Source organism: Neofelis nebulosa, chromosome 1, assembly GCF_028018385.1.
Source record: "Neofelis nebulosa isolate mNeoNeb1 chromosome 1, mNeoNeb1.pri, whole genome shotgun sequence".
NCBI classification, from domain to species: Eukaryota; Metazoa; Chordata; class Mammalia; order Carnivora; family Felidae; genus Neofelis; species Neofelis nebulosa.
The window spans coordinates 70,464,424-70,608,602 of NC_080782.1; the positions used below are offsets into that span (position 1 = coordinate 70,464,424).

General features: G+C 37.1%; 1 protein-coding gene and 1 pseudogene across 2 annotated transcripts; both read left to right on the forward strand.

Annotated features, from left to right (window-relative positions):
* The first annotated feature begins 21,045 nt into the window (after positions 1 to 21,045).
* On the forward strand, positions 21,046 to 91,618 carry PJA2 (praja ring finger ubiquitin ligase 2). 2 transcript variants are annotated; one of them, XM_058725316.1, is made up of 10 exons: positions 21,133 to 21,271; positions 40,258 to 40,375; positions 42,348 to 42,548; positions 44,154 to 45,207; positions 55,082 to 55,267; positions 66,939 to 67,124; positions 72,389 to 72,500; positions 85,768 to 85,882; positions 86,265 to 86,386; positions 88,285 to 91,618. In XM_058725316.1, exons 2-10 carry the CDS (start codon positions 40,345 to 40,347, stop codon positions 88,408 to 88,410), a joined length of 2,133 nt encoding a protein of 710 aa, XP_058581299.1. In that variant the 5' UTR covers positions 21,133 to 21,271; positions 40,258 to 40,344; the 3' UTR covers positions 88,411 to 91,618. The 2 variants fall into 2 exon arrangements, with proteins under 2 accessions (XP_058581289.1, XP_058581299.1); XM_058725306.1 differs by lacking the exon at positions 40,258 to 40,375 and having other exon boundaries at positions 21,046 to 21,271.
* Positions 91,619 to 117,538: 25,920 nt separating this feature from the next.
* Positions 117,539 to 117,957, forward strand: LOC131516446 (small nuclear ribonucleoprotein F-like; annotated as a pseudogene).
* The last annotated feature ends 26,222 nt before the right edge of the window (positions 117,958 to 144,179 follow it).

A 144,179-nucleotide genomic window follows, 5' to 3' on the forward strand; every position in this document is an offset into this window, starting at 1 on the left:
GTTGATAATATCATTCCTTAGGTATTGTTAATGCATTTGGATCTTCCACTCAAACATGAGCTGTGGTCTTCACAAAAGGGTTTTAGGACATCGTTCACTCATTCTAGAAACAAATTTAATCTTATCTGATGCTGATCTCTTCTGTACACTTATTAAGATAAAAATGCATCTAATATTAAAAATCAGTTAAGCCACAGAAAAACATGAGGAATGATCCAAAGGGATTGCATGCCATCTAGGCTAAGAACAAATGTCTGCTTTGATTATTTAACATACATATCTTTTGTAATTCATTTAACTTGGCAACTCAACATTTTTGCACCTGTCTAATGCATTTCATGATATAAAGATAAAATTTTAAGGCTATTATCCATCAGTTTCGTACAAGTTTTTCTCCATATGGCAACAAATTGAAAGTGCTGTGCTTGTCAGAAACTGGATGTGGTGTGTATTGAGAGCTATATATAGAAGTGGCCCTCAAGAACTTAGAAATAAAGGAAATAGATTGCTTCATGAGACAAACTGTAAAATGAGCATAATTACCATATCTTTAATGGGCAAAGTCTCCTGTGAAATAGACAATTTTCTAGGCCTTCAGAGATATAATGTAAAGGTGATATTTACATACATACATGTCAGATCAGCCTGAACTGATATCAGTCCAGATAACCTGGACAAAGAGAGTCTTGGAAGGTGGTCTGGGGTCCTTCTCTGCACACGCAAAGGAGAATTATAGCAGATAATGTTGGCAGTATCCATCTCAACAGGTTCTTGATGAGAGGGAGTTTTAGGCATCTTATTTTGAGGACCCCAGTCCCTATGGAAAAACTATGTCCATAGAGATATGGACACTTCAGTCCTGATAGTAACAAACATTTGACTGATCTAATGATTCTTATTAAAATCTCTGTGTTCACCAGTCTTTTAATCACATATACCTATACCTTGATTACAGGGAGAGAATAAGCTCTTCATTCTGACTATGGGTCTTATATTTCCTAGGACAGTTGTTTTTTCATTTGAAGTTAATAAATTCACATTCTGATATCTCCTTCAGCCTCCTGGGTACCTTAGATTTAATTAGTGTCACAGGATTTCTAGAAATTGACTGTTATTAGTGGCCTCTCCTTGGGCCCACTTGCAAATGCTGATCTATCTGGAGGTTACTATGCTGGAATCTAAAACTAAGCCACCATGGCTACAATATTATGAATCAAAGAAGGGTCTGTAAACAAAGTGAGAAATTATAATTTAGTAAGAAAAAAAAGAACTGTGGGTAGCTGATACCTCAAGTTGGATTTCAATATCCATTACTGGTAGACAGCCCAATCATGTGAAACCTACAAAAGTGCATCTTCTCAGAGCCTGGAACAGAGATCAATGTGGCTTAAGCAGCCTTTGAAGTGAAATATTCTGCCCACATATCTCTTAAGTTTATGATGAACAAAGAGTATGTGTATGAGAGAGAGAGAGAGAGAGAGAGAGAGAGAGAAAGAGAGAGACAGAGACAGACATAAAGAGAAAGGAGGGTAGGAGGAAATCCCAAAATAGATTTTCCTGATGGCTAGCCTATAAATCAAACTAAGACCAGTATAACAACTTGGCCACTGTGGTGGCCAATGTGATAGATATCCATCATCCAAGTAAGAAAGGGAGAGCAGAATCTGGGTGCCTCCCCATGTAGCTGCATATCATATATCCTGACCTTGACCCAACATAGCATCCTGACATATGTGTACTAAAATATGTCCTGATACTCCTATAACTCCACTGCCAACATTGCTGCCTCTATTATGACCACTAGAGTGACTATTAACCTCTTTCCAATCTCCCAGACCTAGAGGAGGACCGTGTTTCAATTTCAAGACATCCATGAATAGAAGTTTTCTCAAGTGTGAGTTTTGCTACAAGCCACATAACCATTTGTTAGCTAACAATGACTGGGTGCTTAGTATGTTTCAAGTGGTTTTGATAGATTTAACTGGAACCACAGGGATGGAGCTGGGTAGAAGAGCACTTTTTTAACAAAAGAGGGCAAAGCTTCCAGAAGAGAAAAAGCGTTCGAAAAGATAAAATAAGAAATGTTTTAATTTGCATTTCTCTAAATGTGAATGGAATTGAACAGCTTTTCATGTAATTAAGGGAAATTTTTATATCCTTTTTGAGAGTTGCCTGTCTCTATCTTGCCCACATTTTCTAGTGATTTTGATCTTCTTCCCCTCTATTTTTTATCTTTTTCTTTAAATAGACATCATGTTTTAGAACAATTTTAGATTTACAGAAAACTTGAGAAGATAGCACAGAGTGTTCCATACATCCCACACCCAGTTTTCCCTATTATTAACATCTTACATTAGTAGGGTACATTCCTTACAATTAAGGAGCCAATATTGATCCATTATTATTAACTAAAGCCCATTGTTTATTCATTTTTCTTTAGTTTTTACCTAATGTCCATTTTTTCTATTCTAGGATCACATCCAGGTTACAACATAACAGTTGTATATCATTTTAGGCTCCTCTTAGCTCTGCAGTTTCTCAGCCTTTGCTTGTTTTGGATTACCTTGATAATTTTGAGGAGTACTCATCAGGTATTTTGTAGGATGCCCCACTATTATAATTTGTCTTCTATTTTACTCATAAGACTGGGGTGATTGGGCTTTTTGGAGGAAGACCACCCAGGTAAAGAGTCATTTTTATCACATCCTATCAAGGGTGCCTACTGTCAGCAAATGATTTATGAATACTGATATTGACCTTGATCATCTGGCTGAGTTAGTGTTTGTCAGGTTTCTCCATTGTAAAGCTACCCTTTATTCCCCACTTTCTGTACTCTATAGGAGGAAGTCACTGTGCATAGCCTACACCTAAAGAGTAGGGAGTTACGCTACCCATCCTTGAGAGCGGAGTAGCTACATAAATTATTTGGAATTCTTCTGCATAGATTTGTCTATTATCCCCTATTTATTACTTTATTTAATCATTTACTTACATTGTATGGGCTCAGATATTTATTTCATACTCTAAACTATACCACTACTACTTTATTTTGTTGTTTACATTATTCCATCGTTGACCAATAAAATCATCTAGGCATGGACTTTTGCTTTTTTGTTTGTTTGTTTTGTTTTTGTTTTTGGAAGATTATTTAAACTACGAATTCAATTTCTTTAGTAGTTAAAGGACTAGTCATTATATACTTCATATTTTAGTTTTTAAAAAAAAATTTAGTGTTTGTTTATTTTTGAGAGAGACAGAGACAGAGTATGAGCAGGGGAGGGGCAAGGAGAGAAGGAGACACAGAAGCTGAAGCACGCTCCAGGCTCTGAGCTGTCAGCACAGAACCGGACATGGGACGTGAGATCATGACCTGAGGTCAAGTTGGACGCTTCACCAACTGAGTCACCCAGGCGCCCCTATTTCATCTTGTAGTTTAAGGAATTTGTCCATTTTATCAAGTTATTGAGCTTATGTGTATAGAGGCTTTTTTGAAGTGATCCTTTATTGTCCTTTTAATTTCTGCAAGGACTCTAAGTATCTCTTCTCTTGAATTCCCAATGTTGGTAATTGATGTCTTCTATTTTTCTTTGTCAGCCTCACTAGAGATTTATCAGTTTTATTAATCTTTTCGAACAAATGGCTTTTATGTTTTTTGATTTTTCTGTATTGTCTTATGTTTTCAATCTCACTAACTTTTTGTCTTAACTTTGTTACTAATTTCTCATGCTTGCTTTGAGCTATTTTGGTTTTTTTCTAGTTTCTTGAAGAGGAAACTTTGATTATTTATTTGAAACTTCTTTTCTTATATAAGTATTTAATGCTGTAAATTACCTCTAAGTACTATTTTAGTGGCATCTTACAGATTTTGCTATGTTGTATTTTCATTTAGTTCAACTTTTTTTTTAATTTCCTTTGAGAATAAGAATAAGATAATACGAAATATTTTTAAATAGATGGATTTAGAAGTGTATTTTAAATTCCAAATGATTAAGGATTTTCCTGTCATTTTTCTTTTGCTAATTTCTAGTTTAATTCCATTATGGCTAGAGGATACATCTTGCACGACTTCCACTCTTTTACAGTTGTTAATAGTGTTTTATAACCCAGGATATGATTTTCTTGGTAAGTGTTTGTGTGCTTCAAAAGAATGTGTATTCCAGGGACGCCTGAGTGTCTCAGTAGGTTAAGCATCCAACTTTGGCTTGGGTCATGATCTCGCGGTCTGTGAGTTCGAGCCCCATGTCAGGCTCTGTGCTGACAGCTCAGAGCCTGGGGCCTGCTTCACTTTCTGTGTCTCCCTCTCTCTCTGCACCTGCCCCACTCATGCTCTGTCTCTCTCAAAAATAAATAAATATTTTTTAAAAATAAAAAAAAAAGTGTATTCTGCTATTGTTGGGTAAAATGCTTTATCAATGACAACTGGATTCTGTCAGTTGATAGGATTCAGGTTCTTTCTGTCCTTCCTTGATAATTTCCTTTCTACTAGGTATATCTTAATGAGAGAGGGGAATGTTGAAATTTCTCCTTTTTTCAGTAACAAAACTTCCAAATTATAGTTGGGCATTTTTATTCCTAGCTTGAGATCACATTTTTTGGCTTCTTTGCAGTTGAGTGTGAATTTGTGATTAAGTTCCAGCAATGGGATATGAGCTGAGGTAATGTATCTGACTTCCTAGTTATACCAAACAACAATGGAACTACCTTCCTCTTCTCCATTCCCTCTTACTTGTCTGAGAAGAGGGAAGAACTAGAACTGAGGTGTCTGCATCCCACAGACCCACAGATGGAAACCACATGTTGAAGATAGAAGACTAGCCTTGCACCACCCTCCTCTAGATTATTATGTGAGAGAGAATTATACTTTTATCTAGCTTTAAGCCAATTAGATTTATTATTTCATCATGAATAAAAGTCAAAAATACAATTTTCAGTGAAAAGAGGTAAGTTGCTGAATGATTGATACAGGTTTGTGTAAGTGAAAATGTGAAAGAGAAAGTTACATTGTTGATATATATATATATATATGTGTATATATATACGTATATGTATATACATATATATGTGTGTGTATATATATACGTATATATACACATATATATATATATACATGTGTATATACATATATGTGTATATATATAAATTTATGAGAAGTATACACAGGAATGATTCATTCAGTTTCAGAGATACATTTATGGAAGATGGGTAAACTACATTCAAGGGACTTTGTTGTATTTTATTTATTTAGAAACACTAAGCAAATATTGCAAATTTTAGAATTTGGCAAAACTGGGTGGTAAACATGTATATTCAGAGTCCAGAATGCTGACCATTACACCATGGGACCTAAACATGTATATTCATGATAAATTTCTCTAAGTTCATACAAATGTTGGATACATTTCACAACTAAAAATTAATTTAAAATAAAAGACTTCATGGAGAAAGTATTATTTGCCTTGAAAGATATATAGGATTTACAGAGTCATGTTTTATCAGTATATATTAATTTCCTATTGTTACTGTTACAAATTACCACAAAATTAGTGGCTTAAAACCACACTGATTTATTATCCTACAATTTTGAAGGTCAGAAGTCCAAAATAGGTCTGGACTAAAAGGAAAATGTCAGCAAAGCTGTGTTTCCCTGGAATGTCTGGGGGAAAATCCATTTTATAACATTTTCCAACTTTTCTAGAGGCTGCCCACATTCACTGGCTCATAGTCCCCCTCCATCTTTAAAGCCAGCAATAGTGGGCCATATCTTTCTGAAGATGTATTCTCTCTCTTTTGGACTCTTCTGCTTCCCTCATCTTCAATGAAGAACTATGTTGTTACAGTAATCTCACCTGGGATAATCTCTTCATTTTAGAGTAAACTGAATCTTAATTTCATCTGCAACCTTAATTCCCCCTTGCCTTGTGGAATAGTATATTGACAGGTTCTGGGGATTAGGACATGGACACCTTTGAGGAGCCATTATTCTGCCTACCACAAAGTCCATCGTGTATTCTTTGTTTACAAGCAATAGAAAATATCTCTAATTTAAGCAGATGGGGAATTTATTAGGTGGATAAAGGTTTAGCTAATCAAGTTACAGAGAAGCTACATAATTTTATGTTGGAAAAGATGTGAAATAGCAGCTTTGGATATCTAGAAAGAAGGAGATAACAGATAATCTTCTTAATAGACACTATTATCTTAATGAATTAGCTCCAACTGTGTTTTACTCTCATGCTGCTCAAGTTTCAAATTCCAGGGGCATCTAGGTGGCTCCACCGGTTAAGCGTCTGACTCTTGATTTTGGCTCAGGTCATGATCTGACAGTTCCTGAGATTGAGCCCCGCATCGGGCTCTGTGCTAACAGCTTGAGCCTGCTCTAGGTTCTCTCCCTTTCTCTTTGCCCCTCCCTTGCTCACTCTCTCTCTCTCTCTCTCTCTCTCTCTCTTTCTCTCTCTCCCTCTCTCTCTCCCTCTCTCTCTGTCAAATAAATAAATAAACATTAAAAAAAAAGATTCTAATTCTAGGGAAAGATAGAATCTGACTGGTTTACCTTAAGTAGTGTGCCCACTCCTTGGCCAGAGTTGGGATGACTATCTTGACTGACGGACCCACCAAGATTTTACACAATGAGAGGAGGCTCTTCCCCACCCCCCCCCCACCAAAAAAAATCTAGATATTATTACCACAAGAAGGAGAAATATGTGTTAGACAAACAAAACAGGAGATGCTCACTGTGGTAGGAAAAGGTAATAATAGTGTCAGGTATGTTGTTATAGAATCATAAAAATGTATATATTTTATGAAAAAGTTTGTCTAGCATACAGCATGAAAATAGCACTCACAGAATAACAGCAGGAAGGTAGGCTCAGCTGTGTAGCACTTCTCCTGGATGCACAAGTGAAAGATTTTACCTAGTGTCACAGGGAATATGCAGCCATAAAATGTTTTTGGATTGAGGAATAATACAACTGAAACTAGTTAAGGAAGTTCATGTTAATACCTTTGCAAACAAATGAAATAGAAAGTCACATTCAGAGATACAGGTATGCCCCTAATAGCTAAGAACAAATGCTACCTAGTAATTTCTAGTCTCTCTTGTATTAGAAGCTGAATTTCTCATGAAAGACAAGTCTGATTTCCTGGAAATCAAAATGTTTTTCAGATCTTTGGAGAAGGATGCAAGATTCAAGAATTTCTGTGATGACATATCTAAAAACCCCTGCACACAGACTCAGCATAATCCCCTATAATAGCAACCACAAAGGCAAGCATACACAAGCATTCTTTATCTTTCTCTCTTCATTTTTGTCTATCAGATCTCATAATTATTTACCTTATTTTTCATCCTATCCAGTAGCCATTTCCCCCAGTTAATTAGTAAAAGACTTACACATTCATCTTAATCATATCTTTAACTGGAATATGTTCCACATAAAATTGAAGATGATTTTCAAGGAAAGTAATAAAGCCACACATTTGAAGGTTGATGTTTAGGCTTTAAAAAGAGAGATCAGTAAAGTAAGTTATGTGGAAGTCAAATATGTTTACAACTTGCACACATGATGAGGATAAAATAATTCCTGGTCAGAACTACTGAGGAATCCTAGAAGCAATGTGAAACTCAGGCTGTGAATCTGAAAAGGAATGTAAAGTATTAACAAGTACTATCAATGTACCATCATCATTGCCTAGAAATATTTTCCCCTTGCTTCTGAAGCATCATCCATTTTTATCTGGATTATAACAGCTCCTCTTCTATCCCCCTTGTTTTTCTGGCCAGTGGAATAGATGAGTCATTTCACCATCTGGGCTAGAGGAAAGGGAGATGTATGGCTGAATAAAGCTGAATATTATCTGCGTAATGATGGCCCTGTGGTCCAAAATATCTCTCTTTCTCAGTGTCCTCATCCACACTTAGTCTCTCTCCAAAACAAAATTAGGGGGTATTCTACAAAAGCAATTTCTGACTACTTATTCCCAGTTCTAAGTCAACATTTCCAAACTTTTGGTAACAGATAGTCCAGGCAACAATGACTTTTCAAAGATTTGGTAATGGCTGAAAAGTTTGGCTTAAATTAATTTAGCAAAATATGTAGCACCATATATTTTTTTGAAGTGCCATTCAAAATTCTAAATAACACCACTCCTCAAAAGCAAAGACACACTTGAAGAGGAAAATGCCAGTCTTTGCTTAGAGGTAGAGTTAAAGTTGCTCAAATGCTGAACATTTTCAATTCATCGTGTGTGTGTGTGTGTGTGTGTGTGTGTGTGTGTACATGCATATATACTCTCTAAATACCAGGGTACAGTGGTGAACATATCTTGCCCCCATACAGTTTATAAATAAGTGGGATCAAACATATAGACTATATGAGATAGATATATATATATATATATATATACATATATATGTATGTATATGTATATATGTGTATATATATATGTGTGTGTGTACATATATATATATATATATATATATATATATATATATGAATCCGAGACTTCTATTTAAAACATAATGCAGATCATCAAATTTTGCATCTGTAAGATTAGAGCCCTATTTTTCATAAAGAGTTAATGCAAGCCATATGGTTCATAGCTTTATACTGCTGTATTCTGTATATATAGCTTTATACTTTCAATTTTTTAAATATGGATAAGGATTCTGTAGAACAAACATGCTAATAAAATAATAGCCTGAACACTAACAAGCATTGCTGAGGAAAAGTGACAGAGGCTATGATGAATCGGTTGATCAAGTTATATGAGGTACAGTTGAGGAAACTGGTAATGTTCAGTAATAAAAATGACATAAGTGCATATAGAGTTTCAGGAATTTAGAGCAGAAAGGGATCTTATGAAAATATTTAAGCCAAATATTTCATTTTGCAGAAAGAATAGTATGGTAATTTCTTTTAGGTTATGGAATTGGTTAGTGGTAGAATCAGGATTACAATTGAAATCTCACATCAGGTCATTGTTCTTTCTCCAGTATCATTCTAAATTTCCATGGCAGCTGATTTTCAACTTCAGAAGTGCTGTTGTTGTCAATCAATCAATCATTATCATTACTAATATTTATTTAATGCTCACTATGTGCTGGTTACTCATTTAAGCACCAAGTTATCTCCGTATAGTTGACAATAACTCTTTAGGGTAGATGCTGTTATAATCCTATTTTGTGAGATGTAGAAAACAAGAATTAAAGAGGTCATTCAGCCAGCAGGAAACAAAGCCAGGATCAAATATGGGTCTGACTCCAGTAGTTAAAATAAAACTTTTAACTACTGTGCTCTGTTCAAAGTAACTAGAGGCATCAGATCTAGGTCTCATGGGTGGATGTTATAAGAAGGAAATTTTCATCTTATATAAGGTGGAAATTTCTAACATTCCACTTCTAACAATTTAGAATTGAAATGAAACCCTATTTCAATGAGCTCCCCCAGTACTTTATAAATGTTGAAATGGATCTTGGGGAAGAAGGACTTCCACATTAAGTAAGAAGCTGAACCAAATGGTACCAACTCTTCCTTCTAAATCTTCAGATCTTTTATATTTTCAGTAATTGGCTGATAGCTTTGTAGATCTCAAAGCCTATTTGTTCATTTTGCAACTACTATACTTAGAAGAATATATTTTCTAGAGGCATCTAAGCATTTACATTTCTAAAAGTCATATTGAATGTTGGTTCTGAATATTGGGTATTTGCTCTGACATGTCATTTCTTTTGAATCATCTGTATCATTTCTTCTGGCTGCCTCAAATCTCAACCTCTTTCCTGTTTGAGGAATTCCCTGTGATACAGATCTTAAGGGGAGGCAGAGATTCCCATTATAGTCACAGAAAATGCCACATACTTGCTTTCCTACACTTTACTGGCGTATGACTTGGGCTCTAGTTATCAGGTGGCCCCTCCAGGGACTTGGACTTAGAAGCTAGCAATTGTAAAGAAGCACAGGCAGGGAAGAATTTGGTGACAGCAGCAGCCAATTCTGAGTGGCAGACTTGCCATGGAGCATCATCCTGTACTGATGTAGTCTGTATTATCCAGTGCTCAGTGGGGTCACAGCAATGTTCTCACCAGCCTGGTTGGGTAGCATGGCTCAGGCTATAATTCTGTATGTCTAGCCTGTGTTTGTTCCCACCAATTTCCCAAGCTTGCTTCTCCAGTCTTTTCTACACTTCTCTACACTTCTCTATAGCTACTGAGTATCTTTTCCATAATTTTCTTTTTTTTTCTTCAATTAACCAGTTTTGGTCAATTACAACCTTATCTGATACAGTCCCCATCAGAAGGAAACAGAATTCATCACTTTCCATTTAACTGTATAGTTTCTTTCTTTTACAAATATGACATTCATTAGAAATTAACCAAATCTCTCCTGTTTTTAGTGCTTGTGCCAGGCAATGCTGAAGACACATACAGTATATATCCAGAGAATGTCCTCTAGACTGGAATAATCTATTGTGTCAAAGAGTACGTTCATAACAGCATGTTCTTTCCTCTTCTTCCTGAATCTACATGAAAGTAATATTAAATTTAAATGTGTAAACCCTAAATTAGAAAGATAATGGGAATAAAGACATCAGCACATGAGATCTCAAAAATTTTAGATAACAGAAACCAAAGGGAGGAATGGATTGATTGGAGCCAGGCAGAAAAAAAGCTAACAATTCAACGAGACTTGGAAGGAGGTATAGCTGACTTGGGAAACTAGCAAACTAAAAGAATCTCAGAGATGGGGTGCCTGGGTGTCTCAGACAGTTAAGCATCTAACTCTTGATTTTGGCTCAGTCCATGGTCTCATAGTTGGTGAGTTTGAGCCTCACATTTGGTTTTGCACTGTCAGTGCAGATTCTCTCTTGGGATTCTCTCTCTCTCTCCCTCTCTGTCTCTGCTCCACTCCTCCCACCCCAAATAAATAAATAAACTTAAAAAAAGAATCTCAGAGATACTTGATATTTCAGAAAGCTAGGTATTGGTACTATGAAAAGCAGAAGATACAGAACTGAAGAAAGATCACTGAAAGCTCTACTATATTAATGCTGAGCAACAGAAATAAACTTCGAGCCACATGTATATTTTAAATACTATCGAAGTCAAATTAAAATAAATGTCCATCAACTGATGAATGGATAAAGAAATTGTGGTTTATATACACAATGGAATACTACGTGGCAATGAGAAAGAATGAAATATGGCCTTTTGTAGCAACGTGGATGGAACTGGAGAGTGTGATGCTAAGTGAAATAAGCCATACAGAGAAAGACAGATACCATATGGTTTCACTCTTATGTGGATCCTGAGAAACGTAACAGAAACCCATGGGGGAGGGGAAGGGGAAAAAAAAAAAAAAAGAGGTTAGAGTGGGAGAGAGCCAAAGCATAAGAGACTGTTAAAAACTGAGAACAAACTGAGGGTTGATGGGGGGTGGGAGGGAGGGCAGGGTGGGTGATGGGTATTGAGGAGGGCACCTTTTGGGATGAGCACTGGTTGTTGTATGGAAACCAATTTGACAGTAAATTTCATATATTAAAAAATAAATAAATTAATTAATTAATTAAAAAAAAAATGAAAAGAAACAGTGAAATTAATGTTGATATATTTTAATTAACCCAACATACCTAAAATATTATTTAAACATGTAATCGATATAAAAATTTAATAATTTTTATTTGACATGTTTTCTTTTCTTTTTTACTGAACTAAATCTTTACAATCTGCTGTGTATCTTACACTTCTGTGCGTCTTAATTCAGAAGAGCTACAATTCAGGTGCTAAGCCACAGGTGGCTAATGGCTATTATATTGTAGTTCTATATGAAATTCTGTGCAGAAAAATAAAACAGTCAAGTGTCTCTCGAAGACAAAGAAGTTAAATATGTTTTCATTCCTCTGAAGAAACTGGATGGCCTTAGAGCAAACTTTTGGCATCTTAGTATTTATGATTCTCTCAGCAAAAGAGCTAGTGCCTCTTAAGGTGAGGTCTTCCACTCAACAAGCTTCATTCACATTCCCTGAACTTATAATTTATTATTTTCAAATCAAGGGTTATCATATATGTGAAGAAAGTTTGTATTAAGAAAGAGGAATAGTGATTTTTTAAGTTTATTTATTTTGAGAGAGAGAGAGAGAGCAGGACAGGGGCAGAGAGAGAGAGGGAGAGAAAGAATCCTAAGCAGGCTCTGCATTGTCAGTGCAGAGCCCAATGTGGGGCTTGAATCCACCAACCAGGAGATCATGACCTGAGCCGAACTCAGACGGCTAACTGACAGAGCTGCCCAGGCGCCCCAAGAAAGAGGAATTCTGATTTTAAAATACTGTGAAATTCAACACTGAAGGAAACAGAAATACTTCAAAGAACAGAAGGGAACTTCAAAATCAATAAAATAAACCTCTAATTAGAATCTTTGGGATCAGTAAGATGGCAGAATAGGAGTATGCTATTATCATTCCCCCACAGAACACTGATTTTGGACAACCACCCACAGATCAGAGCACCTTTGTGGGAGTCCGGGAGTCCAATGGAAACATTGGAGCAAAAAATCCAAGAATGCATGTGTTGAAGAAGGTCAGAAGAACAGTTTCACTTTACCCATGATGTCCCTCCCCCAAGGCAGCACATCTTAGGGCCAAGAGAGATCTGTTTAATCCACAATTTCTCCCATTGGGGAAAGTGAGAACATAGTGAATGGTTACCTGTGAATAATATTCCATTATATATATATATATATATATATATATATATATATATATACACATATACTTATGTACAATGTGGATGATCCTGGAGGACATTATTCTAAGTGAAATGAACTAGACACAGAAAGATAAATACTGCATGATCTCACTTAAATGTAGAAACTCAACTCAACTCAGTAAAACAGAGAGCAGGATGGTGGTTATTGGGGTGGAAGAATGGGAGTAAAATTGTAGTAGGGTACAAATTTTTAATTATAATATAAATAAATTCTAGAGACCTAATGTACAGCATCGTGACTATAGTTAATAACAATGTATTGTATACTTGAAATTTGCTGAGAGGGTATATCTCAAAAAAAAAAAAAAGGAAACATAGCTATATGATGCGATAGATATCTTAATAAGCTTCACTGTGGTAGTCATTTTACAATGTGTATGTATAGCAAAACATCACATGGTATGCCTTCAATGTATATAATTTTGTCAGTCATATTTCACGAAAGCTGGGGAGAGGGAGAAACTTTGGAAAGATTCAAGAAAAGATTATATCCAAAAAAAAAAAAAAAGAGCAGTATAACACCAAAAGGGAGAAAACTTAGAAATTAAAAATATGATGGCTGAAAACAATAATTCAATGGAAGGAATTAAAGATAGAGTTTAAGAGCTCTAAGAAATCTGGAGAAAAATAGGATGAAAGGGTGAAAGAAAAGAACTGGAATATATCTAAAGAGCCAAGAAAAGAGAGAGGAGGAAATTAGCTATCTAATAATATAGAAAAATTTCCCTGGGCTCAAAGATTTAGTTCTTTATACAGAAAAAAATTTACTTAATGCCTGAGCACATGAATCAAAACAGACTCCACATTTAAAACAAATTGTTATAAAATTTTAGAACAAAAAAGATAAGGAAAATGTGCCAAAAGCTTCCAGAGAGAAAAAACAGATCACCTTACTGTTATCATTCAGAATCAGTTTCAGAAAACTTAATACACGCTTTCAAGTCTAAGCAAAAAAAAAAAAAAAAAAAAAAAAAAAGATATACAAAATGGCTGGTAGAGTTGATGAAATAGGCTCTGTTTTGGTCATCCAAGTATGACCCCCCAAGTTGCACTGAAAAACTGGGTCACCAAGAGAACTTGTGCCCTTGCCATGACCAGAAAAACAGAGAATCAAAAGCTGTTCAGCAATGCAAGGAAACGGTGACTATAGTTCCCAGCTCCAGAGCCCCATCACCTCCACCACAATCCACGCCAACAAAATGAATATTTCAAACCCTAACAGGACTGCCACAAAACTGGACACCAGATACTAGTATCTCTGCCACAGCTGATGGAGGTAATTCTATTTCCTGTAACCTGGGATTGCAGCAGAAATAACCAAAACCGTAAAAGAGTACATTGACTTGAGACACTCATTTTCACCTTGCAAATCTCACATGGATGTATCTAATTGGCAGAACCTAAATCACATCTGGAACCTAGCAACAATAACATCTAAGAAGTGAAGTCAACTTTCTAGTTTCTCCAACGTAGGAAGTTATGTTATAAGGTTTAATGAAGGCTGAAGAAGCCAGTCAGTATTGTCTATCGTAGTGCAGCCATCACACTCTTGTCACGATTAAACTTTCACACGAAACCAGCTACTATAAACTACATTTAGTTTGTCTAGGAAAGGAGAAAACCAAAATCTTATCAATCACCACACCCGCTTCTCAGCCCAATATTGACGTACTGAAACCTAGTGGTTCTCAAATCCTAGCCTGCATTAGAATCACCCAGAGGGTTCATTAACCACAGTACTGGGCCCATCCCAATGTTTCTGACTCAGTAAGGCTAGGATACAGCATGAAAATTTGCATTTAGTTCCTAGGTGATGTTGATGTTACTTGTGAAGTTTCAGCAGCATGAGAACCACAGGTGTAACCAATAGAGTAAATTATGTCACAGGCTGTAACTGGTTGAGTATTTATACCTTCTTTTTTCAATTACCCATTTCATGTTCTTTTGCTTTTAACCAGGATGCAGCTGGTCAAAGTTCTTTAACTCTTTGGTGGGGATTCTCAGCATAAACTTGGAACACATGATTGAAGATGGCTCTTCCTCTATCAGCATGGGTCACTGAATTACAGTATAAAGAAGTACCTCTCCTCCATTAACTCTCTCCCTCACCACTAGGTGGACCTTATGTCTTCAGGAAATAGATTTCCAATGATTGTTTCATAACAGTTTAGTCTTTATCTGTTACATTATCTAGAGTTGCCTAATTAATACATGATTTTTTGTAACAAAATATTGTAAATACAGGACACTGGTTTAGCAGTTGGTCAATGAATGGTGAAGCAACTTATTTCAGACTCTGTAAAGATGGAGATCCATGCTATGCAATACCAAAGCATTTGGTTAAAACACCTCCATCACTGAGGGTATTAGGGAGCAGATAAAGTGCCTGCAGTCTGTAACTCCAGGGAAAAAGTTTTGAAAACAGAATGTTGGAGGTGTATATTGTTGCCACTGACTATTTAGCAAAATATAAGATTAAAGATATGAACTAGACAAGAAAGGGTTGTATGCAAATAGAAATGAAATAGAGAAATTCTAAAAAACTTCGGGGCTGCAAATGACTGGAACAGTGGACTTCCACCAGACCTAATACTATAGATAAAAGACTAAGAAAGATTTTGATCAACACAGGCCAATTATGACTAATATTTATGAAAAAAATTCAGTTTAAGATTATAGCTTTCTTGGGGCATCTGGGTGGCTCAGTCAGTTAAGCATCTGACTCTTGACTTTGGGTCAGGTCATGATCTTGCAGTTCGTGGGTTTGAACCCCACATTGGGCTCTGTGCTGACGGCGTGGAGCCTGCTTGGGATTCTGTCACTCTCTTCCGCTCCCCTGCTTGCTATTTCTCCCAAAATAAATACAAAGAAGCTTTAAAAAAATGTTTAAAAAAAGACTATAGATTTCTCCACCAAGCTTGATGGTAGTCACCATTAAATTGAAAGAGAGGCATGGAGGTTAAGATGCAAAGAATTAAAGCAGACTTAAGAATTAAATTTGGGATTTGCATATGGCTAATAAATCATAAAACTTATTGAAATAAAACAATATCAGAACTTTTAAGATTTTAAAGAAATTATATTGATAAAGAACTATGAGTCTAGACTAGAAATACATTTCCCTGTCAAACTTTAAAACAACCATTTAGTGGACTTCTGGTTGTAACCACAATGAATTAACATCCATCAGACTAACCTTCCCACTGAAAGCAATTATAAAAACTGGGGAAATATGTAAAACAAATATTTAAAGGCATTGAATAGTTAGCAGTGCAGGTAGGACTTGAGAGCCTATTATTCTTGAGAGAAGTTAAACACAAGGTGAGCTTCACATTATTGTGGCTTTTCCCCTGAGAATATGTACCAAATTGTGGAACCAGGGACTAGAATTCAAGCAGAATGTGGTATTCTTAGTACACAGAGGAGAAAGGGGTCAGAGTACAAAGTTGCCAAAATGGCTGAACTATAGTGGAAACTTTCCCAAGAGGAAGGAACTGCAAATAAGGAACCTCAAAACCTCCCAATAAATTCCCTTTAAGTTGTTGGCTGACTAGTAAATGGTTCAGGCAAAGAGCAAAACTCCAAGAAACCCAGCAGGAAACAGTGACTGATTATGAAGAACTAAGCAGAGGTTTCAGTAGTTGTACAGTCTGGGAGTCAAAAACAAGAATTTAACTCCTGTCAAGAGTGAGAGATCTCAGTAAATATCCCAGGCTTCCAGTTGAGACCCTGAAGGGTGATATTCTAAGAGTCAGAACGACACCCTAGGCATAAGGACTACATACTAATAGTAAGGACAAAACCAAAATATAGTCTAACAGAGCCTAAAACCAAGCCTCCAAAAGTTCAAGGTGATCTCCTGGAAGATCATGATCACTAATGGCTAGACTATATCTACGGTAGGCTAATAAAAATCTCTGATATCCTTCACATTTTCCCTTTCATGCTTCCTTTATTCTATTGGCTGGTTGTTGGTACTCAGACTTTTAATGAAATCCATGTATTGAAGATGATAGAGCTCAGGTCCCAAAATGTGAAGCAGAGCTTCCCACCAATCCTACTGAATGAACTTTTAATAATAAATAATCTTGTGTAGATGCTACTGAGGCTTAAGGATTTTAAGAGTTGTTTCAGTGGCTAGGGTATCTTATTTTTTTTTAATGTTTATTTATTTTTGAGAGAGAGAGAGAGAGAGAGAGAGAGAGACCAGGAGAAGGGAGGGGCAAAGAGAGAGAGGGAGACAGAGACTCTCAAGCAGGCTCGACGCTGTCAGCACAGAGTGGCTAAAGTGTCTTAATATACCTAATATATACCTAATAAAACCTCTCTATCACCTCATTTAAATATATGGCATAGGGATTATTATATCTGTTTTCTAGTTGAAGAAACTAAGACTCAAGATAATTGAATGACCAACCTAAACTAAGGTCATTCAGTTCATAAATGACAAGGCTAAGATTAGATTTTCTGTTTCTTCTTGAGTCAGTTTTTATGGTTTGTGTCTTTCTAGAAAATTGTCCATTTTTGCCTAGGTTTTCTAAACTGTTAGCATACAAATATTTGGTTTGCCCTTATAATTTTTTTTTATTTCTGTAACATTAGTAGTAATGTCCTCTTTCCTGGTTTTAGTAATTTGAGTCATCTCTCTTTTTATTCTTATTCAGTATAGCTAAAGGTTTGTCAATCTTGTTGATCTTTTTGAAGAACCAACTTTTGGTTTTGTTGAAAACTAGACATTTAAAAAACATAATGTGGAAACTCTGGAAATCAGATTCTTCTTCCTCCCCTGGGGTTTTTTGTTGTTGCTATTTGTTATAGATGCTTTTTGTTTGTTCAGTGACATTGCTGAACTACCTGCACAGTCTGTATTCTTTGTCATGTGTGGCCAGGGAAGATTCTGCTTGGTTAGCTTAGGGCTCAGCTAATAATTAGATAGATTTCCTTAAATGTCTGGAACCAATATATCTCCCAGTGTTTATTGAGAGTCTGTGTGTGCTGAGTCATGGGTTCAACACTAAGCCAGGGATTGCCAATTTTCCCTTAGCCTTCATTTCTGACTTTTACAGAGCCTCAAAGTCAGCCTATGGTGAATACTTTGGGCCCCCTCAGGTCTTGCCTGATCTTATGCACAGTTTACTGCAGCCCCGGGGCATGTGTGTGGGTTTCTAATGTGTTTGGGTTTCTACATTCCTATGAATATGTTGGAGTTTTTCAAAGTCCTATAGGACCTTCTCCAACTTTTCCTTTTAAGCTTTTTGGTTAATCTGTTTTTTGTCCCAGCTGTTTCTACTACCTAAGGTGACAGGAAAGTTAATCGATTCCCTCTCATTGTTTTTGACAAATGCTTCTGGGGAGAAGGCTTTTTGCACTGGTTTGGTTCTGAATCAAATCGAATGAAGACAGCCTTGCAAGTGAGGTCTTCTAGGGAAGCACAGGTAGGTGAAATTATTCTCTAAGAATTAGGTTTTGAAGGCTCTCCAGTCTCACTCTGCCTCATCAGGTGGCTGCCAGGCTGCTGGTTTTCCCCATGATTGTGGGCTATTGTTTTTCAGTGCAAAAGCAGAACTGGAGCTAGACGGATTGGGGTAGAATAAGTCAAAACATCACAAAGCTTACTGTTCTTACTGAGAAATTCAGCTGTTTCCCAGCATAAATGCTTCCTGGATTGCTGCAAGCCTTTGGTTAATATCTAGAATTTGGAAAAAGTTGACTCTGACAAAATTGCCAGTTTTCTCACTGCTTTTGTGGAGAAAAGAATTTTCAGAGGTCCTTATGCTTCCATTTGGCTGATGTCACTTTAAGACTATAATTAAAAGTCAGGCCCTCCCACTCCTTGACTAGTCAGTCCTCTTTCTACAATATCTGTGGTCACCAAACTTTACATACATCAGAATCGTCTGGAAGACTCGCTAAGCTACAGATTGCTGGACTCCACAGTTAGAGTTTCCAATTCAGGTCTGAGGATGGACCTACCTGAGATTTTGTATTTTTAAAAGTTCCCAGGTAATGCTGATGCTGTTGGTCTGTATCACTCTTTAAGGACCACTGTTTTACATCATATCTTAACTCATTGCTTTGGGGAATGCTTCTCATCTCTGGAGTCAATAAGAATTATATGTACAAGGCAATAATACATATTATCATCTCTATTTACACATAATATAATACATCAGCTAATATGTATTTAGTACTTACAACATGGTAGGTATGATATGCTTTACCTTTATTAGGCTATTTAATGTATTCAGTGACTCATGAGTAAATATTATTACTTTTCCCATATTTAAATTGGAAATAAGAGGCCAGAGAGGTAAATAGATTGTCCAGAGGCACACAGCTATAAATGCAGGAGCTATTATGAGAATACGGTCTGTTTGATTATAGAATACATGATTTAAGCCTCCACAGCAGTGTTTCCCAAAAAGTAACACAGATCACTTCTGATGCCTTGGATGACTTTACTTGGGGCATGCATGCAGGATTAAAAATAATGACTCATAGTGAGAAAGTGATTCCTATTTTAGCTCTATTTTTCTATTCTTTGATTACATCATGATAAAAATGCCATTTGTGTGCTTGATCTTTAATATGTGTCTAATGCTGGGTAACAGACCCTTTTAACAGGAAGTGGGTTTAGGCTCAGAGACTTTAGTAGGCAATAGTTTCTAGCCATCATTTAAAAAAATTGTTTTGTTCACTTTTCTTACTGTTACTTTCAAACTAGAATCGATGATGGAGGTTTTCTTCCATTCATAGTACTTTTATAAACTTTCCCTCTAAAGAAATTGAAAAAAAAAATACATTTAAAGAAAATAATAAATAATACTGTGAGTAGTATACACAAGTATGAAAAAGATTGAAGTTGAGAAACCTGCCCCAACAAACATGTTGGTATATCCAATTGGATCAGTATGCAACATCCTAAGGGAGATTAAAGAAATGTGATTAAAGTATGAATTATCTTTCAAAGTGGGAAAACTTGGATGGAAAAAGAGCCACAGCTTCTAGAACAACGTGTGTAAAGGAGAGAAATATCAAGTGGGAAATGGTTTCTTGGTAAGAAATGTACTACATGGGTGGGCTGAGACTTGGATTTGATTGCACAAAATGCCTATAGCAAATCTCATAACTTAAGTTCCCATAGTAAATTTTGGATAATTTGTTTTAACCAACAGGAAAAAAAAAAAAAGTCTGAGATCACTGGCAGATTTTGCAGTTGCCAGGGACAGCACAAGAAGTGGGGCTCTTAATCCTTGGGGGAGGGGACACGATAAATATATCCTGGCCACTGGGCATATGTGTGAAAGGAGTTGAGGGGGTTGGGGAATAAGGTGGCAGGAAAGCAGGACTGTAATCAGAGAAGCGGACATGTTCAGGATGAAAAAGAAAGGACATGTGCCGGACAAAGAAACAATTTAGCATCACTGACATGATTAAGTAAACTGTTACCCGTGTTTAAATTAAGCAAGATGTCCAGGGACTACAGCTGTTGTATTTATTTTGGTTACATGTGATGGGAGCTGTTACTTCTCGCCTTGACAGCCGGTTAGCCTCTAGATGCAAACTGGAAGGTTCTAATTAGGCAAGGTCTATAGAGAGCGAAAGCAGGCGTCCGCTATACTCCGCTTCCAACAGAATGAGAAATGAGGATGCAAGGGTGTGATTGTAGGGTGGGAGGGGAAAACCCACTAGATAGTAAGCCGAGTCAGGATGGGCCAATGTGTCCTTCTTCCATCTATTTTTTCTTGTCCCACTCATATCTGAACTGCAACGCTTTGAACTTTATGTCAGGAGACCTTAACCTTGTTAGTCAGGTTTCCAGTGGAATTAGGATTGATTTTAACGCCTCCATTTTGGTTGTTGCTTCGGGTTTTCTGAAAAAGTCTAGCTGCGCCAGTTCTTCCTTTGGTTCTCCACACCCCCTTCCCTTTCCCTGAGACCCCGCCTTTTCTCCCAGCCCGAACCACAAAAGGCCTTGCCGTTCCAGCCCCATCACGGTGCCCCGCCTCCTGTCCGAACGTCGCAGTGCTGCAGGGAAAGGAGGTGTGCCCAGACCCGGACTGGGTTGAGAGTGGGGGGAGTGTGCCTTCATCCTTCCGCTCTTCGGCCAATCAGTGAAGTCCTACTGAACGAGAAGGGAGTACCAGGGAGTACAGACGGTCCAAGTATTTTCCCGTTTTTCTGCCACGTCCCAACCATTGACGTGAGCCCACTCCTCGGGTTCCGATTGGACATGTGGATTTTTCCCGCAGAGGCCCTTTGAGTCTATTGGTCGGTGCTGGCCTCGGGGCGGGGCTTGAATGCCCTCCTCCTTCGCCTCTACCGCGGCGCAAGGGGCGGGACGCGCCGCCACCGCCTCTGCTTCCGCCGCCGCCGCCGCCGCCGCCACCGCCGCCGCTGCCGCCTGCCGCTGCGCGTTCCGCGGGGGAGGAGTCGGAGGCGGAGAAGAAGGCGGTGGTGGCGGGTGGAGGATCGAGCGCTGTTCTCGCTCCGGAGCCGCTGCACAGTTCGGTGAGGGTTTTTTTTTTTTTTTAATCTGGCTTGTTCTGATGTCAGGAATATCAGGGTCGGGGCGAGGAAATTGCTGCCTTCACCCCCTCCGTTTCTTAATTTCTCTCCTCGAGAAGGAGTGGGGCCTGTCCCTGCCCGCTGCGCCGGCCATGGTGGGTGGGGTTGATGGCTGTGAGAGGCCTTCTTCGCCTCCTGGGCCCGGTCCAACCCGGACCTGGGGCCGCGCTCGAGTCCGTGGCCACCGCGCCTGCTGGCCCCAGCGAATGGCATCGATTGATCTCGGGGTGTCCACCCGCCGCTCTTCCCTGCTGCCGCTTCTGCTGTCCTTGGTGCCTTGGCCAAGGACCCCGCTGCCTTTCTGCCGAAACTGGCGGCTGTATGAGTGTGCCCCCCACCAAAATCTCACAGCCGCCTTCTCTGTCCGTTTCCAGTCACCCCACATAGAGCTGATCCATCTTACGCCACAGGCCTGCACCCCCCCCTCCCCCAGGAAGCCTTCCGTTGCGGTCGCTCTCCTGGCTGTATTTGCATTTTCTCCGATTGTCACCAAGGCTCGGGTACGCAGCACACCCTGTACAAATCACAACAATCGTTTTTCTCCCGATATTACCGCCATTCCATCAATGCTTCTGCCGGTTAGCGATGTCAGGTCTGAGCCCCCCTCTCGCAGATCCACCTTCAGTTTTGGCCTCCCTAAGATTACTGCTTGTAAATCATTTTGCGCACATTCAAAATGGTGAGTTTAAAGTCGCCCAGACCAAGTTGAAGAAAAAAGGAGGAGGTAAATACTCTTTTTTGCAAGGAGGAAGAATAATCTGTTTAGGAGACTTCCCTCTCCAAGGCATTAAAAATTTTTTGCGTATGCATGGACCCTGCTTTGAGTCTGATGTTTCTGTGAAGTTTACGACTTAAAAAAAAGGCGCACTGTATTATTTTTTATCATAATCTATTTGGTCAGTTGAATTTCCTTAAAATGGCAGTCACCTCTGCTGAAGACTACAGATCATTGGAAGAGTATGTAAATAAACATGGTGATAACAGAAATAAACGTTTAAACAATATTTTTAGTTTTTTTCTCCTAGAATTCATGTCATTTTTATATAAAATAATTTTAAGTGTTAAAAATTAATTATAGAAATGCAAACTTGATGTAAAATTTAACAATTTAGAAAAAGGACTGTCAGGTAAAAGTGAACATTTTTCATCCCCCAGCCCCACTCCACTGTCTAAAGTTAACCATTTACTGTGCATCTTTCTAAATGCATTTCTGAACACATTTACATACATGTAAAGTTGGGTTTTGGGGGGAGAAGTGGGAGGAATACCAGACACATTGGTATACACTTGCTTCTTTCACTTGTTTTTATGTGTTGGACATGTTTATTTGTTATATATAGGTCTTTCGGATACTGACAAAGGTTAAGAGGTATTTCATTAGTTTGAATGAGCTGTAATTAACCATTCCTTTATTGGAACACATTTAGTTTTTTTGCAATCACAAATAATGCTTTATTTGAAACCAACTTTTTCATGTATTGATTAGTTTTTAATTACAAACTTTAAATCTTAAAAAATTAAAAAAAAATTCAAACAGTGTGTTCCCACCCCCCTTGTAGTCCTACCTTTATCCTAAAAGTCAACTGTTAGGGAAACTTCCTCTGTATGTGATTATTTCTGGAGCATGGATTCCTGTCAATGGAATTGCTGGGTAAAAGGGTATGCATATTTTAAATTTTGATAACTATTTTTCCCTTTTTTCAAAATTACTTGACTCTTACGCATTTCTTCTCCAGATGAACTTCAGACTCAATTTATAAATTAAATGAAAAATCCTTAGGTTTTTTGAATGATGTCATATTGAAATTTTAGATTGATTTTGGGCAAACTGATCTTTATGATACTGAGCCTCTCCCCTCAGAAAAGTATGCATGTATGGTATGTCTTTCCCTTTTATTCACATCTTGCTTTATATTCTTAAGTATTGAGTTTTATAGGTCCCCTGTCCCCCCCCCCCCCATATGTATCACATTCCTTTCTAATATTCCTAGCTATCTTATGATTTGATTTGCTCTGGTGGATGGAAACTTTCAGTAAAATTTTCTCTTTCTCTTTCTGGTTATAGGAAAACTTTTGAATTTTTTTTGTTTATCATGTATCTAATCACTTGAGTTGATGATTGTCTCAAAGTTTTCACAGATTTGTGGCTTTCTTTTCGTTTTTTTTTTTTTTATAACTTAGGTGTTTTCCTCATTGCTTTGGCTGGTATACTTCCTATATAATTTTGAATAATAGTGATAGCTAAAAACATATTGTTTCTGTCTTTGAGGGGAATGCTTCTGATTTTTTAAACATCGGTTATGATGTTTGCTGAAACTTTCTGATAAAGAGAATATTAAGTTAAAATGTTTTCTTCTGTTCTTGGCTTTCCAAGGTGATTTTATTGTTATTTTTAATTTCGGATGACATTTTTAAAAACCATAGTGGGTATTGAATTTTATTGATGTTTTTGACTTCTTTTTAGTGGTTATATAAGGGCATTACCAATATTCCTTGTTTTATATTTTCCCAAAAGAGTTCCATTTTAAAGAGTCACCTTTTTTGAGGATAATTTACATACAATAAAATGTGTGTATTTAAAATAGACAGTTGAGTATGTCTTGACGAACACGTACACCCCTATCACCAGTACCACATTCAACAGTAGAATGTTTTCATTACCACTATCAAAATAGAGAATATTTCTCTCATTCCCAGAAGTTCCCTTCTGCCCTATGCAGTGACATTTTTACCCCTCAGCCCCAGGAAACCATTGTCCTCTCTTTCTCACTGTAAATTGGTTTCATTTGTTCTAGAGTTTCATATAAATGGAATTACATACTCTGTTGCATCTAGCTTTTTTTTCTGTTAGCATGATGGGTTAGAGAATCCTAAATACTTTTCTGTGTTTAACTGATTCATGACTTTTAATTGTTGAGTAGTAGTCCATGGTATTGATCTACCACAGTTTGTTGACTATTTCACATATTTATGGATAAATGGATTGTTTCCAGTTTGGGGGTATTATTGATAAATCGCTGTTAACATCCGTTCATGAAGTTTTGTGTTTCTCTTGGGTAAATACCTAGAAATGCATCTGTTGCATTGTAGCGTAACTGAATGTTTACATGTAAAAACCTGCCACACAGCTTCCGAGGTACAGTTCCGGTTGCTCTATACCCTCATCAACAGTTGGTTATTTCAGACTTTTTCATTTTAGTCCTTCTAGTGGGTATGTAGTAATATCACACTATAATATTAATTTACATCTATCTAAAGATTAATAATGCTGAGAATTTGCTTTTGGTCCTTTGTGTGTCTTCCTTTGTGAAGTATCGGTTCAAATCTTGCTTATTTGTAAACATTGTTTATCTCACTGAGTTGTACGTATTCTTTGTATGTTTTTTTGTGGAAGTTCTTTGACCCACACAGACACATACACACATAATGCAGTCTGAAGCTTACCTTTTTATTTTCCTAACTTTTCAGAACAGAAGAGTTTTTAATTTCGATTAAATTCAGTTCATCAATCTTCCTTTTAGGATTTGTGTTTCTGTGTTCTAAGTTTGCTTAGTGGAAAGTTGTACAGATTATGTTTTCTTCTACAGGTTTATAGTTCTGGCTTTTATGACAAGGTGTATCATACATTTTAAGTTAGTTTTTATATATGGTGGGAGATAAGGGTTAAGGCTTGTTTTCTCAGTTCTAGCACCATTTGTTAGGAAACCTTTGATTTCCTCATTGAATTAACTTAGTTAAAAATCAGTTGTCCATATATGTGGGTCTATTTCTGGACTAATTCCTTGATCTTTATACCTGTCGTTTTGCCAGTTCCACATTGTCATGGTTATTGTTGCTTTACAGTAAATCTTGAAATCAGGTAGTGTGAGTACTCCCAACTTTGTTTATTTGCAGTACTTACTTCATTTTTAAGTTTTTATTTGTATTTCAGTTAGTTAACCTACAGTGTAATATTAGATTCAGGTGTACAATATAGTGATTCAGCACTTCCATACACCCATTGCTCATCACAAGTGCCCTCTTTAACCCCCATCACCTATTTCACCTATTCCCTCCTCACCTCTCTTTTGTTCTCTATTTTGTTTGTTCTCTATTTAAGAGTCTGTTTCTTGGCTTGCCTCTCTCTTTTTTGTCCCTTTGCTCATTTGTAAATTCCACATATGAGTGAAATCATATGGTATTTGTCTTTCTTTGACTGACTTGCTATTTTTTTTTTTTAATTTTTAAAGTTTATTTGTTTATTTTGAGAGAGAGAGAGAGAGAGAGAGCGCAAGCATGAGTGAGGTAGGGTCAGAGAGAGTGGGAGAGAGAACTCCAAGCAGGCTCCTCACTGTCAGTGCAGAGCCTGACCCGGGGTTCCAACTCATGAACCACGAGATCATGACCTGAGCCGAGATCGAGATCAAGAGTTGGACACTTAACCGACTGAGCCATGCAGGTGCCACCTGACCTACTCTTTTTCAAAATCATCCTGGCTGTTGTAGTTTTTTGCTTTTCCGTAAAATTTTTTTAGAAGTGACTTGTTGGTTTCAGTCTTTTATTATTAAGTATAATAGGGCTTTTTTATCAAATTATTATATATTCTATATATCCTATATTACCATTGTAAGTATACTAGGCCTTTTATGAAGTTAACTGTGTTCTCATTCTGTTCCTTGATTGCTGAGAATTTTTAACAAGTGGACACTGAGTTTGGTCAGATGTTTTTACTGTTATTTATTGAGATGATCATATGGTCTGTTAATATTTTATTTTTAAATGTTGAATCAGCCTTGCATTCTCTAGATATCTCATTTGGTCATGACGTATTATCATTTTCATAAATTGGTGGATTAGATTTGCTCATAGTTTGTTGAGTACTTTTTTGTATTTATGTCCACAAAAGATAACTTTTTATGTAAATCTTTGTATTAGGATCATGCTGGCCTCAGAATTTGAAAGTGTTAAATTTTCTGAAAAATTTCCGATAAGAGTGGCCTTTGTTTGATAAATCTTTGCTGGAGTTTTCAAGCTAACCCCTCTGGGCCCAGAGTTCTCTTTTTGAAAGGTTTTAAAGGATACATTCAATTAATAGGTATAAGATGATTAGGGTTATCTATTCTTGAAAGTTTTTCGTCTTTGCATGAATCACTTTTACTCACTATATGAATTTTAGTGCTTTGTGTCTTTCAAGGAATTCATCTGTTTCATCTATTCATTGCCATAAAGTCGTTTCTTTATTATCTCTTTACTGTCTATAGCTACTGTAATGATGTCTTTTCACTTATTTCTCATGTTGACAATGTGTCCTCTCTTTTGCCTTTACTAGTTTGTGTCCAGGTTTATCAATTTTATTAATTTTTCCAAAGATCCAGTTTTTTGTTTTATTGCATTAAAAAAAAAATTTTTTTTCCAGTTTCATTGATGTTTGCTCTTTACTATTTTCTTTTTGTATGCTTTTGGGTTTAAATCCAGTCTATTAGGATTTCTTAAGGTATAAACTTGAGCCATTGATTTGAGACCTTCATTTCCTTCTAAACACTACTTTAGATATTCCCACAACTTTTGTTCTGTTGATATTTTCTAAATACTTAATGTGACTTTCACTTTGACCCATGGTTATTTAGAAGTATATCATTCTTGCACTGGGTGTTGTATGGAAACCAATTTGACAATAAATTTCATATTTTAAAAAAACCATATCACTCAGTTTCCAAATATTTGGAAATATATATATAATAAATACGTAAAATGTATACGTAAATATATCTTTATAATTGATTTTGATGTTTCTCTTTTTTTTGTAGACCAATAACATACTTTGTATAAAGACAGTATTCCGTTTTCTGCAGTCTATTTTATCTGACGTTAATATCACTCTACCTTTCTTTTGGTTAGTGTTTGCATAGTATGTCTTTTTACTTTACATCTATGCCTTTATATTTAAAGTAGGTTTGGTATAGAAACCCACTTTCTTTTTAACCCATCCTGACAATATGGCTTTTTAATTTGGTTGTTTAGACCGTTTATGTGTAATGTAATTATTAATGTGATTACATTTAAATCTCCCTTAGTTTTTTATTTAACCTATAAAAATAGGTTCTCTATTTTTATCTTCATTAGTAGCTCATTACTTATACTTAAGTTTGCCTGTTTAAAAAATTTATACTGGCTTCTCTGTGATTTGTATTATACATCTTTAATTCCAGTCTTTATACAGGCAGTGTTATACCACTTTTTATATGGTATCAGTGCTTCATAACAGTATATTGCCAATTTCTTACTATTGTTAGCACTACTATTGTCATACGTTTTACTTTTATATATGCCATAAGTTCATAATGCCTTGCTACTATGTTTGCTTTAGACCTGCATTGTCTAGTATGTCCTAGCCAGTGTGACTATTTAATTTGAATTTCAAGTAGTTAGTATTAAGTTTAAATTAATTTCTGTATATTAGCCATTTTTTTTAAGTGCTTAGTAGCCACAGGTAGCTTTTAGTTTTCAGATCGAACTGTGTAAGATACAGAACATTTTCATCATCTCAGAAAGTTCTGTCAGTGAGTGCTACTTTATACAGTTCTGGTTTGAAGTAACTAAAAATAAGGAAAAAAAAATTTGCATGTCCTTCACTTTAATTATCTTTAGAGTTCCATATTCCTTTGTAGAATCAAATGTCTGTTTTGTACTCTTTCTGTAGTTCAGGTCTACTGGTAACAAAGTCTCTTGGGTTGGCTATAACATACTCTATTTTACTTTTTATTTTCCTTGCACAGTATTTTGCTGGGTATAGGATTATTTGTTCACAGTGTTTTTCTTATGTTACTTTAAGGATGCCATTTATATTGTCTTTTTGCTTGTATGGTTTCTGACAAGAAGTCAGGTGTAATTCTTCATTTCTCTGTGTCAGAAATGTTTCCTTTATTGTTGGGTTTTTATAGCAGGTTGAAAATGATTTGTCTTGGGGTATTTGTGTTTTCTATATATAGTGCTTGTTGTGATTGTTTGCTGAGCCTTTCTTAAATTTATATTTAATCTCTTAAATAATATTTGGAAATTTCTCAGAATATCTTCTAATATTTCATCTGTACCACTTACCAGCTCTGCTTGTGAGAATCCGGGTATGTAGGTGGTAGTTCATTTCATACAGTCCTACATTTCTTGGAGGCTCTGTTTAATTTCCTCCCCACACTTTTTTTTTTTTTTTTTTTAAATTTGTATTTCAGTTTGGGTACTTTTTCATGACCTGTCTTGAAGTTCATTTATACCTTCTCCCCCTGGTCCTTTGATGAGCCCATAAATGCCTTTTTGTTATTTGTCAATGTCTTTTATTTCTTGCATCTGTTTTTCCATGTCTTGAAATCCTTGATCTATTTCCTAACACTGTTCAGTAGTAAAGGTGGTTTGTTTTGTTTTTCTTCTTTTACCTATCCTCTAGCCACAATGGAGGACAGTAATTGGTGTCATTCTGTCAGTAGGGTAAGGCTTTTTTTTTTTTTTTTCTGTATGGGTGAAAGGTGTAGGTAGGACTTTATTTTATTCACTTGTTGGCAGTCAGTACCTTCCTTTCACCCTGAAAGAAGGCCTCTTTAGTCTCCAGCCTGTTTCCAATCTTTTCAGCACCTAGTAGAGATTCATAGATAAGAGCCTGTGAGTGGGTACCAACTTTCTGTTTCTGCAGTTCTCAGAGATTTTGTACTTTCATCCAACCCACACTTTGTCTTTACCTGCAGTGTAATTACCTGAGATGAGAAAATTTAATACACTCTTTAGAGGAAGATAAATTATTCTGAGCCTCTAGGAAATAACATTCAGCAAATAAAAAAGATGCATTTTGTGATTTCAAGGGAAACCACTGAAATATTGATACTAAAAGGTATTTAAAACAAGCTAGTAGGTGAAATAAAATGGAATAGTAAAAAAAAAAAAAAAAAAAAAATTGACCAGTACCAAAGAAGTCAAGAAAGGAAGACTAAAGAAACAACACATAGAAAGGTGATACTTAAGCTAATCTGTATTATGGTAATTATGTTAAATGTAAATGGTTTAGACACTTCAGTGGCAATACAAATATTGTTAGGCCTTATAAATAAGATTCATGTATGTTTTATTTATAAAGAACACTTTAAGTGCAAAATGCATGTAAGATCAAAGTAAAAAGATAAAATTGAGTATTGTCTGCAAACACCAAAAGAAAGCTGATCGTATTAATTTGTACAAAACAGATGTAAGACAAGGTGTATTATAATAAGTAAAGAAGAATATATTATAATATGTGGGTCACTTCATCAAGAAAATATAATTGTAAGTGTTCACTTAATAATATAGATTCTGAACGGAGAAATTAGTATAACTAACAGGAAAGATAGTTATGTATTCATAGCTGAGATTTTAAATTTTTTTTTTCAACGTTTTTTATTTATTTTGGGGACAGAGAGAGAGCATGAACGGGGGAGGGGCAGAGAGAGAGGGAGACACAGAATCGGAAACAGGCTCCAGGCTCCGAGCCATCAGCCCAGAGCCTGACGCGGGGCTCGAACTCACGGACCGCGAGATCGTGACCTGGCTGAAGTTGGACGCTTAACCGACTGCGCCACCCAGGCGCCGCCATAGCTGAGATTTTAAATACATGTTTAAGTAAATGATAGAACAGTTATGTAAAAAAAATCAGTAAAGGAATAAAATTTGTATGACATGATTAATCACCTTGACTTAATTGACATTTCTAGAACATTGTGTCTAACAACTGAAGACTATACCTTTTTTTTTTTTTTTTAAGTGCACTTGGGACATTTGACAAAATATTCTAATTCTTAAAGAAGTATCATCAGATTTCGGATTGACATTATGTAGTGCATGTTTTCTGATCATTGTAGAATTAATTACAGTTCAGTAATAGAAAAATAACTGGAAAGACTCCAGATGTTTAGAAGTTAAGCAAGACATTTTTAAATAGTGCATTAATCTGAAGTCACAGTAGAAATTAGAAAACATTTCGATCTAAAAAAACAACAAAATATTGCATCAGAATTTATGTATAGGAACATTTATAACAACATGAATGAATTGTGTTGATCAAAAGTAGACAGACGCAAAAGAGTTCACATTGTGTAATTCCACTTGTGTATTTTAAAACAGTAAAAGCTAATTTGGGAGAGTAGAAGTCCAGAAAGTGGTTGCCTCTGGATTGAGAGGAGTTAATAAATTGGAAGGGGTAAGAGAGAACCTTCTGAAATGATGGTAATGTTTTGTATCTTGAACCACGTGGTAGTTATTCAGATGTGTAATATATGTAAAAATCCATTGAACTGTAACATGTTTAAGAGTTTTGCACTTAATAGTTCTTCAACAAATGACTGCAGAGAAAAGGAAAATACTTGAAAAGTTTTTATCATGAAAATTTCTAAACAAATGTTTGTGAAGTATAAGGAACCACTCTTACACAACATCTTGCATCAGCGTTTTGTCATGCTTGTTTTTAACCCACACACGTAAGCTCTTTTTTTTTTTTTTGTGGTTAGCAGGCATCCAAGTGTCTAAATATCATAGGTGTATTAATTTGTTCTGAGCACATTTTGTGAATTTTTATCATCAAATGAAATTTGCTACATTTGGTATGCATAACATTGAATTTTCTATTTTCCTTTTTTTCCTGTACTCTTGTTATTTCTTTTCTTGGCTCACTCATTGACATGGAAATAAATCTGTGCTGTTTCTTGATTTGAAACTGATTTTTCTTGGCATCCCATAGGAGGGTGAGTTGAGCAGGGCCCTTTTTGTGCCACATCTGAATCAGATCTTCCTATCTAAATGAGAGGTAAATTTGAAGAATATTCTTCATCCTATTTTTTGATGGATTGATATTTTATTCTTCCATCTCAATTTGTCTTCGACTTTAATCTTTTTTCCCCCTTAGCCAGTTATATTGCCAGTAAACCAGAGAAAATCTTTATTGTTCTAGTGTGTTGGTTATATTCTCATTCAGTTCTTTCTTCACAGGTTTTTCTCTATGGTTAGTCTTTTAGAAATAGTTTGTAACAATTTTTTTAAATAGAGTAACAGTTTATAATCATTTGGTGAGATAGAGGCTTTACCATAACAGAAATTGGAAATACAGTTTTATAACTACTTAAATACAAAAAGTTCGGATTATCAGATGGTCTCTTTCTGATTACATATATTTTATGTTTTTCAGTGTAATTTTCACTGTATCAGTGCTGAGTTTATTGTTCCTCTTTTACAATAATTTACAGAAACATTGTCAAGAAAGGTAATAGTTAAATACGCTTAATCTTTTATCATATTATCTCGTCACATTACTAGGGATAGCAAGCCCATTTGATCTGAGAAGTTTAACAGTTGTACTTTTAAAAGTTCTCTCTGATTTAGGTACTCTTATCATTTCTACAGTTGTTCACGTACAGAGTCTGGTAGTCATATCCTGGAAGTTTTCTTGTGTATAACCTAGAAGTCCAGTGGTTGGTAATATGTTATTTGATTTACCGCAATTGATTTTATTCATGTGTCTATTTGTTTATAGCAATATATAGGAATAATATCACCTCTGTCCTTATTGTGTATCCATTAATTACATCTAGTGGAATATTGTGCATTCTTTATATGTAAAAGAAACCATTTGTGCTTGTGACTAGAAGACATGATAAATCTAGAGATAGATTAAAAAGAATATATAAGTGTGAGAAGTACTTTAATTGCAAGCTTAGATTGTTGTTCAGAGGAGATACTTTTTTAACCTCTTGGAATATTTGCTTTGCCTTAGTAGCTGAAAATAGAAAGATAATGTTAGTAAACTAAGGTAAAGTGTAATTAGTTCCAGCATATATGGAACAGCTTTCTAGCTGTATTTGTCGTAGTTTATCATAAAGTCATTTTGTCATGAAGTTTGTATTCTATAACTTATAGCTCAAGTATGATAATAATCACCAATGTTCTATGTAAATAAATATTTTACTGAAAGGAACTGCAGGCCAGATAATTTTAGAATTGTGTTTTGTAAGGAATTTTAAGAGCCATTTTTAGGGCATTTTGCAGGCACATATATATAAAGGGAAATATGAGAGAATATAAAACAGATTTTGCAGAGGGCTGAGAAGAATAATCAAGAATCTTTGCTCTTCATATTGTTGGATTAAATTGTATTTGTGTCTCAACTTTTTTATTTCTAGAAAAGATGGTTTAACTGTGAGTTATTTATAGGCAGCCTAATAAATGGGAGAAAATATTTCCAAATTATATATCTGACAAAGGGTCAATATCTAAAATATTAAGAAGTCATAAAACTCAACAGCAGAGAAACAATCCAATTAGAAAATGGGTACAGGAAATGAGTAGACGTTTTCCCAAAGACAACATACAAAGACAACATATACCTGGCCAACAGGTACATGAAAGGATGCTCAACATCACTAATCATCAAAGAAATGCAAATCAAAGCCACGATGACATATCAACTCATATCTGTTAGAATGACTTTTATCAAAAAGACAAGAAATAACAAGTGTTGGCAGGGATATGGAAAGAAGGAAAACCTTGTATACTCTTGGGGGGAGTGTAAATTGGTACAGCCACTATGGAAGATAGTATGGAGATTCATCAAAAAATTAATAAATAGAACTACCATGTGATCCAGCTATTCCACTTCTGGGTATTTATCCGAAGAAAACAAAAATACTAACTTGAAAAGACACACGCACTCCCATATTCCCTGCAGCATTATTTACAATGACCAAGATATGGAAACAACCTAAGTGTTCATTGATGGGTGAATGGATAAAGAAGATGTGGTATATAGCCAAAGAATGCAAAGGTTTGCTGGCATTCACCACCAGCTAGAAGTACAAAAGAATTTCCTCCAAAGCCTTTGAGAGGAAATATGACCCCATTGGCACCTTGATTTTGAACTTTTAACCTCCAGAATTGTAAGAGAATAAATTTCTGTTGTTTTAGGCAACACACACACACACACACACACACACACACACACACAAAAAGGAAGACTAATTGATTTTCCTCAGGCCAAAAAAAAAAAAAAAAAAAAAAAAAGATGTGGGTTGTGTGTATATAGACACATACATACAAAATGGAGTATTATTCAGCTATAAAAAAGAATGAAATGTTGCCATTTGCAACAATATGGATATGGATGGACCTTGAAGGCATTATACTAACTGAAATAAATCAGAGAAAGACAAATACTGTATGATCTCATGTGTGGAATAAAAAAAAAAAACAAAAAAACAAAGACCTCATACATAGAACAGATCAGTGGTTGCCAGAGGTGGGAGTGGGAGGCAGGCAAAATTGTTGAGCACGGGGGCAAAAGGTACAAACTTTCAGTTATAAAATAAATAAGTCATAGGGTTGTAGTGTATAGCATGGTGTTGTAGTTATTAATACCATATTGTATATTTGAAGGTTACTAACAAAATACAAGTTAGAAGTTCTCATTTGTTACTATTTATGGTGATGGATGTTAACTAGACTTACTTTGATGATCATTTAGCCCTGTGTACAAACATCAGATCATTATGTTGTATACCTGATCTAATATATATGAATTATGTCTCAGCTTTTTTTTTAAAAAAGTGAGTTATTTTTGGCTCCCAGCAAATGGGTCACAGGCGTATAGATCCAAGCTTTCAGTTGAAGCTCTTCTTCTGGAGGTTCAACTGATTTCTCCCTCACTTTGCCTAAAACTTCATTTAAATCAGATTTAAATTCTAAAAGTAAGTGTTCCTGATTCAGTAGCTAGTTAGTGAATATTTATTAGGTGATAGGTAGAATGTAAGAGCTAAGCAACAGTTCTGAGATTGCCAGCAAACAAAACATAAGTATAATTCATTTTAATTCTGTAAGCCATAACCTGGCACTTTCTATGCTGAGAATAAGCAGCTCTTTCAAAGGGAGAAAATATACTTTCATGAGATGGCATTAGAAAATCTTTGTTCTTGGGGCACCTGGGTGGCTCAGTCGGTTAAAAGTCTGACTCTGGATTTGGGCTTAGGCCATGATCTCACAATTCTTGAGTTTCAAGCCCTTTGTGTCAGGCTGTGTGCTGAATGCACAGAGCCTGCTTGGGGTTGTCTGTCTCCCTCCCTCCTCTCTCTGCCCCTCCCCTGCTCGTTCTCTCTCTCTCAAACATTTTTTTAAAAGAGCTTCGTTCTCATAATAGGTGGAAATATAGCAAAATTCAGTATCCACATACCTATCTATCCATATCTATCTCTCTCTATATATATAAAATAATATAATTTAAGTTATTTGTGTTTGTTAATTTTTACAGGATAATTTGTTATGCTTCAGTAGGCCATAGTTTCTGTAGGTGAGAAATTCAGGAGCAACCTGACTAGGTGGTTTGTCTCAAGATCTTTCATGAGGTTACCCTGAAGATGTGGGTTGGGACTGCAGTCATCTGCAGGTTTGATCGTGACTTAAGGTGCTGCTTCCTAGGTGGTTCATTCACATGGCTGTTGTCAGAATACCTCACTTCTTCTGCTCTTGGCAGGAATACATTGACTTTTCCATAGGACTACCTGAATGATCCCATGATGTAGCAGCTTGCTTTTCCCAGGAAGAGGGAGCTGAGAGAGAGCAAGGAGGAAGCCACAATGCCTTTTATGCCATAATTTTGTTCATTATACATTGTCATTTCTGTCACATTGTATTCAATAGAAACAAGTGTCTAAGTACAACCCACCCTGATAGGGAGCAGATTAGGCTGTGCGTTTTGAAGGGAGAAAGTGTTAAAAAAATTTTATCAAAGAATTATTTTTTAATTATTCTACTGTATTATTCTCATAGAGGTTCGATGATGTTACTGAAGTAGTTAGGCTATGTTGCAAAAATAATAAATGTGTTATTTTTAAATATTATACAAGCTTTGTTATGAGTTGATTACTCACTGGAGTAGAAATATGTTGATACCAAAGACAATTCAAGATGTAGGTCTACTGTGTACCAGTATTAGTATATATTGTGTCCATATAGGAATATGAGCACTCATTACTCTGTTTGCCTAAGTTCCTTTCATTCATTACTATTTATATATATATATATATATATATATATATATATATATATATATATATTTTTTTTTTTTTTTTTTTTTTTTTAAATCACTTAAACTACCACTAGCTTTCATTTAACTTGCCTGAGTATCAGAGTTGGGATTTAGATCCAAGTGTACCCAACACTTAGCCCTCTCTTTTCATTATATTTCCTTATTTCCATCAGAGAAAGGAGCACATGTTTGTTCATTGATTCATTTGTCCAATCATTTACATACATACTGTGTTAGTGCAGTAGAAACAAGCATTTAATAGACCTAGTGCATGCAAGTACAAATAAAATAAGGCCTTTGTCTTTAAAATCACAACTCTTTCAATTCTGCTGTTGGAGGTGTATGTCTTACACGCACGTTTTCCCTTGTATTGTTTTGAAGGTTGTTTTTATTGCCTGTCTATAGCTGCTGGCTTATTAAAATGATAAAGTGATGACTTGTAGTTAAATAAGATCTAGAATTAATATTTCATTGATTTACTTCTTTAATTCTTAGACAACAACACATTTATATATTTTACTTTATGACAATTAGTAAGAAATATGAATAATTGCATTTGAAATGAATAATCATCACAAATAGAAAGAAGTCATGTGTTACTTATTAAGTGAATAGTACAAGGAGCAAGAGATTAATTCAGCAAAGCAACATCTCTTCAGAGAGAACTCAGAGACAATGTTTCTGATTCACTTAAGATACAAATTTGGGACTAATGATTTAACCATTTTAATCTTGATATACCACTGTGGTTTTTATTTCTTATTATTCATCCTCTCCCCTCTCTGTTCTGCTTTTTTTTTTCTTTTTTATACCTTTTTTTATATGGAAATGAGAAAGTATCTACCACTGTTATAGATACTTGAGCATGGCTGGTCTTCAATGAAATAGAAATAATTAGTATCTACAGAGAGACTCTAGTCTACATTTTAGTCATAAGGCATGAATCACTGTTAAAAATGATAATAAAAGAAGCAGAAAACAAGAAACTACAAGAAATTTAGAAGATTATTACAGAGAATACTGAAAGGCTCAAAGTAAAATTGGATGAAATTTACCATCTCATAGAGTGAAAATTAGAAAAGTTTACAGACAAAGGATTAATCTTTGTAGGCCAAATACAGTGAAAATAGCCATTATTAAAAAAGGACATCTTTGAGACAAACTGATACGAGTCTTATTTAAAACAGCCTAATAGTGGCTGTGGAGGAGAAATTATAAAATGGCCTGCCCCTAAAAAAGTCCTTGTGGCATTATAGAATACCATTTATTAAGAAGATATCCTAAATATTCCAGGGAGAAAAATTGGTTTACTTACCAAAAACTGAGAAATAAATTGGCAGAATGGGATGCCATATTGCAACATGGGACGCTGGAAAACCATGCCTTTCAGAGTTAGGAAAAAAATGTTTTTTCTTGAACTATACCCAAAGTCTGAGGGATAGATGAAAATTTTTTCAGACATGCAAGGACCCAAAGTTTACCTCCTTACATAAAATTTCTGAAACAAATACTTGATCTTCTAGTAAAGAGACACACACACACACACACATACACACACACGAGAACACGGGATTCAAATCAGGGGACTGAGTTCAGAAGTACAGTCAAAAGTTATCACAGCGGGGGTCACAGGCCTTGAAAACAAGTAGATTAAATTTTGTTGGAACACCTTTAGAAAGCAAGTGGAATCACATTAAAGAAAATTATTAAGAAACGGTGATTTTCAAGACGTATGTATTCTTTCCATTTCCTTTCCTCTCACTATCTGTGATCAGGCTTTTACACCTCCCATTCTACCAAAGTTGCTGTTGTCAGAGATCTTCAGTATCCTCCATGTTGCTAAGTTCAGTGGCCAGTTACAGATCCTTCTTATACTTTATTTCTTAGCATTTGGCACAGTGGATTAGTTCTTCTGTCTGAAGCACTTTCTTCATTTGGCATCCATACTCCTGGATTTTCCTTTTCTTTCCATTGGCCTCTGTCAGCTTTCTGGTACTCCTTTCCTGGTCTCTTAATGTTGGATTGTCTCAAGGCTGTCTTGAACCTTTTTCCTTCTCCAAGTACACTTAGATGTCCTGTCCAAGTTCATGCCTTTTTGAATGTATCTATATACTGGTAACTCCCCAATTATACTTGCAGCCCAGAATTCTTTTAGTCAACTCCAGGCTTCTACTTAACCTTTTTCTTTCTTTCTTTCTTTCTTTCTTTCTTTCTTTCTTTCTTTCTTTCTTTCTTTTCTTTTCTTTTCTTTTCTTTTCTTTTCTTTCTTTCTTTCTTTCTTTCTTTCTTTCTTTCTTTCTTAAAATTTTTTAATGTTTATTTGTTTTTGAGAGAGGGAGAAAAAGAGAGAGAGAAGCAGAGTGTGAGCAGAGGAGGGGCAGAAAGAGAGGAGACACAGAATTTGAAGCATGCTCCTCCAGGCTCTGAGCCGTCAGCACAGAGCCTGATATGGGGCTTGAACCTATGAATGTGAGATCATGACCTGAGCCAAAGTCAGACGCTTAACTGACTGAGCCACCCAGGTGCCCCTCAACTTAACATTTCTGCTTGAATGTCTGATAGATATCTCAGACTTAATACATGTAAAACTGAACTGAAGATAACTTTCTCCAAGCCTGCATCTTTCACAAATTTTCCTACTTCATTTAGTTAATGGTAACTGTGTTGTTGTTGTTGTTGTTGTTGTTGTTGTTGTTTTCAGTTGCTCAGGCTATAGAACTTGGAGTCAGCCTCAACTCCTTACCTTCTTTTATAATCTATATCAGAAAACTTTGTTGGCACTTCCTTCATAGTATATTCAGAATCTGCATTTCTCACCACCTCTAGTTTTACCCTGGTCTAAACCACTGTGATCTCTTGCCAATATTATTTCGATAGCTTTGCAAACAGGCTCCTTGCCTTTGACCTTGTTCCCCTTCACTCTATTCAAAATAGTAGCCAGAGTGTTCCTATTAAAACAGAAGTTAGGTAATGTCTGTTCTGTGTTCAGAACTCTTCAATGGTTTTCCAGCTCACTCAGAATAAAACCTACATTTCTTGTGTTAACCTATAACGGCCTATGTGACCTGTTCCATCTCACCCCCTGTCACTCACCCTAATTAATTTTCTAACCTCATCTGTTGCTTTCTGTCTTGTTCATTCCATCCCACACTTCTTGCTATGATCACTTCTGGAAGTTGTCACCTCAGGAACTTTCATTTATTCTGCCCGAAATGTTCTCTCCCTAGGTTTACACATGGCTGTCTCCCTTACCAGGTGTTTGCTCAGATGCTTCCCTCTCAGAGAGATTTTCCTTAACCACCCTATTTTAAATTGCACACCCCCAGCAACCCTTTATTCACTGCTTTCTTTTGCTCCATTGTATTTATTGTCTAACGTATATTTACTTCCTTGTTTTGTTTAGTGTGTGTACCACATACTGTAATTTTAGGAGGGCAGGGATATTTGTCTACTTTGTTCATTTATTTGAAGCCTCAGCACTGAAAATAATGCCGGGAACATAGTAAAATAAAGCTTTATTTTAAAGAAAAGACTTTGGGTGAAATACTTATGAATTTAAATGCATGGTCATCCTTTACGATTGTCATGTACTATATTATGACTGAAGATTCAAGTTATTTCAGATCATTTTTCTTACTATTAAAACAGTATTAATTAGAGCTTATCTTTTTGCCTCCATGTTAAGAATATTTTTTGGTAAGCTATTCTTTGGTAAGATTGTTGCTAACAGTCTCATTTGGTTCAGACGTATTAGAGGATCATAACATGTTGCTGAATTTATAATTTATATGGGAGAATGTGTGTTTGTACTCTGATGTATGTTAACATACAGCTATCTGTGGTTACACAGATAACAATACAATTAACCTCATTTGCAGAACTATCATCTTCTAATAAGTGGTGGTATAAAATTAGCAATAGCTTCAGTGTTTAAGTAAATAAGCTGTTTAAATAAAAACATAACCCTTACCAAACTTTTAAAAGAGCCCAGGTTGCAACTTTTGAAGTAGTAAATGGATTAATTTCAAACCAGAAGGTCTTTTTATATTTGTTACATGACAAATTTTAGTTTTTCTAATGTAGAATAGGTTCTTATTTGGAATCAAAATATTTGAATAGTTAATTGACTATTGTAAAGAATAAGTATATTATTATTTGCACACATTTTTTATTTTATTTTTAAAATATTTTTTAATATTTATTTTTGAGAGAGAGAGAGCATGTGTGCAAGTGTGCATGGGGGAGGGGCAGAGAGAGAGAGGGAGACATAGAATCTGAAGCAGGCTCCAGGCTCTGAGCTGTCAGCACAGAGCGTGACGCAGGGCTTGAACCCATGAACCGTGAGATCATGACTTGAGCTGAAGTCTGATGCTTAACTGACTGAGCCACCCAGGTGCCCTTACACACATTAATTTATAATTGTCATAAGCCATTATATATTTTGAAAATACGGTCTGTATTCCTAGGGTTGACTTCTTTTAACAATGCCAGAGCTAAAGAAACTATATAGCGCTTGATGCAGAAGCAAAGATAGCATAGTGTAGTAGACTCCCAGATAGTTTGGTCACATACTTCAGTCAGCACTTCTTCCAATATATTTGCTTATTTACTTTTAAATTATAAATGTACTGTTAATCATGTCAGTCTTAAGGATGATACATGCTTACAGCAAGAGGTTTTTCAAGAGGAGATGTAACTTTTCAAATAGCTATCTTGATAGTTTTAAGGTTTTTTTGATGGATTGTCAGATCTGATTGTATTTTTCTGATATTACAGGGTTAACACAGTGCTTCACCAGAAGTATTACTTTGTCATTTTTATTTTGTGCTTATATTATTAATATTTTGTTTAATCTGCGGTTTCCTTGTAGGAATCTTCTGCAGCTTATTCGTTTTGTGAATAAAAACTAATTCACATCCATAATTGCACTGAACTGGGCACACAAAAACTGCCATATATGTCACAATATACTGAAAAAGAGCCAGCAGGTAAGCAGAGTGTCTTTGTCAGTCCCTCTACATTAAGGATTTTATATTTTTCTCCCTGGATACCTTAAGTACCATATATGACATGGAATCATGGTCTTTTTTTTTTAATTAATTAATTTAATATAATTTATTGTCAAGTTGGCTAACATACAGTGTATACAGTGTGCTCCTGGTTTTGGGGGTAGATTCCCGTGATTCATCACTTACATACAACACCCAGTGCTCATTCCAACAAGTGCCCTCTCAATGCCCATCACCCATTTTCCCCTCTCCCCTCCACCATCAACCCTGAGTTTGTTCTCTGTATTTAAGAGTTTCTTATGGTTTGCCTGCCTTCCTCTCTGTAACTGTTTTCCCCCCTCTCCCATGGTCTTCTGTTTAGTTTCTCAAGTTCCACATATGAGTCAAAACATACGATATCTGTCTTTCTCTGACTTAATTCACTTAGCGTAATACCCTCCATTTGGGATCATGGGCTTATATAAGGCCATTTTTGATCCATTTATTGAATATTTGTAAAGCTTAATTTCTAATTTTTGATATGAAAATAAGTATAAATAAAAATTGTTATATTTTTTGTACCCTCCCTTGGCTTCTGTTGTGCTTTCCGTTTTGGAGACTATTCCTTTGGAGGAGTTGTTAAGGGCACTAGTTCTGGAGTCATACTATTTGATTATTGGACAAGTTACTAAATACTTAATTTTACTCTTAATTTCTTGATTTTTAAAATGAAGTACAGTATCTACCTCATAAGGCTTTTGAAGGGATTAAATAATATAATGTAAAACTTGATAACTGTATAAATACATGTTTGTTTTTTATTTGTGCTCGGAAGCATTTCTACTTACTTAATGCAGTAAAACAAAAATATGTAACTTTTCCATTAACTGACTATTTCATATACTGTGAGATAAGACTTTGTTTAGGGGTATCTGGGTGGCTCAGTGAGTTAAGCATCCCAAATGGCGGTTCAAGTCCTGATCTCACAGTTAGTGGGTTAAAGCCCTGCATTGGGCTCTGTGCTGACATCTCAGAGCCTGGAGCCTGCTTCGTGTTCTGTGTCTCTCCCTCTCGTTGCCCTTCCGCCACTCATGCTATATCTCTCTCAAAAATAACATTAAAAATTGTTTTTTAAATACTATGTTTAGTTCTTGTATAGTATATGTAAAATATCGTTGATTAAAGAAACTTACACTTTTATATATATATAGATAGATAGATAGATAGATAGATAGATAGATATGGTAATGTTCTACTTAGTTACAGGTGCTACTGTTTACTACTGTGTATCCCTCAGCTGTCAGAACTTAGTATTTAAATAGTTGTTAAAGTGTTGATGGGTTTTGCTACCATAATGTTTACTGTAGTTTTGAAAGGTGAGGTAGCATGTCTTTGACTTGGCTCATTGCTGTTTTTTTGTGGATAATTTTATCTGACCCTAGTCTTTGGAATGTTTTATTATGGTCCAGTTATTTCTTCCTGATAGTACAGATGCCATTTAAAGAAGTTGTATGTTACCTTGGATAGAAATGTATTCACAATTAATGTAATTGTGCAGATGTGCTAATTAATGTAATATGCTAATAATTAATCCAGCAAATATGTGTTAAGCATTTATACATAAGGTACTTTACTTAGATAATTTGGAGGATCATTGTCTAATTCTTAATGAGCTTTTGCAGTATGACTTATGAATTTGGCATATGAAAAATCATTTTGGGTAGGTTATATTATAAAACTCTGAGACATCTTAAAAGTGCCAAACTTTAAAAGCTAATTTGGGGGGTAAAGAGGCCAATTAATTCTCATAACCTGATATTCATGTTTACACTTACAATGTTAGTAAGGTGCATGTAATGTTCAGTAGCAGATGATCTGGCAAGCAATAGCATATATGTTTAAACATTACCTCTACTGGTCACTGGAGTAAAGGTCATTTCATGCCTCTCTTATTTTTAACTCTGTTTTTCAGTAATGGATCAAGAATCCAGCAAGGCTGCCTGGCCCAAACCAGCAGGAGGATATCAGACAATCACAGGCAGGAGATACGGAAGAAGACATGCATATGTCAGTTTTAAACCATGTATGACCAGGCATGAAAGAAGTTTAGGTCGGGCTGGTGATGACTATGAAGTGTTGGAACTAGATGATGTTCCAAAGGAAAATTCCTCAGGTATGCAACATGGAGTTATAGAAGAGCTATTAATAAGCATGTAGGAATTTATCTTATAATATTAGAAATTATGTGTGGGTTTTATGTGTCTATGAATACAAATATACATATCCTATCAAGAAATTCTATTCTGATATTTTTATTAAATTTAATATGAACAATATATACATTTAAATATGGAAGAAAATAGAATACAGCTAGTTGTTAAAATATAACTGTATCATGACATCCTTCTGCTGTGGAGATTTATTTTTCAATCAAAAACTTTTTAATGTGAACTGAATATATTTTTCTCTGCATATTATGTTTAATAGCTTTCTTGTGTTAATTGTATCCCTAAATAATTTAGCTTGGCTAATTTAATCTCTTAAAACCATTTTATGAAATACAAGTGTCGAGTAATAGTTATTTAATTAAAATCTCTTATTCAGTAGTTTGAAAAAGTATTTTGCAGTGGGTGCCTTGGTGGTTCAGTCAGTTAAGCATCACTTCAGCTCAGGTCATAATCTCATGGTTCGTGGGTTTGAGCCCCACATTGGGCTCCACGCTACTTGGGATTCTCTCTCTTTTCCTCTCTCTCTGCCCTTCCCCAACTCATGCTTTCTCTGACTCTCAAAAAGTAAATAAATAAGCTTAAAAAAAAAAAAAAAAAGTACTTTGCAGATATCCAGGTAGTAATTACACATCTTTGGACTAGAGTGTAGTCTTCTGGTCTTGAGAAAATTTGGTAATTGTAAATTATTTTAACTGTCATTTATAAGTAAGAATCTGAATTATTAGTTAATGAGTTCACTCTGTTAAAGAAGCCTTTCTGTGATATGACAAGACTGCTCTTTTATAAATTTTTGTTCCAGCAAATCTCAGATGTCTTCATTATTTATTATTACATTAGTAGTGATAAAAGATGGGCTTAAAGTGATTTATGAAACAAATCTGATTTTATTCTTTTCTCAAGATTCTGACAAACTATAGCAGAGTCAACATGTTGATTTTTTTGTTGTTTTGCAATCATAGCTGTAACATAATTTAAGGGTAACTCATTATAGGTGTATTAAAAAATCCATTTTGGGGTAGAAATCTAATATATCTAGAGACTGAGATATAATTTTCTGAATTGACATCAAACACAATAGAGTTTTATTTCTGTTAGATGTGTAACCTGTTCCTTTATCTATCAAAAGTACTTGTGAAGTTTTTTTAGTTGCACATAATAAAAGAAATGAAGTTTGAATTGTGCACCTTAACAACTAGAAGGGCACATTGGTTACCCTATGACTTAACTTATGCCTCTCACTGTGTAGTTTTTCAGTAGCCTCTCCTTTTAATGTCTTTTACAGAATGTTTTAGGTATCAGCAGTTAGCTAAAAGACTTCCAAAAGACATCTGAGAGAGGATATTGAATGGCTATACAATGGCATAAATGAACTCATAGGGTGACCAGTGGGCGCTCTCAGTTAAGTTCAGGGGCATAGAAGTACCTGTCAGAAATTCACTCATATTCAAGTGAGTAATGATTGGCATAATATCTATTTAAATAGTCATTATTAAATAAAATTGTATCTAAAATTAATGTTTCCAAAAATGTTTTCTTTGTTCTCTGTGAAGGTTCCAGTCCATCGGATCAAGTTCATTCTTCTTTACCCAACGGCCCTTTGTTTGAAAAAAGTGAAACAGAAATTCCCATTTGTGATACAACATTAAATCAAACCATTGAGAGCAGTCCATCCTTTGCTGCAGTACATCATAGTGAGGAAGGCAGGGAGACTTTAGGAAGCAGTACAAATCTTCATAATCACCCTGAGGGAGAATATACTCCAGAAGCTTGTGATGCTTCAAGTGTACAAAATGGAATTTCATTGGTTCATACTGACTCTTATGACCCAGATGGTACACACAGAGAGGCCAATGACCGTCTTCAGCTTTCTGCAGAAGTTGTGGAAGGTGGTGGATATCAGGAAGCACTGAGCAATACAGTATTTGAATTGGCAAATGGAGAGGTAGAGGCATACACTGGTCTTTCACCACCAGTTCCCTCTTTTAACTGTGAAGTAAGAGATGAATTTGAAGAGTTAGATTCAGCACCGTTAGTCAGAAGTTCTACTGGTGATACTGAGTTTGTCAATCAGAGCAATCAGGAATTTCAGAGCTCCTCTTCTGAAGATGACGTTGTTAGAAAGAAACAAGAAAATAATACTAGCCAGGAGAGTCAGAGAGAAAATGCAACTGAAGATTCAGTGTGTGCTCCTGGGCATATTTGCAGTGAACAAAATACTAGTGATAAGAACAAGAACCAGGGAAGTTCTCCTGAACAGGTAGTGAGACCCAAAGTTAGGAAATTGATAAGTTCAAGCCAAGTGGACCAAGAAACAGGTTTTAATAGGCATGAGGCTAAACAAAGAAGTGTTCAGAGGTGGAGGGAGGCTTTGGAAGTTGAGGAAAATGGCTCAGATGACCTCTTAATAAAATGTGATGACTACGATGGAGAACATGACTGCATGTTCTTGGATCCACCTTACTCAAGAGTTACACACAGGGAAACAGAACATAACCAAATTACAGCAGAAAGTGGAGCCACAGCAGGAAGGCAAGAAGTTGTGGATAACACCTTTTGGAATGGTTGTGGAGATTATTACCAACTGTATGACAAAGATGAAGATAGGTAAGATTTCATGCAGTGCTTTGTCAGATTGCATAATAAGCAAGGTGGTTTATTTCTGGTACCATTATGTTTGATGGATGGGCTCTGACATGGTCAGGGAATTAGATATTTTGACTTAGCAAATATGCCTATTTACTGAATACTAACCATACATGCAAACTACTGGTTAGTTTTTCACAGAAACTTTCTTTGAAGCATTTTAGGAGTTCATAGAAATTGTAAGTTCAGATAATGATAATTAGTTATTACAAAGGATACAGATACTAATTATTTTAGTTCATAGTATTTCAGCTAATAAAATGCAGGGAAACATTGTATTTTTAAAAAAATTATGTTAACCCATTCTGGGTTTAAAAAGTAAGATCACAGCAAATTTTGATAATATTGGATTAACTTTGTTAATATTTATTAATGTCACCTGTTTCTCTGTTCCTCCTTTTGTCACTTGTGTTTTTTTGTTTGTTTTCACCTATTTTTACTTAGCATTTGATTTTTGGTCACAACTCTATGTGGTGTATATTATTTGCCCTGTTTATAGATGAGGAAACTGAAGCACAAGAGAGTTAATTTCTCAAGGTCACAAAGCTAGTAAATTTTGGAGCTGGAATTAGCATATCTGCTTACTGCCCAATCCAAACTTACAGTTTTTAAGAGAACATACAACCTTTCTTAAAATAAGCATTCTGGTTCTTCTTACATAGAATCCTTTTTTCCCCCCAAACTGTAAGACCATAGAAAGAAGAGAGAAATGGAAAATTTCTTTGTCCATCTTCTTTTCATTACCCTAGAGTCCAAACTTTCACATAACCTTTTGAGCTAGTTGAAACTGCCTATGCTCAGTTACAGTGCAGTTTCACGATTTTATTAACTTGTAGAAATACGATTACTTTTTTTTCAACTAGAAAGTACTACAAAAGAAGTTTTTCCTTTTGAATATGAATACATTTTATATATTTTATTTCACATCATAAAATTAATAAAATATATCTGGTTTCTTTGGGCAGATGGATAAAGCTTCTGTAATACAGTGTAAGTGACTTGTAGAAACAAATGAAACGTAATTTCTGCTGTCTTTTTAAGTTTGTAAACTTCAAGGGTTGGCAGACAATATTTATATAACCTACTATTTTTTAAGCTTAAGGTAAAATGAGTTAAGAACTTTGGCCTAACTTAATTCTGTTTTTTCAGTTAAGGTCCACAAAATTCTTAAAATGGAAATTGACAACAAAACCTAAATTGGTGTTAATTTGATGCAGATCTGGATCTGAACTAACATAAGGCCTTTTTTTGAAGCAGTCATAACAGTTTGCTGCAGAAATATCAAAGTGTTTGATTACTGAGTTTTTGACTTGGACCCCACTGGGAATTATTAAGTAGTATTTGTAAATCTCGGAGAAAAAGAATCTGAATTCCAAAACATACTCAGTCCTAAGATTTTTGGATTTGATTGTAAACCTTTGGTATACCTCTAGATTACTATTGAAAAAAATAATAACATCAATTTTTAATCTTAGATAACTTACCTTTTTGAAAGTATAAGATTTTTTTCCCACAGTTACATTTCTGCTTTCCTGAAGGAACTAATTTATATGGCCATTCCTTCATCATTGGCACCACTGATCAAAAATAATAAAAACCTCTTTTTTGTGTGTGCGTTTTATAGTCAGGCCTAATGTCATCTAATTCAGTTGATGAAATTTTTGCATTGCAACCTCAAGAGTAATTTTCTTGGCTCTTGGTTTTGAAGTTGTTGGTTTTTGTTTTTTGTTTTTGTTTTTTTTTTTGTTGTTTTTTTTTTCTGGTCAGTAGCATTAGCATTTTATTTGCCTGGAATGACAGTTGGACTTTTAACAGTTATAGGGTATTGTTTTAGTATGTTTATTTATAATTTGTCTCCTTAAGTGATATGTCAATATTCTAAACAATGATAGGTCTTTACAAACAATATACAGATGAGAAAAACACAGTTAATGGAAACTTTTTTTTCTTTTGACTTTTTAGTACTATATTGACCTTAAAGAGCCTGAAGTTAGGGTGTGCTTAAAAGATGGAACTAATTTTGGAGCAATCTTTTCTTTTTTTCTCCATTTATTTTTGAGAGACAGCGTGAGTGAGGCAGGGGCAGAGAGAGAGAGAGACACAGAATCCGAAGCAGGCTCGAGGCTCTAAGCTGTCAGCACAGAGCCCAACACAGGGCTTGAACCCACAAACTGCAAGATTATGACCCGAGCCAAAGTTGGACGCTTAACTGACTGAGCCACCCAGGCACCTCTTTGTAAAAAAATTTTTTAATGTGTATTTATTTTTGAGAGAGAGAGAGAAACTGAGCATGAGCGGGCGATGGGCAGAGAGAGTCAGAGACACAGAATCTGAAGCAAGCTCCAGACTGAGCTGTCAGCACAGAGCCTGATGTGGGGCTCGAGCCCAGGAACCTTGAGATCATGACCTGAGCTGAAGTGGGATGCTTAACTGACTGAAGTACCCAGGCACCCCTGGGGGCAATCTTTAAGACACATTGAAATACCAGAAATACTTAGGGGTTTTTGTTTTGTTTTTGTTTTTTGAAAACTACCATCACAAGAATAACTTCTCAAGGAAAATGGCTCTACATTTGCATCTGCAAGCCTTGAGATATGATTAGGACCTCACTTCAGTAGTCTGGACAATTTTGAGGAGTAATTCTATTTCTGTGCTACTGTTTCCAGTTCCTCTACTCTCAGCTCCCTGCAAAGGATCACAATTGCCAGAATGCCTTTTAATATGGTTTCAGATAAAGGTTGAAGTTTAATAACCATACATTCCAACTTAGTTTCATTTTGCCACTTGTTCATCTACTAGATGTTTTTTTTTTTTTTTAATTTTTTTTTTTTCAACGTTTTTTATTTATTTTTGGGACAGAGAGAGACAGAGCATGAACGGGGGAGGGGCAGAGAGAGAGGGAGACACAGAATCGGAAACAGGCTCCAGGCTCCGAGCCATCAGCCCAGAGCCTGACGCGGGGCTCGAACTCACGGACCGCGAGATCGTGACCTGGCTGAAGTCGGACGCTTAACCGACTGCGCCACCCAGGCGCCCCTCTACTAGATGTTTTACTATACTTTGGCTGAGTTCTGATAATAGCAGATTGCAAAAATGGGGAAATAGTGATTCTACAATAAGTGTCTTGAGAAGGAAAGTATAAACATCCTTTCCCTTGAGTCTGTAAGATTCTTTCTGAGTTTTCTCTGCTTTGTAAAACTTAAAGATGCTTTACTTGAAAATTTTTCTTGCCATGTTTGTATTATAATAGCTGCAAATAGAACCCTCTTATCCAGTACATAACTAAAATCACTGTGACGTTTTTAGTTATAGGAATTTTAGCCACTTTTAAAAAATACAGTTCAAAAATATGTATAGCTCATACTTTCTTTAAAAGTGAAAAGTATTTGAATGAATGCATGATCCATTTCTTCCTGAAAACTTTTAAATGATCACTTAATCATACCTGAAACATTACACTTTATGGAATAAACATTGCAGCTGGTAGAATTGCTCTGAGCTGTTTGATAGTAACTGAACACCACCTTATTAAATTAGAATTGTGAGGGGAATTTTAATAGGCAGTATGTAATTACCAGACTTGGGATTAGACCAAAGAGCTAAGGTTAACATCCTGCTCTTTTGAAATATACCCTGAGAACTTTAATGACTGTTTGAGGACAAGATCTTGAGTTTGAAAGAACCTTTAACCATGCCAGCACATTTTAACCTTGGACCTAACTGTTTGAAGGAAGAGGCATGCCATCCGCTGACTATTCCTTGTACCACTTGAGGTTTCTTTCAGAGCTTTTGACATTGAATAAAAGTTAAAAACCTTACCTGAGATAAAAATGTCAGGACAACTTTTTGTTATTGATGATGTTGGGAAAATAAAAGGAATATTTGCCAATTAGTTGATTTCAGTTTGATATATTCAAAAAGGATTTATTGAAATCCTTCTAAATGTCAGACTTTGTCCCAGGTACTCTGTAAATGCAAATAATAATGATCCCCGTTCCCTGGCTGTTCACCAGCCTTATGAGGAAGACAGAATATACAGATAATTGTCATGAGACTGAATTAAGCTTCTTTTCTCTTCTATATAAGTTAGTTGAGAGCCATGAAGAAGGAGCTCCTTTGATATCCATGTATTCCCAACAAATAAAGCAACTATGAGCCGCCAAAGCAAAGATCTGAAAGCATATGCTTTAACATTTTAGCTTTTTTTTTTTTTTAACGTTTATTTATTTTTGAGACAGAGAGAGACAAAGCATGAATGGGGGAGGGGCAGAGAGAGGGAGACACAGAATCCGAAACAGGCTCCAGGCTCTGAGCTGTCAGCACAGAGCCCGACGCGGGGCTCGAACTCACGGGCCGCGAGATCACGACCTGGGCCGAAGTTGGACGCCTAACCGACTGAGCCACCCAGGCGCCCCACATTTTAGCTTTTTATCTTGTTTCCAAGTTCATGAAAGTTAGAAAGAGTATATTAGGCATAAATAGCTTTGTTCCTCAGGCATTTTAAGGGGTTATAGATTACAATATTCTGATGTTTAGGGAAAAGACCGGAAAATTGTAAAAGGCAGGCACAACTCAGAAAGAACCATCTGGACTTTGCTAAATTAAGCAGCCTTATGGATTTGAACAACTACCATTTGTATCACTGTATTGTAACAGTTCACTGTTAATAGGGGTAAAATGTCCCAGACTGCTTAGATTATGTTCAGTATACTGTCTGAAAATGCAGATATGATGTATCTTAACATAATGTCCATCCAGAGTATTTTCAATAAAATTCAAAAGGTGGTTTTGATCCTCAGATAACAAAATTATCTAAAATTCACTTTTCTCTTAGCTTCTATACAGTTGATTTTTTATCGATGTTAAAATGCCAGGGAAGACTAACAAACCAGTTCCTTGGGGGATTTGAGGAATAAGAGCTTGCTTTTGGATGCTTTTACTTCTATATCTTATTTCTACTTAAGATTTATACTACATAAATTATTTTGTCTAGAAATCATATGTAATTGTATCCAATATGTGAAAAGAGGTGGGTTTTTTGTTCACAGTTGAATGTGTGAAATGTAACATTTGAGTAAGTTAATAGTTGTCTGCTTTTGAATACAGCTCTAAATGCTAATAGGAGACAATCCTATTGAAAAACTGTATAAAAATCAAAGTGGTACTTGAGAATTTAAAAATGTTTAACTAATTTGCATTTATATTCCAGGACAAGGGTTCTCACTATTCCATGATTGTTTTGTGCTATTTATTCTGTTGCTTATTCTCCTTGAAAAGTTATTTTTAAATCTTTTCTCTTTCTGCTTTCAGTTCCATATACTCCTGTCACCCTTAGTAGATAACTTTGTTTCTTGCTTTCTTAGAGATAGTAAAAAAATTAAATCTGAACTTTCTTGTTTTCCTCTTCTCCATATTACAATGTTAGTATCCATTTCTGTTTTTAATTTTTTCTTCAGTGAAGGGTGGTGACTTTTCTCATTCTGCATCTGTAGTCATATCTGACCCCTGAATTTATTATTCTTATGCCAAAGTTGCTTCCTTCTACCACATTCTGTAATTTTTCTAAATCCTGAGGGGGAAACCTTTACTTGATTTTGCTTTTCCTTTAACCAGTTGCCTGTTTGTTTTCTTTTCCATTGTTGAATTCTCAGAATAAATGTCCTATACCCACTCTATTTCTGCACTCTGCACTTTTAAATGCATTGAAATCTTAACTCCTAGTAGTATCTGTATATTCTATAATGTGAACAGTGACCTCCTGTTTCTCAAATCCAATTGACTTTTCTTGGTACCATTTTTTGTTTTTTTGTTTGTTTGTTTGTTTTACTTTAGTGCTACTACTGAGCAATTTGCTCACCCTTTCCTGCTCCATGATATCTCTTCCATTTACCTGTGTTTGGTTTTTCTTTGCTGTGTCTTCGCTGGATGGACCACAGGGGTCTGCAAATATTTTAGGCTTTGTGGACCGAAAGGCAAAATCAAGGGTATTATATAGGTATTTCTATAACCACTTAAAAATGCAACAAAACAAAATAAAAACATTCTTAGCTTCCAGCCACTAAAAAACAGACAGGTGGCCAGATTTGGCTTGTGGGTCAGGGCATAGTTTGCTGACCCCTGGTATAAAGAGACACTAAAACTAAAGTTGATTGGGTGACCAGAAAGCTGATATTTCCATTCAGTAAGACAAACCAAGGATTTAGAGTAGATTTTCTGCGGTAGAGAAGAAAGAAAAATGGTGGTGTGCTGTTGGAAATCCAATTGAAGTGTCTAAGCACACAGCTTATATAATAAAGTAACTGTCACCTTTATTAAATGTTTACCATTTTCCAGAAATTGTGCTCAACATTTTATCTACATTGTTCACTTAAATACCTTTGTAGATCTGAAAAGGAAATATAGCATTTAAATTAGAAAAATATTAAAAATGATTTGCTAACAGTTACTGATGGGTTATCATTTATCAGACACTGTTAAAACATTGTGTGTATATTAACTCATTTGCTTTTTATATGAACTCAGGGAGTTATTAGATACTACTATCAAATTCACCTGATGTGTGAGGTGATAAAGGCACAGAAAAGTTAAGTAATGTCACAGCTTTAGTAAGTGGTGTATTCACAACCAGGCAGACTGAATCCAGAACCTGTGTCCTCAACTACTGAACCTCAAGACACAGCATTAGTGGACACCTGGAGCAAAAATTGTGAGGGCAGTAGGCAGATGGCTGAATTTTGTGAAATACTGCTTTAGGAAAAAAGTGAAGGATTTGGAGTAATTTGATATAAATTGAAGCAATAGCGATAATTCAGAATACATTTAAAAAAATATTTTTTTAACATTTATTTATTTTTGAGAGAAAGAGACAAAGTGCAAGCAGGGGGAGGGGCAGAGAGAGAGGGAGACACAGAATCCGAACCAGGCTTTCAGCTGTCAGCATAGAGCCCAACTCGGGGCTCGAACTCACAAACTGTGAGGTCATGACCTGAGCTGAAGTTGGACGCTTAACCGACTGAGCCACCGAGGCGCCCCAGAATGCATCTTTTAAGTGAGTTGAGTGAGATTAAACTTAGGGACAACGATTAACAATTAACTGTCTAGGTGTAGGTTTAGAGGAAAATAACTTGAGCCAGGGTTTTTAGGAGAAATGGAGAAAAAGGAGTCATTTTACAGAAGGAATGGAAAATAAAAAGGACTTAAACATGGGGTTTTGTGAGGAGTCAAAGACCTGTGATTTTCAGCTTGGGAGTAGGGAAATACCCTTAGAAAGAAACTCAAGAAAGGAGTTACCTGTCAGATGAGTTTTGCTTTATAACTTTTGAAAAGAAGGGTGAAAATCTAAAAATGTTTGGTGCACAGTTAGTGATTATGAAAGCCAAGTGGTCAGGGCTGAGGATATATTAAAAGTTAGCTACTTAGAGGTGAAGGTTATGTATAATGAGTAGTAATAATACAGGCCAGGGATCTGCAGACTTTTTTCCTAAAGGACCAGATAGTAAATATTTTAGATTTTGCTAAGAGGCAAAATTAAAGATAAAGTTGTAAAAAAAAAATTGTAACTCACTGACCATAAAAAAACAGGTAGAAGGACCAAATTTGTCTGAAAGGCTATGTCACCAGTCTGTGACATAGGCTTCTTAAATATATTGACTATTGATCATAAGCATGCTTTTTATATTAAAATTTGTAAATACTCCATCAGTTATTTCATTAAGCAAAAAAAAAAAATATTACAAACTTTTTAGGTGTTGTTTTTCTGGACAGGATCATAAAATGTTTAAAATACGAGGTTTTTGTTTAAGTAAAATTGCTATAAATTAATAAATAAATTTTAGCTGAATTGTTAAAGATGTCAAAATTGGAGTTGGTAATTTAGCTTTAAAGATGACAGTCTAAGGAGCGCCTGGGTGGCTCAGTCAGTTAAGCCTCGGACTTCAGCTCAGGTCATGATCTCAAGGTTTATTTAGTTCATGAGTTGGAGCCCTGCATCAGGCTCTGTGCTGTCCGTGCAGAGCCCGCTTCAGATCCTCTATCTCCCCCTCTGTGTACCCCTACCTGGCTTGCACTCTCTCACTCTCTCAAAAATAAATATACGTTAAAACAAAAAAGTAAGAGCTTACCCCTGATGTTTTGGGGTGCCTGGATGGCCATTCGGTTGAGCATCCAACTTTGCCTCATGTCATGATCTCACGGTTTGTGAGTTCGTGCCCCACATCAGGCTCTGTGCTGACAGAGCCAGGAGCCTGCTTGAGATTCTGTGTCTCCCTCTTCTCTCTGCCCCTCCCCCATTTGTGCTCTGTCTCTTTCAAAAATAAATAAACATTAAAAAAATTTTTTTAAAGAAAATTGAGAGGTTTCATAGGCCAGGAAACTTCATTCAAAAAGTCTTTTTGAACTATTTTCTATGTTAAATTTTTATACTGGAGCAAGTATAGAACTGATTTATTTGATCTTAGATTGTTTTTTGGGTTAGAGAAAATTTTACAAAATATAAGCAATTGGGCTTCTATCCAACTGAAAGAACACCTTTTACTTGCTATGCCAGAGCTATGTAAAATTCCTTCTCGAGAATGTGACCTGCTGCCCATCATTTACTGACAATTGGAAGTTGATTTTTTTTTTTTTTTTACTTCTAACTCCTCAGAGCTTACATTACTGCCGCTTTTTCTTAATAGCATCTTGATCTCCTGGATTCATCTGTTCAGAGAAGGAGGAACTCATTAGACTAGTTAATATATCAATAATATAACCATTAGTAATATATCATCATAAAGAAAAGGTAATTTCTTACCAATTATCACTTCTTTCAGAAACTAAAATTTATTAATTTTTTGTTTCTCAAAAATCAAGGCACAAAGGGAAGTTTTTAAGGGGATTCTTGACCAGAATGGTTGATACGGTTGGAAGGGGCATTTAAGATTTATTTTCACCATTAATAATATTTTAACCTTTGTAGTACAAGATGACTAGTACTTAAAGAGTCATTAAATGAAACCAAATTAACCAAAGTTAAATACAACCAAGTCATTTTCTGAGGTTCTTCATTAACCCTGTTATCATCCCTTTGGTTCCTTATCTAAATGTTCTCTTGAATTGAAATTTATTTTGTGTTCATAGTCCTACCAAAGGACTTCAGTAAAGATTTGTCTCTGCTGCTTTTTATGAATTTGAATTTCCTTTTAAAATCTTGTGTAAAAAAGGAAGGAAAAAATAGTTAAGCTTTTATTTTTTTATTTTTTTTTTAATTTTGTTTTTTTAACGTTTATTTATTTTTGAGACAGAGAGAGACACAGCATGAACGGGGGAGGGGCAGAGAGAGAGGGAGACACAGAATCGGAAGCAAGCTCCAGGCTCTGAGCCATCAGCCCAGAGCCAAACTTTTAAAAGATGGTAATAGAAATTTGTTCATAGAGGATAGGATTTCCATTGTCAATATGTAATTAGAAAGTTGTTTTAGTCAGATCAGATGAGTAATAAATCTATTATTATTTATTCCAGAGCATTTAATTCATGGTTGCCAAATTATATTTAAATTTTTATTTAGAAATATGTCTAATAAATGAAGAACCTCTATCTAAGCAACATGGAATTACTTACTTTAGTGAAGAAAATCATAAATCGATAATTCTGTAACTTGCCATGTGTTATATTCATTTGAAAAAGTTACATTCTGCTGAATGTATTTATTTTTAAAATATTTTTTAAATTGAATTAGCACCTGATGAATCGTGTGGCATCAGTCATCCACTCGATACCACGATGTCTTCAAATGGTAAATGCACATATAATGACGATTGTAATGACAATTTATTTTCTTTCTGTTCTGAATTTGCAGTTCAGAATGCAGTGATGGAGAGTGGTCTGCTTCTTTGCCTCATCGATTTTCTGGTACTGAAAAAGATCAGTCGTCAAGTGATGAAAGCTGGGAGACTTTGCCAGGAAAAGATGAGAATGAACCTGAACTACAGAGTGATAGCAGTGGTCCTGAAGAAGAAAACCAAGAATTATCTCTACAGGAAGGGTATGTTTTGTTTAACAGTGAGGTTTATTTATATGTATTGTACAAGAATGGTATACGTCACTTCCAAATGTTGGATATGCTGTTGATCCCATATACAAGCCCTATGTAGAACCAGTAAGTCCTACTGAGTTTTTTCATTATGCTTTTGGTGTTTTGTTTGTTTGTTTGTTTTAGTGTTTATTTTTCAGAAAGAGAGAGAGTGTGAGCGGGGGAGGGACAGAGAGAGAGGGAGACACAGAATCTGAGGCAGACTGCAGGCTCTGAGCTGTCAGCACAGAGACTGACATGGGGCTTGAACCCACGAACCGTGAGATCAATGCACCCCAGTGCTTTTGGTGTTTTACAAAGAACAATTAAATTGAAAATTTTAGTAATTTAATTATCTTTTATTGAGATACAGTATACATTTCTACTTTGCTTTAAAGAAAATTAGGGCATTTAAAAGATTCTTTTGGTTGAGTTAGGTATGAGTTTAGAGCTGCCATTGCCAAACAATGGAGAAAGGGCAGCCTCAAGATGGGAATCGGTGATTTATTCACAGAAACAGAGAAAGTTACAAATGTTGAGGTTTTAATATTTGCCTAATCGCATCAGATGGTATTTCTGAAATCAGTGATTGATGGTAAACACCTTTGTCTTTTCTTGGTTTTAATGAGAATGCTCTACTACAGGGATTGTCAAACTTACACTGTGAAGGGCTGCATGGTGTTTTCAGTTCATATGCCAGTGTCTTATTGCAGCTGCTCATCTCCAGTGTTGTAGTGTGAAAGTAGTCATAGACAGTATGTAAATGAATGAGTGTGGCTGTCTTCCAGTAGAATTTTATTTATAAAAACAGGTGGCAGGCTGGAAATAACCCATGGGTTCACAACCCTTGCTCTAATATTTCCCAAGTAAGAATGATTCTGGCTTTTAGGTTGATTTTATACACACACACACACACACACACACACACACACACACACACACAATTGTTTTCTTCTAAATCACACTAAGGAAATATCCCCCGTTACTATTTTATAGGTTTCTAGCAAGAATGTTTGTTAAATTTTATTAAAGTTTTTTTAGTGTCAGTGGAAATGATCATAGTGATTTTTCACCTTTGACCTAATGATCATGAGGAATTATTTTATTATTAGATTTCCTAATAGCCACTTACCCTTGCTTCTTGACATAAACATGATCATATAGTCATGAAATGTTTGAGCTGCTGGATTCTGCTTGCTAATATTTGACATAGGATTTTTATGTTGAGATTAATATGTGCAGATTGTCTCATTTTTTGTCTCAAAAACAGTTTAATACTTGCTTTGCTAAAACAATGTGTGCTTTTTTTTTAACCCTTTGATGTTTAGCTTATTTATTCCTTTAAAGGTTGTTTAAAAATTTAAACAGCTTATTCTTTTAAAGGTTGTTGGTATTGTGAAACCTTGGCTTTGTGTTTTCTGAGGTAGTTTGTCTTTGTTAATTTAAATTTTTTTTCCTGATAATTGGTTGGTTCTAATTTTTAGTCTCTCATGGAATCTGTTTTGGTAAATGGGTTTTCTTAACTCTTTCAACTTGGACTAATGGTAAAGTTTGTTCTCAAAGGTTTAAGTTTCCAGCTTGAAATTAATTCTGTAAGAAATAAAATACATTAGAAAATCTGTAAAGAAAGAAGTTTACAAACATAATTGATATTGACAGTGATTGAAATGGTGTTTATTTTTCTTTTCTGATTTTATGTTTGATCTTCTTGAATCACTATTAGTTTACTATTAGTAAATTTTTTATATATAATTTGTGATACAATTATTCATTCAACATATATTTATTGAGCATTTAATATGTACCAAGCATTGTGCTGGATCCCATGATTATATCCATGAACAAGACAAACTAAGATTCCCTCCTGAAGCTCACAATGTGGTGGGAGACGCAGATATTAAACAAAATACAAACATGCTAAATTATAAACTGCGATGGTTATGGTAAAGGAAAGCAAACCTTGTGTCATAGAAGGTAACTGGTAGGGCCTACATTAATTAGAGTGGCCATGGGCTACTTATCTCAGGAACTGACTTTTGAGCTGGGCTCTAAAAGATGAGAATTAGTGGTTGAGGAAGAGCTCTCTAGGCATAAGGAAAGGTAAGAGCAGAGATACTGAAAGTGAAAAGGCTTGCCATGTATGAAGGTAGTGGGACTGAAGTGAATGAGTGAAAGGAAGAGTGACATGAGATGAGGTGCGCAGATACCAAACTATGCAGGATAGATAGCCTCTGGAATTTATTCATAGAGCAGGGAGATTTTAAGTGAAGAGTTAATTGTCACACATTTATATAAGATCACTCTAGTTGCTTTGTGGAGATTGAAGTACAAAAGAGGGGAAGGTTGGCCTAGGGTATTAGACTGGGGGATGGTAGTGAGGATTAAAAAAAGTAAACAAGTTTGAGCATGTTTTTGAGTGATCAATAATAAGGTAGATTGGGTGTGAGATGAGGGAGAGTGAGCAATCAGTTATGGCAGGTTTTCTTGGTTTGAGCCTTAGGTAGTTATTACTGTACTGACTGAGATGAGAAGGTGTGGGAGAGGAATGGGAAGTAAAAACTTTTTTTGAAAGTTTTAAGTGCTATTTAGACATACAGTGTAGATGGTAAGTAGACACTTTGATATTTAAGTTTAAAAGATCCTGGACTGTAATTAGATATAGATAGATATAGAGATATATAGAGATTGAGATAGAGATATATAGATATGTGATGTGGAGGTCATCAACTACTTGCATTGATACCCTACAGTAATAAAGCCTAGTAATTCATTTAAAAAAATAGAAGTTGAGGTGCCTGGGTGGCTCGTTTGGTTGGGTGTCTAATGCTTGGTTTCTACTCAAGTCATGATCTCAAGGTTCAGGAGATCAAGCCCCTCATTGGGCTCTGCACTGACAGCACATAGCCTGCTTGGGATTCTGTCTCTTTCTCTCTCTCTCTGTCTCTTTCTCTCTCTGCTCCTCCCCTGCTCTTTCTCTCTCTCTCAAAATAAATACACTTAAAAAAAAAAAGTAAAAGTGAGGGGACAGAACTAAACAGTGGACAGCAATGGTATTTAAGTTGAAAGGGGGAAGATCAAAGTTGAATTGTATTGTTTGGGAGAGGGTTCAAAGTTAACTTTTGACATAAGAATAAAGAGTATATGTACTAGAGACCTGTAGAGGAGGAAAAAAGGAATTAAGACATGGAAAAAGATATTTACAGTCAATCCAAATAAAAGTAAAGAAAGAGAAAAAATCATTAAAACGGGGAAAAAAAAGAAATGGGTAAAAGTAATATGGAACAAGTCCTGTAATAAATATAATTGCCTAATCTCTGCTTATAAAAATCAAAGCTTCAAATCAGTTGGAACTTTTTTAAGTTAAATGTGTTTTACAAAAGATGAACTTAAAGCATAGGTATACAGACTGAAAATAAAAGGATAGACAGTGGTATTTCAAGCAAATGCAAACTAAACAAAAACGGAACAGTTACATTAGCATTAGCAAAGTAGACTTCATTATTGACGAGAATGAGGGGTCAGTATGTAGTAAGTCCAGTTTATCAGTAAAATGTAACAGTTTTAAATTTGAATGCATCTAATAAAATAGACTCAAAATATGTAAGTCAAAATGTAACGAAACTAGAGAATATTGACAAATTTACTATCATTTTGGGAAACTTTTTAATACTTTTCTCAACTGCCTGTAATTCATGGATATAAGAACTTCATCCGTCTTTAGCAGGTTTGAACAACTGATTTAAGCCTGGTTTAATGAACAGTCCAGTTTATGGAATACACAAACACACAAAAACTGAGCATGGACTAGGCTGCAGAGCACAGGTTAACACATTTCAAAGAATCAATATCCTACAGACCAGCAAAAATATAAAAAATTTAAAAATCCATGCATTTAAAATTATTCATCCTTCTAAATTACCAGTAAGACAAAAAAGAAATTACAATTGAAGTCTAAAATGCTCATAACTTACCGGTTTTGAGAATGCCACCAATCAGAATTTGACGGATTGGAGTGAAATTGGTAAAGGGAAATTTATCTTTATAAAATACATACATTAGAAAAGAAGAAAACTTGAAAATGGAGAAGCCATGCATTTAACTTAAAATGGAAAAGAAACATTAAAATAAGGAAAATAAGGGAATAAAAATTAGAATTAGGAGAGATAAGAGCAAAACTCAATAAGTTAGAAAACAGGATAGAGAGGATCAAAGAAATCAGAAGGTGATACTTTGAAAAGATTAAGAAAAATAGGCAATCCACTTGGATAGTGAACAAGAAAATAAAGGCAAGGCACAAATAGATAATACATATAGAAGTGTATACAGCCACAAGTACATTAAAGATTGGATAGACTAAGAATAGTACTATGAACTTTGTAGCAGTAAATTTGAAAGCTTAGAAGAAATTGAGAAATTTTTAGAAAAATACAATTCACCAAAACTTGTAGGAAGCCTGAATAATATTATACGTATTACAGATATGTAATTAGTAGTTTAAAATCTTACTGTGGAGAAAATACCTAATCCAGATGGTTTTAGAGCCAGATTCTCTTAAACTAAACTTTCAAGGATCCACTCTTCAAGATAATAGAAAAAGAACTATTTCTCCAAATCATTCTAAGGCCAGTATAACCCTAATACCGAAAGAGTATGTGAAGAAAATTATAAACCTATATCATTCATTAACATACATGTCAAAATCTCAAACAGAATTATTGGAAATCTGAATTTGTAAGTATATTCTTTACAGATAAAACTCAATTACCAATCTGAGTTTATTCCAGAAATGCACAAGTGATTTAATGTAGAATACCTGTAAATGTAATTCACCACATTAGCAGAATACAGGAGAAAATTCATATGATAGATTCTGTAGATACAGGAAAAAAATCACTTAGTAATGTTCAAGACCTCATCGTGATAAAAACTCAGAAACTAAGATCAGAACAGTTGACCTGATAAAATGTATCTCCCAAAATAAATCAGTAGATATCATTTTTAGTAATGAAGCTTTAACTTCCCCCCCCCCCCGCCCCCCAAAATCAGGAGCAAGGCAAGGGTGTTGCTCATAGCACCATTTCAGTAGCCATTGTCGTGGAGATCTTGATGGTCACGGCATGATGGGAAGATAAAAGAAGAGGAACTGAAAATGAAAAGGAAAGAAACTAGTAGAATGTATTTATAGAATACAGAGTGTTAATGTGCAGGATATAAAGAATTCCTAGAAATCAGGAAGAAAAACTGATAGTCTAATTGCAAAATGTTCAAAAAATTGAGCAGATGATTCACTGAAGAGGAAATATTAATGAATAAAAATATCAAAAGATACATAGATCATTAGTAAATTAAGATCACAAGGAGGTATCATTTTTTAGCTACCCATTGGATTAACAAACAGGAAATTTAACAATATCAGGTGTTTTGGAGGATATGAATGCTTGTTGAGATGTGAAGTAGGTCATATTAACTAAAGTGATATAATAATTTTAACATTTTGCATCGTGCACTATCAGCAGTTCCACTTTTAGGTGTATACTCTGGAGAAACTTCCCCATGTGGCCCAGGAGTTGTGTACAAGAATGTTCGTTGCAGTATTTTTCATGAAAGCTATGAACTGGATATTACTCAAATATTACTTAACAGGAGAAAAGTTAGTGGTGTATTCATACAGGGAGTGTTACACAGCAGTGGGAATGCATGAGCCCCACTTATATGCAAAACATGGATGAATCTTAGAGGTACAATATTGAATGAAAGCAACCATTTCTAGAAAAATAGTGTGTATAATCTCTGTTTCACAAAGTTTAAAAACAAGAAGTTAAATATCTTGTTTAACTATACAAAACTAGTGAAAACTTCTTTCAGAAAACAATGGAATGATAAGAGCATTCAGATAGTACTTTTTTTCTGGGGGGGGGTGAAGTCAAAGGGATAGGATAGGTATGGGGCACAAGATGTATGCTAGTCAGTGATAATATTCTAGTTTCTGCTTTGGGTGGTGGGTTTATGGATATTCAATATAATGTACTTTATAACTTAAATAGATTGTTTATCTTTTTCATTTGGGGAAAAGAACTAAAAAAATGAAGGGAATTGAAGGTAATAGAGTAGAGACAGTTATCATACCTAACTCTTTACAAAAGGAAGGAGCCATAGATAGATGCTGGGCCTAAGAAAATGTTGTCTTCACTTCGCTACACTGGACACGTGATTGTTTGCTTATAGAATGTTCCAGAGGAGAATAACTGACTAATAATTATAGGAAAGATAAAGTGAAGTCCTTGAGAAGATAAGGATTAGGCTCCACATCTCAAAGAGAGAACCTTTAGGAGGTGAGACTTGCAGTGTAATTAGTGGGAAGGTAGCAGGTAGGTACAAGTGTAGGTAAATCTGTAGGTTTGCTGGTGGGAAGAAAAGAGGAGTGAGTCTCTGGTGACTTCAGTGTCCTCATTGTTACTAGATATTGAGGATGGGGAGGATAGGAAGATTGTCAAATTGAAGGAAAGAAGAAAAGGTTGGAAATAGGCTTTCAGAGAGGTAGACAACAAACTTACTAGGTAAACATTGAATAATTACTGGACAATATTGAATGTCCATTTAAAATTTGTGTTTTTGAATTTAAATTAATACATCACACCTGCGTGTTTTTAAGTTTTTGCCACTGTTTTGTTAACTTTACAAACTCTTTATGTAACTACTCTTAAAATTTTTTTTAAAAAATTTAATAAATATTTTGCCCTTCCTGTTAACACTGAATTTATTTGGATAAGGAAACATTTCTTCAAATTAGGTGCTGGGGTTCCATCTTTGTGACTGGATGACATGGAACCAGAGTACCATTGATTTTATAAGCTGTAATTCCCTTTGAGGCTTTTTTGATTCTTAACTAAAATTTCAGTTACTTTCTTTATTTATTTAAAAAAAAATTTTTAATGTTTATTTTTGAGAGAGAGAGACAGGGTGCAAGTGAGGGAGGGGCAGAGAGAGAGGGAGAGACAGAATCCAAAATCGGCTCCAGGCTCCAAGCTGTCAGCACAGAGCCTGATGCAGGGCTCGAACCTATGAATGGTGAGATAATGACCTGAGTGGAAGTCGGAGAATCAACTGACTCAGCCACCCAAGCGCCCCTCTGTTACTTTCCTTGCTACTTTTTTTCATTACTATTTTGTGTTTATTTATTTATTTTGAGGGTGGGAAGAGGCAGAGAGAGAGGGAGACAGAATCCCAAGCAGGCTCTGTGCTGTCAATGCAGAGCCCCGTGTGGGGCTTGAACTCATGAACCATGAGATCATGACCTGAGCTAATGTCTGATGCTTAACCAACTTAACCACCCAGGTACCCTTCTTTCTGCTTTACCTCCAAGATAGGGGTTTGAAATCTTAACCATTTGCTATACAATTAGAATTATTAAAAATGAGCTTATACCTAAAGCCTAGCAGTTTCTTACATGTGTCTTGAGTTATAAAATGAAAACTGGTTAATCGAATACCAGTTAATTAGGAATCTTAACCATGCTGTCCAGGATTTTTATAAAATTTCTTATAATATAGCTAGATTATTTTATGAAAGCCTCAGCTCTTTAAAATGTTGGCATTAACCCAAAGGTCTAAAATTTTGTGCTGCAAATAATGGATACTCAAATTGCTTATCATTTAGCTAAAGGAAACGACTCGGTTTTATGTGATTTGTCTGCCTTTCATTTTCTTCATTTCACAGAAAATTCTATGTTGCATGGTTATATGATAGCATATTCTAAAACTTTTTAATGAAAATTTCTTTAAAATATTCCTTATTGGGGCGCCTGGGTGGCGCAGTTGGTTAAGCGTCCGACTTCAGCCAGGTCACGATCTCGCGGTCCGTGAGTTTGAGCCCTGCGTCAGGCTCTGGGCTGATGGCTCGGAGCCTGGAGCCTGTTTCCGATTCTGTGTCTCCCTCTCTCTCTGCCCCTCCCCCGTTCATGCTATGTCTCTCTCTGTCCCAAAAAAAAAAAAAAAAAAAAAAAAAAAAACGTTGAAAAAAAAATTTAAAAAAAATAAAATATTCCATATTAATTTATTGTATATTTTGATAATTTTAATATTGCTATTCACATATTAAATTTAGTTTCTATTATTGAAGACTATGGATCTTTAATCATATATCGTAAAGGGAACTTCTGTCTGTCTGAAGCTTTGAGTTAACGGTGTAGCCTGTAGTCAGGAGATTAGATGATGCTGATGGCTTTCTAAGATTTTCACCTACTGGGAGTAGGTTGTGGGGCTAAGTTAAGAAGCATTTTCAGTTTCTTCTCAGGGCAGCAGCATTGATTTCCTTCAGGCAGTGCTGAAAGTGCTCAGAAGGAAAGGACAACTTGGTAATTTCCCTTCGCAGTTGAAATACCTGTGACTTTAGTGGTGGTTGTGGCAGGCACAGGCTTCCACGTCTTCCATCTACTGGAATACTTTTTTGGAATTGACCATTGGAGACATGATTAGATAATATGTCTTTTTAAATCTCATAAATTACTGTGCAGCATGATAATGGCATCTTGTTAATATTTGAATTACCAAAATGATTCAGAAAGGACATTGAAGGTCTAAATTTTTGTGAATTTGTTGTTACACATGGTATGTCTGGTATATGTGTAAATGTGTATGTATAAGGAGAGAGAAAGAAGACTGAGCTATTGCTTTAAATATTTCCAAGGTTTTTGTAGCATTTAAACTTACCTTATAGTCTTACATTCCCATGGGGATATTTGTTTCTTTGGTTAGCTACAGAAAATAAAAGATTCTTTTGACATTATTGTTGAGAATCTTTTTTTTTTTTTTTTTTTTAAAGAGCAGAATTCGTTTTGTTGTAATATCAAGCCAACTCTGGCCCAGCACAGTGCCACTCTTCTAGCCTGGTAAATTTTGTGTTAAGTGGTAAGAATTTATGTGAACTTTATGTAATAGGTTGAAAGCATATACCATATGTGACTTATTTTCTATTTCTATAACTGTTATTATGAGTCATTATAGACAGAATCAAATGTTTAAGCAACATACGTAGACAAGAATTGCTTATATAGTAAAAGTATTAATGACATGTTGTAAACTATTTATATTCAGAATAATTTCTTTAGTTTTATTCTTCTTTGAATTAAAACCCAAAAATTAATATTTATTCTTATACTGAATCATTTTCACCAACATATTTGAGCTTTATGTTCTATATCTGAGTACAGAGTAGTAACTGACTTATTTGCTATCTGTATAATAAGAAAAAGAAGAGCATTTTTTTTGTAGGAGTACATCAGAAATAACAAAAGTTTCTAAGGGCTATTTCAGGATTGATCTCCAAATTATTTGTTTTTTAAAAGATTGTTTTTCAAGGATTTATTGGTAACATTTGCAACACGAATAGAGTACCTACTGTGTGGTAGGCACTTATTACAAGGGGTGAAGCTACGATGTTGAGAGACAGCACTGTGTGTGCTTTTGGAAAGCTCCCGTCTAGGAGGACACAGATGAGTCACCAGAAGAATTATAATACAGTATGGCACGTGTTCTCATAATGGTGTAAACAAAGAACTGTTGCTTAGGAATTTTTACTTTGATTTTGAATTTTAAATCCATTTTGGGTTTAGTTTTTCATTGGACCTAATTATGATGCATGAAAGGAAAATACCCAGTCACTTTATATAGTAGATATTAATCGCTTCTCAGCCTTTTGGCTGAGATCAAGTGTATAGTAGATATTAAACCTTCAACAAATTAAGCATATTTTCTAATTTCTCTGATTTTACTAGACAAGTGATACTGGATACTAAATCTTACAAACCTGTTATTTTGAGGTGTTGTTTAGGACCTGAGATTAAAGAAACAATTATGGGTTTAGGTGTGTAGAGAGCTATAGTTTTTGTGTATGTAAAATGTGTTGATTCAGGGGCGCCTGGGTGGCTCAGTGAATTAAGTGTCTGATTTGACTCAGGTCATGATCTCGCAGTTTGTGAATTTGAGCCCCACGTCAGGCTCTGTGCTGTCAGCTTGGATCCTGGAACCCACTTCAGATTCTCTCTCTCTCTCTCTCTCTCTCTCTCTCTCTCTCTGCCCTTTCTCTGTTTGTTCTCTGTCTCTCTCTCTCAAAAATAAATAACCATTAAAAAAATTTTTTTAAATGTGTTCTTATATGTGGATATCATCTACATCTCTTGCATAAATGTTTTTATCTCCAAAGTTAAATTTGCATGTTAGAATGAATAAAATTCTAATTAGACCTACTTTTGAAATAAATAGACCTACTTTTGAAAAATATTGTATAACATTTTTCTTCTTAAAACCCAGACTAAAATTCAGCTTTGCCAAAACTATGCTGTCCTATTTAACTTCATTTTGGTATACTTTGATATACTATTTCTGTTAAATAAAAAAAAAATAAGAAAATGCTACCAGTATGTCTTATTTATAAATTCATAGAGTACCTTTTGTCCAGTCATTGAAGCCTTGACTTTTGTTTCTCATGTATTACAAAGAGTTATTTTCAATTTGATCTTTGTGTCCAAAGTTTTGGTGTTTTAACTCTAATGTGTAAGTTGTATGAGTTAACAATCTTGTCTATGGCCTCTAGATTTTGCATCATGCATACAATGACACAGATTTTTGTAAAAATTTCTCATGATTCTTTAGAGTCATGTATTTACGTTGTTTTAGAAATGGTGGTGGGGTGCACATGCATTTTTAAAATATGGATTTGGAATTTGTTAAAGGGTAAATAATGACATAGAGATTTAACTTCCTTCCATCCAGATGAATACTCAGTTGTCCTGATATCATTTATGAAATAATTTTTTTCTGGTGTTTTGAAATGCTTCTTTTTTCTCTTCCTTGTACCATTTGTCTGTCCCTGTTCCTGTGACCTTATTGTTTTCTAGTGGGAGAAAGACTAACAATAAACGAGTAAGAAAATGATAAGTGAAGTAATTTCTATAATGAAAATAAACAGTTATGTGGTAGTGACTGGACAGCTCCTTAAAATGAGTTGTCAAGACCACGCATTCTGAGGAGCTGCCATTAACTCTGACCTGAATATCAAGAAGGGAATAGCAAAAATCTGGTGAAAGAACATTTCAGGTAGAGGAAATGCCCCGAGGTGGAAATGATCTCTATGTGTTCCACAGGTAGAAAGAATTATAGGAAATTGAGTAAATAGGGGGAAGAGTGGTGGGAGGTAACAATTGGAGAAGAGGGCTAAGGAGAAAGCATGTATGATGTAGGGATTTGTAGGCCAGGCTGAGGAATTTTGATTTTATTTGAACTGTGAAGGGAAACTACTCAAGAGCAGTGTTTTAAAATTAAAGTTGTCTAGAATGAACTTCTCTTATTTTTCTTCTGCACAAAGAGGAAGTATAGGAGCATAGGTAATTTGTATATCAAATAAGTAGGTTCTTATGTAACTGGGAGCTATTTCTACATACATATGACCCTATAACAAATTTGCTTCCCTTTTAAATAACTTTACAGTTAAAGAAAGCAGACTTTTAGAATCATGTAAGTACCAAGAGTTTAGAACTTAAAGAATAAAGAATCTGTTTGCACTAAATATTTAGAACTGTTTTTAGAGAACAATTTTATGATGTGTTCTAAAATAATGTTTTTTTCTTCCGTTAAAATGTTTGTATTAGGGAACAGACATCCTTGGAAGAGGGAGAAATTCCTTGGTTACAGTACAATGAAGTCAATGAAAGCAGCAGTGATGAGGGAAATGAGCCTGCCAATGAATTTGCACAGCCAGAAGCTTTCATGCTGGATGGTAACAATAACCTTGAGGATGACTCCAGTGTGAGTGAAGACTTAGATGTGGACTGGAGGTATGTAGCAGTGTTATTACCATGGTTAATTGTTCACTGAGTAGAATTGGTTCATGATTCTAAATTATGAAAACTGAATCTCTGATCTCTCAAAAGTGTTTTTTCCCATCTTGTTAGTCTTCCTCTCCTTCAGAGCTCATTCTGGATGTCACTTCCTACATGGACTCCTTCCTACTACTCCAGGCAGTGACCTCTTTTCCTCTTTGACCTTTGGCTCTCTTGAAGCCCACCTTATATCCTGGTTATTTATAAACTCATGGTTTGAGGTTTCCAACCTGTAAGTTTAGCCCTATATGGTAAATATAGCACTTGGTATAATCCTTTAAAAAAAAAAGAAGAGTCTTTAATAAATAGTACTTGAGGAATTTCAAAACATGTGATTAAACCAGAAGAATCATAAGAATGTAGCTATCCTTCTCTGTATGCAAAATACGGAAAATGACAATTATATCTTCCCAGAGATGCTGAAAGTATTCAGTTTACTTTATGCTGACAAAGAATAATGAGCTTCAGGGAAAAGCAGCATATAACAATTAAGTGGATTATTGAATTGTTAGGTCTCATGATATAAAGGTCAGAATTTAACTGTTTTGGCTTATAGTTAGATTATCTTTCCAACATGCAGTCGGCCTCTGGAAGTAGCTGGTTATTGAGATGTGGAAAGGATATATGGTTCAACAGATCTCTTGTTACTTTTTCTGGAGAAAATAATGGCTTGGTACTACTTTTGTTTTCATGTCTACCCAGAAATATTTTTAAGAATTTGTTTTGGTTTTCCAGCTAAAATTCCATTACAGAAAATAGAGAAAAATAAAGAAAAACTCATTTACATCACCTGATAACTCTGCAGATTTCTAGAAGTTATGATTTTGAGTCTCTTTCCATGTGTCTAGCTACTTCTTTGTGCTTCTCCAAATTGTTCCAGATATGAAACTCAGCATCTCGTTGAAATCCTCCTTACTGTTTCCTATTCTCACTCCCTAGGGGGGAGCAAATTAGATGTGTGAAGCAGACTTTCATTGCCCATTTGTGGAAGTAGAAGTGGTGTTTTATCACAGCCACACAAACAATTTGTAATTCCATCTTAAACATTCTTACCTCCAAAACCCATTTTCTGGCTTCCTAACTTTATGGAAGAGCAGTGGCTCACCAGATCCCAGTTTTGCTGATCTTGGTACCACTAGCTCTCCCCCACCTCTCTTATGTCTGCCTATTACACTCTTTCTGAACTCCTTGTGATGCTGATGATGTCTTATGCCTCCACTATGCAAAGTCATTCCTCATAATGCTCAGCAGATGACGGAATTGTCGATTTAGGTAACATCATCTGTGCACGTCTGGAGGCAATTAGGGTTTAATATGAAGAAATGTTTTCTTTTGGACATTTTCAAAATTTTATCAGAGTAATGTTTTATAGCTCCATTATGTAGATGCTCCAGTCTGTAGTTGCACTAAAATTTAATTGTTCATTTTCCCCAATGAAATAGTACAGTGAACCTTTCCCCTCATATAACTTGTTTTGTACTTCAGGTTATTTCTTTAGGACAGATTAACAGAGGTGACATTACTGAGATAAGTGGTATTTATTAAGATCTTGATATATATTTCTAAATAACTTTCAAAAAAGGTTGTTCCATATAAAAATTTGAAGAAATAATGAGGTCTTTTTTGAATATAATTTTAACTTAAACTTGAAAACTTGATTTTAGGTTCTAATTCATTGATGATCTTTCTGGATACATCTGTTATGTTAAGATTTTAGAGATGTTTGTGATTGTCCCCAAATTTGGGGAGCTTCAGTAGTTTGTTTTTTGTTTTTTGTTTTTTGTTTTAACATAGAAAGCATTTTAGCATTAATTTTAAGACAAACTTTTTGAAGGTTACTGTTTTGAATTTTATGTAGGTATGTAACACCTCATTATTGCTTATATGGTACTATGTCAATTTATATGGCAGCAGCTACAGATTGATAAAGTAAAATAGGATTTGACTTTCATATTAAAGTAACATGTCATTTTAACAACTAAAAGGAAAAGTCATGGCAAACAGCAGTTCTTGTCTCTAGAGCTAAAACGTGACTTTTTTTTTGGTTTGTTTTACCACAACTTAAAAAAAAAAAGGTAAAGCTTTTTGATTCTTTAAAAGGAAATGGGAAAAAAAAAAAAGGAAATGGAAAAAATGCTTTATCAAAGTTTACTTATTTGTTTTGATGACATCACAGAAGTGTTGTAGAATACCCAGAGAATATTTTTTATAAAATGGCCTGGTGGGAGGTGATGTGGAGAAAACATGAGTTTCAGATTTAGACAAATCTCAACTGTACCATTTATTTATTTTTTGATAACTACTTAACTCTCTATTTTCCTGGAAGAAATTGGGGTTATAATTATTAACCTATTAAGGCTGTGAGAAATTAATTCCCTGTGGCTATAACCATGGCTTAATAACAGAAATTGAAAATGTCTTTTTTTAATGTTTTATTTATTCTTGACAGAGGGAGAGACAGAGCATGAGCGAGGGAGGGGCAGAGAGAGAGAGGGACACAGAATCTGAAGCAGACTCCAGGCTCTGAGCTGTCAACAGAGCCTGACATGGGGCTCGAACTCATGAGCCATGAGATCATGACCTGAGCCAAAGTCAGACACTCAACCGACTGAGCCACCCAGGTGCCCCCCTTAATAACAGAAATTTAAAAGAATTTCCATATGTCTTTCACTAATACTCCACAAATATTAACATTTACCACATTTCTGTTATTCTGTCTTTCCTTTCTTTCCCTATATTTATTTTATGGTATTTTCCCCCCCACATTTATGAGTAAGTTACAAACAAGATGCCTGTTTACCCATAGTCTAGCATGAAGTCCCTAAGGACAAGGACATTTTCTTATATAACACAGTAAAATTTTCGAAATCAGGAAATTAACACTGTTAATAGTACTATTATCTAGTCTACGGACATTATTCAAATGTCTATAGTTGTCCCACTGATGTCACCAGAGAAATTTTTTTCTAGTCCAGTTCAAGGCTACTCATTGTACTTGGTTAACATGTTTCGTGAGTCACTTTTAATCTGGAACATTTCTCGGTTTTTGTTTTCCATAACCTTGACATTTTTAAAAAGTATAGGCCATTTATTTTTTAGAATGGTTCTTAGTGTAGATTTTCCTGATGTCATGATTAGATTCAAGTTAAAAGTTTTTTAGCAGGAACGCCACAGAAACGGTGTTTTATTTTTCTTAGTTCATATCAGAAGACACGTGATGCCAAATTGTCCCATTTCTGTGATGTTAATTGCGATCATTTGCTTGAGGGGATATCTTTCAGATTTCCTCACTGTACTGTTGCCATTTTTTAAAACAAATAATAGGCATTTAGTGGGAAGATATTTTGAGACCACGTTAAATAACCTGTTTCTTCTCAAACTATCAAACTTCCATCCACTGGTTTTAGTATCATTAGTGATTTTTGTCTCAAACACTTACTACCATGTGATTGCCAGATGAATGATGCTAGAATTTTTAATGTTAGCTGATTATTTTGCAGTGACCAAATTACAGGCAGATAATATTCTTTGAATGTCTACATTTGTTTAGTCTGGAGAAGAAAAGAATTTAGAGATGGTTGACTCTAACCGTTTGAAGGAGTTTTCTGCAAAGGAAAAGGGGACATAGTTTGCGCTGCTTCAGCAGGCAGAACTAGAGCACTTAACTTCACACAAGCTTCATACTTCTGATAGAGCTCTTCCGCACAGCATGTACCACCCCAGAGAGCAGTGTTTCTTCCACATGGAGTCCTGCTGCTTCCTGGATGCCGCGACCGTGGTGCCAGCTCTGTGCCAGGCGCGTGTGTGCATCAATGCATTTCATTTGTTTTATAGCTGAAAAAACAGTTAAATAAAATTTTCACATTGTCTGACTCTGACTCAGTTCAATGTAGAGGTAAATCCCTGTGTTACTGGTTCCAGGGCTCTCCTTCCTTGCCTTGTGTCTCACTGCTAGGTGAAGGGGTTCTAGTGTCGCAGGGAAGGTTGGATTTGCTAATTTGTGGTTTAAATTCTAATTTTAAAATCTGTGATGGTATGAGGATGTTTCTTTGCACTATGTGGTGTCTGCTGATTTTTAGATGGTACTAAGCTTTTATCTTCATAATAGCACTTTTGTATTTCTTGGCAGTAGATTTATAATTTTAATGATGGCACAAAAGTTGACATCAAAATTATTTTGAATTGGTTTGTGTAACTGGATGTTCCTGACTGTATTCAACTTTCGATAGGACTGTAGAAGTCAACAGAAGGTTGCCTTTAGGTAGACATAATAAGCTCAGTTTTGGAGATACTAGATTTGAGGTGGTGGGTGTTAAATGAGGTAAACTGCCCCATAGAAAACTAAAAATGTAGGTCAGGAGCTCAAGAGAGAGTTTGGAATTAGGTGGAGGTTTAGATAACTGAAGAAGTGGACTTGAATGTCATTGCCAAGGAGGCAAGATTAGAAAGAAGAGGACTGAGGAGTTATTTAGGGTTTCTGAATTTTGAAATAGGTATCTCCAAGACTAGAGGAAAAGAAGGAATCTGTGTATGTCTAGCGGTGGAGGAAGGAGATTGGGACCAGAATAAAACATAATGTTTTCTTCAAGGGGATTGAAATCCTTTAGTAAAAAGAAACAATAAAAATGAGCAGTCAAGAGCTAAGTATTTTTCATTCTGAATAATAATGGAGGAGGCCTAGTTTTCAGAAGAATAGAAGAGAGATTAAGGAGAAAGATTTGAGAAAATAAAATATTTTTAAGCCCAAAATAATTAAGCAGTACAAGGTAAGAGAAGGAAAACAGGCTTTGTCTAATGATAGAATTGAAATAAATGCAGTAATTGTCTTTACCATGTTCTCCTCTAAATTTAGGTTGGAAACTCAAACAAACAAAGTATATGAGACAGAATTGGGGAGAAAAATACTACCTTTATACCAGCCTTAAGCAATCACCTGAGTTGGAACTAAGAACTAGAAACATAAAAAGAATTTTCCCACAAATTTTGTGTGTGATTGTGACAGCTTATTAGGAGAGGTAGTGGTGTCTTAGCTCCTTATGCTTAGTATTTCATTTTTCTGTTGGGTTCATCCTGCCTCTCACCACATAAGATTTATGTTAAAATATTTTAAGGTTTTCTGCTTATAGTATATTTATTGGTTTATCAGTATGCTAATATAATTATGTCTTCACCATAAAGATTTCCCTAATCATGGTTGTATTTTTTTTTTTTTTTTCCAGCCTGTTTGACGGCTTTGCAGATGGACTAGGAGTTGCTGAAGCTATTTCCTATGTGGATCCTCAGTTCCTCACCTACATGGCTCTAGAAGAACGCTTAGCTCAGGCTATGGAGGTATTGTAGTGACTCTGATGCCTATATATAAGTTGGTGGAATACAAAATGATAAAAATTAAAGGCTTTTTTAATTGCTTTTAGGAAAAGGTGAATAATTTTTCATCACTTTAATAGCATTTCCTGATTAATGATTGCCCCTAGTTTGTGTATATAAATCACACTAGACATCCTGCCAGTTTGCCTAATTGCATTATTTCCCAGGTTTTACTGCAGAATAGAGAATGTTTTGCTTACATTTAGAAAATAGACTTTTCCTTTATTAAGTTATCTGGGTCTGTGAATCTGAATATTTTTTTAATGTTTTATTTATTTTTGAAAGAGAGAGAGAGAGAGTGCACACAAGTGCATGGGGGAGAGGCAGAGAGAGAAAGGGAGATAGGGAATCTGAAGCAGGCTCCAGGCTCTGAGCTGTCAGCACAGAGCCCAGTGTAGGGCTTGAACTCACGAACCATGAGATCATGACCTTAGCCAATGTCAGACGCTTAACCGGCTGAGCCACCCAGGCACCCCTGAATCTGATTACTTTACACAGACACAGGTATATTTGTAAATGAAATTGAAGATCTCTAAGGATATATTATACATCACTTCCACTTTTTTGTCCTCATAGTTTCTAAATACTACCTTGCTGCTTAATGAATATAGCAGTTTTATTTCCATTATCTCCATATACAAATACACTTAAATAAATGTAGCACATAATTTTGTTTGGCTTTCTTTTCCTTATTTGATTGCAATACAAATACTCATGATTGTATTTGCCTAAGGTCAAAAGCCCAAGCATTTTCGTGTTTGGGAACTTTCATTGCACTTGTGGATTTCATTGTTAGAAATCTTTTCTTTAAATTACTATTTCTGAAGTGATTTCCAAAGTAGAAAAACAGTAATAATGTGAATGAGTCAAAAGTGAGAGAACAAAAATAAATGAGAGAACTTTCAGGGACTATAACAGCATTTTATCTTGAAATTTTCTGAGGTTAGAAAGTACAGTTTAGATTCATAAATATACAGTGGGTAGGTAGACAGACTGACCTGTCTACACACAAACACTTACGTACACACACACACACTTAGGTTAGCTTTGCTGTGAGATCACTTTTTTTTACATCTGAGTAATCTTCCATGGAGATCATTGATTGATTATGCTTTGTGTGGTGTGTTTTTTTTTAAAGGAACCATAGAAATACTGTGTAGTAGGAGGAAAGTCAGAAAGAACATATTAAGACAATACATTTAGGACTTTTCCCAGATTATTTAACTTGCCTTAGTCAATTCTGACACATGAAATAATGGCACAGTGTGATAACTTGTGTCAGGAATATAATATGTAAAGATGAAGAATCACTAACTTTTTTGAGATAAATAAATTTTAAGTGACCACAATGGAATATATCCATTCTAGAGTCTAGTTTCACAGTGTTTACATAGTTTTTCCCATTATTGTGCTAGTGGTCCATGTTTTGAAAATTAAAATAGAAGTTTTAATAGAAGTTTTCTTGTTACCAGTAGGAATTGTGACATTTGATTGGTGTCTTGAAAGAAGCACCAGAAGGATTGGTCGGGGGCAGGGCATCATACCGTGTGAAGGCACTAGCAGTGTGTGCAAAGACCAGAGTCAAGAAAGACTAGTATGTCCAGGGAACTTACAGTCCCCACATGACTTCTGCTCTTTGGGAACCCGGTGACACTGCCACTTGTCTCTCTTAACCATCTGTCCTTCTGTTCTAATGAGTGGTGTTGTGTCTTCCTTCCCTACAGTTTAGCAGCTTCCTCAGATTTAGTTCTCTTTATTTTATTTGAATTTGACTGAAAATCATTACAGTTCCATCTTCCTATCACTCTCTAGAAATCTTTATTTTTCTGCCTACTATGCAGTTATTTAATCATTTTGAAAAGTGAGGCTGTATTAATTTATAATTTATGATATTTTCTTTTAAATTTAACAGCATTCTTTAAATGAAAGAAAAGCAATAAGACAAACTGAGTGCTTTTATTTGTTTTTCTCTCAAGCAGCCTGATCTCTTTTCAGCACTGGTTGTTTTCATTTCTCTTATTTTCCCAATACCAGACTGATCTGTTATCTCAGGTAGTGGCTATTGGTGAAAATATTGGCAACAAATATTTGCCTATACTTTTGTCTCAAATTTGAGTGAGAAAAGGACAAAATACTTAAGATCTTTAAGTGTTTGAAACAATGATATTAAAGCTTTTTACTTTGAACAAGTTTTGAAAAATACTTCCCTTTGCACATTTATGTTCACATTTAAAGTTTTTTAGCATAAACCCTAAGTAATATTGTTTACCTTATTATACCTCTTTGCAATAAAAGTATGTTCAAGAATTTACATATAAATAAAGTAGTTTAGATTGATTTAAAATTGTTAGCATCTAACTGATCAAAAACAGACTTCTAAATGTTGATAAATATTTAAATGTAAAATTTTACTGGAAATATATCTCTTAATAAGATAGAGGGAGACTTTTTCCTTCCTTATTATTTTATGAGTTAATTTTATTTATTCCTAGAATGAGATGTAGTTGAGCATCAATTTTATTTGTTTTTCATATTTATAAATGTAAACTTGAGAAACCTTGTTCACATAAATAAATTGATAGGGATGGAAGGAGTTTATCATAGCATTGTCACTTAGTTTTTCTGAGATATTTGCCCAAATCACATCAACTTGACAGATTGTTTAGATCCTCCTTTTTTTTTTTGAAAGCAGATGACTGGAAGCCACCTACAAAATTTGTTATTTAGTTGTTAGTTCAATGTGACCCCAGTATTTGAAAGTGCCCCTTTGAATGGGTAAGAAGTATGGTTTTATTTATAAAGTGGAGAAAAGGTTAGTATAAAAAGGAATATGGGAACAGAGAACCAGCACGGTACTTTGACTGCGGGCATATTCTTCAGAAGGTCAGTTTGAGGAAGGGTTACATAAGAAAGTTAAATGAATTGAAATTTAGTCTCTTAAAGACTCCATACCCTTGGCTCCCTAGAAAGTCTTTACACACTTACAGAACACTGCCTATACACTGGGTTATAGACATTGGGAAGGTAGTACATGAACTTTAGGTTTGTGACCTTGCAGTCTTCACTTAACCTCCTTAAGCTTCAGGTCCTCATCTACAAAATGGGAGTAATAAAATTTACCTTGTGGATTGTGACACTGTGATAAAGCACTTAGCGAAATAGCTGGTGCAGTGATAAGCTCTCTTATAAATGTCTGTATTTAAAGATTTATTCAAATCAGCAGTCAGCCAGGTGGTAATCATCTAGCACATGTGGATTCAGTGATCATTGAAAATCAGTATTAAGTCACTTGTTATAAATCTTCACTTTTTAAAAACTGAATTGTGTTTTATTCTTTAAAAACTAAATTTTGTTCTGACAAAGGATTATGCTACTTTAAATCTAAATATATTCCAGTTGTGCTCTTTAGCCTATTTAATTGTCTTTCTGACACTTGGAGTGACTTTTGAAAATACACTATACTGCCTAAAGTGTAGATAGATTTTTATATTTTTACAGATTTCATAGCAGTGGTTTCAGAATGGTCTCTCTTAACTCTTGTTGCTTGTACGTGACTCCAGATCACCTTAAGTATTTGTCAGTATCAAGGCAATAAATTATTTTTACACATATAAATTCCAGGTATTTATTAGCACTACAGACATGCAAATCATCATCAGAAACGAATAATGAACCTATTGCAACAAACATGTGTCGAAGCATAAGTAGCATCCCCAAATGGAACTTACTGTAAATAATATCCCTTCTTTTTTTATGTGTGGAGTAGCACAGAGGAGTTCTTGCAGTCTGTCTTGAGAAGTACACAAGGAATTGGAGGAGATTTATGGTTATAGTTATATGAGAAAGGAGGGACAAATAATAGGCTATTACCTTCTATTTTCTATTTCCTAAGGGGAAATTTTAATATAAAGAACTATAAACTATAATAGGGGATTAAAGTAACAAAGATTTGCTTAGTAAGGATTAAAGATATTTCTAAAGAATACAGAAAATGCACATGTAAGGAATGGCTCCCACACGTTAGGCTAAGATCACCTAAGAAAGAGTCTCCGCCTCCAAGGCTCGGATTCAAACTTTGATGGAGATGGCACAACTGTGGCTCACTGAATGGCAACGAAGTCACTGTAGTGCTACACTGGCAGAACTTGCTGGAAATCAGCCCTGTAGGGTGCTGCTGAGGAAAGCTGTTTACAGGGAGATGTCTCACTGGAAGCACTCTGCTCCAGAACTGTCCAAGGTGGGTGCTGGGGGAAGCTGCTGGCCGCATGCACTACAAGAGCAAGATGCTGGAGAAGCTGTGGGCGTCGGAAAGTCTGCTGCTGGAGAAAACCATGCATGCCATGGAAGCTGGCTCACTGGGATTAGAAGTAAACAGGCTCACTGGGATTAGAAGTAAAGCCCTTTTCCTCCTGCAGTGTCTTTTCAGCATCCTCTGTGAACAAAGCTTAATTAACATTGTGACAGGTATCAGAGGAAAATACTTAAATAGCCCAAATCCTTTTTCACAGAGCTGACAAAAATAGCTAATTTGGATTTGAGGAGCAGTAATCAATAACTGGAGAACAGTCCATCCCTTTGATTACTTGGATCCCATATACACCTTTCTACACACATTTGAACTCTATTCAACAGCAATGCAACTTTATTTCCACCTAACAAGATATAGCTAGTTTTTGTTATTTTTTTCTTTAAAGTTTATCTATTTTGAGAGAGAGAGAGAGAGAGAATGAATCCCAAGCAGGCTCCACACTTAGCACAAAGCCTGATGCGGGGCTCGATCCCATGAACTGAGACCCAAGCCTAAATCAAGAGTCGGGTGCTTAACCAACTGAGCCACCCAGGCACCCCACAGCTAGTCTTAAAATGAAGTTTTCACCCTTTCTCCAGAATGAACAAATGTGAACGGACTCCCAAGAGTCATTATGTCCATCACTAAATATTAATCACTCCACAAATTCATTCAGTCACAATGAATATTCTCTTATATAAGATTAAATTGTAAAATTAACTGCTATATGAAATAAAAATGGGAAGGAGAGAGAAAAAGACAATGGTTAGCAGATACAAATAAACACATAACAAACACAAAATATGCAAAGCCTACTTGTCCTTGTTTTTATATTTGGTCACGGGCTATAACTGATAGCTGTGGTTTCCTTCATCCATCACCCATTCCATATTTTCTGTACCTTCAGCAAGAATCTCAGCTGCTTAAGATTCTTTACTTGGTGGAGTGACCCAAATCTACATTTTTGAAGAGTATGTGTACTCGGTCATCATGCCTTTTTGGGAGATGTCCTTACCTGATAACTTTACTGTGGGTATAGAAGTAATAAGACATGTACACTCCAAGTGAGATGATCACGGGATTTTTAAGTGGAGGAAGGTTGGTCTGTGGAGGATACACTACTTCTGGTAAAAGGAGGCTCAGAGTGGCTTGGAGATTCAGCATAGTCCACTGTTTCGTCTGAGTCCAATCAGATATTCCCATTTCTAAGTTTCAGAATCCTGATTTAACCAGTCAATGATTCAACTTTCAAGAAACTTCACAAGACATAATTAAACTCTGATTTTAATTCAACAGTTCACACAATTAAATTTTGTTTTTGACTTTCAGAAATAATATGTTTGTTTTAGGGCTGTCAGGGATACTTTCTGGTTCTTATCCAGTACCTTGCTCTGAGAGTTAACCGGCCTGAGTTTGTCCTTTTCTCTTTGTATGCGAGCAAGTGCACTCAAAAAGGTTCCATCCCACGTTAGTTTTTACAGTCATCATTATTGCCATAAGGTCAAGTGCAGTAACCACCTGGGCTCCCAAGACACATGTATTAGTTGGCACTTCATTGCAGTGGATCACAGTGGTAGTTTGATTGTGATTAATAAGATTATTTGTAATCAGGGTTTGTATCGATAACGTTCCATTCCTCTTGGCCAGGAGCAGGAATAGCAGATCTAAGGAATAACCCTTAGGGCTGAGATAGAGTGCAACCCCCGCTACCAGGGCTGAGATCCAGACTGTGTTGGGAAGGACACAGCATTGGCGCTTAGAGAAATGTTTGTACTACTGTGCTGGCAGAACTTGCTGGAAATCTACCATATGGAACTTGGCAAAATCTGCCCACTGGAGTGCTGGAGAAACTGTTCACAGGGAGGTGACTAACTGGAAGCACACTCCTGCAAAGCCACCTGAGATGGGTGCCAGGGGAAGCTGCTGGCTACCTTACACTGCAGCTGTCAGGCACTGGGGAAACTGCATGTACTTCTGGAGCCAGGCACTGGAGAAGCTGCTTGCACGGGAGGACCTTGGTGCTGGAGAAGCCATCTGTGATGCAGAAGCCCACAATAGCGAACCCTTACACACTACAGGGGCCTGCCCAGGAAGCCCACTAGAAGAAGCAGCAAAGTTCTTCGGGGATGTCTGTTCAGAGCTCTCTACTGACAAAGCCTAAGGTCATGCCAGCTGACAAGGGAAAAGTGTTCAGAAGGCCCAGATCTATTTCACAGAACAGAAATGAAAGGTGAACTTGGAGCTAAGAGTTAATTGAATTTCTGGCACACTTTTTCTTCGCTCTCTCTGCAAACCCAGACTCAAACTGGCATACAGTATTATTAACTGTATTTGCTAACTCTTACGATGAACCTTTTTTGCGTTCTCTTTTTTTTGCTTTTGTCTCGGCCCTACGCTCTGTTGTAAGTCATCTCAAATCCTTTTTTGGAAAGACATAATTCATTGTGAGATTATCTGGGCTAAATCCTAAAGAGTATACAAAAGGTTAACATTTGCCATCCAAGACAACACAGGGTTAACTGTCAGGCAGAATCTTCCTCCTATAAGGGAGGCCCAGTTTGCTTTTTATTGTGGTAACACACATAGTGTAAAATTTACCCCTTCTAACCATAATACAGTTAATTCGCATCAAGTACATTATAAACAATAACTCTCTGTTCCTCCTCTCCCTAGCTCATGGCAACTACCATTCCGCTTTCCATCTCTCTGAGTTTACTCCTTTAGGGACCTCATATAAGTGGAATCATACAGTATTTATCCTTCTGTGACTGGTTCATTTCACTTAGCATACGCTTTCAAGTTTCATCCATATTGTAGCATATGCCAGAATTTCCTTTCTTTTAAAGACTGAGTAATATTTCGTTGTATGTATATACCACATTTTTTTCAGTTTTATTGAAGTATAAGTGACATATAACATTGTGTAAGTTTAAGATGTACAGCGTGTTGATTTGATGCACTTATATAGAACAAAATGATTATCACTGTAGGGCTAGTGACACCTCATATAATTTCTGTTTCTCGCTTGTGGGAAGAACGTTTTAAGATTTTTACTCCCAGCAACTTTCAGCTATATACCACAGTATTATTAATTATAATCACCGTGCTATACATTAGATCCCCAGGATTTATTCATCTTATAACTGGAAGTTTGTACCCTTTAACCACATCTTCCTGCTTCCTACTCCTCATGCTCTGACAATCACCATTCCACTCTTGTTTCTGAGTTCAGGTTTTTTAGATTCCACATATAAATTATATGATATAGTACTTAGGTTCTGTTTTCACTTAGCAGGATTTTTTTCTTTCTTATGGCTGGAATAATATTCGTGTGTGTGTGTGTGTGTGTGTGTGTGTGTATCTCCTTTATCCATTCATCTGTCAATATATACGTAAGTTGTTTCCATACCTTGGCTATTGTGAATAATGCTGCATTGAACATGTGAGTGCAGATATCTTCAAGATCCTGATTTCATTTCCTTTAGATATATACCCACAAGTGAGATTGTTGGATCATAGGACAGTTATGTCAATTTTTGGAGGAACTTTTATACTGTTTTCCACAGTGGTGTACCAATTTACATTCCCACCAACCGTGCACAAGGGTTCGCTTATCTCCGTATTTTCTCCAACACTTCTTATTTCTTATTGTTTTGGTAATAGCCATTCCAACAGTTGTGAATTGATAGCTCATTGTGATTTTGGTTTGCATTCCTCTGATGATTCGTGATGTTGAACATCTTTTCATGTACTTACTCTTTTAATGTCTTCTTTGGGAAAATGTCTATTTAGTCCCTCTGCCCATTTTTATATCTGTCTGTCTATCTGTTTATTTACTTTTGAGTTGTATGAGTTTTCATGTTTTGGATATCAGTGCCTTACCACATATATGATTTGCAAATATTTTCTTCCACTCTGTAGGTGGGCTCTCCTTTTGTTAATGGTTTCTTTTGATACGCAGAAGCTTTTTAGTTTAATGTAGTCTGCTTAGTTATTTTTGCTTTTGTTGCTGTGCCTTTATTATCATACCCAAAATTAATTGCCATGATCAGTATCAAGGACCAGTGTCAAAGAAATTTTATGGTTTCAGGTCTTAGTTTTAGTTGGTAATCCATTTGGAGTTAATTTTTGTGAATGGTATTAAGTTAGAGGTCCAGTTTCATGCATGCAGTTATCCTGCATGTGATTATGTGGGTTTTCCAATATTATTTATTAGAGACCTTATCCTTTCTGCAATAAATATTCCTGGCTCCCTTGTCAAATATTAATTGTCCATATATGCTGGGATTTATTTCTGGATTCTTGATTCTTTTCCATTTGTATGTATGTCTGTTTTTATGCCAGTACCATACTGTTTTGATTACTATAGTTGTGTAGTATAGTTTGAAATAAATTGTATTGCTTCCAGCATTGTTCTTTGCTTTGGCCATTCAGGGTTTTTAGTGGTTCCATACAAATTTTAGGATTTTTTTTTTGTATTTCTGTGAAGAATGCCATTGGAATTTTGATAGGAATTGCATTAAATCTGTGGATTGCTTTGGGTAGTATGGACATTTTAATATTAGTTCTCCCAATTCCTTAACATGGAATATCTTTCTATTATATCTTCAGTCTCTTTTACCTTTCATTTTTCAGTATACACAATCTTTCACCTTCTTGGTTAAGTTTATCGCTGAGTATTTTGTTGCTTTTGATGCTATTGCAAATGGGATTGTTTTCTTTATTCTTTTTCAAATATTTCATTATTAGTGTGAAACACAAGTGATTTCTGTATATTGATTTTGTACTATATAGCTTCCATGAGTTTGTTGATTATTCCTAACAGTTTTTTGGTGGAGTCTTTAGGATTTTCTATGTAAAAAAATCACATCTGCAAATAAAGACAAGTTTACTTCCACTTTTCCCATTTGGATGCCTTTTATTTTTCTTGCCTGAATACTCTGGCTAGGACTTTTAATACTATGTTGAATAGGAGTGGTGAGAATGAGCACCCTGGTCTTGTTCTTGATCTTAAAGGAAAAGCTTTCAGCCTCTCACTGTTGGTTATAGTATTAGCTGTGCCTTGTCAAATATGGATGTCTTAATTTTATGTTAAGGTATGTTCCTTCTGTACCTAATTTGTTGAGAGCTTTTCTCATAAAAGGATGATATGTTTTGTCAAACGCTTTTTCTGCATCTATTGAGATGATCATACGATTTTTATCTTTCATTCTCTAAATGTGGTATATCACACTTATTGATTTTTGTGTGTTACCACCTTTCTTGCATCCAGAGATAAATCCCATTTAATCATGATGTATGATCCTTTTCATGTGCTGTTGAGTTTATCTTGCTAGTACTTTATTGAGGATTTTTGCATCTGTGTGTTCATCAGGGTTATTGGGCTCTAATTTTCTTTTTCATGTCCTAATCTGGCATTGGCATCAGGGTAATGCTGGCCTCATAAAATGAGTTTGAAAGTATTGCCTCTTTCTCAATTTTTTGAAAGAGTTTGAGAAGGATTGGCTTTAATTCTTTAAATGTTTGGTAGGGTTTTCCAGGGAAACCATCTGATCCTGGGGTTTTCTTTGTCGGGAAATTTTATATTGCTGATTCAATATTCTTATGTTAGTCTGTTCAGATTTTCTATTCTTCATGTCAGTATGCTGTAAGTATATGTTTCTGGAAGTTTACCCGTTTCTTGTAGTTTATCCAGTTTGTTGATGTATAATTGTTTATGGTAGTCTCCTCTGATCCTTTGTATTTTTATAGTATCAGTTGTAACCTCTCTTTCATTTCTGATTATATTTGAGTCTCTTTTTTTCTTAGTCTAGCTAAAGGTTCATCATTTTGGTTTATTTTTTCAAAAAAACAGCTTTTTGTTTATTTTTTTATTTTCCCATTTCTACTTCATTTATTTCTGCTCTGACCTTCATTATTTCTTTCTTTCTGCCAACTTTTTACTTAGTTTTTTTTTTTCTTTTTCTGTTTCTTTGAGGTATAAATTGGGTTGTTTATTCGAGATCTTTTTTCTTAATGTAGGCATTTTTTTGCTATAAACTTCCATCTTAGAACTGCTTTTGCTTCATCCCATAAATTTTGACATGTTGTTGTTTCCATTTGCATTTGTTTCAAGATATCTTTTGATTTCTTCTTTGACCCGTAAGTTTGTTCATGAGTGTGTTGTTTAGTTTTTATGTACTTGTAAATTTTCTAATATTCTTCCTGTTGATGTTTTTGTTTCTTGCCATTTTTGTCAGAAAGATAGTTGGTATGATTTCAGTCTTCTTAAATTTGCTAAAACTTGTTTTGTAACCTGTACTGTGATCTATCCTAGAGAATGTTGTGTGCACTTGAGAAGAATGTATAGTCTGTTTGTGTTTTATAGAATGTTCTGTATGTCTGTTAGAGCCATTGTATCTCAAGTGTAGCTCAAGTCTAATATTTTGTTTTTGATTTTCTATCTGGATAGTCCATTGTTTAAAGTGAGGTATTAAAGTCCCCTACTGTTATTTACTGTTGTGTAATCTCACTTCAGATCTACACTTATTTGCTTAATATACTTAGGTGCTCTAATGTTGGGTGCATATTTGTTGGTGATTACTATATCCTCTTGATGAATTCACCCTTTACCATTAAATAATAACCTTTTTTGTCACTTGTTACCTTTTTTGGCTTGAAGTCTATTTTTTGTGATAGGAGTATAGTTATCCCTGCTCTCTTTGGTTTCCATTTTTATGGAATATCTTTTTCCATCCCGTTACTTTGAGCCTCTGTGTCCTTAAAGCTGAAGTGAGTCTCTGTAGGCAGCATCTAGTTAATTGGGTCTTGCTTTTTTAATCCAATCACCACTCTGTGCCTTTTCCCTAGAGAATTTAGTCCATTTACATTTAGAGTAATCACTGAATATTCTGAATTTGACTCTGTACGTACCTTTTCCAACCATATTTTGTTTATCCATTCATCTATTGATGGATACTTGGGTTTCTACAAGTCCCACCTGTAGTTCTAATCTTATTGTAGCCAGAAGGGCTAATCAAGGCACAAAAGGATTATACTAGGTGGTCATATGATCTGTTGTTCCTTTCATCCTCTTTAGAGTAGTAACTTTATGTAGACACAGAACCCCTAAATAAGGTTTACATCCCGGGTAACCTAGTAATATTAGTGAGCTAGTCATGTGTGTGTGTGCTGGTTCTATGCCAGTAGTAGATATAACCATTCAGGAATACGTTATTTGCTTCTATACCTTGAATATTGATCTGGTAACCCTAATCATATTTTGTCTTTCATATGTTGAGCTTGTCTAAAATGTTTACTTTCTTTCATGTTACTGATTCCACACAGGAACTGATAAATTGAAAGAGGTAACCACTCTTCTGAAAATATAAATATGATGGGCAAGTAGATATTATTGAGACAAGATAGATTTTTGCCATTCTTGTGAAAAGTAGGGTGCTTTTCTTGCTGTTTTTTAATGTTTTGGTTTGATGGTGGTTCCTTTTAGAAGGAGGCTAAAGGGCAGGGGACTGAAGCAGTAGAAATTAACAGGAAGAGAATTGTGGTACATATAATGTTGGATAACACCTTAAAAAATAGTTTTCTATTACTGTTTTAAAGTGTTTTCTAAACTGGATGGTGACATACAGAAGAACGAAACTGGACAAGTTTCTTACACCATACACAAAAATAAATTCAAAATGGATGAAAGACCTAAATGTGAGACAGGAAACCATCAAAATCCTAGAGGAGAAAACAGGCAGCACCTCTTTGACCTTGGTCAGAATAGCTTCTTTCTAGACATGTTGCCAAAGGCAAGGGAAACAAGCAAACATGAACTGTTGGGACTTTTTCAAGATAAAAAGCTTCTGTGCTGTGGAGGAAACAGCACAAATAAAAGGCAGCCTATGGAATGGGAGAAGATATTTGCAAACAATATGTGATAAAGGGTTAGTATCCAGATCTATAAAGAACATCTCAAACTCAACACCCAAAAAGACAATCCGTGAAGAAATGAGCAGAAGACATGAATAAACACTTTTCCAAAGAAGACATCCAGATGGCTTAACAGATATGAAAAAATGGTCAACATCACTCATCATCAGGGAAATACACATCAAAACCATGATGAGATACCACCTCACACCTGTCAGAATGGTTAAAATTAACAACACAAGAAACAACAGGTGTTGGTGAGGATGTGGAAAAAGGGGAACCCTTTTGCACTGTTGGTAGGATTGGAAACCGGTGCAGCCACTCTGGAGAACAGCATGGAGGTTCCTCAAGAAACTAAAAATAGATCTTACCCTATGATGCAGCAATTGCAAATACCATTAGGTATTTACCCAAAGGGTACAAAAATACAGATTTGAAGGGGTATATGCACCCCAATGTTTATAGCAGCATTACCAACAATAACCAAATTATGGAGAGAGTCCAAATGTCCATCGACTAATACATGGATAAAGAAGATGTGTATGTGTATGTATGTATGTATGCTTATATATATGTATATACATATATGTTATACATATATGTAAACATACCTACAGTAGAATATTACTCAGCCATCAAAAAGAATGAACACTTGCCATTTGCAACAACGTGGATGGAGCTAGTTGCTATTTGATGGAGCAAATCAAATGAACATATGGGAAAGGCGAGGGGAAAGAGAAGAGAGGGAAACAAACCAAAAGAGACTCTTAATGATAGAGAATAAACTATGGGTTAATGGAGGGAGGTGGGTGGGGGATGGGTTAGATGGGTCTTGGGAACTAAGAAGGGCACTCATTATGACAAGCATTGGGTATTGTATGTAAGTAGTGAATCACTGAATTCTACTCCTGAAACCCATATTGCACTGTATGTTTACTAAAATGTAAGTTTAAAAAGGTGGGGGGAGAAATTTAAAAATAATAACAATTAAGTGTGTTCTAACAAGGAACTGTGACTTTTATTTTTCAGACTGCACTGGCACATTTAGAGTCTCTTGCAGTGGATGTTGAGGTGGCTAATCCACCAGCCAGTAAGGAAAGCATTGATGGCCTTCCAGAGACCCTTGTTCTTGAAGACCATACTGGTAAGGGCAGAGTTGGTCTCTAATGTCATATGACACATTACATGTGTAAGTATATTATCAATGCACCTGAAAGATAAAATACTAACCTTTAGAAACTCATTAGTTTTTTGTGAAACCAGATTCTGGCAAACTTTCATCTAGTAGAAGAGTATTTTTAGTTTATTAAGTGATGGGCTAGAATAAATGTTCCCCAGTCAGCTTTTCTACAAAACCAGTATTTATTAAATTCCAAATTGTCATGTATTGCAGAAACATGTTTGCCAATTAATCAAAGTGTGGTTCTTTTGTCTGTCATTGGTATCACCTGTGAGTTAATATGTTGGTTTTCAGTTTTATTAAAATTGAACTCTGTGGGATTGATCAGATCGTTTGTTGTTTTCAGCAATTGGTCAGGAGCAGTGCTGTCCAATCTGTTGCAGTGAGTATATTAAGGATGATATAGCAACAGAGCTACCCTGCCACCATTTCTTTCACAAACCTTGTGTCTCAATTTGGCTACAGAAGGTGAGGTTTTTTTTTTTACTTTTTTAAAAAATATTTTAATAGTTCCTCCTGAAAGTTACTGGTGATAGTATCTTTTAAGCCTATTTTAGTCAGCTACATATTTATATTTATTTTTAATTAAGTGTTAAAAATTTATTACCTTTTAATATTTAGAGTTTAATGATAACATGAAACTATTTTACTTTACTAACACTGTCTAAAAAACAATATAGGCGATAATACTTGCTTGACATATTTCATCATTTCCAAGAATGATGAAATATGTCAAGCAATTATTTTATGCTGAAGCTAATTAGATCTCCCATCATATCCCTGAAATTTGTGTTTTCCAAAGTATTGCAAGCAAAAAGCCTTTGGCATTACTCAAAGTACTGTAATAATGTAGAGATATTCTGCTAATACAGATCAATGTCTCTGAAAATGTATATGAGGAATATGGTATAATAACCTACCAGGTATCTCCTATTCCAACTTTATATACTGTCCTTAAATATTTACCCAAAAATTTTTAACTATATTTGAATTACTTATAAAAAAAGAAAGAGTTTTACTTAAATGATCTCTCTGATCTCTATTTTTGCATAAGGACATTTATAGACAGTAAGGTAGAAATTGCCAAATCACTTTCACAGCTTATTTACTTAAGGATATAGCTCCCTCTCTTCCCTACAACCACTCCCTTTCTTTTCCCCTTCCTCCACCTCCTTCCTCCCTTCCTTTTCTTTGCTTTCTCTCTTTTTTATTTTTTCAGATTCTGTGTCTCCTCTCTATGCCCCTCCCCTGCTCATGCTCTGTCTGTCTCTCAAAACTGAACAAACGTTAAACAATAATAAAAAAGATAAATAAATAAAATGTTGTTGTTAGGTCCCAGTCTGTATGGCAAGTGAACAATAAATGCTTGCTAAATTAAATTCTTGAATTGTAAACATTATATATATATATATATATATATATATATATATATATATATACGTTGTACATATACATATACATATATATATATGTTGTACAGCCTTGAATTGTCATTGACTTGGCTATAACCCAAGGTAATAATCTCCTTGGTCTCCTTCTGTCAAGAGGCTTCTGTGTGAAGCCTCTCCTCTGGGGAGAAGATCCCTAGGATACAAATTTTTGTCCTTCATCAGCATGATTTCTTCAGCCTACTTTTATCAGGGTATCTCTTTGGGGGGAAGAAAACAGATTTGTGAGGGGATAATCTATCACCAGATGATACATCCCTATAATCTTTGGTCCAAAAATGTACTCTTAGTATGTCTGCTTTCCCTGTCCTATCTAACTTCCTAGTTAGATTTCTTTTATCATTTAAAAGGCACTTAACTCTCCGTATCTTTTTGAAAAGGAATTACATGGCTAATAAAGAAAGTCTGAGCTTCTTTCTGAGCATGTGTTTTGACATGCACTAAAGTAAGGCTTCAGTGTATGTAAGGGAAGCCCTAGGAGATGATTTGGTGTCATGAATAGGTGGATTAGTTAGGTCCGTGGTTTCTCTAATGTAGGCATCATGGATCAAATAATAAAATTAATTCATTTCAGGTGAGGACATGCCCTGTGACTTCTTGCTCACTTGCTGCCATAGCACCAGTGCTGAGCAAGGAGGGTAGTAGACTCTTGGTTAATACTAAATGAAATACGACTGACCTGAAAGATACAAACATGATTAGGAGACACGATTCACCCTTAAAGAAATTAGAATCTGATTGGGATGAAGAGGAAATTGCATCACAATTTTGCCTCTCTGGTTTGTGTGGATTTGAAGTTTTGTTTTTAAGTTATTTGGTTTATTTTTAGGATAATGATACTGTTTTTACTTGATGAAGATACTGTGTGGCAGGTAAGACCTTTCCTTTGGCTCTGAACTTGTTTTCTTTCCCCTCCAGTCCGGAACATGCCCCGTGTGCCGCCGCCATTTCCCACCTGCCGTCATCGAAGCATCTGCCTCTGCTTCCTCCGAGCCTGACCAGGATGCCCCACCTTCAAACGACAGTTCTGCGGAAGCCCCCTAAATCTCAACACTTGAATGAGATCATTCTATCAAAGTAAATCTGCAAATTCCTTCTAAATCTGATGTGCAAATAATTATATATAAATAAATTTAAAATGCTATATATAGTCTATGCCATAGTTTAGAAAGAAGAATATTAACCTTTCTAAACTAAATTTAGGTTCGCATAAAGTACTAAACATTTTCAAGCTGAATGTTGAAGCAGTGCATCCATTTTCTTTAGTTGCATATGTTGATATTAATTGTAAAGTCAAGCTTACCAATTGACCCTCTCCGGAAGAAATAATCACGTATGTGGCACACATTATTGGTTTTGTCTGAAGTACTGCCACTAAGTGATTGTAATTAAGCTCTCCTGTTTGCATCAAATGTGAAAACTGTGATCACAACAGTAGTAAAATTTGGTTTCATTGGAAATAAAGAGAATTCTAAAACATGCTTTTTCATTGGTCCCTTTGCTTTTGCTACATCAGAACCTCTTGGTTCATAATACTGAGTGGTTTTTTAGGAAGGTGTCTGCTCTTTCATCCTTGTTTAAAATTAGGACTTTTTAGAATGCCAAACAAAAGCCAGAGTTTTAGCTAGAATATGACAAAATGTTTAAATCTTAAATGTAATCCCCCTGGAATGGTTAGGTAGTGAAATGAACTTTTTTTTCCCTAAATGGCGGATGTGCTTAAAAGTAAGGTTAGTAAAGCGTGAGTGCTTTACGGTGGTTGGTGCTTGAAGTAAGGTTAGTAAAGCTTATGAACAATCTGGCGTGCTTAGTGCTTGGTGTGATGAGATGAATTAGATGGCCTTATGAAATCCTTTCCACTTGGTTACAGTTATACTTGAGAACATGGCACCTTTGTTTAATAAATATTGGTTCTTAATTTATAAACTTATAAATAAATACATTTATAATAAGTGTAAGTGTAAATACATTTAAGTATATGTATTTATTTATAAATTTATAAATATTATAGTTTAAAATAACCTTGGTTCTGAAATACTTCAGAAAGTCTGAAAACAAGCATAAAGTGTTTCAACATCCATTCTGTTGTATCCTGAGGGGAAATCTGATCCTTACTAGAAGGTTAATTGTACCAACTTGTATAAAGGATAAAATTGATGGGGTACAGAAAAGATTTGGCCACATTTTTTACAATATACCTAAACCTTACTGTGTTATAATTTATTCCTTTAGAGAATTCCTGAACAAGGATTATTCATACTACATTTTTAGCATTTGTTTCTTTACACTAATTTATTCTAATAAAATTATTCACCTGGAAATAAATGATAAAAATAGGTAGTTTCAGAGTAAGCCACAATGAGCCCTGGGTGAAAAGGAAGTAGATTTATATGATCACCTAGTGACTATGAGCAGGACTGAACATGTAACACAGTTCCTTTCTTATTTGTCTTTCTCCAAAAGTAGAGAAAAGAAGATCCTGACCCCAGATTTGCCCTCTGAAAGGGTTGTGTTCACATATTTCTATAAAAGTGAGGAAATGAGCTTTCCTTAGTTGTTTTTATGGGAAAGTTGACACTTGGGGTCATCCATAATTATATAACCACAAAATAAGATTGCACAGTTTTCCATTTAGGTGATCACACCCAGTAGGCAAATAATGTACAAACAAGGACATAATATTTAACTTACAGATGTGATTTGCTATCAGCACCAGAGAATGATGTGTGTTAGAATGCCACATTTGAGCAAGTAAAATTGTAAAGCACGTCATGAGTGTACATCCATCTGAGTAGTACGTTGATAATTTAGTTTGGACACATAAAAGGAGTATTTCTATGGCTTCCCAAATGCAAAATTACATTTTATTTGTGTAATTTTCTCTGAGTATTTATATTCTATCTCGTTTCTCCATTCTTAAATGAATTTTCACTGTTGGCACATTTGAGGCTTAAATATAAGGAACATAACACTTGCATTCTAATTTTTGCATATATTGTAAATGTGTGTCTGGTATTTACAGCAAAATACTGTGTATCCTTTTATGGGTAAAACAAAACTGAACATTGCATGCATGTAATGTGGTGACTTTGTAATTTAGGGGTTCTTTGGGGCTTCTGTGACTTTGGAAGTGCTTACATTCAGGCCTTAATGTTGCATTAGCTAGCATGTTTTCCTTCTGATGTATATAGTCACTGTTGTATAAACTAATCTTTGCTTGTTTTCTACTCTGTGATCTTTCCATACCATATTTCATTGATGATCAGTTAGTGTCAAAGAGTCAAATCAGATTAAAATTAATTCTCATGTGTATATTGTGGAACTTTGTGGCTGGTGTGATTTTTAATTTTTTTCTTTTCTTTTTCTTGTTTTCTCTTTTGTTGTTTCCTTCAAGTAATATTGATCAGTTGTGACACTCGTTAAACTGACATTGCTACAGATTCCTCTGTAGTAAGTAAGCCACACATTATATTTAGGCAGTATTAAGGGACGTCAGTTTTCTTCTCCTAGATAGCAGCTGTCCCAAAGAAAATATTTCTTCTTTGCCTGTTAAGATTTAGCTATTATCTGCCAGTTGTTAAGATGTTTTGGTTCCAAACTCAACCAGCAGTGTTGAGAGCTGAACTTAAGATAACTGTTGTACTTTTTGCTTTCCATCTGTTCCTATCCTTCATTCTTGGCTCCCTACTATCTGTAAACAGCTGCTATGAAGGAGAAAAGTTGAATTAGAGTTGGCTTAAAAATTTTCTTCAAGAAAATTGGGATTTTAGGATTTTCATTGTAACAAGTTGATACAGGTTGAGGCGGAAAAGTTCAGATACCAAAATATAGTTTGATTCTCTGAAACACTGTTTGGATCCTTTTGGAAAAGTTAAGGAATATATGAAGGTAAATTAGGAATAAGTATAAATATTGATAAAAGTATTATTTCTCTTATTTCTCTATGTTAAGTGACTTGACCTAATAATTTTTTTTAACATTTTCTTCTTCCTTGTAATATGAATGCTGATATTTAAAGGTAGATCCATGTGGTTTTCTGTTGTGTTTCTTAATTGTTTATCTCTGAGCTAACTCTTAAGATTATTTGTGATTTGGATTTATATATAAGCTGTTAAATATGTATGAACTGTTAAAATGGAATGCAAGTTTTTCAAAAGCCCAAGTCTAAATGTAACGATTGGTTTATTGTTCAACAACCCCAGTCCATCATTTTCCGTGTAAATCATAAACAATAAACAGGATGTACTCAGTGGTCCTTTCTAATATTTAATTATGCAGTCACATCACTTCTATAATTTAACCCCTGAAGGATTTAGCATTAATGGCAAAGAACACAGCTATTAAGAGAGGCTGGAATAGGCTCCTGGGCACATGATTTTTTAGTCCTTGAACTGTGACCTAAGAAGGCCCTAACAGAGAGCCCAGCTGTGCAGAAGTAGTTGGTGGACTTCTGGACGGGCTCTGAAGGAGCAGTGTCTGCCTTCTCCTGCCTAATAATCTTAGCAATCCTGTGGGTTCAGCAGAGCCTGATTTCCACACTGACTCAGGACTGCAGAAACCTTCAAAGTTTCAGGACAGAGGTCCACCTCTCCTCAGTGGTTTCCTCCAAATCAAGCATAGGACTGTTATCAAGTCTACCTGTTTAGGAACATTCCCCGTGACTTCCCGAGGATTCACAGACCTCACCCATTTCAGAAAGGTAAATTGAGTGCTGATAGATATGCACACATTACTAATCATTCTTTTTAGAAGCTTTAGAATGTTTAGAATTATGATTCTCCCTTAATAGAATAAACGTGTGCTAGAAAAATACAGTTTCAGAGCAAGAAAGGAATGCTACATCTCTTTGTTAGTGCCAAATCATTTTATAATTGTGTCATATGATTTTCATTCAGCCACTGCCTCCAGAGTTAGAGCCATTCAGCACTCCTACAAGGGATGGATTTCATTGTTAGAAGAGTGTCACCCAAATGTTCCTAAAACAGCACACATGTGACACTAGACAGAAAGGTCCTGTCTCTTTTGTGTGGTCACCTCTTCATACTTTCCCTCAGGCTTCGCGTTTTTCTCAGTTCTTAACATGATACCCATTCCAGACCAACCTGGCATTGGCTCTTTCAATCGCTCTCTTAAAATATGTTGCTCAGGGGCGCCTGGGTGGCGCAGTCGGTTAAGCGTCCGACTTCAGCCAGGTCACGATCTCGCGGTCCGTGAGTTCGAGCCCCGCGTCAGGCTCTGGGCTGATGGCTCGGAGCCTGGAGCCTGTTTCCGATTCTGTGTCTCCCTCTCTCTCTGCCCCTCCCCCATTCATGCTCTGTCTCTCTCTGTCCCAAAAATTAAAAAAAAAAAAAAAAAAAAAAACGTTGAAAAATATGTTGCTCAGCACTGAACACCGTTCTTCTGTGGTCTGATGAGAGTACGGTCCAGAGGCGTTATTGCCAGCTTCAAAGTGATTCTCATGACTGTTATGATTGGAATATGTTGATGTTACCTATTATCATCACCATCATCATTAGGCAAGCATATCTATTGTCTTGCTGACTTTATAGTCATTGCTAATAAGCCAAGTCCATCCTAAAATTACTCACACAATTTCTTCTTAACCTAATTGAAGGACTGCATTCATCCTTATTAAATTTAACTCATAAAATCCTTATGAATTCTGATTCTTAGCCTTGTGTCAGTTTCAGTTTTTGATGAAGCATGCCTTTAGTTATTTAGTGGCTTTGTCAAAGTTGTTCATAAATATTAAATAGAACAAGATGAAATACAGACCCTCTTAAGAAAACCACTAGACTGTACTCTAGGCGACTTTGATCCATTAATCAGTACTTTACAGTTGTTGAAGTGCCTACCAGTCACTTAGGTGTTCATGGTTCTTCATCTTGCCTAAAAGGACACCATAAGAAATTGGCTGACAATCTGATTGCACTGTCTATGGAAGGAGCCTAATCTACTTACTAATACATTAAATCAAGAAAGGAAATGAAGTTAGCTGGAAATGCCTTATTTTTTTTTTTTTAATGTCTTTAATGTTTATTTTTGAGAGAGAGAAAGAGGGAAAGAGGGAGAGAGAGAGAGCAAGTATGGGAGGGTCAGGGAGAGCGGGAGACATAGAATCTGAAGCAGGCTTCAGGCTCTGAGCGGTCAGCACAGAGCCCAACGCAGGGCTCAAACTCAGTAACTGCGAGATCATGACCTGAGCCAAAGTCTTAACTGACTGAGCCACCCAGGTACCCCAAGGAAGTGCCATATTCTTAGTGAAACCACAGTACCTCCTTTTCCAACTGCTCACAGACTGTCTGTTTATTTATCTGCCCTAGAATTTGATAAGTGTCAAGCTCATTTTTATAATTTTTAGAACCTACCATTTTTTCCTCTCAAAAATTGTGATATTTGATGTAACATGACCCTGACAAGTCACTTAATTGTTCTGCTTCTGTTTTTTCTATAAAGTAATGAATCTAAATTATAGGTTCAGTACTACTGTTTGTGCATGGGAAAAGGTTTGAAAAAAATGTTCTCTGTTGATACACAAAGTCATGGGGAAATATGGTTGCTTTCCATCACTGTTTGATTTTTGGTACTACCTTTTAGGATTGATGAACATTTCAGATGAAAATCTTACAAGCGTCTTAATCACCTTTCAGAAGTTGAAAGATTCTGACAGGGGAACTTTATTAAATAGAATTTAATAATTTTACTAAAAGGCTTCATGCCTGGATATGGCAGTTTCCTCCATCTTGTATTCTTAGTTTATAATCAATATGCAGTTTTTATAGTGAAAATTGAAGATGGGAAGGTCTTTATCTTTTCAGGAAGATTCCACCTCTTAGTCACTGTCAGTAAGAGAAATTCTGCAAGCCATTATGATTTCTTTTCATTATAACGCAGCATTTCTTGTTAACAAAATTCATTAGAAAAAATGCATTTTTACATTATAAGACTAGTTCCCACTTACGACATGCTAAGTATTAGACATTGTTCAGGCTCTCTGTTTTAGTTCATCTTCATAATGAATCTGCAGGGAAGGTTGTTTCATTCCAACTCTACAAATTAAAAAATTGAATCCTGGTTCTTAAGAGCTCAAGGATTCTTTATAATTCATGCCATCTTCCTGGATAGGAGCAACCTATCTGATCACTGTTAATGTTTAGGTAATTTGTTTGAAATGAAGTCTGAGTTTTAAAAATGAGGGGAAAAATGGAGTGGGGGAGCTGTTGAAAATTCTAGAAAGTATTTTGTTCATTTTTCCTTGCCATATTATTTTGGTAAATTGTTACAGAGAGATATTTTTGCCTTAAGTAATGTACTGCTGACTAAAGCTCTAATGTCCTCTTTAGTAAAGTTTTTTAGTCATCATTAAGATCTGATGAGAACCTCCTAGCTGCCTGACAGTTTGGGATCCTTAAATTATCCTGCCGAGACTCTGGCCTGAGATGTATGGCATGCTCTTGTCTCTTCAGCCAGTGCGACCTCACTAATGTAGACACCTGTCTGTAAGTGACTTAGCCCTACCCTTTTCAGAAGTCTCTGGATTTTTTCCTTAATTCCCTGAACAATTGTAATCACGTCAGAGTAAAGAACCTACCCACAAATGGTTTCATCAGTAGGAATAGACATTTGACAGAGCGTTTCCTTTTGATTTCAATCCTTAAATGCTATTTTAAATTCTTTCCAGGCACTTAAGCTATGCCCTAGTTCCATTTGTCTTTTACTTATGTTGCTGTTGTTAATAGAACCCAAGTGTTAATGGCTATTATAAGGGGCTTCACTACGTACCATCATCCTGACCAACCAGTCTTTGGCCTCAACAAATAATTCCTCCTTTTGACTAGCTATTCCAAGTACCCTCAAGCCTGAGGAATCTATAGTTATGTTGCTATGTTTGTAGGTTGAAGATCTCTTAGGAGGTTTTGGCCCTGTGACTCCCAGCAGATCATGATCTCTCACAACCAGGGAAGTTGGAAAGTTGATCTTCCAGAGATGGGGCTGAGCAGAATGGAGGGAAGAAGAAAACCTAAAAGTGTTTTACCTTATTTCCCGTGCTCTACTTTTATTACTTTTCCCTCCTACTCCATGTGTTCTGTGGCATTTACACGTAAGCATCCAGTGTGTTTTTACCCTGAACTTGGTACATAAAGCAGGCGTTTCTGAAGCATTGCTTTCCTGCTGGCTGTGTAGCCTCTGGGGCAAGATACCTTACACGTTTTGGTAACCATGTGGGAACTAACATACCCTAAAAACTATCTTACTAAAGACTTGACAGGGAGTAAGCACCACTGTCAACTTGCCAAATTTACTACATTGTAACTCAAAGCAGCTGAATGCTGTTTGGGTTATAAAGAACAGAAGGAGGTACAGAAAGATGTAGGGTAGTGAGTAAATCAGCAAACATTTGTTGAGTGCATATTATATGCCTGGAACTTTTATAGGTAATTTTATATGCATTATCTTAGTGAATCCTAACAAAAATTCTTAGAGGTAGACTATTCTAATCTCCAAAAGGCATCAAAAGGTTCAGTAGCTGCCAAGGGTCACATATCTAGTAAATAAGAGAGTCAGGATTTGACCGGTGCTCTGTTGTATTGCTTTCTGCATAGGTAAGTGAGTTAACACTCAAGCTAAATATAAATAAGGTAAATTCCAGCTGCAGTACTGGTAGTTCTTACACACTCACCCACAAGTTCAGTAGCCCCTTATAACATTGTTTCAGTGGAGATGAAAACAGTAAACTTTGGGACCCACAACGACTCAGAAGTTGGTAACTACCAGTGTTACACAGAGAATAAACCCAAAGAGGCTAAGGAGAGAGGAGCCTAAACGCATTAAATTGCTTTATTCTCCTACCTGCAAAACGATCTCACCAGATGCAGAAGTGTATGTTAACTCTCAAACCCACTGCAGAGAGAATTCTGCCTCCACCATTTTTCTCTTGTCAGTCCCTGCGGCACCCACAGTTCCAGTGACCACTATCCACATCTCTAAATAAGCAAGATCAATGATGTATGTAGTCAAAGGAAACCTGCCGTATTTCTACAGAATGGTAAGGCAAGTTGGTAGAAAGCAAGTTGTGATTAAATAGGGGTAAATGTCAAGTCCCTACTGTTACCCTAAATCCACTCTACATGGTCTTGTTCTGTCCTAATTAGTCTCAGTCCCAGATGGCTAAGCCTTTTGGTTAATGAAAACCCATGGCCTCATCATGTCCAGTAACAGATACCACAGGAGGCCGAGAGAGCATTGCCAGAGCAGCTTCGCAGAAGTTGCTTGTCTATTCATAGACTGCTTTGCACTTAGAATCAATGAAAAGTTAATGATTACATCACCAATATACAACCTCACTTAAGGAGGCAGTGGTGCAGCCCATGACCGGACAGCCAGCAAATGTTGGAGCTAGGACTTAAATTCAGGTTTTTTTGACCACAAACTTTCTTACTGGTTGACCAAAAGCTATTCTCTTGATTTCTTGCCCAGTATAATTCTTTGGTAAGCCAGGGCAACAGCTAAGGCTAGATCAGAAATCGGTTGCATTTGCTTACAAACCTGCTTTGTACATAGGTCCTCAGCTGCAAGCAGACAGAGTGGGAAAATAGTGGCAAGTAAGCAGATCAAGCCATTTACTTGTGAGTTGCTTTTTCTCTGCTTCCATTTTTGGGTCAGTTTTTTTATGTTTGTTTGTTTATTTTGAGGTGTGGGGAGGGGCAGAGAGAGGGAGAAAGAGAATCCTAAGTGGCCTCCATGCTATCAGTGGAGAGCCCAACATGGAGCTCGATCCCATAAACCAAGAAATCATGACCTGAGCCAGAATCAAGAGTCAGATGTTTAACCAACTGAACCACTCAGCCTCCCAGGTCAGTTTTAAGTTAGGAAAACTTGAGGAGGGGAGGGGAGGGAGAGAGTGTGGGGAAGCAGAGCGGAAGAGCTGGTCTCCAGAATGAGACCAAATAAAAGCAAATGTTAGCAGTTCTCCAGCTTCTGGCAATCGAGAATTTCTCCACAGGTATTTGCCACATGTTAACCGTCTAAGGGGTTTTTATAAAGATATGTCAATATTTTTTAAAAAGCATATTTCAATAACATTTCAAAAATACGTGTGCAATTAAAAGAAGATACAACAAACCCCCATCGTCTATCTTCATGGCTTTAAAAATTTAAGAATTATTAACATTTTACCATATTGGCAAAAAAACAAACCACATATGTATATTTAGGTATATATAGCTGTTCCTTTTCCTCAAAAACAGGCAGCGTCCTCTAGGAAATTTGACTTCAACCTGCATACACAGACTCCTTCTCAGACACCCTCCTGAAGCCCTATGGGTCTCCCACAGTCAAAGGTGATGAGCTTTGCCTAGCTCATCACCTGTGATCACTTGGCTGGAGGCAGTATCTTGGAATACTGGCCCAGAGAGTGCCAGACTGGGAATGAATGTTGCCTGAGGTGCAGGAAAGGTGGGGACGGGGCCTGAGAGCTGTCTCCGTCCACAGTCCACAGCTCTCCTTCACTGTGTGCCCACCACCTCTCCTTTCCCTGTGGAATGTGCCAAAGTCGGTCAGCCCAGCAGCAAGGTAAGCTTCCCTCCCTGCAGGCTCTAAGAGACTGCGTTATTGTAACGCCCTGCTCCCAAATCACTGAGAAAGTTTAGTTGCACTGCATTCAGGAAGACATCCATAATTCATGTCTCAAAGCATTAGTTTGTCCTTCTTGGGTTGGATTCTCTCTGCAGAAAATTCTACCATCTAACCTCTGGCCCATAATTCACCCCTGCAAAGTCTGCAGGAGGCCTCATGGGAAACAACATTTCTTCTGCTCTGAGCCTGGAGGTTAAGCGCATTTCATCTATTCCAGACTGGAGTCTAGGCGGCCTTTGCATTCCTGAGAGCTTGCCCTGCAGCAGGCCCACTATTAAAATGAAAGTAGAGGGTGAAAATTGGGGCTTTTTAAGTATGGCAATACTGATTAGTAATCACTAGGAGCCCGGTGATTGCTTCATGGTCCTGAAGTAGAAAACCTGCTGCGTTTAAAAAAAAAAAAAATCACAATGAAGGGAACATTTTGTCTTGTAAATTGAGTAACAGCATTCCCCTGTGACCTGTTAATGTCAAACATGTCTACAAAAGCGAGGATAAGCTTCTTTGCACCCAGGGAGAATAGTTTTTCTTTAGAAGTACAAATTTAGGGGTGTTCTCTGCAGACTTTCTTGAAAGAGCCTGAAAAGAGGGAAGCTGAGGCAATATTTACACACTCCCAAACATAAGTGAAGGAAAACCCCTCAATCCTGCCCATTATTCTGGAGATGACAGGTACTAGTCTTTTCTTATTCTTCTCAGTCGCTTCTTCTGTCCCTCCACTCCTTCCTTTGTTTGCACCTTCTTTCCTTCATCAGCCAGGTTGCCTGAGTTTCAATCCCAAGTCCAGCTGTGTGCTAGCTATGAAATCTTGGGTAGCTTACTTGACCTCCATGTGTATGTTGCCTCATCTATAGAACAGGAACAGGCTGCATTTCTCTCTTAGGACTGTGAGTTAATACGCGTAAAGTACTTAGAATCCCGTCAGGTACATAGTAAGTGTTGGGTGGGAACCCTTAGTCTGCATTTCCCTTGTTTCCTTTCATGTGGAGGGAAGCCTACTGCTGAGACACTCCCCTCCCACTCCCCCTTCCACGCTCTCCCACTCTGCACTTGCTGGAGGGTGACTTACTTTGATTAGAATTAGGGTGACTAAAACTAAAGCCCTTTTCCTCCCTTGGAAGTGAGTGGTTGCCTCTGCTTTGCCGAGGGCAGCCCTCACTGAGGGTAACACTGCAATGTCGGTGTGGTGGTCAGGCGAATTCCAGGGTTCACTACAGAGGAGAGCACAGTCCTCAGACCCTCCTGCCTGTCACCACAGACTGGGGTCCTGCGCCTCTGAGTTCCTTTCTCAAAAAGTTCCAAGTCCCCCTTCAGAGCACGGGAGTGGCCTGACTGGCAGTGACATCTGGGTGGAGGGTGAGTGTTGACCCCAGACCTATGTCTGTCTTTGGGGTGCCCCCCTCACCCTCTATCTACCCTGTGAGTGGTACCTTCAAGCAGACGCTCCAGGGGGTGCCAACATTGATGTCCATGCGGTCATTCTAGGGCTCCATAGCCAGGCTCTGGTTCTAGGAAGGCATCCTGGCCAGCAATTCTCCTGCTGACTGGCAGCATATTTCCTCTGCAAGAGTGGGCAAGATTAGGCCACTGGAATCACGCCCATTTCAAGTGTGTCTCACGCACATCAGAAACAAAGCAAGCTCAGGTCTTGGCTTGAGCTACATGTGCCACCTGGTCTATGAGACTCAAGGTGGGGGCTGGCAGATGTCCAGCAGGTGTTCCACCCCTACTGCTAGCACCCAGAGTGCCAACCCCCAGCCGGTGGGCTCCAGGGTGGCTATGCCCATCCCCTCTGAGGACACTTGAGAGCATTACTTCACAACACCAATAGGCCCTTTCCATCCATGTCCTCTCCTGCCTCCAATTGTGGTGACATCATTCTCTCACAAGTTGTTTTTAAGCTGTGCTGGATCAGAGGTTGGCATTTCTTGTGCAAAAGGAACTGCTCATCACCCCTCCTCTCTGCTAATGGTGTGTGGGAGGCAGGGGTGCTGTCTCCATGGAAAGAGATGACATTTTAGAAATGCGGAGACTACAGCCTAAGGAGTTCAAGAACGGATGTCGTTGGAAGACATGTTGCTATGTTGATGCTGTAAGATTCTGAACACTACATTTAACATATCCAGAAATTGAAGTTACTCACATTTTCCTGTATATTCCTATTGAGACTTGCATATGTGGTCATCATCAACAAAGCACAATAACAACCTCTGATATAGTCAGTCATTGGATGCAGCTATTCACAGGTGACACTTTGGGTGATAAAGTGTCAGAAGTGATGATGTAACCAGCATTAAGTAAATGGAATTAGGGAACTGCAGAGGGAAGAAGACCTGTATTGTTTCGATACAAACAGACCCTGAAAGGCCATGACATCATGAGTAATAATGCTATTATTATCATTTCTTCAGTGTGGGAGATAAAAAATTAGCTAGGAACATTGCAAATTACAATAAAGAACATGAGTAACTGGTTCCTGGACCTGGACAGGAAGAAGTGATGCCTGAATAGTATGAAAAATCTTCATATGAACTGATAGGACCACAAACAAGTTGTAAGTACGTCTTCTTCATTCATTATTTGTTCTCTCAGTCTTGATTGGTAAATCACAGTACTTCACTTGGACCCATGGGTTTTATAATACTTTTTATTCAAATTGTTTATATAGACAAGAGCCCAACAAAAATATTTTTCAGAGTCTTGCACATTCTAGGTGTGATCCTGGAGAGAAGTATTTGCCCATAGAAACAGCCATTTCCCTCACCTTAGCCTTTATTGGTAACAAGGTGCTACTGGAGTCACTATCAGCCACTCTTCTGTCTTATTTCTCAGTTTGTTTAGAATTTGATCAGGGAAGAAGAATGCTCTTTATTCAGACCCTCTTAAAGTCCCCAGTTGTAAGCATTCAATAAAGGTTGCCTATTATCATTTTTTAAACATTTGGGTTGCTTAAACTGACATATTATTTTTAGGTGTACAACATAACGACCCAGTATTTGTATATATTACGAAATGATCACCCCAATGAGCCTAGTTAACATTTGTGCCATACGTAGTGACAAATTTATTTTTCCTTGAGATGAGGACTCTAAAGATCTATCAGGAACTTCCAAATATGCAGTACAGTATTAGCTGTAGTCACCATGCTGTAAATTACATCTCTAGGACTTATTTATTTTATAACTGTAAGTTTCTACTCTTTGACCTCATGTACCCTTTTTGCCTATATCCCCCAAATCCTCCCACCCCTGGCAACCACCAGTCATTTCTCTGTATCTCTGAGCTTGGGGATTTCCTGATTTTTGGTTTTTGAACTGTTTTAGATTTCACATATAAGTGAGATCATACGGTTTATGTCTTTCCCTGTCTAACTTACTTCACTTGGCATAATGCCCTCAACTTCCACCCATGTTGTTGCAAATAGCAAGATCTCCTTCTTCTTTATGGCTGAATAGTATTCCTGTGTGTGTGTGTGTTTCTCTGTATATTTTCTTTATCCATTCATCCATCGATGGACACATTGCTTCCATATCTTGGCTATTGTAAATGATGCTACAATAAACTTGGGGGTGGATGTATCTTTTAGAATTAGCGCCTTCATATTCTCAAGATAAATACCCAGAAGCGGAATTGCTGGATCATATGGTAGTTCTGTTTTTAAATTTTTGAGGAAACTTCATACGGTTTTCCAGAGTGGCTGCACCAGTTTACATTCCCACCAACTGTAAGGGTTCCCTTTTCTCCAAATCCTTGCCAACACTTATTATTTCTTATATTTTGGATGACAGTATTTCTAACAGGAGGTGTGAGGTGCATCTCATGATTTTGATTTGCATTTCCCTGGTGACTAGTGATGTCAAACATCTTTTTATGTACTTTTTGGCTATTTGTATATGTTCTTAGGAAAAATGTCTATTTGGGTCCATTTCCATTTTTAAAACCAGATTATTTGTTTTTTGCTGAATTGTATCAGTTCTTTATACATTTGCCATATTAACCCTTTATCAGAAATATTATTTGCAAATACTTCTCTCAGTAGTTTGTCTTTTCAATTTGTTGATGGTTTCCTTTGATGTGTAGAAGATTTATGTAGAATATTTATGTAGGAGATTTATGCTTCTACGAATGTATCCAGGAATTTATCCAAGAATTTAGGCTGTCAAATGTACTGGTATATAGTTGTTCTAGAAGTCTCTTATGGTCCTGTGGATTTCTGCAGTATCAGTTGTATTGTCTCCTCTTTCATTTCTGATTTTATTTATTTAAGCCCTCTCTGTTTTTTGGTGAGTGTACCTAAAGGTTTGTAATTTTATTTATCTTTTCAATGAACAAGCTCTTAGATTGATCTTTTCTATTGTCTTTTTAATCTTTCTTTATTTCCACTCTGTGATTTCTTTCTTTCTACTTACGTTGGACTTCATTTGTTCTTTTTCTAGTTCTCTGGGGTATAAAATTAGGCTGCTTATTTGAGATTTTTCTTGTTTCTTGAGGTAGACATTTATCACTATGGGCTTCCCTCTTAACACTACTTTTGCTCTATCACGTAAATTTTGGTGGTATGTTGTATTTTCATTTGTCTCAAGGTATATTTTGATTTCCTCATTGACTTATTAGTTGTTCAATAGCATGTTTAATGAGCCCATATTTGTGAAATTTCCAGCTTTCTTTTTGTAATTGATTTCTAGTTTCATACCATTGTGGTTGGAAAAGATGCCTGAAATGATTTCAGTCTTCTTAAATTTGTTAAAATTTATTTTGTGGCCTATATAATTTATCCTGGAGAATGTTCCTTGTGCACTTGAGATGGATGTGTATTCTGCTTCTTTTGGATGGAATGTTTTGTTAACTCTAATATGTTGTTTAAGGCTAGTGTTTCCTTACCAAGTTTGTCTGGATGATGTATCATTGATACAAATGGGGGGTTAAAGTCTCTTTTATTGCACTGCTGTCTGCACTGCTACAGACCCTTTAGGTCTGTTAATATTTACCTCTTATATTAAAGTGCCCCTGTGTGGGCTGCATAAGTATTTACATGTTACAGTATTTAATGTTATATCCTGCTTTTTATTGACCACTTTATTATTACGCAATGCTCTTCCTTTTCTCTGCTGATAGCCTGTGTTTTAAAGTCTATGTTGTCTGATATAAATATAGACACTCTAGTTTTCTTTTGGTTTCCATTTGTTTGGAATGTCTTTCTCACTCCACCACTTTTTGTCTGTGTGTATCCTTACATCTGAAGTGAGGCTTTTATAGGCAGCACATAAGTGAGTCTTGGTTTTTTACCCACTCAGTCACTCTGCATCTTTTGATTGGAGAATTTAATCCTTTTATATTTAAAGTGATTTTTGATAGGTGCGTACTTATTTCCAGTTTATTTTTTTTATTTAATTAATTTTTTTTTAATTTACATCCAAGTTAGTTAGCATATAGTGCAACAAAGATTTCAGGAGTAGATTCCTTAATGACCCTTACCCATTTAGCCCATCCCCCCTCCCACAACTCCTCCAGTAACCCTTTGTTTGTTCCCCATATTTAAGAGTCTCTTATGTTTTGTCCCCTTCCCTGTTTTTATATTATTTTTGCTTCCCTCCCCTTACGTTCATCTGTTTTGTATCTTAAAGTTCTCATATGGGTGAAGTCATAAGATACTTGTCGTTCTCTGAATGACTAATTTTGCTTAGCATAATACCCTCTAGTTCCATCCATGTAGTTGCAACTGTCAAGAATTCATTCTTTTTGATTGCCGAGTAATACTCCATTATGTGTTTATGTGTGTGTGTGTCTTCTTTATCCATTCATCCATCAGTGGACATTTGGGCTCTTTACAAAAAGAAGAATTGTTTCCAAAAAGAGGCTTTCCAACTTTGGCTCTTGTTGATAGCACTGCTATAAACATGGGGGTGCATGTGCCCCTTTGAAACAGCACACCTGTATCCCTTGGATAGGTACCTAGTAGTGCAATTGCTGGGTCCTAGGGTAGTTCTATTTTTAATTTGCTGAGGAACCTCCATATTGTTTTCCAGAGTGGCTATACCAGTTTGCATTCCCACCAACAGTGCAAAAGAGATCCTCTTTCTCCTCATCCTTGCCAACATCTGTTGTTGCCTGAGTTGTTAATGTTAGCCATTCTGACAGGTGTGAGGTAGTATCTCATTGTGATTTTGATTTGTATTTCCCTGATGATGAGTGATATTGAGCATTTTTTTCATGTGTTTGTTGGCCACCTGGATGTCTTCTTTGGAGAAATGTCTATTCATGTCTTTTGCCCGTTTCTTCACTGGATTATTTGTTTTTTGGGTGTTGAGTTTGATAAGTTCTTTACAGAGTTTGGATACTAACCCTTTATCTGATATGTCATTTGCAAATATCTTCTCCCATTCCGTCAATTGCTCTTTAGTTTTGCTGATTGTTTCCTTCGCTGTGCAGAAGCTTTTTATTTTGATGAGATCCCAATAGTTCATTTTTGCTTTGGTTTCCCTTGCCTCCGGAGATGTGTTGAGTAAGAAGTTGCTGTGGGCAAGGTCAAAGAGGTCTTTGCCTGCTTTCTCCTCGAGGATTTTGAAGTCTTTCTATCTTACATTTAGGCCTTTCATCCGTTTTGAGCTTATTTTTGTGTATGGTGTAAGAAAGTGTTCCATGTTCATTTTTCTGCATGTCTCTGTCCAGCTTTCCCAGCACCACTTGCTGAAGAGACTGTCTTTATTCCATTTGATATTATTTCCTGCTTTGTCAAAGATTAGTTGGCCATATGTTTGTGGGTCCATTTCTGGGTTCCCTATTCTGTTCCATTGATCTGAGTGTCTGTTCTTGTGCCAGTACCATACTGTCTTGATGATTACAGCTTTGTAATACAGCTTGAAGTCTGGGATTGTAATGCCTCCTGCTTTGGTTTTCTTTTTCAAGATTGCTATGGCTATTTGGGGTCTTTCCTGGTCCATACAAATTTTAGGATTGTTTGTTCTAGCTCTGTGAAGAATTTTGGTGTTATTTTTATAGGTATTGCATTGAATATGTAGATTGCTTTGGGTAGTATTGACATTTTAACAATATTTGTTCTTCCTATCCAGGAACATGGAATCTTTTCCCATTTTTTTGTGTCTTCTTCAGTTTCTTTCATAAGCTTTCTATAGTTTTCAGTGTATAGATTTTTCACCTCTTTGGTTAGATTTATTCCTAGATATATTATGGTTTTTGATGCAATTATAGATGGGATTGATTCCTTGATTTCTCTTCCTGTTGCTTCACTATTGGTGTATAGAAATGCAACCAATTTCTGTGCATTGATTTTATATCATGCAAGTTTGCTGAATACATGGATCAACTCTAGCAGTTTTTTGGTGGAATCTTGCGGGTTTTCCATATAGAGTATCATGTCATCTGCAAAGAGTGAAAGTTTGACCTCCTCCTGGCTGAGCTGGATGCCTTTTATTTCTTTGTGTTGTCCGATTGCAGAGGCTAAGACTTCTAATACTATGTTGAATAACAGTGTATTGCCAGTTTATTAATTGCTTTCTGGCTGTTTATAGTTCCACTTTGTTCCTTTCTACTTCTCTTGCTCTCTTCCTTTGGAGTTTGTTGACTTTCTTTAGTGGTATTCTTAGATTACTTTCTCATTATCTTTAGTGTATCTAGTGTAGATTTTTGCTTTGTGGTTACCATGAAGATTACATAGGACAACCTATATTTATCACTTATTTTCTTTTTTATACATGTATTTTCTTTTTTTTTTTTTTTCAACGTTTTTTATTTATTTTTGGGACAGAGAGAGACAGAGCATGAACGGGGGAGGGGCAGAGAGAGAGGGAGACACAGAATCGGAAACAGGCTCCAGGTTCCGAGCCATCAGCCCAGAGCCTGACGCGGGGCTCGAACTCACGGACCGCGAGATTGTAACCTGGCTGAAGTCGGACGCTTAACCGACTGCGCCACCCAGGCGCCCCTATACATGTATTTTCAAGAGAGAGTGCAAGAAGGGGAGAGGAGTAGAGGGAGAGAAAGAATTTTAAGCAAACTCCACTCTCATTTCAGAGCCCATCACAGGCCCTGATCTCATGACCCTGGGACCTTGACCTGAGCTGAAATCAAGAGTTGGATGTTCAGGGGCACCTGGGTGGCTCAGTTGGTTAAGCGGCCAACTTCAGCTCAGGCCATGATTTCATGGTCCATGAGTTCCAGCCCTGCGTCCGGCTCTGTGCTGACAGCTCAGAGCCTGGAGCCTGTTTCAGATTCTGTGTCTCCCTCTCTCTCTCTGACCCTCCCCCGTTCATGCTCTGTCTCTCTCTGTCTCAAAAATAAATAAATGTTTAAAAAAAAAAAGAGAGAATTGGATGTTCAACCCAGTCATGCAAGTTCCCCTATCACAGTCTATTTTCAGTTGATAACAACTTAAGTTTGAATGCATTCTAAAGCTCTACATTTATACTCTTCCCCACAATGTTTTATATTTTTGACACACAGTTTATTTATTTTTATCTTGTATCTCTTATTTAATTATTGTAGTTATAGTTGCTTTTACTACTTTTCTTCTTTAACCTTCATTTTAGCTTTATAAGTGATTAATCCACTACCTTTACTATATATTTATCCTTATCAATGAGATTTATACTTTCATTGTTTTCTTATTATTAATAAGCACCCTTTCTTTCAGCTTAGAGAAGTCCTTTTAACATTCCCCGTAAGGCCAGTTTAGTAGTGAACTCTCTGAGGTTTTTCTTGTCTGGAAAACTCTTTATCTCTCCTTCAATTTTGAATGATAACTTTGCCAGGTGGAGTGTTCTTGGTTACAAATGTTTTACTTTCAGCAAGCTGAATATATTGTGCTAGTTTTCTTCTGACCTGCAAAGCTTCTGCTAAAAAATTGACTGATAGTCTTATGGGGGCTCCCTTGTATGTAACAAGTTGCATTTCTCTTGCTACTTTTAAGATTCTCTTCTTGTCTTTAACTTTTGACATTTTAATTATATGTGTCTTGGTGTGGGTCTCTTTGGGTTCATGGACTTCGTGGATTTGGAAGCCTGTTTCCTTCCCCAGGTTAGGGAAGTTTTCAGCTATTATTTCTTCCAATAAGTTTTCTGTCCTTTCTGTTTCTCTTCTCCTTTTGGCACTCCTATAATGTGAATGTTAGTCTGCCTGATGTTTTGCCATACATCCTTTGAGCTATCTTCACTTTTTTAAATTCTCTTTTCTTTTTGTTGCTCTGATTGGGTGAGTTCCACTGCCTTGTCTTTGAATTGAGTGATCCTTTCTTCTGTTTTATCTAGTCTTCTATTGAACACTTCTAGTCTATCTTCAGCTCAGTTTTTCTTCAACTCTATGACATCTATTTGGTATTTTCATATATTTTCTATCTTATTGTTGAAATTCTCACTGTTTATCCATGCTTCTCCCAAGTTCAGTCAATATCTTTATGACCATTACTTTAAACTGTTTATCAGGTAGATAATTCTCTCCATTATATTAAAAATTTTTTTTCTGAGGTTTTATCTTGTTCTGTGTTTCCTCATTTTGCTTGACCTTTTTTATGTACTAGATGAAACAGCCACCTCTTCTAGTCTTCAAGGAGTGGCCTCATGATAAACCTTATCATTAACCATGTCCTAGCTCTTGGTTGTCTCTCAAGCTTTTGTGATTGTCCAAGCAGCCTATTTTGTTTTTAGTATCGCCTAGTTGTTAAGGATGTGCTAAGATCTGTCAGTGTCCCAAAGAGGGGGATCTCAGTGAACACCTAGGTTCAGGCTGATTGGAAGTCAGATCTCAGGCAGCAGCTTTTAAAGTAAGCAAATATATACAGCCCTGTGGGACTGCAAATATAAGCCTTGCTGGCCAGCAGACAAGTAATTGGAGGTATCCCCTGGGCAACAATCACAAAAATTGGCTCCAGGCAATCATATAAGCTCCATTCTTAGAGACACAGGTAAACTCTAGTGTGACAGAGAGACAGCACAGAGATGGCATGTCACCTGGCCTGTGTTCCCTGAGAACCCCTCCTTAGGCCTCTAGATATACATCAAACCTGAAGCCTGCCCCTCAGGCTCCAGAATAAGCAAATAAGCATCTTTCTTTGAAGGACTGGGGTTGTGTTTCTGTCTGCTACCTGTACAATACCCTGGGGGTGGTAGTCTGCTAAAAACTCTCTTTCTGATTATTACATTCCCATGTGACCCAGGAATGCAAGGTCCCCTGACCTCCAGAGCCACATAATCAAGGGATGTCCCCTGGGTTGCGCTGCAAAAACCAGGGCATGACATAAGAACTGGGGCATCAGACATCTCTAAAAGTTCCCCTGCAGAGTATGCAGAGGGAGAGTGCAAAGATGGAGCCTGCTGGTTAGAGGGTAAAGATGGCACCCACTGAGGGGGAAAAGGGAGTTAGAGTAAAAAAAAACCAAAAAACATCTGCCAGCTTCAGCAAGGTCAAGGGAGAGCACAAAAATGGTGCCCACCATCTCCTTCGTCCCTGGAGAGTATCCCCAGCAGCCCCTGCCCCTCTGGGTGAAGCTTTATGGTTAACAAATGAATCTCTTTTTCATAAAGTCAGGGCACTTTTCAAATAGCTGCTTCTGCACCAGGCCTTGGAGTGAGTGAGTCCACACACAAGCCCCTTAAGAGGCCTTGCTCAGTTCACCACAGCTCATTGGGTCTCCTGGAAGTGAGCCCCATTGGTTTTCAAAGACTCATGTTTTGGAGGCTCATCTGTAGGGTATAGGTCTCAAAATATGAAGTGTCTGATGTTATGAACAGTTCACTCCTCAGGGTTTATAAATTCCCTCCCAATTGTGGGTCGTGGTGCTGAGGGTGTGGTTTATGGTGAGATTGTGTCTCAGCCTCTCCTGCCCACTTCCATGTGGCCTTCTTCTTGTTTGCCACTGTGTAGGAGCTGCTCAGCTAGTTTTCAGATCTTTTTCACAGGAAATTATTCCATATGTAGCAGTAGATTCAGTGTGTCCATGGTGGGGGTGAGTTCAGGATCTTTCTACAGAACAGAACCAGAAAAATAAGTGATCAGCAAATGATGAAGATGGGTCATAAAGACTCAGAAGCAGGTGAGACAGGCCAAATTGGGACAATTTGTGCATCAAAACAAATAATGATTATGAAAAACCCATGAAACAAAATAGGAAACTGTGAATCCATTCAGATATAAATAAATAAATGAATGTTTGATTTAAAAAAACAACAACATATTTTACATAATTTCAAAGTACTTCTCCACAGAACACTTATCAATTGCCAAGGGGGGGGGATAACTTTATAGTGAAAACATCTGGTAGATATCGCCTTTTCAAGTTGTCATAGAGAACAAATGTCAACAATGAGAAAATTGAAACCCTGTGCCATCTAATAGAAGGCCTTTAGAAGAACTTCTATGATATCCTGTGAAAGATGCATAACATCAATCTAACTATGAAAAAATAACAGAAAACCCCAAGTCGAAGAACATTCCAAAGGTAACTGGCCTGTAATCTTCAAAAGATTTGAGGTCAGGAAGGTCAGAGAAAAACTGGTAAACTGTTCTACATTAAAGGGGAGTCACAGACATGACAAATGCAAGGCATGATTCAGAACTGGACCTTTTCGATTAAACTGGTGTGAGGTCTGAGGCTTAGATGGTAGCAATATGTCATACTCAGCCTTCCCAAGATGGTGCTGGCAAAGTTGCTACAGAACTTACATTATTGTACTCTCCTGGGCCTGAGTCTAGAAAAAGAGAATTGTTTTCAGTAGCATCCCCAGCAGTCCAGACCATAACTTTTGTCATACTCATTACTCTTCCAATCACCGTGATCAAAAGGAAGAGCTGCTGTAATTTGTCAGACCCAAGTCACATATTTGAGCACAAGGCCGCCCATGGAGCTTTTGGATGGAGTGCCATAGACCTATGGACTAATTGTGGCAAAGGGTCAATCAGGTGGAAAAGCAGGAGAAAGAAGGGGAAATGAATGCTGGGAAGGCAAATGTCTGCAAATGTCCACAAATGTCCAAAATGTTCAATGCTGCATGGTGATAAAAACCTATAAACCTCCTTAAAAGCTATTAATTTACTTTCATGGGATGCAATTTTGAAAATCCGTGATTTAAAAAAAAACATTTATTTATTTTATTTATTTATTTAGAGAGTGTGTGCTTATGCACACGAGTGGAGGAGGGGTAGAGAGAGAGAGAATCCTAAGCAGACCCCACACTGTCAGTGCAGAGCCTGATGCAGGGCTTGATCTCACAAACCATGAGATCATGACCTGAGCCCAAACCAAGAATTGAATGCTTAACCCACTAAGCTGCTCAGGCACACTGAAAATCTTTGATTTTAATAACCTCATAGCAAGTTGGTAATAGAAAATAATTTCTTCCTATTGTCAGTTACTTAATATTTCTATCCAATTTGAATCTAAATCCTAACATATTCTAGAATTAGTAAACCATTTGTCTTTCCACACAGGTTCAACTATTTTGTTCACATACCTTTTTTCATATCTGTAAGAAATCATGGTCTGATCAGGAGCCCAACAAATTTGGTTTCTCAGAGCCCATTAAAAATCGAAACTTTCTTTAGCTGAGAAAGTAGATCAGTAAATCACTTTAACAAGTTTTTGTGTTCTAGTTTCTGATTATATTTGAATGAACAGTCTCTACAACTGCTTTGAATTTCTCCATACATTTCTACAGCCCCATGTTGACAGAGGGCTAGGCTCTATTTTCCTGTGAATGCTACATAAAAAAAAATATAGGCTATTTTCCACTCTTGAATATTGTTCAAGATTTCATGAGTTTAGGCCTACACACTACTGCAATAGTGTCATGCCCGATTTCCCCATACAGAATTCCTGATGAATAGATAAATAAATGAGACTCAGATTTTTTTAATCCAACCAAGAAGATTTTTTATTTTTTTATTTTTTTTTCAACGTTTTTTATTTATTTTTGGGACAGAGAGAGACAGAGCATGAACGGGGGAGGGGCAGAGAGAGAGGGAGACACAGAATCGGAAACAGGCTCCAGGCTCCGAGCCATCAGCCCAGAGCCTAACGCCGGGCTCGAACTCACGGACCGCGAGATCGTGACCTGGCTGAAGTCGGACGCTTAACTGACTGCGCCACCCAGGTACCCCCAACCAAGAAGATTTTTAAAGAGCCTTGAAAGTGGAATTATGTCACCAAAGCAATTTCCCTAGTTTTCTTTTCTATTTGCAATTACAAGAATATCATTTTGAGGTCTCTTTAAAGTTTAGAAGATAAATTTAGCATTTAGTATTTAATCAAATTATAGCTATGATGATGTCAAGTTTGGAACAGCTATATTAACAGCCCACTTACTACTCCTTTCAGAAAGTCTACTTGCTCTGCCCACATCAGATAGTATGTGTCATTTCTATCTTTCTAGTTCTTATATTTGCAATGATCTTAGTCATAATTAATTACTAATATAGGATGGTAACTATTTAGTGATATTTCAAATCCTTCAAAGTAGATTTATTCAGTTGAGTGCCCAGTATTTCTTTAACGATTTGCACACACATCGCTAAATCTTCTATATAGCATTCTGCCTTCTCTAAAACAATAGGCTTGAAAATCTTTAATTCAGTTTTTCAAAAGAAGCTTCAGGTTACTAGGAGGTAGATCATTGGTTAGAATTGATGGATTACCTACCTACATTTCAGCACTAATTACAGGTAACAGCTTACAGATTTCCGTCCCACCTGGCCTAGCCCAATCTTCTACATTCATTCCATACAGATAGTTTTACCCAAGGAAAATCAGAAATCAGAGAATATGAAAGCTGAAAAGCAATTTTAGAAATCATGTGAGGTGCTCCATGATTGGTAGTTCAGATTCTTATGAGAATTGGAAGAAACATACGAGCACCCTCCTTGAGAACATGTACATTAAAACATATATGCACAACTTCTTAGATCCCAGAGAAAGAATCCGGGTTTATTTGGCTTGTAAGATTATTGAGATGAAGTGACTTGCTCAAGACCATAGAACAAGTTGATGGAGTTGGAGCTCAAGCCTAAAGTACAGGGGAGTCCTGTCTACCCCGGAGATTATTATCTAAGGCCCAGCTGCTATACAATTGGCATGGGGGCCTTCAAAGGAATATATTGTCTAATAGACCAAACAGTCATAAAGTTATTCCCCATTCACATATCCTGCTCCATGGGGTGCCTGGGTGGTTCACTTGGTTAATCATCTGACTCTTAATTATGGCTCAGGGCACGATCTCAGGGTCTTGAGATCAATACCCGTGTAGGGCTCCATGCTGGGTGTGGAGCCTGCTTACAATTCTTTCTCTCCCTCTGCTGTTCATGCTCTCTCTCTAAAAAACAAACAAACAAACAAAACACCAAAAAACAAATATCCTGCTCAATTTAGTGTTGATTCCCACTAATTACATCAATGTTTTTTTTTAATCTGACTGCAGGATTATTTATGGTTTAGAATATCCAACAACACACTGTTAGTACAATGCACACTGATTACAAAGTGAAAAGGCAAATCTTGCAAAAGATTTTGGATTTCATGAGGTTGATGGAAGTGATGTTAGAAAAGTGCTTAGAATCACACATGCTAATCCTCTGATAAATGAGGTACTGTCTTAGACTTATTGACAGCGGAGAGGAGAAAAGGACAGAGAGGCAGTCCAGCTCAGCACTCCAAAATGGAATATTTGGATATGAACATGTTTAAGAGAATTGCCTGAGGAGACCAATGAAGACCTTACATATTTTTGTTACATGATCCTCTTTATAATCATTTAAACATCAAATGAAATATGGTATATGCTGAGGTTCAGTTTTGTTGGAGAGTTACACCAAAATCTGCAGGTTTTAATTTCATTAAATCCTGTGAAAACTTTTTTCTTTTCATTGGTTGTAAAATTTTGTTTCCTGTTTTAAGTGAGTTCACTTTAGATTGCTGTTTTTTTAGTTTCACCCATTATTCTTAGATAACGAATCTGTCCTTTACTTCATTCCAACTTCAAGAGGCAGAAACTTCTTTTATGTGTTGATCTTTAATTTCATTTTTCTGATTCCAAATCACAAAGTTACTCGAGGACTGTCATTTTGCAAATCTCTGTCTAGGATTTTTCAACCAACTTCATAGATATGGAGTGTCAGTGATGACCTCTGGGCAATAAAATTGTTGTGCCTCAAATTGAGTAAATTTTGATTAACTGGGAAGAACTTTTCTGAAAGTCCATGTGCAGTGTAACTCAATATTGTTTTGAGAAATGAGAATGTCATTGAAACCAAAGGGCATAGACATGAAATAGATGAATTCTGGGTTATTTATTGAATGCCTCTTAAAGATAGAATTCTATAAAGTCTTATGTGGCTTGAATAATTTGTAACTATACATGCTTCTGTTCCCAGAAATTTTAATCATTAATGATTCTGCAGCATAAAACACCCTCCAAGACATTTTACTCCCTTTGGTAATCTAAGAATGAATTATACAATTAACCTTTATAATTAGATTATTTGGGCTTATCCAGCAGAATGGAATTACTGTTAATTTGAACTGTTAATCAGTTTCTTACTGGGACTTTACAATGGCAATCAAATTCAGGGACTCATATTTAGGCACCTCTTCTGCTTAGTTAGCTGTCCAGCATCTTTATAGTTTTTGCCCCAATATTTTGAAGGCTGGGTACCAATGGTAACATTGGGTATTGGTACGGGGACCATAAAATTTATCATCAAAATTAGGGCACTTCTGAGGGGGGCACTTGTAATAAGTACACTGGGACATAGCTATAAACAAGGTTTATCCCAGTACACAAGGACATGTGCCCACTGTACCTACTAATGGCCTGTTTATTCTTATTGCTTGGGAGTCAGGGACTCCTGGCCCATTATTTACAAAGACCCTCTATCCAAGATCCAGGTCCTGACTTATCAAGACACACTGTCCCCAGAGACAGCTTCCCCAAGAACCAAATGTACCTAGGAGAAGGCAAGCTCTACTGCAGAGAGGGTTAGACTGGGTCTAGCCAGACCCTCTACTCTCACCTCTACTCATTTCCTTCCTCCCTTGTCCTTGGTTGTTGAATTATCTCCAACAGATCAAGGCTGAATTACATTCCAAGGATGAAAATGAAGTAAATCCCATCTAAACACAGAACACTGAGCCGTGGTGTGGTGTGGTGTGGTATAGTGTGTGTGTGTTGGGGGAGTGGGTCAGAGAGAGAAAGAGAGAGAGAGAGATAATAATGATGAAATGGGAGAGTAAAATGGAATCTTGTCATGGGTTCTTCCCTTTTCCTGACTAATGGTATGATCTTTAATCTCTTTGAGCCCCAGTTTCTCCATATGTAAAATGAAGATAGTACAGGTGGCTATCTAACATAGTTATTATAAGGCCTAAAAGTTTGCCTACTGTCCTCCACATCCAGTCTCCCTTTCTTCCTTTTATTAATAGAATTTGCCAAGTTTTAATTGGGCACACAATCTCCAAATCAGCTGTTACATCTACCAGCTTTCCTTGTAGCCCTGGTGAAGGTTATGAGTACAACTTCCAGTTCAAGTCTTCACAAGGAAGCTGTGGCCCTCCCCTCCTGCTTTCCCCCTTTATTCTGGCAAGGAAATAGCAATAAATGGAACAGCCAGGCTGGAGCCAGAGATGACATCTTCCATCTGGCAGAGACAATCACTTCTATACTAACACATGAGAGAAAAAAATCAGAGTTTGCCTCACTTAAGACCAATTTGGGGCCATAACTCATACAAACACAATAGTGGCTTTGAAATCAAAGCTTTGGAATCAAAAGGGTATGTTGCAGTCCTGCTCTGTTGCTGGCCTGACATTGGGAATCTCTAAATGTCACTTTTCTCATCTTAAATTAGAAGTAGAAATAATACCTGAAAGGCAGGTGATATTAAATAATGAGTAAATATACCATCCTGTTACTACTTTTCTTTTTGAACCAGGATTCATCTCAATGAGTTTATTCATTCATTTGCAAACATTTAAGGATCCAGGCACTATATCTAAGACACAGGGTTGTCTAGCATTGCATAAGGCACTGAATTTCCAACCCTCCTGTGGACAGAGTAAATGGACCAACAAGAAATATTACATAGTGATGAGTGTTACAGTGATTATAAAACAAGATGATGTTCTAGAGATTGAGTAGGAGGGCATTATGGGGCATGGCCAGAAAAGGAATCTCTGACATTTCTGTTGAGAGTAAATAACAAAAGGAGCCAGTTTGTGAAGATTTGTGGGGAGAGGACTCTGGACAGAGAGAACACCTAGGGCAAATAACCTATGGTGAGAGAAGCATGATTTGTTCATATCAGAAAGAAAGCCAGTGTGGCTAGAGCAGAGTGAGACAGTGGTGGGTTGTAAGAGATAAAATCAGAGGTAGGAGAGGCCAGATCGTTTGTCTGTATAGTGGATAGAATTAATTCCAAGCATAATGAGAAGTCCATAGGAAGGATTCAATAGCACTTCCATTCAGAGGCCAAGCTGTGCCTATGTGTAAACATAACCTATTATACAAGTCAAGCAGCTTCTTAAAATAGGGGGAAAGTTCTAGCTACCAGTTTTCTGAGAATGCACTGGGGTGTTACCAGGAGAATGTTTACTCCCAAGACAAGTACCACTGCTGAGTCCTTTATTGCCCTTATGATTTAAAGAGGTTAGCAACTTGGCATTTTATGTCAGAGATACCTGGCTTTGAATCCCAGTTCCTCTACCACCAGATGTCTGGCCTTATATAAGTCACTCTACCTCTTGAAGTTTAATTTATTCTCCTACATAAAATATGGAAAATAAGATCCATTTCAGCAATGTCATTGTAAGGCTTCCACGAGATATTATGTGTGAAATGTATAACACATTATAAGGACTCAATAAAAAATGGTATATATATTTAATTTTTGTATAGTCCTAGAATTCACTGAGAAATCCCTAGGCCAGTCCATCACTCCACAGAGGTACTGAGGTGGAGACTAATGACTTTAGGACTCTCCCTTGAGTCCCACAAAGCCCTGTTAAAATCCTCTTATGCTTCCCTTGAGCCTACCTTCTCTCAGGGCCCACACTGACTCCCCGTCTCGGATACTCTCTGCCCTACTACTATTCACGGCGAGGTTTTGTTGTAAAACATTTCATATGGCTATGCCTTGTTTCCACATTCAATAAAAAAATAAAAGCTCTTTGAGAGATCACTCATCATCCTTCACCCATATTCTCCAAGGTGCTTTCAAGTATAGGTGGTGTTTAACAAATATATGTTTGATGAATCAAAGAATGGACAAAGGGATGAATAAGAGCATTCAGTTGATTACCCTTGTCTCCCTAAATCTCCATCTACTGCACATCTTCTGTTTGCCCTGGAATCCATTGTCTACCCTTCTCCATCCCACTGCAGGAAGCCAAATCAATGTGCCCCTTTGTCATCTGACTTCTGACAGGTTTGGCCAATGAGAGGCAGTTGCAGGAAACTGGAAGATGGGCAAGAGAGTGAGGTCTGGACTAGGAAGTTCTTTTTATATTGCTACTCTTTCTGAGCTTCTAAACTGTTCCATCCGTCTAAGGCCTAGGGGTGGTGACTCCCTGCTGTCTCTAGCCCTGGGAATTTCCTCACTAGCTCCCCAAATTCTGCCACACCATTGTTAAGTAATCCATTTTTAAAACTGCTCTCAAATTACCCACTTTGGATCTGCCACTTTTCCCCCAAAGACACTAATATATCTCATATATACCAACTTGGGTAGATCTAAATGTATCCCATTCTAGATTAGGACTTGGACTCTTGTTTGTCCTCGGAGAGCAGATGCTACCACTTCCCTTGGTAAACTTCCATTGTTTCGCAACCACACCAAATTGCCACAACTTGGGCAAACAAATTAGGATGAAGCTGTCCATTGTCTGGAAGAACTAAGCAAGTTGTTCACAGGAATTACAGAATTTAGCAGACATGAGCCATTGCTGACAGTTAAATGTTTTTAAGTAGAGTAAAATCAAATGTCACTTCATGGAAGAAACTAAAAATACTTTTCAAAGTGTATATTGTGCATGAGTTTTTTTCCTACTCTGAGTTGCCAGGCTGTGGGTGTCGAAAACTCTTCAGAAGATTTGGTCTGTCATGTTTAGATGGTAGGTGGCAAAAGAAATTCTTCTTTAAAACCTTCAAGATGTTCATTCCATTGTCTCTTGTTTAAGTGTGAATTACAGAATGTTGGATCCAAAAATATCTGAGCTGGTGCAGTGAAGGCCATTTGGTAGCTCCCAGGGAAGACAGGTTACCTGTGGAATGGTGTCTCCAAACTCTCCCTTCCTGGCTCTCAGGCCCCCACCTAGATCACTCTTGCAACTGATCCCTGTGATGACAGGGCGTTCTCTGTCAAATACCATCTTAGAAATGGCAAGGTAGTTTTAAAAAATTGGAATTTTATAGGAAAAAGCAGTGAAATATTTTTCATTTGCGACATTGATGTGTCAAAGAAGAAAATGTTACTAATACAGATAAATGGGAAAGCAAAAGGAGGATTTGAATCCAGCCATAGCTGTTCCAGTTATGAGGGATGAATGGCAGCTGGGTTGGTGGCCAGTGGCCCGCAGCATTTGTATGTAGTCACTGTGAATTTGCCCCTCAATCCCAGGCCTTTTCTCAGTGGATTAAAGGGGAGCCAGTAATGGAGAAACTCAAGTGAGGAATGGAGTACAAAGGCTACCTGTTATCTATAGATGACTATATGAACATGCAGCTTGCAAACACAGAAGAATACTTAGATAGAACATTGTCTGAACATTGGGTGAAGTTTTAATAAGATGTAATAATGTCCTTTATATCACGGGTATTGAAGAAGAGGAAGAAGATGGGGAAATGAGAGAATAGCATCTTTTTGTAGACAATAAACATAAATAAGAAAGCCAAAGGAGGAGGAGATTGAAAAGGCCTCTAATTGGTTGACCTGGGAAATTACTTTCCACTGACTCCAGCTCACTAAGCATCTATCTTCAATTCGCTGATTTCACAACGTGGAGCTTCTTGGGCATTTCCATGGAGCACCTAGATATTCTATGTAGTGAACAGCCCTTCACGCTTTGCATACCACTCACACCTTTCCAACTTCCTGGCAGGATGGTATTCAGTGGTCCATGACTTAGTTTGATGAAGCTAATGGCCTCAACCAAATGACCTCTTTCCAAGGCAAGCACAGCTTACAGACCACAAACTCTCTTTGGTATTCATCATTCTGGGAGTAGTCTGTCTGGAGTTTCTCTCCCCAGAAGGGAAGAGACCTTGTGTTTGGTCAGGTGGACCAAGTGCATGCAAAGTCTCTACAGAGAAGGTAAGAAGCATCCACAATTTGGCCACTGATCTCCCTTCTGTTTCCAGCTGTCAAAACAATTATTTTATTTATTCATTCAACAAAAGTTATAGGTATTGGAGATACATCCTTGAACCAATCAAACAAATTTAATTCTCTCATTCTGTAGAGGGAAGTTAACTAATAAACAAAAGAATGAACAAAAAACTACAAAAGTCCAATCACCTTCCTGTGCCATTTTCAAAGAAAAACAATGAAAACAAAGGCTCCTTGTGAAAACTGGAGTCAGGACTTGGGGCCACTATTACAACCCATGCTATCAGGTACAGACATACCCTCTCACAGGTAGACACTGAAGCTAGACCCTTAAAAAGTTGTTGGAATTGTAGATTCATTTGGGGGTTGAAAGTTAATACAAAATTTAGGATGGCAAGAATCTCTGACCTGTAGACAGGACTCAGTCCTCTTGGACATGTAGGACCCCACATGATTTCAAGAGATTCCTGGAGAGGAATGTTTGCATCTATCCACAGTAGAATATTCCAGGTGCGATGACTCAGTGACAAAGTGTTTGTCTTTGTGTCTACCCAAACTTATTTTGTCCTGCACTATTCTCAGGTTATCAGCACATAATTCTTAAAAAAAAAATCCTGTTTAGTTTCATGCCTCTATTCATATTGTGGGAAATATAAGATTTTGGCAAATGAATATTACTTGGAAGGAACCCTGGCTAGGAACCATGTGTCAGTTTATCATCCCTTGGAGAGATCTTGGCTGAAAGTAAAGCCAAGATGGAGAAAAGTAATGCTTGGGCATAGAAAGAGTATCAGATATCTTATGACAAAGGTATTATTTTTATGATTGTTACTGCAGTTGCAATCATTGTGGATATGTGAATAGAAATTCAGTTTGGAATGGCATCTGAGAGTTCTATGTTACAAGTGCTTTCCAATGCGGGTTACACATCTGAGCCACCTGGGGCGTTTATAAAAGGACATATATTTAGGACCTTCCCTTGGTTATTTCGGTTAGTAAGTCTGATACAGGGCTCAGAAATCTTCAGTTCTGTATAGCCAGCTCTAAGAACCACTGATCTCAGTCAATTTTATCCTCCAATAGAGAAGAACATAGCGGTTCCTGTGGAAACATCAGTACCATAGAGTTCCCAAGCCCATTTATGCATTAGTGAGAAAATCTACGTACAAATTAAATACCATTATTATAATGCTAAAATTGGTCTCTTTGCACTTCCCCACTTTGATACTAACTTGTTCCTAGGAACAACACAGGACCAATTTTCACCTGTCTTTTCTATTAACCATTTTAGTGTGTGTGTGTGTGTGTGTGTGTGTGTGTGTGTGTGTGTGGCTAGAGGGAGGGAAGAGAGGGAGCTCCCTAGCAGTTCCCTTTTTCTTTATGGCAGCTTCTGGACTCTTCTGCACATCACCCAGAAGGGTAAAGAGTGTTTAAAATGTGAAGGCCATGTTTGTTGGACTCGGGCTGTAAGTTACTCAGGTAATATTCCTAGTACACACACACCTGAGAATGGTCTGTGCTCTCTGATTCCTGCTTCCTTTCAGCTTCCTGAACCACCCTGTTCCTCCTGGAACATCAGCATCAATATTTCCGTGTTCCCTAAGGACACACCTTTGATTAGATTCATCATGCCATGGGAAGGGCTGTTCATGTCCTACAGCAGAGCAGTATTCAGTGGCTATGTAAAAGGTCAGACAAGCTGGAAGGGAAGCAGGGAAATGTCACATTTAACTGAAGGATACATTGCGTTCATCAAAAGTGTTTACACTAAAAGGAAAATAAAACTTTGATTGCATGTAAACAGAGAACACTTAATGTAAGCAAATAAATGCATTTATGCTGCAAAATAAGCTGGAATCCAATAACGCATTATAAAATATCCACACATTGTGGAGGGGCAGAGTTGTCAAACCAACTATAGATTCTCACCAACAGACACATACTGAGCTTCTATGTAGGAATTGTATTAAACCAGTAAAGCTTATTAAGCATTGCTTTTTAACTAAGTAGCAACACTCCAAAAACGTATTGTGAAAAGACAAAGATGTGTGTGAGGAGAACTGAGTGGTATTACTGAAACAAATGTGGGCATTGAAGGCAAACTCCAATTGGATTTTACCTCAAGTACTGGGATGGCCCTATGGACTTTAGCTAAATATCTTTAAGGAAAAATGCAACCTCATCGTGGTGTGTGTGTGTGGGGGGGAGGGGGGTGTTAAGCATATACACAGTATTTAAAATTAAGAATGAAGTATTTCTGGACATACGGCAGTTAATCAAAATATGTAAAAATTTTAAAACCCAAAATTCCTGTTAAGGCCTTCTGCAGAAGAGAGACAAAGATGTTTCAGGAGGCCAGACAAGGCTGGTATACATTTGCTATAGACTGAATGAGGTGTCCCCACAAAATTTATGTTGAATCCTAATCCCTAGTGGGATGGTATTTGTAGGTGGAGCCTTTGGGAATTCTGGAGTTCATGAGGTTGTGGCCTGATGAATGGGATTAGTGTCCTTATGGGAAAAAAATACAAAAACCCACAGAGCTCTCTTTCCCCTTCCACCATGTGAGGACACAGAAAGAAAATAGCAGTCCATGAACCAGGAAGTGGACTCTCACCAGATACAGAATCTGCTAGCGCCCTGATCTTGGATTTCCCAGCCTCCAGAACAGTGAAAGATAAGTTTCTGTTGCTTACAAGCCACTCACTCAAATGTATCCTGTTATAGCATCCCGAATGGACTAACAAAACCTCCATGGTTTTAAAATACAGCTCCACAGCCAGTGTTCCCAGGTAAGGTGAAAAGACATGGGTCGGTGCTTAGCTTTGGCTACTTATAGAACAGCGTAAGTCTACAGTGATTGTTCAAAATGAGACAATATAATCATGGAATATCTGAATACAATCTGCTACATTTTTTCCAAAAGCAGCAAAATGGGAGCATCTGTCACACTGTCTGTTATTAATACATGATGTACATCGAGGCATGTAGGTACATACGAAGGAACAGGAACGTGTCAACATAAGGCAGAGAAGCAGATGGTATACTCCTTTAAACATGTTTTCTTGTCAACTCTGATAGAACAAATGCTCCTGCTATGCTTTAATTTGTAAAGTACGTATTTATTTTTAACGTGAGAATGTCTACCACATAAAGAAAAAAATTTAATAGCAGTTCAATGTTTCTTAAAAATGATTTATCTCTTGTGCAGCACTCTCTGAGCCAAGTAACCAATTTTATTTAGAAATTGAAAAATGACAGAGGATTATTTTTAGAGCAATTTCTCTACTCATGCCCTGTAACCTCTGAAGAAGTCAGGCCTATGATGGCATGCACAGAAAGCAACAAAATTGTCAACATCTATATTTATTTCTTGAAGAAGACTATCTAATCAGACATTAGATGATGCCTTTGTGACCATGATTCTCAAATGGATGTGATTATTCTATCTTACTACTTTTAGAAATAGGATTTACAGCTCCCTTCTGCATATTTTTCACTTGATATGTCTATTATGTTTCCTTTTAAAGGTTGTATTAAAAAAAAATTTGACTTAATGTAAAACCAGAAAAAGAAATTGGCAAGCTGGCAGAAACAATGCGAGGTAAAAAATCTATTCAGGAAACATGAATTTCAGATAGATGACTGCTATTTCTCCTGGGCCTGGGTATGCTTTCTTCAGCCCTAGTTCCTGTGGCCTCCTGCCTGAGGAAGGTCCAGAGAAAGGCCTGGATGTCGTGATCCAGAACTTGGAGCACAGGGAACAGCCTTCTCACTTCTGTAATACAGTATTCTATTTTACCTTCTGATGTCCCATGTCTATCATGATAATGATTCAGTCCTGATAATGATTCAGGACTCAGTGGGCTCTTTCCCAAGGGATTCCTTTTAGTCTCCACTTCTCAACATGTAAGGGAAAACTCCACTCTGATCCATCTAGACACTTGCTCAAAAATATACAATGACTTGTCACTGCTGCCAGGGTTCCTCTCCAGTTTGAATGCTCCTTTCCTCTCTATCCTTATTGTCTGCTACTGCTTCTGGAGTACATATGTACTTTATTGAATAAAAATCTGCCATATCCATACTTTCCCATTCCAAAATTATGTCTTTTCCCTTGTGGTCCCTTCTGCTGAAAATGTGCTGCCCATCCCACAAGGTCCCACCTATTCTCCTATTTGAGTTTAGCCTCCACCTTCTCTACCAAAGCTTCCCTGATTTTTCCAAATAGAAAAAACCTCCCAACAGTCAGATTAAAGGCTTTTTATTACCATTGTCAGTGGCCATTATATTATCTGTACACACACTGGTCTTCTCCCTCAATGAGAAGTATCTTGAGGGCAGTGACCACATTGATTGCCCTCTCGTATCTCACACGACTCAGCACAGGCCTGGCGCAGAGAAGCTGCTCCAGAATTGTTGCCTGAATTCACTGTTCAGTAAAGCTCTCATTCCCAGTTCTGGGAAGTTGAGAGTGATGAGTTCTAGCCCAGAGGGTGGAAGGAGTGAGGACAACTCTTAGATGAGTTCATTGTTAATACCATAACTCACTCACCTCCAGGAGGAAACATGGTGTGACAATCACAAATATGTTTCTCTTATGTTCTTATCTTTGTGAGTCAGCTGTTCTCTGGACCTGTTCTCTGACACGGTCTCTTGGCCTTCTTGCTCTAGCTCTGCTAGCATGATTGAGGTCTGCACTCCTGTCATAACAGTATTACAACTCCGAGCAAATGCAGCAGCATCAAACTTCCTTGCCTGGGATGCTTCCAAACAAGAAACTGAGTTCATTTTTGTTTGCTCCCTCCCCTTTGTCCGACATTCTAGTGGATCTGGGCACAGTTCTGCTGCTTTGCCCTTTACAGCTACCTCCTGAATCTATATCCCTCCAACTCATTTTTTCACCTGTGGTGCCACTCACTCCTCCTTTTCAGACCCGCCCCACCACACAATCCTTTGTCAAAATTATAGTTTCTGGCAATTGAAACTCTAATCATTTTCCAAGCACTAATTTTCCTCTGAGCTGTGAACAAGCATGAAGATACTAGACAGAGCTAGAGACACTTGTCAGAAAAAGAAAAGACAACCATTAACTTCATTAATATTCCCTCTCATTAACTTATTCACATAATAATGAAAAAAAGTGAGTACCTACTATGTACCTGACATTTTCTCAGCACTTGGGATATGCACTATATAGAGCATGAAGATACAGATGTCACTGCCCTCTTGGAAAGGCACTTGGCAGACATACAATAAGCAATAACCTAACAAATAAGTAAATTATATCATTTGCTATGGACAAAAGAACAGAGCAAGAATTTGGGCCATTGGGAGTTCTGAGACAGAGTGTGCAGGTTGTGCAGACTTGGATCACATTTGAGCAGACTTGGTGGAGATGAGTAAGCCCAGTAGGAACTGAGGAGGAAGAGCAGTCAGGCAAGGGGATGGAGAGCAAAGGTCCTTAGGCAGGAGAGTCTCAGGATTATTTGGGGACATGAGGAAGGCTGTGTGGCTGGAGAACAGTGAAAGGGGAGAGTAGCAGGAGGTGTGTGCAGGGTTAACAGGATAATGGCCTTATAAGCCATTGTAAAGTCTTTGGATTTTTTTAAAATTTTAATCAGAGTAAAAAAAAAATTCCTTTATTGTAACAACAAAGAGGGAGTGCTTTGAGGTGGCCTTCCCTAAATGAAGACATGACATCAGTCTTCACTCACCTTACACACTATTGTGTGACCCATCAGTAGAACAATCTAAACAATCAGACAGCACTCTAGATGAACACACAGGTGGTCTTGAGTAGCAGCACAAGGCAGACCCAGGAAGGAAGAATGAAAGTCACTAGAGGTAGGGAGAGGTTTGAGATTCAACCAAAACTTTAGACACCACTGTGTGTGTAAGAAGTGTTTCCTAGCAGAGAGAGCTGCTCAACGATAAGCATTACACAGAAAAGACACAGCCACAAAATGGCTACCTAAGTGCTTAGGAGGAAATGAGAAGGAGATTGCAAAGAACACCACCATGAAGTACACCATTTATGGCCTCTTATATCTACATGCTGAAAGCTCTGTATAGGAAATTAAAAAAGCAAACTGTAAAGAAAACAAATCCCTGACTGCCATTCTAGGCACCTCAGAAAGCTACTTGGATAGAAGTCATGGCTAGAGTATCATGGTAGAAACAAACATATTGGAAAGGATGAAGGCACAGTCTATAAATCAAGAAGTTATATTTATAGAATTTGATGAAAGCTGGTAGTGGGTTGATGTGGAAGAAGGATATGTGGCTGGAGAGAAGAGGAGGGGAACACAAAAATGATAGCTAACCTGACTAGTTTCAGCAGCTAAAAAGAGTTTGCTTATAATATAGTGTATTATGCTTGATAAACTTACCAGAAATTCAAAGAGAAGGATGATGCCATTATTTGTGTGTGTTGCCTGGAAACTGGCATCTTGTCTTTACTCAATTGGGTGTATTTTAAGGAGAAAGAAAAAAAGTAGGTGTTACAAAACTACTTGTGATTCTTTCTTCCTGTAACAAACAGCACAGGGCGCTGAGTAGTGTTTCTAGGATCAATGTGGACTTTCTGGCGAAGGGGTGATGTGTGCCCTGTGACTCTGTATCTTTATATACCCTTCATTCCCACTTCCTTTGCACACCTTTTACCTCTTCTAATCTCCCTCACGTCACGGAGAACTGCCTCCTCAACCTGCCAGCTTCCACCCCATCCCAGAGAGATCCCAAGGAGGTCAACAACACCAAAAATGGCCAAGAGGTCAAGGGAAATTTAGACTGAAAGGTGTCCATTGCATTCAAGGACAAGGGGGACATTTGTGATCTGGGCAAGAGTAGTGTTCACAGAGGGTTGAGGAATGAAGGAGAGGTAAGGAACTGGAGCCAGTGTAATAAATCTGACTACAAAAAGAAGGGGGTGGAGTGAGGCATTTAAATTTTAAGGCAGGAGAACCTCGAGCATTTTAAAATGTTAAACATTAATGGAAAGGAGCCACATACAAGGAACAGGCTGATGATAGAGGAGAAGGAGGGAATAATCAATAGCACAAGGCCTTGAACTAGGCTCCAATTTTAATACGAGATGTTCAATAATTCTTGCCTGGCCTTTGACCTGTTGCTGAGATCCAGCAAACTAGTGTGGGGAAATGTTTCTGACTGGCCCCTCACATGCAAGAAGCTTAAGTTTCACCACTAAGTAGGATTCTGAGCACTGGAGCAATTAAACAAATCTAAGAGAAATGACAGGTCATCTACATCTGAAGTTATATGATCCAGAAAGACTCCCTGTACTCCAATACATGCATAACATTTTCTTAATGTCCTCTGAGGTCTGCAACTAATATGATAAACCACTCTAACCATCTCTGAAAGCCATTTCCACATTAACATTATCCAATTGATTTTCATTATCCTGGGAACTTTTTTTTTCTCTAAAGATCTACTGCATCTGCTCTGCCTTTAATTGTTTTAACAAGCTCATCTCCAAGCAAGACATTTACAGAGACATAAATTAGTCTGACTCAAACTCAGAATTCTACGTGATTTGAAGAGAGCTCAGTTCTGACCAACAAAAAGACCTGAGCCAAAGGGACATACTGGTCAGCATAACGTATCTCTGTGTTAATGGTTTAATTTTCAAAGACAATCTCACAGAAAATGCAGGTGGAAATCACTCTGTACCATGCAAATTGGGACTATATTTAGTTCTGGAATTCATATTCTGGTACATTTTTAAAAATCTTATGAGCCTTCCATGCTCCTTAGCCCCCACCTAAAAGCAAGCATGCATAATAAACCCTCCCATGATGGCAGCACTGGCAGCTGCATGGAGACACACAGACACAGAGCCAGTATTCTTCCCAGTTCAGTAGAGATATGGCATTGGGAGTAACCAGTGGCCAGCAACCAGATATGGGGTTGGGAGTAACCAGTGGCCAACAAGTTGTTGGGCCAACTCTTGGAAAGTAGAGTCAGTAAAGATTCTGTACTAAAGTGAACATTGAACAACTGAATATGCATAAGCTGAGAATTTTCTGCAAGTGAGAAAAAAATTTGATCAAGAAGAAGGTAGTGAGAGCATTAGCAACACATAGATGAACACTAGGAGAACTTGACAACATTTAAAGAGACTCCAAGATCCAAGAAGATCAGACCAGAAGAGATGCAACTCCCTAGTCACAGTGGGCCAGTGTTCTCAATAATTACTGACACTGCTGTAGATCTAAATATGCAACCCTGCTAGACAGTGAGTACAACAGTTGATGTAACAATACAGTGTGTCATTTATGGTTCTCATTGCCCTGTGGATCCAGCATTCCCAATCCCTTCTGTTAAGAACTTGCTTCAGCTATTGTTAGTGATGACAACAATGGCTGGATTGAATATACACAAGCTTGTTTCAGGTAAGATTCTGTCCCTTGTATAGAATTTGTCTTATTTCTAAGAGTGATACATATTACACCAGACATTTGATTTCCATTTTTCAAGAGAAGACTTTCCTACTAATGTTCAGTGAAGCATTTATAATTCGTTTCAGAACACCATGTTTTCATACCTACAAATAATGTCAAATTTGGGTCATGCTGCTTTATGGATTCAAACATGACCTAGACCAGTGAAGAAGGAAATTTTATTGTATTAAAAGTGGACTGTGCTCATAAGTGGATACTTCAGAATAGGTTTGTTCTGATACTGGACTGACCCTTACTTAATGAAAGAATGTTTTCTAATTTTCTTAACGCATTCTGCCCATGTGTCAGATAAAATGTTCCTACCTATTTAGTTTAGGAAACCTGGCAAATGTAAACAGTTGTTTTGGTTTGTACTGACATGAAGATTGTTGATAATTTTATGAAAATATGGTCTATCCCCAGCCACTTGTGTCAGAGAATCTGAAGCTGCATGATTTTGTATGAAGCACATCATGCCAGACCCAGTGAATTTTCTTTGGTGCTACTATAGTCAGCTCTGAATTTTAGAAATGACCAGACCTAGAATCTACTGGAAGCACATTGTGTGGAGGCACCCCAGAGTGTGCTGAGTGGACCACTCAGAAAAGCCTGGTACCAGGCTGCTAGAATCAGTCTTTCTGCCTCTGTTGGCATCAACCAGAGCTTGCTTTGAAAAGGATTTGGCTTCTGTTTTTGACATATGGGAGAAGATGTCCAAAAGAATGTAAAACAAATTTTCCTGATTAGGGTTATTGCAGAAGCTGACACTGAGACAAGGTTTTAAGTGTGAGTAGTGTGAGGAGTAGTGAGTTTTAAGTGTGCATAGTCTCTGGAGACAGTGTAGAACACGCCTGTCACTCTGCCTTGGGATGAAGTGGCAAGGAAGCTAGGACACTGGTCCATCAACTCCCCTTCTGTCATTGGTTGAAGGCTGTTTCCTCAAGCATTAGCTGGGTAGCACTCTGGCTTCCTCGTGCACAGGCTTCTGCAGCAAGGAAAAGAAAGTGTTTGGACAGAGAGTGGAAGGAATTGGAAGTCAGGCAGCCTTTGGTGTGCAGAGGTGATGGAGGGCATGGAGGCTTGGTATGTACAAAGACTACATCTGCATCATGGGTCACCAAATGAATGGGAACTGGGTCCCTCAGTGGGGAGAAGAGACCTTGTCTTAGTCCATTCAAACTGCTATAACAAAATTAACATAAACTAGGTGGCTTATAAACAACAAATACTTGTTACTCGCAGTCCAGGAGGTTGGAAGTCCAAGATCATGGAGCTGGCACGGTGGAGTTCAGTGAAGGCCCTTTTCCAGGTTGCATGCTGCCAACTTCTCACTGTGTTCTCACAAGGCAGAAGGATCTAAAGAGTTCTGTGGGGTCTCTTTTATAAGGGCACTAATCTTATTCATGAGGGCTCCACCCTCATAACCTAAGCACTTCTCGGTTCCATCTCCTGCCATCACACTGGGAATTAGGATTTCAACATGAATTTGGGGGAGCTAAACACTCAGAGCCTAGTTGCCCCTGGAGAAACTGTCTCAACTGGAACAATCTAAGGAGATGGTGCTCCTCCTCCTTCACATACCCCTTCCTCCCCCCCTCCCCCCACAGCTGCTGGTGACTCTCCATGACACAACATGAAGAGGAAGAAGAGAATCTTTAAACAGATAAAATATGATTAGACAGAAGAAATGTACACATACAATTACTGAGCACTGACCACGTGCAAGGAACTGTGTGGAGGTTAGGATAATGAATAAGACAACATCTTCTTTCTCTTATGGAGTTGGCTATGAAACAGGTGGGACAAACATTAAAAAAAAACAACTCACAGAACTCCTCAAGAGGTAAAAGACAACACAAGCCCTCTACCTATTGGACAAAGTGTTGAATGTTAAGAAATAATTAGTGCTTTCCCAAGATTACAGAGGAAAGTGAGAGCATGAGAGAGCAAACAAGTGACTTTTGGTATGGACTGGAGGATGGAGGGAGGTCAGGGGGTACTTTATAGAGAAAATGAGATTTTAATTGGTCCCAAAAGGACAGTGGGATTTGGATGAGGGAGAGGCATCACTGGGGGGTGAGTACTGCAGACAGACATAAGAAACGTGTTAACTCTTTTAGAGAATTAAATACTGACAGAGACATACAATGAAACGAATGACACAGTGGATTCTCAGCCTCTAGACAGCTTTCAGTGTTGTACTGACACATACTTTGGGCTTGTTGACCTGTGGGGCTGTACTGGGATCATGAGGGTTGGCTTGATGGGACAGGATGAGACATAAGGATGGGTAGCCAAGATACGCATTCAGAAATAAAAGTAAAACTCTCAAAGAAACTCACTAGCTCACATCTGGTAGAAGGGTAAGGACCTCCTAACTGCTGCCCAGGCCCCCATGGCTGCTAGTGCCGAGATCCAGTGGGCAGAGGAGGTTCACCAGGGAGACCTGGCGGCAGGAACCAGAGCCTGCACTCTGAGGAGTGAGGCTCAAGGAGGAATCCCAGCCTCCAAGACCAGAGCCCTAAAGGCCATAAAGTGTCAGAAGCATCATGAAACAAAAACGCACAGTCTCACACTCAGCCTCCTGTTTGCTGTGGTCCTATAGCCCCCATTTGAGGGCCGAGCAGAGTGAATCAAAATAAAACTATGACAGCTCAACAAGAAAATTGATAACTCATTGAATGAGGTGCAAAAGATTTGAATAGATACTTCACAAAAGAAGAAGTTGGCACAACAAGCACATGAAAAATGTCCAACATCATTATCAAGAAAGAAATGTAAATTTAAATCAATAATGAGATACCACTATATACTCACTCATATGGCCAGAATTTTTTTTAATATTTATTTATTTTGAGAGAGAGAGAGAGAGAGAGAGAAAGAGAGAGAGAGAGAGAGAGAGAGAGAGAGAGAGAGAGCTGGGGAGGGGCAGAGAGAGAGGGAGACACAGAACCCGAAGCAGGCTCTAGGCTCCAAGCTGTCAGCACAGAGTCCAATGCAGGGCTCAGACCCACAGACTCAAGAAATCATGACCTGAGCCGAAGTCCGACGCTCAAGCAACTAAGCCACCCACGTGCCCCCAGAATTTTTTAAATAGACAATACCACGTGCTGGCAAGGATGTGAAGAAACCAGAGCTCTCTTAGGTTGTTGGTGGGAATGCAAAATGGTGCAGCCACTTCAGAAGCTAATTAATTAGAAAGTTCTTATAAAATTAATACATACTGCCTATATGATCCAGCAACTCCACTCCTAAGTATTACCCTAAAAATAACTAAAAATTCATTTCCACAAAAATATCTGTATTAGCAGCTATAGTCATAATCTCCCCCAGACTGGAAATAACCAAAATGTTCATCAACTGTAAATGGACAAACAGATGTGGAGCATCCATGCAGTGGAACACCTACATTAAGCAATGAGGAAGAATGGAATACTGCTGTGTGCAACAGCATGGATAAATCTTAAGAGCATTCTGTTCAGAAAAAGAAGTCAGATACAGGGGTGCCTTGGTGGCTCAGTCAGTTAAGTAACCAACTCTTGATCTCGGCTCAGGTCATGATTTCGCAGTTCATAAGACTAAGCCCTACGTTGGGCTCTGTGATGACAGCATGGGGCCCACTTGTGACTCTCTCTCTCTCTTTCTCTCTCTCTCTCTCTTCCTCTGCCCCCCCAATTGTGCTCTCTCTCAAAAAAATAAATAAGCTTGCATTAAAATAAAAATGAGGATGGGAGTGTGGGGTAGAAAGCCAGACAGTGGCAGGTCTGAGCCTGTGAGCAAGTTACTGACTTAATCCCTTCCTCCTCTGGCAATCTTGGAGGGAAGAAGATAGAGGAAGTCTCCCTTTCCAGAGTGGTTTTAGAGCACTGACTGAGACCCTCAAAGACATTCCCGTCTAACATTTCCAGATATTTCCCACTTCACCAGAGATCCAATAAGCGGTTCAACAGCTCATGAGATCCCTGAGGCCATGATGCATGATGTGTCCATGAATCCTCTGATGGACAAACAGGAAGCCCAGGGAGGAAGAAGGCCCTGAAAGCTCTGCTAACCTGGGTTGTAGGTCCAGCATTGTCCACAGAATTGCCAGTCCCTTTACCCCCGAGCCCTATGTCTTCCCGGTAGCGTGCTCATCTCTGACCAGATGACATTAGAGAGGAGGTTCTTTCAAGGTGATTCCAGGTTGGCTATGGAAAAAATAAGGATCAGCTTGTTTTGGTTTTTTTGCAATGATTTCCACCTACTCATAGTCAGTCATGTCACAATCAAAAACAAAACAGAACAGAACAAAACCAAACAAAAACCTGGGGAAACTAAAAAATGAATGGAAATGATCATTGACACTTCTGATCAAGAGTAGGGTGGCTTTTTAGGGCCACAAGTATTCTCAGGTCACCATCAGCCAGAAAACTCAGTCAGAAATTTCTGTCTTGAATGAATGTGTCACTTATTTCCATCCTGCCTCTGACCAGGACTCGAATCAAGGGAGGAAAGTGTAATATTCTGTGACAGTGATTGCCAACAGAGGAATGTCAAGAGGAGAAAGGAGCCCATGTAAACAGCAATACAATTTTCTCAGATAGAAGGCAATTTGGGAGAATTTAGTAGAATTCTGAAAGGATGATGGGGTGTAAACACGTAGATGGCCCTGGGCACCGCATTTCTTATCCGCACCTTCGTGCTATCTCCCTGGAACAAACAGAGAATGCAACTGTAATCTGCTAATGAATACATGTTTTTCACATATTGTAACCCTTGAATTAGATGCTGCATCTTATCCGTTTAACCTAAATTCAATCTTGCTGGTTATATTTGCAGGTGGCACACTATTGAAATGCAAAGAGGCTTTTCCAAATACATAACCCTATACAATTGCTTTCTTTTGCTGCTTGAGTTGATGGAAACCTATTTTGCTTTCTGTGGGATTTGGGGTTGGTTTTGCTTTATCTTTTTTTCTTTTTGTCTTTCACGAAGGCAAGAGGACCAAGATATTTAAAATGATGCACAATGAAGATCTCAGATCACTGGTCTAGCACTAGCTCTGCCTGGCTCACTATTTACACATGTGACAATGATCTCCCTTTATGGGTTAGAAAGGGAAAGTGCATCGTTCTCAGCGAGTGACTCTGTGAAACTTCCATTAGTGAAAGATGTGCATTGTCACAGAAGATGAGCAAAAGTGTTCTTGCCACAGAGGAGGAAAAAACATGACTTCTCGCATTATAACAGAGGCTTGCTTGCTTTAGAAAGAGAGGAAGAACGGGGCGCCTGGGTGGCGCAGTCGGTTAAGCGTCCGACTTCAGCCAGGTCACGATCTCGCGGTCCGTGAGTTCGAGCCCCGCGTCAGGCTCTGGGCTGATGGCTCGGAGCCTGGAGCCTGTTTCCGATTCTGTGTCTCCCTCTCTCTCTGCCCCTCCCCCGTTCATGCTCTGTCTCTCTCTGTCCCAAAAATAAAAATAAAAAATGTTGAAAAAAAAAAATTTAAAAAAAAAAAAAAAAAGAAAGAGAGGAAGAACAGAGAGAGGGAAAGAGGAAAGGAAGAATGCAAAAGAACAAATTTTGAGGGAGATGAGACCAAACATCAGAGGTTATCTCTACAAGTAAATTTTTTGTAGGTTTACAGCTTTGGGGAGTGGCAATCTTCTTTTATAGTCTTCTGTTTGAGTATAAATCCATAAACATCTCCCTCTAAATGTGTGTGTGTGTGTGTGTGTGTGTGTGTGTGTGTATAAAAAAAAAAAGAGTCCCCCATTCTCTTACCTCCTCATGAAACAGATTAAAGACAATACATGCTTAAGACCTGCCATGGTGCTCGTTCCTGCAGAGTAGACAAGTACTGACTTCATAGTTGGAGCTCAAAAATAATATTTGAGATTAAGTGGTTTAAAATGTAACAATGGTTGAGAAGTATCGCAGCTGAAGAATTTGTGAAGGTTAATGATTTGTCACTGTTAGAGGGACAAACAAGAATAAGCTGTTAGCTTGCATTTTTCTCTTTCATATTGACAGTCAATAGAGTAATTCACGAGATGATGAATTAACTTCAAAGAAAGAGACAGGTATTTGAATTTGTAGCTCCAAGCCCCTAAGACTGCAAAAGAATGCTCAAAAAAAAAAAAACAAAAAAACAAAAAAACAGGGCTATGTGCTCTGGAGAGGAAGGCATCCGATGTCCAAACTGTGCATGAGTGCTAAACTTTATGGAAATGTTGCAACTCATGTTAAAGGATACATAGAACAGACTTGTCTCATACAAGTGTCTCTCTTTTTTTTAATCATCTTAATTTTGTTTTCATTTAAGTTTATTTGGTAGGGCCAATTCCTTCCCTGGAGGAAAAGCAGGGTATCATATGGGTTTCCTGGTCACTCTGACGTCATAAAAATCCTCCAGCTATTCTAAATTTCAGCACAGCCTTTATTCAGAAGTTACAAGCCCAATCCACTGTAATAATCAAAACTATGAACTTGGTTTAAGTTTGAGGCATCTCCGCACACCAAGCTAGGGCCAGCTCCAAGTAGAAAGCTTCCCTCCTCCTTCAAAGAGATCTTATACACATCTCCCACTATAGGTAAGGAAAGCTCTTACCTGTGCAGTACTGTTCTGAATGTCACACTCATAAAAAGCTTTCTTCACATCCAGCCTCCAAAAAAAAAAAGTGCTTCAAATTCTCACCCTTTTGTACTGTCCAAAGTTTCAAGGGCTTTAAGGATCATCTAAACTCTTAACCATGACTATGCTTTATATTTTGTTTTTTTATAAATGTGCAAGGAAGAGAAAATGAACATATCTCAGGGAATGATAGCTGGCTAAATTCATATCATTTCCACTTTAGAGCAGCCTAATTAAAAAAAAATACACCTTATTTCTTGAAAGTGTTGGCTGGTGTCGGTTCTTTATTTTCAACTGAAATTGTAAAATTAAATATCTATTTAGAAAGCTAAAGTTTTTTTAAATGTTTATATATTACCTCAGTTTAACAAATGATTGACACTGGCAAAAGAAATATTAAGGGAACTCTAATTCATGATCATATGAATTTTATTTCCTAGTATAGATAATAGTTCTGTGTTTGATTTTTAGATATGATACCCATATTTGATCAAACTACCAAAATTATAATATCACAAGCATTTTGACTAGCAGAACTGTTCTTCTTTTTTAAATATAATTTATTGTCAAGTTAGCTAATATACAGTGTATACAGTGTGCTCCTGGCTTCAAGAGTAGATTCCCATGATTAATTGCTTACATACAATACCCAGTGCTCATCCCAACAAGTGCCTTCCTCAATGCCCATCACCCATTTTCACCTCTCTCCCATCCCTCCCATCAACCCTCAATTTGTTCTCTGTATTTAAGAGTCTCTTATGGTTTGCCTCCCTCTCTGTTTGAAACTATTTTGCCCCTTCCCTTCCCCATGGTCTTCTGTTAAGTTTCTCAAATTTCACATATGAGTGAAAATATGTGATATCTATCTTTCTCTGATTGACTTATTTCGCTTAGCATAATACCCTCCAATTCCATCCACGATGTTGCAAATGGCAGGATTTCATTCTTTCTCACTGCCAAGTAGTATTCCATCGTATATATAAACCATATCTTCTTTATCCATTCATCAGTTGATGGACATGTGGGCTCTTTCTATAATTTGGCTATTGTTGAAAGTGCTGCTATAAACACTGGGGTACAAGTGCCCCTATGAATCAACACTCCTATATCTTTTGGATAAATTCCTAGCAGTGCTATAGGTGGGTTGTAGGGTACATCTATTTTTAGTTTTTTGAGGAAATTTCACACTGTTTTTCAGAGTGGCTATACCAGTTTGCATTCCCACCAACAGTGCAAGAGGGTTCCCGTCTCTCCACACCCTCGCCAACATCTGCTGTATCCTGAGATGTTAATTTTAGCCACTCTGACTGGTGTAAGGTGCTATCTCAATGTCATTTTTATTTGTATTTCCCTGATGATGAGTGATGTTGAGCATTTCCATGTGTCTGTTGGCCATCTGGATGTCTTCTTTGGGAAAATGTCTATTCATGTCTTCTGCCCATTTCTTCATTGGATTATTTACTTACATGTCAAGTAAGACGTTGCTGTGGCTGAGGTCAAAGAGGTTGTTGCCTGTTTTCTTCTGTAGGATTTTGATGGATTCCTGTCTCACATTTAGGTCTTTCATCCATTTTAAGTTTATTTTTGTCTATGGTATAATAACGTGGTCCAGTTTCATTCTTCTGCATGTTGTTGTCCAGTTCTCCCAGAACCATTTGCTAATGAGAAAGTCTTTTTCCATTGCATACTCCTTCCTGCTTTGTCAAAGATTTGTTGTCCATACATTTGTGGGTCCAATTCTGGGTTTGCTATTCTAGTCCATTAGTCTTTGTGTCTGTTTTTGTGCCAATACCATACGGTCTTAATGATTACAGCTTTGTATAAGAGGCTATTGTCCAGGATTGTGATGCCTCCCACTTTGTTTTTTTTTTTTTTTTCTTTTCTTCAACATTACTTTGGCTATTTAGGATCTTTTCTGGTTCCATACAAATTTTAGGATTGTTTGTTCTAGCTCTGAGAAGAATACCACTGCAATTATGATTGGGATTGCATTGAATATGTAGATTGCTTTGGGTAGTATTGACATTTTAACAATATTTGTTCTTCCAATCCATGAGCATGGAATGTTTTTCCATTTCTTTGTGTCTTCAGTTTCTTTCATAAGTTTCCTATAATTTTCAGCATACAGATATTTTGCCTCTTTGGTTAGGTTTATTCCAAGGTATTTTATGTTTCTTGGTGTAATTGTAAATGGGATTGATTTCTTGATTTCTCCTTCTGTTGCTTCATTATTGGTGTATAGAAATCCAACAATTTCTGTACATTAATTTTTTATCCTGTGACTTTGCTGAATTCATGTATCAGTTCTGGCAGCTTTTTTTTTTCCAGATAGAGTATCATGTCATCTGTGAAAAGTGAAAGTTTGACTTCTTCTTTGCTGATTTAGATGCCTTTTATTTCATTTGTTGTCTAATTGCTGAGGCTAGGACTTCCAAAACTATGTTAAACAACAGTGGTGACAGTGAAAATCTCTGTCATGTTCCTTATCTCAAGAGGAAAGCTCTCAGTTTTTCCCCATTGAGGATGATATTAGCTATGGGCTTTTCATACATGGCTTTTATGATGTTTAGGTATGTTCCTTCTATCCCGACTTTCTTGAGGGTTTTTATTAAGAAAGGGTGCTGTATTTTGTCAAATGCTTTTTCTGCATCCATTGACAGGATCATATGGTTCTTATCCTTTCTTCTATTAATGTGATGTATCACACTGATTGGTTTACACTATTGAACCAATCCTGCATCCCAGGAATGAATCCAACTTGATCATGGTGAGTAATTCTTTTAATATACTGTTGAATTTGATTTGCTAGTATCTTGTTGAGAATTTTTACATCCATGTTCATCAGGGATATTGGCCTATAATTCTCCTTTTTAGTGGGGTCTCTGTCTGGTTTTGGAATGAAGGTAATGCTGGCTTCATAGAATGAGTCCAGAAGCTTTCCTTCCATTTCTATTTTTTGGAACAGCTTGGGAAGGATAGGTATTAACCTACTTTAAATATCTGGTAGAATTTCCCTGGGGAGCCATCTGGCCCAGGACTCTTATTTGTTGAGAAATTTTTGATAACTGATTCAATGTATTTGCTGGTTATGGGTCTGTTCAAATTTTTTTTCTTCCCGTTTGAGTTTGAGTAGTGTGTGGGTGTCTAGGAATTTGTCCATTTCTTCCAGGTTGTCCACTTTGTTGGAATGTAACTTTTCATAGTATTCTCTAATGATTGTATTTGTGTGGTGTTGGTTGTGATATCTCCTCTTTCATTCATGATTTGATCTATTTGGGTCTTCTCTCTTTTCTTTTTGAGAAATTTGGCAAGCGGGTTATCAGTTTTGTTTATTTTTTCAAAAAAAACAGTTCTTAGATTCATTGATCTGTTCTACGGGTTTTTTTTTTTATTCTGTATTGTTTATTTCTGCTCTGATCTTTATTATTTATTTTCTTCTGCTGACTTTGGGGTTTCTTTGCTGTTCTGCTTCTAATTCCCTTAGGTGTGTGATTAGGTTTCGTATTTGGGGTTTTTCTTGTTTCTTGAGATAGGCCTGCATTGCAGTGTATTTTCATCTTTTGACTGCCTTTGCTGCATTCCAAAGGGTTTGGACTGTCATGTTTTCATTTTCATTTGCTTCCATATATTTTTTAATTTCTTTTTTAATTGCCTGGTTGACCCATTCATTCTTTAGTAAGATGTTCTTTAACCTCTATGCATTTGGAAGCTTTCCAAATATTTACTTGTGGTTGATTTCAAGTTTCATAGTGTTGTGATCTGAAAATACACATGACATGTTCTCTATTCTTTTATATTTATTGAGGGCTGTTTTGCGACCCAATATATGATCTATCTTGGAGAATGTTCCATGTGCACTTGAGAAGAACATGTATTCTGCTGCTTTTGAATGAAAAGTTCTGAATATATCTGTCAAGTCCATCTGGTCCAGTGTATCATTCAAGGCCATTGTCTCTTTTGATTTTCTGCCTAGATGATCTGTCCATTGTTGTAAGTAGACTATTAAAGTCTCCTGCCATTACTGGATTCTTATCAATAAGATTGTTTATGTTTGTGATTAATTGATTTAAATATTTGAGTTCTTCAAATTGGGGGCATAAAAATTTATAATTGTTAGCTCTTCTTGATGGATAGACCCTGTAATGATGATATAATGCCCTTCTTCATCTCTTGTTACAGCCTTCAGTCTAAATCTGATATAAGTATGTCTGATATAAGTATGACTATTCCAGCTTTCTTTTGACTTCCAGTAGCATGAAAAATGGTTCTCCATCCCCTCACTTTCAATCTGAGGGTGTCCTCATGTCTAAAATGAGTCTCTTGTATGCAGCATATAGATGGATCTTGGTTTTTTTATCCATTCTGATACCCTATGTCTTTTGATTGGGGCATTTAGTCCATTTACATTCAGAGTTATTATTGAAAGATATAGATTTAGTGTCACTGTGTTATCTGTATATTTCATGCTTGTGGTGATGTCAGTGGTCGTTTGTAGTCTTTGTAGCATTCCACTCACAGAGTTCCCCTTAGGATCTCTTGCAGGGCTGCTTTAGTGGTCATGACCTCCTTCAGGTTTTGTTTGTCTGGGAAAACCTTTATCTCTTTTTCTATTCTGAATGAGATCCTTGCTGGGTAAAGCATTCTTGGCTGCATATTTTTCCTATTCAGGACATTGAACACTTCCTCTCACTCCCTTCTGGCCTGCCAGAGTTCAGTGGACAGGTCTGCTGCTACACTTATGTGACTAACCTTGTAGGTTAAAGCCTGTATGTCCCTAGCTGCTTTCAGAATTCTCTCTTTATCTTTGTATTTTGCCAGTTTCACGATGTTATGCTGTGTAGAAGACCTACTCTTGTTGGATCTGAAGGGACTTCTCTGTGCCTCCTGGATTTGGGTGTCTGTTTTCCTCCCCAGATTAGGGAAGTTCTCAGCTATAATTTGTTCAAGTAAACCTTCTGCCCCTTTCTCTCTTCTTCTTCTGGAACTCTTATGACATGGATACTATTACATTTCATTGAATCACTGAGTTCTCTAATTTTCCCCTCGCGGTCTAGTATTTTCTTATCTCTCTTTTTCTCAGCTTCTTCATTTGCCATAATGTTATTTTCTATTTCAATTATTCTCTCCTCTGCTTCCTCCATCCTTGCTGTCAATGCATCTAGTTTATTTTGCACCTCATTTACAACATTTCTTAATTCATCATGACTATTTCTTAATTCCTTGATCTCCACAGCAATAGATTCTCTGCTGCATTCTATGCTTTTTTTCAAGCCCAGCTATTCATCTTATGACTATTATCCTAAATTCTTGATCAGATATAGTGTTTATATCTGTTTTGAGCAATTCTTTAGCTGTCATTTATTCCTGGAATTTCTTCTGAGGAGAATTCTTCTGTTGCATCATTTTGGCTAGTTTTCTGTCCTTTACGTGTTTTAATAGCTAGTATTGTGTCATACACCTGTGGGCACTGCTATATTAAAAAAGGGTCAAACACTGTCCAGGGCCTGGCCATTCAGGAAGTGTTTTGGCATGTGTTGCATGCTCTCTTTTGTTGTGACTTTAGTTGCTTTATCTCCCTACTTGTAGTGGTGGTTTGGACTTTCCACCAGGTGTGCTTTGATTTGTTCATTAAGCTCTGGAAAAAATTAAGAAAGTGGGTGTAGGTGGACAAAGCCTTATCCCATATAAAGAGAGAAATGAGAGGGGTGGGGAAAAAGAAGAGAAAAAAGAATTGAGCAGGCAGCAAAACAGAGAAACTATACCACTTAATCCAGATAGAGAAGAAAATAAAGAAGAAGGAGATACATAAGAGGAGTAAAAAGAATAGATTAAAAATGTCTGCTTAAACAAACCAACAATCAGAATAGAGAAGGGAAGAAATAAGAGGAAGAAAGGAAGAAAAAAAATATATATATATAAAATAAGAATTGACCAAGAATCAAATCAGAAAATGCCAAACCATTGGACAGGTATGTGTTGGTGCCTTGGAGTGGGTGACTGTGCTGTTCTGGAGGAGGGGCTGTCTGGTCTCTACAGTCTCAATCTTGCTGCGGTAACTACATAGTTACCAGGTGCGGAGGGGCATGGTTTCGTGTAGGCGAGTCCCGCCTCCACTGTGGGCCTGCTGTCTGACACCCCACGTTGTTGGTGATGGGGAGAAAAATGGTGACACCCCAGTCTCTCTTCCCTGGACCAGGTGTCCCAAACCACTCTGTCTAGGCCATCCTCACAGTGCAAGTAAGTGCAAGCGATACAGTTTGTCCTGCTCTAGTCTCCAGCGCCTCCCAGGTGGTTGGCTGGGATTCAAACCCTAATGTCTTAAAGGATCCTGCTCCATGCACCCTGGTTCCAGGGAAGTACCTCTCTGCCCAACTGACAAAGGGTCTCCGGCTCCTTATAGTGCCACATGGGCGCAAGCAAGCCGGCTTGTCCCATTCCACAGTCTCCACACCTCCCAGGTGCTCAGGTAGGATTCAAACCCTGATGTCTTAAAGGATCCCTCCCTGTGTGCCCCAGTTCTGGGGTAGTACCACCCTGCTCTGCCAGCCGACAAAGGGACTCTGGCTGGTGCCTGCAGGGTCTTTTGTCCTTGGAGTGGCTATATACCTTCTTCCCAAAGGAGGGGACTTCTCTCTATGACTGTGCCTCTGAGATCACTAATGAGCCCGGGGCTGGGTCCCCCTCCCCTCCCCTCCAGGCACGCAACACAAACAGGACGTCAGGCCCCAGTCCAGAGAAAGCCTCGCAACCCTGGATTGAGTTAGAAATTTGTTCTTTCTCTGTTTTTTTTTTTTTTTTCTGTTCCCTGGTCCATGGTTTTTCTCTTGTCCAAATACAATCCTGTAACTCTTCAGCCTCTCTTTGTCTTCCTTTTGTTTCTCCACAGAAGGGGATCTCTTCCCTCCATGCCTCCATGCCTACATCATCTGTTTTATCTCTCCTAATTCAGGATGACACATCTATGGCCCACCAAGTTGTCCCCGTGCACCCCTGGAGATGTTTCTGTCACTCTGTAGCCTGGATTCCTGAAATTCCAAGTCTTCTGGCCTCAATACTACTGTGTTTGAGGGATGAGGAAACTTCAGGTCCCCCTACTTCTCTGCCATGTTGACTTCTCAGATCTGTTCTTTTTAAATAAATTGAATGAAAGACAAGCCAGTGATATTTCTCTTAGATGGTAATTGTTTATAGTCTATTAGAAATCACAAATATAAACTCATCAGTGAGTGAAGACAAAGTGGCTCCTGTTTATATCAGGAAAAGGGTAACAAAACAGCTCAAAATAATGGACAATTTACTCTTGCTATTGTATAACTAATAAACTCCTTTTTGTGTGAAAAAAATCAGGAACAAGAGAGTATATTTATCTTATTTTGTGGTCTGGATAGGCAGAAGTGGATAAGACCCAGGATTTGGAATCAGGATGCTGAACTTTCAAACCTCACTGTACTATTTACCTGTGACACTTTGGACAAGTTAATTGAATTCTACACTTCCTTAGTTTCTTTATCTAAAAAATGAATATAATTGCTCTCATGTATCAGTCAGGGTTCAACCAGAGAAACTAAATCAGTAGGATGTATATTTATTATATGGAATTGGCTTATACATCTGTGGGTGCTGGCTAAGCAATTCCAAAAATCCATCCAGATTATCCACGACAATCTCCCTTTACTTAAAGTCATCTGATTATGGACTTTAATTAAATCTACAAAATATCTTCCTAGCAACACCTAGATTAGCATTTGGTCATATAACATAACTGTGACCTAGCCAAGTTGACACATCACAAGTACCTACAACACAAGTGATTGTAAGGATAAAGTGTATCTATAAATCACTTTAATAGTGCCTGGCACATAGTAAATATTCAAGTGTTAACTATCATAAATATTACTTACCAACTATGTGGTTTTGAGCAAATCCTGTAATTGATCCTTGATTTCTTCATACATAAATGAACGCACTAATGTTTCTTTTTTTCTCCCAAAGTCTATGATTTGGGCCTGCATTAAGTGAAAGGGGACTAAGCAAGCTGACATTTGAAGATGTAGTGTGTATATAAATATATATATATATATATATATATATATATATATATATATATAGTGTGTATATATACACACACAATGGACCATTATTCAGCCAGAAAAAAGAATGAAATCTTGCCATTTGCAATGACATGGACAGAGCTAGAGAATATAATGCTGACAGAAATAAGTCACTCAGCAAAAGACAAATACCTTATGATTTTACTCATGTGGAATTTAAGAAATAAATGAGCAAAAGGGGAAAAAAAGAGACATGCAGACCAAGAAACACACTCTTAACCTTACAGAACAAACTGATGGCTACTAGTGGGGAGATGGGTTAGGGATATGGGTTAAAGTCAGTTAAGCATCGACTCTTGATTTCAGCTCCGGTGACGATCTCATGTTTTGTGAGTTCAAGCCCCAAGTTGGGCTTTGCACTGACAACCTGGAGCCTGCTTGAGATTCTCTTTGTCCCTCTCTCTCTGTGTCTCCCCTGCTCACGTTCTTTCTCTCCCTCTCAAAAGAAATAAATAAACTTAAAAAAAAAGCAGAGTGCATGTGTCATGATGAGCACTGGGTGATGTATGGAAGTGTTGAGTCATTATATTGTATAACTGAAACTAATGTTACACTGTATATTAACTAACTGGAATTTAAATTAAAAATTAAAAAAAAGAAAGGTAAACCAACAGGAATGAAGTCAGAATAGAGAAAAAGGTGAAGGTTGTGGCATTGATGGAAGAATGTAAACAGTCAGAAAGTTCCTAAGCTCCACTGTAGACCTTGTAGTGAATAGACTATTCCAGATGTTATTGAATAGATTGATTAGCTCTTGGGTCCATGGCCACCCCTGACTCCTATGTGCCCTGGTCTGACACTGAGGGATTCTTGTTGGAAGTGGCAATAAAAACGCAACTCCTCTGCACAGTAGATATATTTGAGCAACAGTCTTCAAGCACCTACTATGTGACAGGCCTAGGCACCTACTATAGGTCCAGTTCCTCACTAGCAGGAAACACTTCAATTATCCCCTTTATTCTTTCTTGGTGTCATCTTGGTAAAAAGCATTCTTTCCGTTTAAGGGCTCCCAAGTTTTACGCTGGTCTGTGGGTCTGGGGGCACTTCTGGCAAACACTCTCAGCCTGAAGGTGACATCAACCTGGAAAGATAACACCACCTAGTATTTCAAAACATATAGTTTCTGATATTTCCTCAGAAGGAAGGATAAAAGCTGTTCTGCTTCCTCAGAAAGCAATAGCTAAAATTAAGTCACAGCAGACCAATCAATTTGCCTCTGAGAAAAGCCGAAAGGGCTGCTATAATAAACTAAATCCTTCCCAAGATCCTGTCAAAAGTAGAGATCAAAGTAGGGACAGGCCACTGTGGATGTCCTGGAGAAGGAGGGAAAGGAAGGCCTCGTGGGAACTCCTAGAGAAGGTCTACTAAAGACAGCTCCATCCATACAGGTATTGACACTGTCCCGTGAAGTGACACACTGGATCTTGATTAACGCAGCAAATAGGGTGGGTTTTTGGTGTCTGGTCAGTAGCCAGAAAAGCGTGGCCCCCAGCAGTCTGAAGATTTCTTATTTCCGTTCTTGTTCTGTGAAGTTCCAGGCACCAGTGTCCGTTGTTTTGGGGTAGTTTATCTCAGAGCAGTATGACTGATTTAGAAACATACAATGTGGAAATTCTGCGATCTGTTGTTTGCATGTATTCCTTTTATCTGTTACTTTCATATTTGCCTCCACTTTATTGTACAGTGCTGACTTTTACAGAAGGGACATTGACACCTAATTTTTTTTTTTTTTTGCAAATAACCTTTAATAAGGGTGTGTTGTTGTTCTTCTCCTTCTCCTTCTTCTTCCTCTTCTTCTTAATTTCTGGTTGTGGATGGGGAAGCTAAGGTATTTCATCTGAATCCAACTGTAACATCATTTAAACAAGATGGTAAATCATTGTTCCAAAAACAGTAGACTTTATTCTCTCCTTTCAGGTATTTTTGAGCACAGATTTTGATTTTGGGCTCCCATTGTACAGCTGCATAGATGGTTTATGTGGAGTCGGGGCAGAAATTCTTGGCAGAAGTCAATGCAAACTTTTCCCCATGGCTCCCAAGGCATCTTATGCTAAGGTACCTTGTTCCTTATTTGTATGACACTGGACAAGGAGTTCATTGTTCCCTTGTTGCAAACTTAATATAAACCATTTATAAATAATTTATATCCACATATCACTTACACATTATAAAATATTGGATATGTTTTGGCTTTCTACCTATGATTTCAAATTATTATTGCAAATGAATTCATTGCATTTTCTCTTTTTGCAAGGCTGAGGTGAAAATGAATAACATAGATAATAGTTAGATTTTTTTCCTTGTTAATTAGAAAGCCTTCAGCTTTGGGGCGCCTGGGTGGCGCAGTCGGTTAAGCGTCCGACTTCAGCCAGGTCACGATCTCGCGGTCTGTGAGTTCGAGCCCCGCGTCAGGCTCTGGGCTGATGGCTCGGAGCCTGGAGCCTGTTTCCGATTCTGTGTCTCCCTCTGTCTCTGCCCCTCCCCCGTTCATGCTCTGTCTCTCTCTGTCCCAAAAATAAATAAAAAACGTTGAAAAAAAAAAAAAAAAAAAAAAGAAAGCCTTCAGCTTCATTATTTAATCCCCAAGGACAGGGTAAATGATTACTCTGTATGAGTGAGCTGGAGTCTAGAGTTCCATTTTAATTACAACTTTTTCATAACATAAAAGATTGG

Excerpts from the sequence above, each read along its gene's own strand:
- PJA2 (XM_058725306.1), top strand. The coding sequence starts at position 21,061 with ATGCCCTCCTCCTTCGCCTCTACCGCGGCGCAAGGGGCGGGACGCGCC. Across the intron at positions 42,549-44,153 it reads TCCAAAGGAAAATTCCTCAG|GTTCCAGTCCATCGGATCAA; the intron begins GTATGCAACATG and ends TTCTCTGTGAAG. Across the intron at positions 85,883-86,264 it reads TGTTCTTGAAGACCATACTG|CAATTGGTCAGGAGCAGTGC; the intron begins GTAAGGGCAGAG and ends TGTTGTTTTCAG.